Source organism: Gymnogyps californianus, chromosome 29, assembly GCF_018139145.2.
Source record: "Gymnogyps californianus isolate 813 chromosome 29, ASM1813914v2, whole genome shotgun sequence".
NCBI classification, from domain to species: Eukaryota; Metazoa; Chordata; class Aves; order Accipitriformes; family Cathartidae; genus Gymnogyps; species Gymnogyps californianus.
In genome coordinates, this window is record NC_059499.1 from 2179365 (window position 1) to 2312618 (window position 133254).

At 51.0% G+C, this 133254-nt stretch overlaps 4 protein-coding genes and 2 long non-coding RNA genes across 9 annotated transcripts; 4 read left to right on the plus strand and 2 right to left on the minus strand.

Annotated features, from left to right (window-relative positions):
* Window positions 1-11306: 11306 nt before the first annotated feature.
* On the minus strand, window positions 11307-30438 carry PLEKHO1 (pleckstrin homology domain containing O1). 3 transcript variants are annotated; one of them, XM_050912354.1, is made up of 6 exons: window positions 30220-30438; window positions 29226-29363; window positions 16527-16667; window positions 14947-15051; window positions 12624-12725; window positions 11307-12085 (listed from the first exon to the last, which is right to left on the minus strand). In XM_050912354.1, exons 1-6 carry the CDS (start codon window positions 30247-30249, stop codon window positions 11321-11323), a joined length of 1281 nt encoding a protein of 426 aa, XP_050768311.1. In that variant the 5' UTR covers window positions 30250-30438; the 3' UTR covers window positions 11307-11320. The 3 variants fall into 3 exon arrangements, with proteins under 3 accessions (XP_050768311.1, XP_050768309.1, XP_050768312.1); XM_050912352.1 differs by having other exon boundaries at window positions 29226-29372; XM_050912355.1 differs by lacking the exon at window positions 14947-15051 and having other exon boundaries at window positions 29226-29372.
* A 10576-nt stretch (window positions 30439-41014) lies between these two features.
* On the minus strand, window positions 41015-68640 carry VPS45 (vacuolar protein sorting 45 homolog). Its single transcript, XM_050912391.1, has 15 exons — window positions 68548-68640; window positions 68304-68438; window positions 67787-67847; window positions 66476-66555; window positions 65877-65945; window positions 65422-65559; window positions 64904-65014; window positions 63424-63558; window positions 62906-63019; window positions 62033-62200; window positions 58301-58459; window positions 57410-57517; window positions 56967-57088; window positions 51141-51272; window positions 41015-41816 (listed from the first exon to the last, which is right to left on the minus strand). The coding sequence occupies exons 1-15, from the start codon at window positions 68638-68640 to the stop codon at window positions 41729-41731; spliced, it is 1713 nt and encodes a 570-aa protein (XP_050768348.1). The 3' UTR covers window positions 41015-41728.
* A 462-nt stretch (window positions 68641-69102) lies between these two features.
* On the plus strand, window positions 69103-72206 carry LOC127027041 (uncharacterized). Its single transcript, XR_007767772.1, has 5 exons — window positions 69103-69162; window positions 70053-70119; window positions 71213-71263; window positions 71449-71476; window positions 72051-72206. It is a non-coding gene; the product is annotated as an uncharacterized LOC127027041 (long non-coding RNA).
* Window positions 72207-72273: 67 nt separating this feature from the next.
* On the plus strand, window positions 72274-75796 carry LOC127027040 (uncharacterized). Its single transcript, XR_007767771.1, has 3 exons — window positions 72274-72816; window positions 73128-73221; window positions 73468-75796. It is a non-coding gene; the product is annotated as an uncharacterized LOC127027040 (long non-coding RNA).
* Window positions 75797-85224: 9428 nt separating this feature from the next.
* On the plus strand, window positions 85225-120130 carry OTUD7B (OTU deubiquitinase 7B). 2 transcript variants are annotated; one of them, XM_050912323.1, is made up of 12 exons: window positions 85225-85280; window positions 100337-100485; window positions 104758-104928; window positions 105119-105334; window positions 110389-110490; window positions 111371-111498; window positions 113708-113820; window positions 114473-114600; window positions 115247-115396; window positions 116220-116334; window positions 117410-117494; window positions 118520-120130. In XM_050912323.1, exons 2-12 carry the CDS (start codon window positions 100413-100415, stop codon window positions 119825-119827), a joined length of 2589 nt encoding a protein of 862 aa, XP_050768280.1. In that variant the 5' UTR covers window positions 85225-85280; window positions 100337-100412; the 3' UTR covers window positions 119828-120130. The 2 variants fall into 2 exon arrangements, with proteins under 2 accessions (XP_050768280.1, XP_050768279.1); XM_050912322.1 differs by lacking the exon at window positions 85225-85280 and adding an exon at window positions 95368-95420.
* A 5789-nt stretch (window positions 120131-125919) lies between these two features.
* MTMR11 (myotubularin related protein 11) lies at window positions 125920-131792 on the plus strand. The gene is given in 16 exon segments (XM_050912225.1): window positions 125920-125968; window positions 126089-126204; window positions 127105-127177; window positions 127279-127421; window positions 127555-127820; window positions 128083-128170; window positions 128265-128353; window positions 128456-128577; window positions 128686-128749; window positions 129003-129073; window positions 129161-129336; window positions 129434-129604; window positions 129800-130024; window positions 130284-130433; window positions 130436-130555; window positions 131632-131792. Coding segments are annotated over 16 exon segments (2055 nt in total). The 3' UTR covers window positions 131764-131792.
* The last annotated feature ends 1462 nt before the right edge of the window (window positions 131793-133254 follow it).

The window sequence follows — 133254 nt, forward strand, 5'->3', positions numbered from 1 at the left end:
TCAGGCTGGCCGGGTGTATCAAGTACATGAGGTCCTGGAGTGGGGAGAGGCCATGGTGTGACACTGAGAGTAGTGAATAGTTCTACGTACGCGTGTACGTATGTATCTGTCTGTCTATCTATCGAATATTTTTGCAATATCTGGACTTCTCTGGGGAGAAAAACTCCCTGTGGAGACCTCCTTCTTCATCAGACTCTGCATCATCACAACAGACAGCTCAGACTGAGAGTGTCTGAGATAAAAAAAATACAGGAACAAGTTTACACAGCTGGTTATTTATCGTGACATGGCCTTGTTGCCTAAGCAGAACGTGTGGGTTTATAAATCAGGACTTTTCCTGTAGGGTAGATTGGAGTGATTTGTAAATCTCTAATAGGATCTGTAAATCTGCAGCAGGGTTAATAAAACTAGGCTCAGATTTATAAATTGAGAGTAGGGTTTGCAAATTCATCAGTGGGGGTGGAAATCCTATAGGCCAACTCCTACAGCTGTTGAATGTTTTTATTCTCCATCTGATTTTTAAGAGAGTGATTTTTTGAAACCAGTCTGTAAGACTTGGCATATGGAGGTGAGGTTATTGAAATATGAACCAAGAAATAGGACATTTCTTAGGCTTTAAGAGCACGCCTAGAAATCGTGGAAACCATGGAAGAGTTTAATGCATTGTTGTGTATTTTAAATCTATTTTTCCAACCTGTTCTTCCTATCTCCATTTGGATCACTGTTACTGTAAAAACAGCCTGTACGCTTTCTTTCTGCAAACTACCAGTTACTGTTGAAGAGGTCACAGAGAACAAATCTTGTCCTTTGTTACCAACAGATAGAGTGATTTTATTGACAGCGGCAAAGAGAAATATCCTTCCACGGAATTATGCTAAGGCACAAAGTTCAGATGCAAGCCCAGGTTATTAAATCTGATACAGGAATTGGTGAGTGAAAATATCCGGCAAATACAGGCCGAGCACTGGGCTCAGAGCCGTGCAGCGCGGGACGCCCAGGTGTGAGCTGTGCTCTCGATGAGTTTGTGGTGCCTCCCGCCTCCCGTCCTGCCCCTCCTGCGTTGCTGCCCTCTCTGCTCCCGGCCAGCCTGGCCAGGCCGTGTCTGAGTGTTATTTAAACCCTCTGTGAGCCTGACAGGGGTCTTTTTGACAGCATTAGATACCTCTGTGACACCGATCTGGTGAGAGCAGACACTGAGGTAGGTCACAGTAGTAAAAGAAACAAAAAATTGCCTTGATTCTGATGCTGCTGGGTGCGGTATGTTATTGCATATTTTAAGGAAACATGTAGGAGGGAACTGTAATTCTAAGAGCTGTAAAATGTCCAGGGCTTGAGCTTGCGATGTAAAAGATGAAGCCAGTGGTACTGTAGATCTGATGACTCTCTGGCAGTGTGTGTGAAATAAACAGGCTGCAGAGAGTTAATGTGTGAGTGGACAGGCATGCCTAGTGCCCAGTCCCAGTGGGGCTGTGCTGCTGCAGTAGGTGCTGGACAAAACTGCAGCCACATCGTCTCTGCTAAGGAGACAGTGAGGGCCCGGGGGAAGGCAGCTGGTGTGCTGCAGACTGGACCTCGCCACGGCAGAGAACTGTGGTTCTGTGTCTGGCCTCCCCTCAACTACTCCCCTAAATTTACCCAAGTTAAGACCTCTCCCTCCTTACTCCTCATTAGAGGCGGCTTTGCAGTAACCTGGACCTGACAGGAAATCGCTCCCTTCTTCTAGCCTAAACCAGCTTTCAGTTAATGGCAAAGGTTTAGGGAGGAAATATTCAGAGCCCCAGCTGAGCTGTTAGCTGCTGTCTGCCCTCTGGTAACCTCCCTCGTCATCTGCCTCTCTTCTCCCCATCCCCAAAACACGGTCCTTCTTAGAAACTTCAGGGACTTACTGAATCCTGTCTGAAAGGCTGGGCAGGTTAGCTTGGGCGGACCAGGTACCACAGTGTTGCCAGCTGTTGTTGGTGACCTTTCAGCTGTTCTGCTGGTTTTCAGCATGAAACAGAGCTTGTGCTGGCTTTTTTAAAGGCTTCAACTCATAGCAGCACTGCAATAGGCTTTCTGAAATACGAGGAGAGTCACCGGGGAGACCAGCATCTTGTTGGCGCTACCTGGGTTGCGAGAGGTCACGTATGATTCTCAAGTGGTTCAGTACTTTTAAAATTGAAACTAAATGCCTTTCCCACCTTAACCACTGCTTTAATAAAACTATAAGGAGGTGACTTGCTTGAGTTTGCTAGCAATGCTGTTGCAGCGTTAACAGGGAATGTTGATCACTGCCCTTACCTTGTGTAGACAGTGACACACACTGGTTTGTACTACTGCCATCCATCTCATTGGGTCAGGAGCATAGCCCTTCCATTGCAAAAGACTTTTTGTGGAGCAATCCAGTTCATCAGCATGAAAAAGTGCTTGACATTAGTCCTGGAAATGTCACTTGATTCTAGTTATGCAAAACCCATTAAGAAAGACTTTTTTTTTTTTTTTTAATTTTTCTTTAATTTACAAAATTCTTTTCATCACAGCCTTAAAATCAATCAAAATAAACAGAGCTGCAGCAGACTGGAACAATGTCCCAGAGTCTGTACATATGGAAGGTTTAACTTACATAAAAATCAGTGCAGATCTTTTTCCAAAAGCAACAACCCATTCCATTCCCCCCCCCCCCAATCCCCTTTTTAAGAAGAGGAAAGGAGAACCTGAAATACAAGTCAAAGAGGAAAAGAATTGATAGATCAAGCAACAATAAAATCAGTATCATGTTTGTAAATATTCTTTTGAGCAGTTGCAGCAAAAAATAGCACCTTCAAAGCCCCTTTGTACAATATATGTGGAAAACAAGGCGTTCCAAGGAGTTTAAATGAGTTAGAGACATGACACGATGTTTTGCTTATGGACAAGAATCATCTCCTCCAACTTTAACTGTTTGGGCTTGTGTACAGTTAATGGAAAGAAATCAATACCTTTAGAAGGTGATTTATTCATCCCAAGATAAGCACCTAAAATAGTTTAGATCTGCTGGAGATACCATTCCTGTGGAAGGAAGCTAAATGACTAAAGGTAGGCAAAATTAATCCCTTCCTGACTAGCAGACCAGCTTCTTCTTACAGGCTGGAGCTTTTGGTGTTTTGATGAGGACTGGGTTGGCAGATCAGCACGTCCCTAATCTGCGTGCACTGCTGCACTTAAAGACCAAACAAACCTTCCAGCAAATAACTAAAACTCTTGAGTCCCTGAGATCCTTTGCTTTTGCCAGAAGGCCAGGAATTGGCCTGGGTTATTGGATGGGCTGGGCTGTGACACAAAGCCCCGATACTTCAGCATCACACCCACCCTGTTGCAGCATGGAGAACAAATCTGCAGGCTCCACTAGAGGAGCCAGATTCAGTCAAATGTTTAAGCACATGCTCAGAGCTATCCTATCAGTGAAGGAGGTAAGAGCCTGGGAGCTTCATGGAGCAGGAGCAACCCTGAACTTAACCGATCCATGCACAGGTCCCGGGATGCTTGGAGTGGCCTCTCAGCCCACAGCTGGCTTTTCTGCTCCTCCTGCACTCCACTTGGTTTCTTTAACAGAAAAGAGATGTAATGATGGCAGGAACAGCATTCTTCCCTTCCCTCTCCCATCCTTTCTTCAACCAGTACATGCACTCCTTGAACAAGCTCAGCACAGTCTCCTAGAGCACACTTCTCCGGGGTGTTGCCTGCTTGTTTTTTAAAGACTCATACAATTGTCCCTAAACCCTCTCTTTTCCCACCCCATCACCCCCAGCTTTGCTTCATTTACATCATAGTCACTGTTTGGTTCTTCCCAGGGCCTTTTGTTCGCTATGGGTTCTTGCAGCTCAGATACAAATAGCGCCCGGTCCTCTGGAAACCATTCATTATTTCTTCTGAGGGGAGGACAGGGGGCCCTAGGCTTCTTCCCAGCTTTGCCAATTGGAATTCAGTGCCAGTTTGGTGGCTACGGAGGGGCAGGTGGGTTGGATGGATGATGTCTTCTGCTCTCAGGGCCCAGATGTGGAGGGGAGGTAAAATTGCCAGAAATCTGTAAGCCTTCAAGTTTTCTCGGAGTATGTGGCTGAAACAATCAGACAGGGCTCTGAGGGAGAGGGGGAGAAAGGCTGATGCCTTGTTTACTGCCTGCCCGGTATTGGCACGCTCCTCCCCACAGGGCTGGATGGTGTGTAAGCAGGCAGGGGGGAGCTTGTGATGCAAATCCCTGTGAGCAGAGCTCTGCTGAGAGTCTCTAATTCTGAGCTCTGCTGAGATTCTCTGCTGTGGTCCCCTGTCCTTCAGTGAATCTCTGCCACATAAATGGGAGGAAGTTTTCTTTAAGGGGGCTTCCTGTCATTTTTTTGGAGGGTCAGGGGAGCTGTGAACTGTTTCTCTACAATGGAATCAAGGAAAGTTGTTTCCTACTGAAAAAGCAGTTAAGCAGGTACAAGCTTTTAAATTTTAAATTTAAAAATATTCCACAGCTGGATCAAGGGCAGGTTCCTTAGTACATTACAGCTATGCAGAAAGAAGGATTTGGGGAGAGGGATTTAGCAAAAGCCTTAAATAATGCTCAAAGTTTTAACACCTGAGAAACAAGTATGTGGCAGGGGTGCTTCAGGGAACAGCCTGCCCTCTGTGCCGGGCTCTGTGCTAAGTGAAACCCTCAGGCACAAAGCCCAAATGAAGTTGTTACTCAACTAAAGAATCCCCCACTCTTTCTCCAGTCCCTGAACACCTGAACACTGGATACAATGACAGCATTGATGCAAGGGATGTCCAGCTTTTGTCATCTAGGTACACTCCGAACTGGCAGGTAGTGAAGGTCCTGTGGCTCTGTCCCAACTGGCATGTCTGGTGTTCCAGTTGTTTCTCTAAACTAGCCCTGCGTGTCTCTAAACTGCCCTGGGCCTGGGAGCCGCCTAACCCAGCAGCGTGTTGGGCTGTGGAGCAGTGGGAGTGACCACCCTGCCTTCGGGACCTGGCGATCTCTCCGCACAGCATAACCTTGCTCTGTCTGCTTGCCTGATGCCAGACAGATATCTCAGTGATGAGACCAGGGTAAGGTCGTGCGTGTATGTGTGTGTGTAGGGGTCGTAAGGGGTGTTCAACAAAACCTGACCTTGACGAGCATCTTGCAGTTAGGCGAAGTGAGAGCCCCTGGTTAATCACGCAGTTCCTGGTCTCCCATCACCCTTCTGAGCAGAGAACGAGACTGGAGGAGCTTTGGAAACCAGGAGCTGCTGAACTGCAAATGCAAACTGAGATAGAAAGGATGGAGAGTGTGAAGAGAGGAGCAAATAGGCAGTCGTCCTCCTTTTCACTGAAGCCCCTGGGAGGTGGTTCAGGGGACCAGTTCCACGAGAATCCAGGGTTCCTCTGAGACCCAGATGTGCTGCTCAGCTGGTGGATTTCACAGGGGAAGACTGAGGAGGAGGACAGGAGCAGTTCTGAGAGCGCTGAAGTGCTCAGGGCTCCGAGTGGATTTGCCATTTCATTGTTAATGTTTTTCATTGTAAACGTTTGCATAATAGTGTAGATGACAGCTGAAAGGGAAGAAAGTCAGAAATCAAAATGAAAGGCTTTTGGAAATGTCCCTGAAGGAGAAGTTGGGAATGATTTTCTGGAATAAAAGCAGTCTGGAAATTTCCTTTGTGAAAGGGAGTTTCACTTCTCTACACAGCTCAACACCTTAATCCCTGACTTCTGTTTTAGGCAGACAGCGCAGCCCCCGCCTCCCCCAGGCACACAGAGAAGTCAAACCACAGTCAGCACTTCTATGATACCAATTCCTATTTTACATTTATAGCTGTTCTTGCACCAACTACTTCAGCTCACTCTGATTTATGTGTCAGCTCTTCAACATACAGGGAATTGAGGCTTTTCATGCTCGTCCTTGCAATGATACCAAACATGGGTGCTGCAAATAGACTCGGTTGGTGAGCCCTGACCCCCCCCCCATCACAGATGCTTGTTCCCTGGAGAGCCAGCCTGACAGCTCCTGTGGCTGCTGCAGTGCTGCGCTCAGCACGGCCAGGGCCATCTGCCTGCCCTTCGCGGGGTCGTGTCAAGTGCAGTCCTTGGAGGACAGGCTTTCTTCAGCTTTGAGATTCCCTCCAGGCTCAGGCATGCGGTGCACGAAGCAGAAAGGGATCTTGCTCTTCAAATTCTTCAACTGCTTTTGTAAAAATGATTTGCTCGCGTTTGACACTGCTTGTTCCCCTTGCAAATTTTCCCTTGCTATGCTGTGAAGCATCCCAAGCGCACGCTCGCATGGGGTGTGCCTGCTGAGCCACCATGCCTGCTGATCTCTTCTCGGCATAGCCACCTGCCGAGTGCCGTGGTACAGCCAGGTGAAGGGTGCCCGTGGGTGCAGGCAGACGCGGCCATCCAGGGGGACGCTTCCTCTGTGGAGAGGCTGGGGCACGTGCACCAAGAGGAAAGGAGACAGGAGGGAAAGGTTTCAGCACCAGACAGGCATGAAAGCAAAATACAAAACTTCTCAGCTTCCACGTGGACTCTGCCCTTCATCCTGTTGTGTAGAGACCAAGTATAAAGAAACTCTTCATTTTCAACTTTGTTTTATTCACATGTTAACATCTGATCTTCCTGAAAAATTGCTGCCCAGTGCCCAGAGCAATTCTCAGGGGCTTTTTGACAAGAACAGTAATGCTCCCAGAGAGTTTGAAAGCTGAGATTACCACTACAGCACTTGAGCTTAACGTCTTGGAGATGACTGGGAGGTTGTCTCAGGTTGCAAAGCGCAGTCTTCCTGTAGGCCTGCTGGACTGAAGCTCGAATTTTCTGTGCTTGATTTTCTGGGCTGTGGTGGAAGTGGGGGTGAATTGCTGCCTTGGGACCTTCTGAATTATGTCCGAGGCACTGGGGAGGAGGCAGCCGCAGGCTGGGCCTTAGAGAACAGCAAACCCTCCTTCTCAGCTGTTGTGAAGCACTTCAGTGTTCAGGCATGTTTTCCATTTGAGTGGCTTGCATGATAAAACTCAAGCAGGCTCCTGAACCCTCACAGCTCTCCAAAAAATCTGCTGGAATCCTTTTCAAAGGTTCCAGTGGCAATTCAAGGACAATTCCCTTCCTTCGATGACTTAGTGGTGTTACAGTACACGGACTGCAAATCCATTCACAAGGAAGATCCCTTTTTATCGCAGCATCATAAATTCCTCCCCATCCCCTGGTGCAAGGACCCCCCAGGGCAGTAGCGAGCTGGGCTGGAAGGAGGTTCCCGCTGCAGCCCACCCTCCCTGGTGTGAATGGCTTCCTCGGCATAGGCGTGCTGAGAAGAGACTACAGAGAATCACTGCAATTGCGGCTGAATCATTTTTATTATTGCAGTTTGTAGGGGTTTTTTGAAAAAAGCGAAATTTCTACTCAGTCCTTTCGAATGTGGTTCAGTTAGAGAAAATAAGGGTGGGAATCTCTGTGTGTTCAGTGCCTGCCTTAGCCGTTTATATGGCTAAATAAACTGTCGCTAACTGTGATCTGTCAATGAACTGCACCCGCTGGGTGGGAGGAACCAGGCTCAACCCACTTCTCCCTGCCCTCGGGAAGGTTCCCCTCCAGCAGTCCCAGCCACAGCTTCCCTGTCGGTTCTCCACTCGGGAAGCTGTGCTCAAGAAGGGAAGAAACAGCAGCGCTAACGTGACTGGCATGTTTTCCATACACATGCCATTCTTGCTCATAATTGGCTTTTTGTCTCTAATCCCGGAAGTGGGATTGCCAGAGAGGAGAACTTTGCAAAATTGAAAATAAATTCAAAAAGAATAGAAGAGGGCAGAATTGTAGCCCATGTGGGAGAAGGGGAGAGAGATATTTCGATCCTTTCAATTTGTGCAATGTCTAGAGTCAGGTCCTAATGTAGGAATGAGTTTATAGATATTCTTGTGAAGCATCTAATAATACACAGAACCTCTACTCTGGCTCTGGTGTGTGACTGGGTCTCTTAGCCATGACCCAGTCATACACAGCGCTTGGCAGCCTGGAGGCTGAGCCCAGGCTTGAAGTTTTCACAGCTTGGTAATCAGACCTGGTTGGAGCCTGGCATTTCTGCCTTGTGAAGAATTCCACAATTCGAGTTTAATTTTGTTTTGAATGAAAACAATGTAAAAATTGCCTGTGGAAAAAAGTGTCAGGCTTCTTGAAGGGGGGCAGTTGGTAAAACAAAATGTTTTATTTTGACTTGGAGAGATTTATAAGGAAGAATTCACATTTTGTATAATACAAAAATATTCCCAAGTGAAAAATATAGGTCTTCTACTCTGAAAACTCATGGTTTTTTTCTTCCTAAGTTATTCCTTTTCCCTGGGCCCCATCAGAAATGATACTTTCTAACAGGGAACATATTCTGAAAGAAAGTTTTCAATCAATTTTGGAAATAGTAAATCTTCATAAGATCCTACTCAGCAGTGATGAGCTGAGGTGGAGAGAAGGGAGGGAGAAGCCAAAGTATGGATCAGATCTGGGATCTTGTGTTGTACAGTCTGAAAAATTGTCGTAAATCACATCGTACTTGCACTAGCCTGATGCACTCTGTTCCCCGCAGAGTGGAGGAGAAGAGCCTGGGATAAGACACAAACAGTGGGAGAGCTGGACATCTTCTAGGGCAAGAACATAGCACTGGGAGCAGAAAAGCTGCCACTCCGACTGTTGTGCCATGGCTCCGTACCCAGGCAGCGCTCTGCTTTCCAAATGGAAATGCTGCACCTAGAGCTGCATCGAACTTGGCCCTTTAGGTTTTCAGACTAGAACTAGGAAATTGCCTCCTGGGTTTTGGCAGGATGAGAACTGCCATTCTTCCCAGGCTGGAGGTAGTTTCTTCCTAAATCAGCTCCATCATTTCCTCCAAATCTTGTTCTAGTTACAAAATAAAAAGGCTTGCACAGGTTGGTGTGAAGAGCAGAAATGGTCCCCTATTTCTGCCCAGCTCTGACAAGTGTGTAATGCATCCCTTTTCTCCGAACAGCAGAGACCTAAAGATGGTAATGCTGTGCCCAGAAATCCAGGTCTTATCAGATGTGATCCAGTTCCATCATCTTGTGGAGGCAACAGTGAAATAAAGATGCCCTTGTCTAACAAAAAATGTCACCTGTTTTGGGTGACCGCTCAATGTTTCATCCCTGCCTCTGGCACTGTTTTGACCCTGTTAATCAGCCAATTTTTATATTACCTTGTTGCTTAAGAAAGACTTGAGAGCCTTTAATGACCCCTGTACAGTCAGGATCAGGTGTATTTTCATGCTTACATTTTGACATCAGTCCAGTAGGCCAGTCACAACACACATCCATCCCAATCGAGTGCAATTCAAACCTCCAGGTTTTTAGATGAGCTTTCTTATTTTGAAAACAAGGCTAATTTTAATGCTGAATGTCACATCTGGAAAATATTTGCATATTTTTCTTGTTCTCTCGATCAAAGAGCTGAACGGGAAGGGTTTTATCAGAGTGGCTGACATGCATTCTTTTTTAATCTCTTTTAGGGATTATGTTTTTTCCTCTGATGCATCCAAACAGATCCTTCAAGTGATAGAAAAGGTAAGAAAAGAAATTGAAAAGAACAAAAATGCTGGAAGGGTGACGTGTACCCCTGGAGAGTTGTAGCATGCAGCTCTGTGACAAGAGCTTAGGTGAATGAGGGATGCCTTTTCAAAACTGTCCTTTAAGAGTGGGCAAAGAGCTGTGCTAGAGCCAGGAACACGTAAAAGATTGTTGCAAGGGCCAGATCTGAAGTTTGTAAATAATAAGATCTTCAGGAACTTGGTGCCAACAGTAACAATTCTGCCAGTAATTCTAACAGGAAAGTGGGAGAAGGACTAATTAAAAAAAACAGAAATGCTTTCTTTGCAGCGCTGGCAACTATACATCAGCAACATGAGCCTGAATAGTAAAGCTGACCAGACACAAGTGAAAGTAACCAACCTCCTTTCCAAGGGAGGTCAACCATTAAAAGAAAATAGACAACACCAACTGCGACCAGGAAATAACTCCGTTGGTTTTAATATTTTCATGGATTATTTGCAATGTAGGTAAGGGAATTAGGTTTCCTTTTTAAAAAAAGTAACAGTTGGATGTTACCACACTGGTGTACTTTAAGCCCTGTGAGACATCTTAACATCCTCCTTTCTTGTCTTTCTGCTTAAAGGCGTGAAAACTGAGCCACCTATTTAGCAAAGTGCTTGGCATCACCGAGATGAGGGTATTTGAGCTCTCTCACAGGCTCAGCTTTCATTTCAGTAGGCCTGATTCTGATCTTAGGGGAGCAGCAAGGACTATCTGTTGCAGTCCGACTGGCAGAAACCGAGCCTGTGCATGCATGAGAGAACAGAATCAAACCTACCAAAACAACTTTTGGCTCTTGGTTTCCAGCTGCCGCCTGTACACAACCCTGATTTTTCCATTTCCCCTCAGCTCAAAGAGAAGGCAAAAAAAAAAGAAATGAAAATGGAAAAGCCAGAAAACAACCCCCCTAAACAACCCATACGGGCTGTCTGTTAGATTCAAGGCTTTGATCCTCTATTTGCACAGAAAGGAAGACATATAGCTGCTAACTCCCGTAGCACAGGGCCAAGGGGGTTCTGTAAAGCATCAACGGACAGACAGGATTAGTTTGAACACAGATTGCATACCTGTTGCCCTCCTTCTGGAGAGCTGTATATGTACCACAAGAATAACAGCTGCCGACCCCAGGAGTTCACAAAAGGGACCTGTGCCAGGACAGAACCCCGCTAGCCGCAGTCCAGCGAGTGCCTCTGATGACTCGCGTAAAACTTGAGGTCAGCCTGAACTTCCAAGCATCTTCAAGACAGTTCCTGGATAATGGGGACTTCAAGCATTGGCTGGCACGGACACCTTTTTTTGTCATTTATTTCCAAGAGGACAGTGAGGGAACGAGACGAGACTCTTGGTCAAGGAGCTGTAATGCAGGATACAGCTCAGACGTTAGAGCAGCAAAGCCAGGGCTTATACAGCGCAAGAGCATCTGTCCCCATTGTTACGCACGTGCTGCTCCAGGCATGCAGGGGCATTTTCTAGGAACTGGTGCTTTCTTCCGTCCTCCAAGCATGACAGAAGTTGGGGGCCTGCGGTGCAAAGGGTGCTCTTTAAAAAAGGAGGTATAAACTGTAACTGAATTTATTGGAACACAGGGTTGTTTCGTCAGGGGATGTGATGGAGGAAAGGAAGGGTTCAAGCTTTGAGAAGCAAATTTGGGTGAGAACAGGCACCTTTTCACTCTTTTGAACACTGTAAATAATAATAATTAAAAAAAAGACCAAATGGCCGCCCTCCCCGTCCCTCCCTCCCAATCCCAAGGCTTGCCTTCACATCATGCTCTTCCTGTACTGAGACTGTGAGCTCTGTTTGGGTTTTGAGTCCGACTGCTGCAGTTCAAACTGTTTGTACAGGTCCCTCAACTCTTTGATCTCCTGCAACACCCTCTTGGCTTGGCTCCAGGTGGAGGAAGCCTCCCCCAGCAACCTCTCCGATTCCTGCAGGATCCTTTCAGAGTCCGACTTGGAAGATGATGAGGAAGAAGAGGTGGTGGTGGTGGTGCTGGTGTTGGAATCCTTCGTCTTTCTCTTGCCTTCCCCGTAGCCCTTCACCTCTGTCAGCAGTTCCTGAGTTTTTTCCAGTTTCAGTGCAACCAGTTCTTGTATCCGGGACAGCTGCTCTGGTTCTGCTGAGGCAAACTGAGCCTCCAGCCCCCTCCTCAGCACCGCCCGGTGCGTGGAAGAGTCCCGTCGAGACAGAATTTCTTCCATGGAGGCACATTTATTCTTTTCTGAGTGCGAGAGCTTTTTGGGGACCTGTGGTGTGTACATGGTCCCTTTGTCAAAGGAGTCATTGCGCTGCCCAGATCTGTCCCATGAGGTCACCTCCCGTCTCGGGAGGCTCCCTGTCCGGCCTTTCTCTGACGACTTGACGTTCTCTGAATCCGACCGGCGCCGTCCAGCAGTAAGATGTGCCACTGACTTATCCAGATCCACCCGGAAACTCTCTTCGCAGGTGCTGTGATCCTCTGGAGAGGCGTCTTCCTCCTGGATCAGGTCGAGTGTCAGCATGCCATCAGAGGTTGAGGTAGATGCCTGAAGAAGCAGACAAAGAAGAGCTGTATTGTCACAGGAACAGGCATGGCTGCACACTACTTCTGAGTGTCTTCTACACCTGAGATATGCATCACCTGCACCGGGATGCAAAGATGGACCAGGAATACTACCAAGTATGACCTAGTGACAGAACCCCAGATATGCTGGGTTCGTGGCTCTAGCTGAGATGCAGATCAGCAGAACAGCCTTGGACAAGCCATCTGTGCTCACCCATGACTGCCTTCCCCAGCTGTATGGCTATTCTCCATGAGGAACTTGAAGGAGCATTTCATTTTCAGCATCAGGGAAATGGGTGTCAGTGATGGCAAGCTACCACTTGGCAAAAGGGTTTGTACAATGCCGTGGTCTACAAGAACGGAGGACTAGATCTGATGACCCAGGACAGTCCTGGGTCTTATGACAATTTTCAGTTCAGGCCAGAGCTTAAACACTGGGTCGTCTTGTATCTACTTATAAATGAAATAATAGTTACAAGGGAATTTTACCTAAGCAGGTGTCTGGAATTTGTTATACGTACCACAGCCATCAAATGTCCCCGTGTTGGAGGGCGTCGGGAGTGCTGTATTTTTGCTCTGTCACGTGTTGGGTGGGCGAGGTAGCTGTCCTCTTCGACAGTAACCTAAAGGGGTGACAAAGGCTAGTGAACGTCTGGGAGCATAGGAAATATGAGCCATTCCTTGTTTCTGTAGCTGTAATCAGCCAGATGCACTGTGGCGGATTATTTATTCCTCCAGGATTCCCTTTCTCTTGTGACCTGGCCATATGCCGAGGGTGAATTTCTCCCACATACCTCTGGGCCAGATCCTTTGCTAAAGGCTGTCAGGCAGGAGTGCTCAGCAGGCAGAAGCTTGGGTTGCAAACAGTGAATCCTGAACTCAAACACAGAGTTTGCAATTCTGCAGTGCAAATGTTTGCTGAACAGGAGGAAAGCTGTGATCGCCACCTGAACCAAACCTCGTGCCGAGCTGGAATGAGGAAGGCAATGCATTCCTGACCTGCTAACTTGCTGGACTCCTCCGGCTGCCGAGCTGTGCCAGGATTGCGTCTGGGAGCACAGCCTGACTGCCTGGTGTTACTGGATGGCTACAGCCTGTAACACCCTCCCTAGGGTGTGTGCCCAGGCACACACAGACTGATAGGTTTGTAAAACCTGCCTGCACAGTGTCAACAACATACTGGTCCCAAGGGCCATCACTGGTCTGAGACTTGTAGGTGGGCCTCCCTGATCTATGTGCTTACAAGGATGCACAGAAGGAGATTTGCAGGTAAAGCCAGCCCGGAATGGGGTGTGGGAATCCAGCCTTAGAAGAGTCTTAGAGTGTTTCCCTAGTCTCTCCCCTCTGCGCCTTGATGGGATCCGATCTACTTAAGTCATTCCTGACAATTATCTGTTGAATCTGTTTGTAAAGATTTCAGTGACAGACTCTCCTTGAAGCAATCTATACCATTATTTGCTATGCTGCTTTCTGCTCTACAGCTTTTCCTATGGTCTGACCTTCGTTTTCCTTCACTACAGGGTTTTGTGTTGCCATCCAAGAGAACAAACAGCATCACAGCGGTGGGTCGCCTGTATTGCAGTAAGTTGAATGTGGATGAGATAGATCTGAGACAGATCTAAACTGAAGAATAGTTGTCATGAAGCATTAATGTGAGACAGCGTTGAAATGCTCTTTCAAACTGCAGCCCTGGTAGCGAGGGGCACAGCCTTCTCAAGGTAGTTATCATTCACACTGGACTAAACTATGTGGGAACGCTCATACTGATCTAAACCTGGCCTCTGTCCGCTCAGCTGCGGTTGTAAGTGTACACTTTGTCTCCAGGAGGAGGCTGAACTGATGTTGCTTTGTTCTTTTTTCTAGTAGAAGCTGCTTTGCATAATTGTGGTAGTTACTTTGGGAGTTTAATGCAGCAATAATGCTGCCACTTTGGAAGCGGTAGGAGCTATGCTAGTTACGCTTTGTGTGGACGTGTTCTCAAGTAGGCAGGGCTATACTGTTCCAAGGTCCTCCTGTTGCTGTCCCACAGTGCACTGATGCCTCATCTCTCTGGTTGTCCCTTCTTTTCTCACTAAATGGAGAGCCTGACTCATCTTGACAGAAATATATATGCCACACAGTGCTGAGAAGGCAGGATTAAACATTCCTGGTTTGACCCTTGAACAGCAGGAAAGGATCTGCAAAGTTTAAATGCCCAGTAAGTCCCTGTCCTTCAGCCAAAGCAGTGGAAATGGGCCTGTCTCTTGGAGATGGTGATTGAGAGGGGAGGAGTAGGTGGGATGAAGATGGCCAGAGGGGGGTTGACAGATGGTGCCATGCTATTAGGGTGCTCTGAAGATAGCATGGGACTATATTGGTTTTCAGTTAATTCCTTAATTCAGTTCCACTACTTAAAGCTCCTTGGCAAACACGAGCACACTGCATGTTCACCCAGGAGCAGCGGATGGGAGGAAAGGCTCTCCAAAGCCCTGGGAAACCATTCCACCATAGTCCCACCAGCCCTGTGCGAGGCAAGGCTGGGCGCCAAAGTGAAGGCATCTCACTGGGGCCGGGTGTGACAGAGCCTTGGCAGCTGCCCCTTGCCATTGCTTTGCAATCAGTGCTGCATATTAATCCCGAGGCTGGGAGGATCAAACCATCCCAAATCTTCAGAAGAGCTCACTCTCTAGGTGTTGGTGGCTGTGTTTGAGTGCAGTCCTTAAAACGCAATGGCTTTGCACTCCTTTTAAATAGGAAATGGAGAGGATAGGAGGGGCTGCTGTTGTCTCCAGCAGTCTAAAATCTTCACCCAAGATTAAAGTTGAGACAATGGAGCCTGGGTCCAGCCCTCAGAGTCCTGCTCACCTCATCTAAGATGCGGTTTTTAGCACGTGTGATTGCAGAGTTGAGGGCATTAATCCAGGACTCTTTCTCTTCTGGACTCACAGCCAGGAAGATCAGATTTGGTGCCTACAAAAGAGGGAATTCAGGTCAGTGCCAGTGACTACACTCATACAGAGATGCTTTCACACTGTCCCTGCCCACAGAAAAGCTACACGGCCTTTACAGCTGGCTTGCCTTAGTGGGAAAATGCAAAGCAGACCTGATCCTCCAGTCCTGCAGAACGGCACTGCTCTGCCACACACTGCACCTGGCCTCTCTGCTTCTTGGCAGCCCTTTGCAAAGCAGACCATGATTCCTCACAGCACCCAGCTTTTCAGACCAAAAGCTGTGTACCATATTTACTTCCCTCGTGGCTGCAGTTCCTCCTTCCCCCTCTTTGCCTTCCCACACACCATCCTAGATTTTGCCCTCATCAAACAATGATGCAGCCTTTCTGTGCATCTGCTGCTCACATGCGATTTATCTGTTGCCACCTCAGATTTTGACAGAGTCTGTTAGACAAGCAGCTACAGTAGGTACCCACAGAAGGAGCCGGATTTTCCATACTTTGATATGTGAGATGCACACTGAGGGCAGAGCAGTTCTGAAAATATGGCACGTACAGGGGATCCAGGATCCTTAGGGGTTGTTTAAGTTAGATACTCAGTAGAAATGAGTTTTAGCCTCCACAGCATTTTGTTCAATTCTCTCCATTGCTCAGGGCGCCTGGGGACAGTGCACCCACTTTCCATTTTCCCCTTCTCTTCCCTTCTTGCATTTCATGGTGTTATACAATCCTTATCAAAGTGTGGAGTGGGCAAGCTTGGTCTGCTGAAACAAGTCAGACTGAATAGTGTAAATCCAGCTCACGTGTGCGGCTGTGGGTGGGTGCGTGCCAGAGACAGCCTGTAGTTGGAGACTGGCTCTCTTTTTGCAGTAGCAACTGACACCTCGTGGAAAGTCCTGCTCCTAGGTAGCAGTGCCCCCATTCTGGCATTTTTTAGCTTTCCTCTGTGCAGAAAGTACTCCTGGGATGAATTCCCGTGCAGCTCTTTTGATGCTGCCCAAATCTGGGCAGCAAACCCAAGGACCATCAGCATCCCTCCCTTCCCTGCCTCCCCCTGTGAATAAACAAGTGCAGTCAGCTAAACCGCAGCTGCCACGAGTGGCAGCAGTAAAATGGCTTTGTCCTTCCTCCTGGCAAATGTTCTGATACCTTCCTTTCCCAAAGTCAGAATATCCTCAGGTAAACGGATCCAGAGCTAAGTGCTTGGTCATATTTACTTAGTACACCAGAGGCCCAGGTCCTCTCCCAGCAGAAACCCTGCTTCTCTCTCCATCTCTCACTGTTGCTATCGGTCCTGACGTGGTAAATGGACATTCATATATTTTAAACCACAAGACATGTTCTGGACTCCTACACAACTCAGGCTATCCAATTTCACCCCCCAATTACTGCATCAAGCCCTCAGGCCTGGAGCAGGCAACTGAGAGGCAGCCTGGCCTGCACCAAGCGTTAATGGCTTTCTCGGGCTGACCACATGCTTGAGAGCAAAGTGTACCGTGTTTCCAGGCTGTCTGGAGTGGGCGAGGGTAAATTTGCTGTGGTTCTTTTTGCTTCTGCTTTTGGACTTCCTGAGCTCTTCACATTTCTCATAATCACTCAGGTCAAACATTTCCTGTATGTTTTTTTCATCTTTTACCTGCAAAACAAAAAGAAAATTGCAGATGTCAGACAGAGAGGCAGTAACAGGGCTGCTGCTCCAAGCCAGCGGGGCGCCTGGCTGGAGCTGCTGTCTGCACAGGGGGTTTGAATGTACAGAATGTGTGCTGGAGCCTCTGGTGTGTTATCTGGTCGCTGAAACACTGTGCAAGTGTCTTCCACCTTAAGACACAAATGCAGTAATAGCACTATTATTAGCTGGGGAGTGCTACACTTGGTTTGGTGGGGAGAAGCAGCAATTTTCAACATGGTAGTTTTGACTCAAGTCTCTTCTGGAATGAGTGGGACATATTTAGAAGGATAACTTGAAAATCACAGTCTCCTAGGTTAATTCCTGCTTTGCTATGGATTCCTTCGGGACTTAACTGCCTCTCCCACCCCCAGAGTTACTGGGGCTAGGCTGGACTGACATGCAGGTGTGATCAGACACAATGTTTATGCTTGTGGACCCTCAAAATGAACAGGATTTACTCCAGCAGCAAGGAGAGGACCCTGTCTGGTAGGAGGAGGTTCATGCGGAGGCAGGAGATGCTGGGAGGAGGTGGACTTTCATCTGCTGATTAAAAGGGTCAATCATATTAGCGCTTGTTGCTTTTCTGGAGACAGCATAACAAAAGTTTGAGGGATAAAGATTAGCACTTCCTATTTTTAACCTGGTGGTATTACTGAAGCCTGTGCTGACAGCTGATTTGGGGGGTGGATGAAGCACATCCAGTCCCAGATTACTGACACGATGCGTGTGCTGCTTTTCCCCCGCTGCTGAGCCTCATCCCTTGGGAAGGGGCTATGGGCAGAATTCATCCAGGCACCAGTGACTGCCCAGCTCATGGGTTTTGTTTTGGCAGCTGCTTGCCAGGCTTTCAGTGCTGGGTGGCTAGCCAGGCCCCCCGAGACCTTCGGCAGCCAGGGGATTCAGGGAAGGTTTCAAGAAGGGAGTGAGTGCTAGGGCTTGGCCTTCACTGACAGCAGCACTTCTTGGTTGTCCTTTAGAGAGTCAAAGTGGCCACTTTGCAGCTTTTACAAGATCTCACTTTTTCCAGGTCTATTCCCAGCACTTTCTGTATTAGCCAGCGGTGTGACCAGCACACAGCTATAGATAAATATCACAGAGGCTTAAATTAAAGATGTGACTTGCACATGGTTGCGAAGGCTGTGGCTGAGCTGGGGAGGAAGCCAGGGTTCTTGATACTGTCCCCTGACAGACAGACCGCTGACCTGAAGGTGTCATCACTTGGGGGACACTTGGAGCAAAGAAGAGAATGCACAGCCTGTCTTCTGCCTGGCCCCCTTTAGTTTTGTATGCATGCCCTTCCTTTTCATTGCTATCTTTAATGCACTATCCTCACATCCCACTCCTACAGCAGGGCAGCTCTACTCTTTCCATGGTAAACATGAGAAATGTAGGTAACTGGGATGGGAGAGAACTTGGTTTTGCATGTCCGCTAAGGACAGAACTGTAGCAGGCTCAAATCCATGTCAATCTGCCTAATCCAGCTCCAGCCGGGGTCATTACAGGCTGGGATCTGCAGTGGAGTTTGAGTAACTCGGGTGCCGGAAAGGCAGACGGTGATGAGGTCTTAGCTCTTGGATTTCTTGAAAGGACTCCACCCCATTTAATATGTTTCCTCCCTAGTTTTGGGAAGCACTGAAGGAATTCCCCATGGTTTTTTCAATAGAATTTAAACAAAGAGGCTGACTAAAATGCTGTAACCAGCTTTCTAACCAGAGACACAGATAAACTGACCATCTGGCCTTGCATAATGACCGCAGTTCCCCCTCTGTCCTTTTTCTTTCTATCCCCGAGTTTGTCTTCAAGAACTAGGAGGCAGACACTGTACACAGCTATTCTTGAAGCCCCAGAAGCCATTGCTTATTTCTGCTCATAACAACAGCCACTGTGTATGGACTATTACAAACAGATAAAGAAATGTGTCTCGCAGATAATGTCTATCTACATACCCTCCCTGTGCATTTCTAATCGGCTTTTATCTCTTCCCAGTACCATTCTACAATCCTTTGTAGATCCACCTCTTTCCATGAATCTTGGCTGAATTCAGCCCTACTCATTTGCAGCAGGAAAAGCCGATCCTCTCTGAGCCCCCAGCTGCGACGCAGCGGCTGAGGCAGGAGTCCTTACTCCAGATGTTTGCTCATGTAGGTCACTGGGACTTCCCCAGCCCTTCCCTCCTTTCTCAGACACGCAGAGCCTGCGCTGTGAACTCATGGGAGCCGGGACTCAAATATCTTGCCTCTAGGAATATCTACAGGAGCCTGCAGAAAGGATGGGTGTCATCGGTTCAGATAAACACCCTTCGGGTGTAGCTAGTCCTTTAAAAGACTTGGACTGACAAGTGCCAGGGCTCTAACACCGCGCTTGTCTACACGTGACGCTCAGAAGAGAGCCTGCTGCACAGACTGTATATCACTTTCACCAAAGTGCTGTATGTGTGTGTAGACCAGTTACAAAATGCTTAAGAACTGAGAATAAGCAACATCTATTTGCATTAAAAGGATGATGTTGGGGTCCCATTTCTAAGTTTCAGACAGGGTGGGCAGGTTCAGCCCCCCATAGGTATTTTGTGGGGATGGGTGCGTGCGTCGCTGCCGTTAAGGATGTGGGCCAGAGTGAGTCAGGTGCCTAAGGGTATGTCTGTCCTTCAGCCAGAGCTGCGGCACAGGGAGGAAAGCCAGGTTCGTGCTCACTTTGAATTGATTCCCTCTTGTACACGGCCTTGGTAGTATAATGAGGCCATAAAGTGAATGGGGCTGTAATTTAGTCATTTGAACGTGGCTTTGTTCTGCCTTCGTGGTGGGAAGAAGTCTCAGCATCAGCCTGAAATGGGCTCCATTGCGGTGACGCAGTGATTTCACGAGGCATGGGAAGGACAGCAGTCTTGTCTCACAAGGGGCATTGCCAACTGATTTCCCCCCTCTCTCCCGCACTGAGACATGCAGGCAGAGAAGTAAGCAGCTGAGCAAAATAACAGAGCATTCAGTGTGTAAACAGTGAAACTAGAGAGAAGGAAGGTGAAAGGCAAACTTCAAAAGTACCAGCCAGCTCTTTTGTCCTTTGTGGGAGGCTACTGAGGCCAAAAAGAGGGAGGTGGTGGGCATGAATTACAGAACAGAGCGACCTCAGAGGCAGGAGAGGATGAGTGCTCAGAGGCTGAGGATAGTCATGCAGTCCATCCTCTGTAAAAAAAAGAAAAAAGCAACCCCTAAAGACCCACAAAACTGCTGGAACCACATGGTCAGCGAAGCCGAAATCCCAGTCACCTATGTCAACAGGAGGTGGGTGACAAACCTGCAGGGTGTCTACCCTTCTCCACAGTTTCAGTGAGATTGGAGCCATGCAAATAAAACCCTTCAGGTTTCACCAGCAGAGAATTTGGCTTGATGTGTTCCCAGCACCCAGGCAACGTACAGGTCTTTGGATAATGTTTTGGAGACCTTTGGGAGGAAGTAGCCTCAGGCGTCAGTTCTTAGTAGGAGGGAATGAAGCACGATTTCTCTGTCACCCGGTGTGGTTTGTAAGGGGAATGGCAGGGGCAGCATAGCAGCATTGATCTTCATTTATGTCAGGGTGACCTGCCACAGCTCGTCACGCACCCAGGGTGCTCTGTGTCTGAGGAGTTAATCCTAGTGATGGAGATTTACGACAACCATTACATTTGCTTGTTTGTTTTTTTCTTCTTTGCTGAATATAGATTGAACACAAATTTTTGAAAGTGGGGGTGATTTTTAGTCTCAGATGCCAAACTTGAAACTCTTTAAGAAAAGGTCTGAGTTCTGGGAAAGGCTGAGCAGCTCCTCTGGATACAGAGTCTTCAGTCTGGTTCCCCATCCCCAGACAGTTTGTCTCTTGCTCTCTAACTTGCAGGGAAGATGGTTTAAACAGGCTCTCCAGGGCCTGACAGTTCCTCTTTTCTACAGCTCCTTTTAGGGAGTCAAGAAAAAGCTTCCCTGTCTGGGGCGGTGTATCCTCTCCTGTCCACTGCACGGGTTGGCACACCTGCCTGTGACACAGCCGGGGCTCTGCAGATGTGGGTATTTTTTGGATCCTGCTGCTTTCACTAGCCTTTCTTAAGGTCTCCCACGCTGTAGTTTGAGGCTGAGAGGAATCAGGGACCGCTTGGCATAATGTGCTAGGAAGGGAGAGGCCTGGATGGTTGATTTTGGCAAAATCATTCCTAGCTGGGAGGTGGCCAGCAGGTCTTTCCTTCCTCGCAGCTGCTGAGTGCCTGGCATGCAGCGAGCTGATGGATCTCAGAGCCTCATGGGCAGGTAGGTCCTGCACTCCTCGCCCTGCAGGGAAGCTCTGGATCGAAAGCATTAAGGCAAATAAACCCCAGCAATTGCTGCCGTGGCTGTCTGCTGGCTTTGCTATCCGTATTGTACCTGCCCTAGGCGGACAAAACAATTTCTTGTCCTGGGGTTCAGCCAGGCTCCTCCCCATGCTCCCAGAAATGCTTTCACACTCCAAGTGGGCCAGGCAAGGGAAGGGAAACTGAGGCACAGAGAAGGAACCCGAGGTATCCCCCATCACCCAAGGCAAAGCCAAGTCCCTAAAGCAGGGTACATTAGACCCTGGAGCCATCAGACCACACGGTCCCCGCACCCCCAATGGCAGCTGCCACTGCTTGGGGTGTAGCTACTCTGCAGGCAGCCATGCGGCTACCGGCTAATCTGGGCCTGCAGTCAGCGGAGAGATGTGCTGAGGCTGACATTGCTGGCGCGTTGCTAAAGTTCAAGGAGGGGAGCTACATTCCTCACACGCCTCGCCCCCGCAGCTGCTGCCCCAGCAGGGTCAGCCCGAAGGGACGCCGGCCACGACCGCAGTCCCTGTGCCTGTGGGATGTGGCGATCCTGTGGACACGTAGTGGGTCAGATCATCAGCCATGGTACCTGAAGTGCCTTCTCTCAAAGGCTTGTAGGGCTTATTTCTAGCCTTGCAGGGCTTATTTCTAGCCTTGCAGCTAGTCATGCTTCCAAAGGGCTGTTTTCTCCTGTGCGAATGCCCCTTCGCAGCATTCTGGCAATGGGAGGATCCCTAATGTGGTTTAAATTAACTGCCCTTGGGTGTCTTGCTGACGGAGAGTTAAAATTCCCTCCCTCATCAAGTTGTCACCTCCAACAACTCCGAACCTCCTTGATTCAGATCAGGGCTGGGTTTTGGGGCCAAACCAGGACGGAAGCGGAAGGGCAGTCACTCAGTCACCAGGCAAAGTTCTGCGGTTTTCCTTAGCTTTGTTTGGTGGAGATTTGCCTGAGCAGTTCCCTGTTGAGATGTGACATGCTCAAAGCAAATGCGGAAGGTACAGAAAATCACAAGACACCAAGTGTAACGTATCCACGAGACATTCAAGAGGTCATAATGTGGCTCAGGGTGTAACAAGAAACCTACAGATTCTCACTAAAGCTGAATATCCAAACATAGGCAGTCTCGGGGACAGAGTCAGCCAGCATGTTCCCCTCTCAAGCTGAGATGAAAGTTTCACTTCCTCAAGCTGAGCAGTTCTACCATCTAGCAAGGGACAGAAATTTCTGGAGAGCTTAGCTAAAGTCAGGCTGTCACTAAGACAGGAATCCACGCATGTGTGCAACACCGGCTCTGGCAGTGCCGGGAAGCAGCAGTGGTGAGGGGACTGGCAGGTGACGGGGGAGACCTGCGTTTAATGGCCTGTCCTGTCACTGGCTCCTCGTTCTTCTCGGTTCCTTGGCTGCACAAGGGAGGTAACTGTGCGGTTCTGGTCTGCAAGGGAACTAGAAGAAGAAATACAGGGAGCATTGGGAGAGTTTCAGGTATTACAGTAATGGAGACCTGCAAAATGCTGTGGACACGGGGTAAAATGGCCCATGTACAGTGGAACACTGCAGATGGTCCACTTTTTCCTTCTTTAGTACCAGTTAAGGCGCACATGTGGAGAGAAGACAGGGATATAGATAGTGTGTTTGTGCAGTCACCGGCGCAGCAGGACCCTGGTTTCAGCCAGAGCCTCCGGACCTCAGCAGAATAGAAATGGCAGTGCTCCAAGAGACGGCCTCCCATCTGCGCACCTGCATCCTGAGCGGGAGGTTGCACCATGAACTCGGTAGCTCAAGGGCATGAGCATGACCTTCCAGGCCTTTTCATGTCCAGATTGCTGCCCTGAGCTAACGAGGGGATGGCAGCAGAAAGTTGCTATATCTACTCCAGTCCCTTGCCCCAAAGAGTCATTAGCCAAGGCTACCAGAAACACAGGTCTCTCAGAATCAGCTGGTCCCTGAAGAACACCCTGTGCTGGAACCAGCTCTTTTGCATCCCAGTGCTGCACTCTAATCCCAAGGCCGTGCTGCCTCATCTCACAAGCTACCTCCGTTGCAGGGAAAGGGAGTCAGGCTGTGTGTCGTTTCTGCTTAAGTGTTCTTTCACCCTCTCTCCGGTTGTGGAGGACAGTGCCATTGAGACAGAAAAGACAGTTCGCTGAAACTTTTCACCTTGCTCTGCAAAGTGTAGAACAGAGCTTGGCCAAGCAGGAGAAGGAAGGTGGAAGGGAAAAGGGCAGCTTAGAAGAGCAAGAGCAGGAGAGGTATGGAAGGGGCAGCAGGTCCCAGCCATGCAGCCAGAGACTGTTGTTGTGTAGCGGAAAGCCACGAGTTTAAACACCAGTCTGACACTTAGCACTACCACTGTCCATAAACACGTATGTAATTGCACAGCTCTGATTAACACCTTGTGCATGTTGAACACAGTGGACACCAACATACTTTCCGCACCTACCAACCGCAGACGTGACACAGAGCCAGCAAACCTGGCCACCCCGTACACAGAGGCGTTCAAGTGCAAATGCACACCATGAAGTGTTGTCACAGTACCAAGTGTGTGAACAGCACATGCACAGGAACACGAGTACTTTGCAGGCTCCATCACACGCATGAACCATGTCTGTGAACTCTAGACGCTACTTCAAATGTGCACACACACACACGCACCCGCCCCTTGCAGGCCGAGAGCGAGCTGCGCAGTGTTTGATGGTGCTGTAACAAATGAGGAGCGAGAACAGACTACTTTTCAAGTGCTCTTGTGCTAATTGAGTCGATGCTTTTGGTAGCAAACAAGAAAAGGCTTAAGGAAGCCCCGAGAAGCATTTCCTCATTAACATCTCGTCATCACAGAGTCCGCTCATGCTGTCTGGACAGCCCTGGGCTTCCTGACAGGAAGTGGTAGGAGCCCAGCTGTGTCTGTGTTAGTCTGACTGCTATTCCCAAGTGCAAAGCAGTAACAAAGCTGTGCTAGAAACAGGAGAACAATTACCAGAAATTTGCAGGGGGGAAGGGAACCGGTGTGGAGGAGAGCAAGGGGAAAGAACGCAAAAATGATACTGAGAAGGTGTTCTTTTGCTTAGCAGAGCTGAGCTCACTTCAGCACATCTTGTCTTGCATGTTTCTGCCCTGAATGCTTTTTTTGGCTGATGACCAAATGCTAAATAATGAAGGGTTTTTTTGCCTAAGTTCACAGAGTTCGGCTTGCAGCAGGGGTGCAGACCTCTGTGCAGGCTCAGAGCCCCTGGCTGAACAAGGTCTGTAAGCCTCAGCTACCATTTTGGTGCATGGTTGGAAGAGCAAAAGGTTCTAGGTGTTAGACCAAGTTTCACAGCTTCCAAAGGTTGATGCCCTAACAAAAGAACATAACTCAAAAGCTCTGTTTGCATTTTCCAGGTATATCAGCTGGTCTGATAAAATGTATTTCCTTTCCTACAGACTTGGTTTCTGCCAGGGAGAAAGCCCAGGCTTCCATCAGGCATTCACATCTTCTCCTAAGAAAAATAAATAAATCAGGGCTAGTCTCTAACCTGCAAGCCCAGGTCCTAGGTAGGCAACTGAAAAAGCACACAGATTCCCAGCAGGATTCAATGTGGATACTGATGGGATTTTGGTAGTCTGACTCTGCCTGTGGGAGTTAGCCTTTTGGAAACCTATCCGTTCAGCCCTTCCAGATAGCAGACCGGTGCTCAGCTCCGAGCAGTTTTACTGCTCCGCGTTGTCTTTGTGCAGTATCATTACCTGCCCCGAGCTGACATCTTTCCCAAGGGATCCCACAGTGTGTGACATACAATTCCCCCTTCCTAGGCACCTTGTGCCTTAGGGAGATGAGTATTATTAGCCCTGCTTTCCAGATGGAGAAATTCAGGCAAAAGTAAATAAATGTCTGGTTTGAATTCATTTAGTGAGTGCGTGGCAGAACTGAGGATAGCATCCAGGAGTCCTGGTATTTAACCCCTTCTTCTGTGGTGCTCTGAGCTGACAGGGAGAGGCTGGGGGTCCTGCTTTACCTGCTAAACAACCTGCCTTCTGTTCTAGAGCAGCCACTGAGCTTAAGAGGAGCTGACAAGAAGCACCAAGGTTAATATGAGAGTTAACTCATAAGCTCCATTCACCAAATCCACGTTGCTCTGATGGCTTTGATGGAGCAAAAATAATTTATAGCAGAGGAGGACTTTGATCTTTTGCGGAAGCAGACAATTGAGTCTCCTCTCCCATCACTGCAGAAATCGGGCTGAGATTCAACCTGTCTAGTGGCCATTTCCACTATTTTTTTCTACTCATGTCTCCTCAGGGTCTCCACTATTTAATTCTCCCTCTGGCTGCATCCAGTGCCTGCCCCATCAGCCACACTGGCAGCGGCAAGCATTCACAAGTGGAGAGGCCTTTCTCCGGAGCAGTGAAGAGCCTCTCACACAACTCATCAGCGCAACCCCGCAGTGGCTCCATTTTCTCCACTGGGCATAATCTGGTGTGTGAAAAAACAAAAGAGGCTCCGTCCTGTTCTGCTTGATAAATCCCAATTTATTAAGCTATTTGCAGGAGCTGCAGGCACCTGCTGCCAGGAAAGCGAGTGTGCAGAGGGAGACTCATGCTCCGGGAGCAGAGCTCTGAAAGACGCGTTAAGACCTGTGGACAGGAAGGAGTGCTGACTACGGGCCTCCCCAGGGCAGATCGCAGACCTTGTTGGTATGCGAAGGCCTGGCTTTGCTAAGGAATAAAGGTCCGGTCAGTACCAAAAACCCGCGCCATGTGTTAAAAGACCCGTCTGTCTTTGAACAGAAAGTCTTGGAAATGCACAGCGACAGGCAGTCACACCAAGCGTGTGCCCTCCGTCCACACACCCGCACACGCGCGTGCTCGCCCAGACAGGCAGTGCAGTGTACCGCCTGCCAGGTGGCTGGAGCCACCTCGTATATTGAGATTCCCGGAGATGCCGGACCCAGTGACACAGGCGTATTCTTCAATCCCGCAGGCACACAGAGTCACTTCAGTGCACATGCAGGCAGCCAGATGTTACCTCTGTAACCACATTTCTACACAACCACAGATTCTTCCATATAAAGACATAGGCAGTCACTGCTGCATGTTATTTATGGTCTTTCACACACATACTCATACACGTAGAGCCACAGTGCTGCTCCAGTTGCACATGCATTAGTTTTTTCCCTGTAAAGAAATACACGCATGCTCCCTGAAACAAACACAAGTGCTCCTTGTTCAGAACTAGCACCCGCATGGCCCTTCAGGCAGCCTCGTCCCTCCTCTCGGCTCAGAGCACACAGATATTTGAGTGGTAGCTACCTGGATGTATTTGGGAGCGAGGGATGGACAGACAGACATCTTTTTCCTGCATATCTTCACTGGTGTTGATTTCTGTATGAATACATTCTCGCTTGCGCAGGCTTTCCTGCTCCTTAGCCAAGTAGAGCCTTTGCTGTCAGTTTATTCTCCGGGGTTCAAACAGTTGAGGTACCGGAGAGAGACATAACCACCCACCCGGCAGCGCTGGGTGTCCGGGACATCCCAGTGGTACTGCAGCCAGTGGCAGTCCAGCTGGTGACTTCAGGGTGGCCAGGATTTTGGAAAACACTCTTGTTTTCCCAGGCAAGATCCAGAGCATTTCTCATCAAAGGGAGGGTTCGCACACTGCTTAAGGGAGTGTATTGTGCCACACAGCACGGCTTTGCTGTCCCGGACAGCCGCAGTGCAGGTCTGGGTTGCAGACGGAGGGTCTAGGAGGATTCTCCAAATGGGACAGCCCTGGAGGAGTCAGCTAGCATGGAGCCCAGGCGCTCGGCTGGCCTCCCCTGCGAGCATTCCCCTGTTAGGAGTGCAGGCACCACAGTGTATCCGTAGCAGGTACTTCCAGAGGCTGCTCAGGGCTTATGTGTGCTGAATAGCTCTCTGGAAGTGCCCTCTCCCTCTCCCTAGCGAAGGTAGTCAGAGGAGGTCCTAAGCTCGGGCAGAATGCAGCCCATGGGCGCAGGCGGTCGGTGCAGCCTGGGTGGCAGTCAGGCCTCCCGTCCCGCCGGCAGAGACGCTGCGGTGACAGTCCCAGCCGCCTTGTTCTGCCTTTGCTTCAGCAGGGCCAAGTTTCTCCCTCTACCCACCCATACGACTCCTTCCCCCACTGAATGGTGGCTTGGTGAGAGGGACCCTGAGCAGTTCCTGTGTCTGCCTCTAAGTCCCCCCAAAACCACATACACAACCTCCCTGCTAACTCAGCTGTGAATTACAGTATTGTTCACTCCCATCACTGGTCCTGCGCCTTCACACCTGCTTGAAGGACCGTAAAGCATCCTGCTAACACTGTTAAGCATCTGCCCAGCCTGCAGTGAATTTACCACTACAGAGACGCCTAGTCCAGCCCATTCCCAATCCCATCCCAGCAGTTCCAATTGTGTTGGCACAGCCGATGCAGTCTGATCCGAGCAGGCAGCTCCCCTATCATTTGGACTCGGTCATGATTACTTCTCTTCCAGGTCCTGGCTCAAAAAGTACAAGCTGCAGTTTGATCCCCGTTAACTGGCCTTAAGCATATGTTTCTGCTCAAGCACGTGCTTCAGTGCTGCCTTGAATGGGGGCCCCAGTACAGAAGAGCCATTGACCCAGACTGGTAGAACACGAGGCAGCAGGTAAAATCCTTCCAGCCATGTAATCTGTCTGTCTAGCAGTTTCTAAACTCTGATCTGTGGCCCCAGAGGTATGTGAGCTGCTTGTAAGAGTCATGCAAGACAAGCAGGCCTGCTGTTGAGAAATACACGCTATACAGTCTACGTTACTACTGGAAAATTTGGAAGGACGACAAATCAAAGGAGATTTCTGCCACTCGCTCTGTACCTCTTGCATCCATCTTTCCATCTAACTTTTCCCATCCATAGATGTATCTATAGATTCATTATAGGTTTAGTGTCTCATTACCACTAGTGTTGTCTACAGTCTCTAATCTTTCTCTTCTTATGTCTCTTTACCCGAGCATTTCTAAGGCACCAAGCCCCCAGCCTGCAGACAACATTTATTCCCCATGCCCGTGTCTCTCTCCGGTTCTGGAGCAGCCAAGAGATCAATGGGAGCGAGCTGTGAGATGCCAACACATAGCTAAGCGTGACCTGGGCTTTCAGTCCACTTCTAGGCTATTTCTGTGTTCTAATAACCCCTGATCCATCTGCACTTTGCCATGCCTCAAGATTCAACTAGCCTCTAAATCAAATTATGTGCTTGGCACTCCGGACCCTATTATCTCTCCAGTTCCTAAACTGATAAAGCTGGGCCAGGCAGCCATGCATCTGAACAACAGACCGCCCCGCAATGCCCGTCAGAGAGTAACCTCCCCTTACGGGAGGAAACCCGCCGAGACCCAGATCCCTATTTTTACCCCAAATGCCCTGTCCTAGCACCAGCCTGACTCCAAACAGCCCCTGTGCCTCTTCTTGTGGGCACAACTCTCACCAGTGCTAGCGAGGAGTTTTTAAAGGGTAATCGGAGGGAGGAGTGCTGTTGCCTGGGGATTTCTTCCTGATGAATTTATCAAGACAAAAACTAAGGGGGGGAGGCTGTGCAAGGACAGCCGGATCCCAGCCTGCCAGAGCCTGCAACGCTCAGCCTGATAGTCACAGCCAATTAAGTCTAATGTAAACACGACATTAAACCCCAAACCCCAGCCGATGTTGAGCGGAGACGAGGGGGAGGAGAGGGGACACGTTTTTCAACAAGGTGTTGAATCCGTGGTTAAATTTCCCCGTTCTCCTCTTGCGGGGTGGTTCAGGGGGAAAAAAATACAAGAGATAAGGGCTCGATTCCAGTTGGGAGACCACAGTTATTTCCAAATAGAGCAGTGCAGCAGCTGGGAACAAGACCACTGTCGAACTTAATGACAGAGGACAGGCACAGAAGGAAGCTGGCATTGCCGTTTCACCGCGGCAGAAAGAAGGATGAGGGTTTTAACTCTCGCTAAGTGAATCCTTTCATGTGTCCAGTGCTGGGAAAATGTCTCCCAGCCAGAGCTGTCTGGGAGAGTCGCTGTTGGAGCTGACACACCGACCCAGGCCAGGTTTCTCCGGTGCCAGCTCGGGGGGAAGAGAAGCCCCCGAGAAACCTCCTCAACCCAGGCTGGCGATGGAGGGGCGATGGCTGGGCAGGGGCACTGGGGAAAGGCTGGGGCTGCTCGGCGTGTGCTTTTCATATGCAAAGGGGAGGAAGGGGGGATGGGAAAGGAAAATGAAACCGATCCTACCTCCTTCTCCGAGATGTAAAGCTGATCTCCCTTCAAAACCACATAACGGTTTTTCCAGATTTCCCTAAAAATGCCTTTCCCGCAAAATTTCCGCACCCAGCCGACCTTCTCTGGCTGCACAGATTGCTGGTTTCCATCCTGTTGCCCCTAACACAAAGAGAGAGGGAAGAAAATGGGGGAAAATGGTATTATTCTTGGTTTTACACTCCTCTTCTCCCCCCCTCCCTCTTTGCCCAACTTTCGCCTCCCCCTCCCTCTGGCCCCTCTCTCCACCGAAGCTGGGACCAAGGTACTTTGCTTCGTTCACTCTACATAGATTTTTCTGCTGCAGACGTGAAGCAACAACAATAATACCGAGGGGACGATGCAAAAATCGCAGGCAGGGTTTCACTCTGTGTATTATATAAGAAAGGCTGTTATGTTATATTCGCCTCATACAACGTGCATTTGCCCGTGGAAAGAGGAACAGGAGGGTGTTGGGGAGAATTTAAACTAGCTGATTTTTTTACTGCAGTGAAAATTGCATTTTTGTGCCTTTTATAAACAGTTAATCCTAGAGGCGAAATCTATGTATGGGTTTATATTTTAAGATTTCTTCATAGACAGCGATAAGATCTCTGAGCACAGCAGACACACACACACAGAGCACAGAGCAGACAGAGCGACAGATAGATGGTGTCTCCGTGTTTTATCGTTTCCTTGTGATCAAAAATGAAAACTGCCTGCCTACATCGCTCCGCACTAAACGGCAAATAGTATCTGCTGGCGAATTCAAGAGGAAGGAGAGGCGCTGGGCAGTAGGAGAGAAGGAGAGACGGGTGCTGGGTTTGGTTTTGTTTTGATCTGGTTGGGGTTTGGTTTTCTTGCAAGGCAAGGGCGGGGGGAGCAGAGGCAAAGCGAACAACTGGAAATCAATAGACAAGCCCCCCTCCCCAAAACATCCGGGAGCCTCCCCCACCCCACCGTGCCCCACAGAAGAACCGATTCGACTCACCCTTTTTGCAGAATTATTTTTTTTCATCATTCCTTGGTGTGCTGCGCTGGAGGGAGATTGGGGGGGGGATCAGAGAGGGGCTCCCGGCGGCCTCCTCTTGGGGAGAGCGTGGCTGGGAAATACACAGGGTACCTCCTCTTACTCCCTCTCTGTCTTCACCCTTTGTAGATTACAGAAGCTCTCTAGTTACATTAAGACCAGCCCGCCTCTGTAATACATCCTTAGCCATACAGACACAGCATCCCCCCCCACCAACCGGCACCACCACCACCATCACTGAGCTCTCGTGGGCTTGCACTGGGCTGGCCTGGGCTCCCGAGCTCCATCTATAGCCGTGCGCGTATGACGTCTGGAGTTCACAATAAAGGGCGAATCGCAGCCCACGAGGGTTTTTCTTCTTTGTTTCTGACTCACTGCTGATGTGAGTGTCTGGATGCGTGTGTGTGTGGCTGGATGTGAGTGTGTCGAGGCTGGGGTCAGCGGGGGGGACGGGAGCAGACAGCACATTGTCAGATGTCCCCCCGTGTCCAAGCCACATTCTTGGCTGTGTCACAGGTCACTGCAAAACTTCCTGGGAGACGGAAGAGCGGCCAGGTGGCACTGGGAGGGTTTTCTGCCAAGAAAGTGGCTGAGTGTTTAGAAGTATAAACAAAAGCACTCTGCAGAGAGGAGCGGGGAGGAGATTCCCTGGGGAGGGGGCCAGGGGAGAAGGGATCGCTTCCCAGCAGTGAGGGTCTGGTAGCAGGGACTTACACTGCAAAAGGACAGTGAGATTCAGAGTACAGCTTCCCAAAAGTGAGGAGATGCTTGGCTTCTTAAAAAAATACCCTTTTTCTGCTTATTTGGTCTCCCCCCTGTATGTGCTGCAAGTCCAGAACTATCTGAGCATATAGACTGCGTTTAATAAGAGAGATGCATAAAAAAGAGAGAAAAACAGTGAAAGGAGGAAGTAGTTCTGTTCAGAACTATATAGATAAAGAGATTGATAAATCATTGATCAATTGATCAGTTGCTTGCTTTACAGTGAAAACCTTCCATCCGATCCTTAGTCTGGCGCACACCCACACTACCGATTGTAGACTGTATTTTAACCCAAGTACTTTGGAATTAATGCGTCAAGAATACTGATGATGTACTTGTGCTGCTAACATCTTTTAAAACATTATATGCTGGAAGCAAAAGCAGTGGTTGAGCGCTTGGATTAGAGAGTATTTTCAGAGCTTTTGTGAGTGAGGGGCTGGCGGGTTTGTACCTTTTTCAAGTGCTGGCATTTCTGTAGTGCTCTCCCGTTTGTGTTGTGAGCTGTGGGATGCGCTGAATGCCTGGGACAGTGCAACAAGTTACCGTCTAAAACCAATCCACCCTCTAAGATGCTCAGAGCAGGGATTGCATGTTCCTTCTGTGCCTGCGCAGCCCCATACTCTGTGGGGCCCAGAACTGGGAGTTGCTGTCTTTGTGCCTCAGTTTCCCGTTTTGTACCATGAGGATAATCGGGTTTTTTTGACAATTACAGTGTGGAGTTAAGAACTGGCTAAATGCTTTAGTATTGCTTCCCTTATTCTCTTTGGTAAATTCAGCGGTGTCAGGTGCTGGTCTGTTCTGCTTGAGAGGCACTGGGTTGGGTGGGTACGGCATAGCTGCTTCCTGGGGAGCGGGGAAGAACCCCAGTGATGGCACGTGTCCAGCGAGGGCTGCGGAGGCCCGGCAGTGACACCTACCCTGGACAGCTGGATTACGGCACAGGGCAAAGCTGGAGACGCAGGTGAGGTGTGACGGCAGAGGGACGGAGATGAGTCACGCTCACTGTAGCAAAAGTTGACTGTCTAAAGCCCCCGGTGCAGTTTGCAGGGTCTCCTACTGCACGATGGAGTGTGCCAATTTATTTAATAACATTTTGCCTCCCAACTGGACTTGTTATTCTTCATGTCCTGTTTTCAGCGGCCAGGTCCTACGGAGCACCCCAGAGGTGGCTGCAGGCCAATGCCAGATGGCACGATTGCTGGTAGCAGCAGGAGAGCTTTGTCATGCCCTTTGAATCAAGACTCATGCTGGTCAGGGCCCACTCTCTTCCCAAATGGCCTCCTTGCGGGACTGTCAGGACAGCCCGGCACTCACAGTTCTGTGCTATTTTCACCAGTCTAACTCAGATCTCTGATACTCTGCGTACTATTTGTCTCAGGATTGTGTTTGGGGTTTTATCAAGGGATTTATGTGCCAGAAGAGTTACCATTAGGTGCCTCATGGGTATTTTAAAAGTGGATGCAGAAGATGCCTCACACCCACTGAAATCCCATTGAAGAGTCTCTATCGTGCCCTAGCTATACACTTCCCGCAGCCTTATGCCAAGTCACTTCCAAGATTCCCCGTTGTCACATACGAATTTTTAAACCAATACACAGCATCCAGAAGTTTGCCACAGACAGGATTTCGGCTGTCACCTAAGCTGCCTTTACTAAAGCAGCCGCCTGCCATCGTCGTGACACGGTGTGTACCCACAGCGTGGTCTGATGACATAAAACTTGTTTTCATCCAGTTGCATGTTGCCAGCGGGGAGCCCTGGGTGGCGGAGCGTGGTCTGGGTGCTGGCAGCACGCAGAGGAGACGCTGCCGTCGGAGGAATGGCTGCCTGAGCGGCAGTCGGGCTGATGCTGCCGGCCTGCTTTGCCTTATTGTTCCGGCTCTGGCGTGCCTTCTCCAGGCACATCTTGCAGAGATCAAAGGAAAGGGCAGTGGGTCACTCCTACTGGTTTCTTCTCATCCTAACAAACTCTTGTTCGGTGGTTCCCAATAAACAGCCCTTCCCACTCCCCCAGCAGCAGGTAATCAATTTATCCAGGCAGTGTAAAAGGGGCTTTGAAAAAAATATAAAAAGCATTCGACATCATAAATCTCTGTGGCACTTCTAAGTCTGTTCTCGTCCTGGGGGAGTGTGCAGGGCTCCTTGCTGGAAGGGGCCATCCCTTTCTCACACAGACCACAAAGACGAGGAAATGCAATGGCCAAGCAGCCCTGGGGGTGGCCAGGGAGGGTCTTTGGCCACTTGGGAGCCCTCCAGGCAATGGCCTGGATTGCCACTTTGCACCGCTCACCCAGCAGAGCTGGGCTCTCAAGTCATGCAAATGAAACGTTCCTGGCCGTTGTGCTTCGTGCCAGGGAAGTCGCCTTGTAACCTCACCAGATAAAGTACCTGCGCACACGTCCCAAGGAGGAGGAATTTAGCTCAAGCTGAAATCCTGGCGCTGTTTTGGAAAACACGAGGGGCGTAGCTGGTTGAACAAGCCTGCAGGCAGTAGTACCACAGTGACTCACGTTTGTAAAGGATGTGACCAGTGATTCAGATCTGGGAACATCAACAATTTATATGGAAGGAAGGGAGATAGGAGGGAGTCCAGCTCCAATTTCCGTACTTGAAACAGGCAGTCACACTCCCAGCGGTGGAACTGACCCCCAGACATTGCTCACACTGGATTTACTGGGCTGGGGAAGGTAGCTGGGAGGGTGGGGGTGGTTGTGGCCTCCTTGAGCCACGTTTGCACCAGTGTGGCACGCGAAGTTGTCTGTACGGCTGTGCAGCTCCCCCCCGTCCCCATCCCCGTCCCCATCCCCGTCCCCTTCCCCGTCCCAGCTGTGGCGAGCCCTGATTGTCGTGTGATTTGCATTCATGGTTACCACAGTAAATATGGCCTTGTGCCCACAGACGCAAACGGCCCCCAATGAAATCAGTGGATCTCACATACCGGAATACCTAATGGAAGAATTTAGTCTTTTATTAGCTGCTAATTAACTCAGTCCATAGTTTAACAACCTTTGTGTAGACTGTGTTCTGGGATGATTTGTTTTCCTAGTTTGTATTTTCAGTAGCGGTGTATTTTTTATTGTGGTTGCAGGATATATCAAAAGTACCTAATAAATAACACCGCAGGAAAAAGCAACTTGTGGCCCAGAGCCGGGAGCAACCACCTGGCTGTGAGCAGGAAAGACGGAACCAGAAATGTTTAGATTATAATGTTACAAAAGTACGGCGATCGCTTCTTTAGTACCTTCTTGAGGTAGCTCTGAAGAGTCCGTGTCAGGATGTGATTTTCCTGCTGTGAGCATCGCCAAGCGGCTTCGGTCCTGGTGCTTGGCGCTGTACATTGGGAGGTGCAGCACAGTGTTTCCAACAGCCCCTGCCCTGCTCCAGGCCTCCTTCGTGCTACGCAGACTGGCCGAAAGGCTCCACCTTTTGCTTTGTAAGGCTGTAGTCTGAAAAACTGGTTCCACAAAGGCTCTCTGTGCTACTCTGCCGGCGCAAAGGGCTTTGAATCTCGGCACAAGGAGACTCTTGCAGCGGCAGGGGAATGTGGGAGGGTCTCCATAGAAGTGTGGGTCGCGGTTGCGGGTGCGGGAACGCTCCTCCGTGCACCTGCTGGCATAAAGGACTGTAAGCAGGGGAGGCAGTGGAGAAGCGGGAGCCCTGGGTTGGTGCACCATCCTTTGCAGGGGGGATGCGAGCCGGGGCTGAGTTCCCATGCCACGTTTCACTATCTTTTCTCTAAGGGAGCAGGGAACAATGGACTTGCAGGGAATTGCTAATATCACGGCTTTGAATTTTGTTACACGGAGCACAAAAATATCATTGTTTTTAAAAGAGGGGGAGGGTGTAAGAGGGAGGGAAAGGACCTTGAAAATGTGGGCAAAATGAAAAGAGAACCTCTTTCTAAAGTTATGTTTATGTCCTCCTGCTTACTGTGCTCAAACATCCTATTTGCTCTCTTCAGCCCTGATGTTGCAGTTTTGCTCCCCTATGATGTGTTGATTCATAATAAACAGTTACCAAAATATCTTCTTGCTGCAAAAGCAGAACAACAAACACTCTCAGTTTATTTATGTATTTAACACCCCCCCGCATAATTTTGCCTCTGGATATCAAGTGTGAAACTGCTGCTTAGAGGATGAATTGAGTTTAATTAGGACATGTGTTTTTCCTTGTCTCTGAAGATAATTACAGCACTATTATCTGGGAAAGGGGTCTGCTTGATGGGAGAATTTACCCCTCTGGAAAGGACCAGGCCAGGGGACTGCCTCAGTTTCCTTTAAGGGCCATGACTCAGCTCTCCTCTCTTCTCTACAAGACTCTTTCAGGGTCTGGTGGCTCAGGCTGGCAGCAAGATCTGAGAGTCGCCTGCTGTAGAGTGACTCACTCAAGGCTCTGCCCCATTCCCAACAACTTAAAATTTACTGTATGGGGCAGGGAGAGGGTGGGAAAGACAGGAGAGAGAGAGGCTCCTGTCCAGAGAAGCACCCAACAGGGATGTAATTCTGAGCAGGTCAGGCTGCGTCCGTGTCCTGATGAAGTACCGCAGATCCTACGGGGCTTCCAGCAGGGCAGAACCAGAATCGGAGCTGGAGCTGGAACCTATCTCTGGCCCATGACCTGCAGGAGGAGATCTTAGACCTTCACAGAGTTTGAGCCAAGCTCATCTGGAGATCAGGTTGGCTAAGGCTAGACATGAGCTAGGGTGTAGGCAAACAAATTTGGGCCACTGGGAACTTGGGGTCAAGGGCAAGTTTGAAGTTGAGCTAAGACAACAGCGATAAGAGTTAAGCCAGGCAGTTAGTGGAAGGGCCAGGAGTAAACTCAAGATCTCTGGAGACACAGTCCAGAGCTCCGTCCTCGCCTGGCATAGTATTTCCCATATGAATGTAAACTCTCCTGAGACGAGGCACCTTTATACCAGCCTAACTTCACGGTGCATTCAAAACTGTCCCAGTATGGGTCTAACCAGTATAAACCTACTGCTAAACCATTGCACCTCCTGCATGCCTACCTGATGGCCATTCGCAGTGACTCTCCTTTCGCTGGTGCTTCAAAGCAGTTGCAAATTTAGCATCTCCTCTCCCTTGACCCTGCAGCACTGCTGATCTGATGTAAAGCAGCCTCCACGTAACAGAAACAGGCCTGTATTTCCCCTGCAGTTTATTTTAGTTATAGACAGGTTTGGAAGTTTGGGGGTTGTTTTTTTTTCCTTAAATGAAATGCCTCATCTATGTGTTCCTACTGCAATGTGTTTTCCCTTGCTGCCATGACTTCCCTCCCAGAGGTCCAGTTTTATTTAACATCTCTAATTTAATGATGTGGAAGGGGGAGGAAACCAGCCTGCTAATGAAATTCGCAGAGAGCTAACAAACTGGCCAGCTCTGCAAACACAGCTGAAGACTGAAAAGGCAACACAGGAGGGGGAGGTCAGGAACCAGAGTGGGATATAAGGTGGGCCTTGGCCTGGGAAATTGCAGGCTAATGATCCCAGGGCAGAGGAGGTCTGTGGGGAGTGGTAAGATGGTAAACACGGCCTGGTAAGGTTGGAGTTCACCCAGAGCTTCACACCTTGTGCAGGGCTAGCTCTTCCTGCAGTGCGGGGACAAATGAGGTAGCAGCATTCCCTGGAGCTAGGACATTAGCAGGGAGGGGAGGAGAGAAACCAGCACAACATCTGCCTGGCTCTGTCAGCCAGCAGACAGCCTGAAAAACACGCATTTTGACAGGGGTTTTATGCCCTGGCTTACCCCTCTGGGATTGCTCTAGCAACCCTGTCTCTGTGGAGAGTTTCAGCAGAGTGAAGAAGCCCCCAGGCCACACTGACTTGGGACACGAGCCAGGTTCGCTCCTTGGTGCTGCGTCCTCAGCCCCACTCCCAGCGGGACACAGGTCCACAGCACGGGGATCCGCGTCGCTGCGGATGCTCACCACATCCCTCAGGTGCAGCCTGCGTGATCTGGCTGGAGGGATCTGCTCCTTGCCTGACGATGGCTGCGTGCTTTTTCCAACATGAAGAAGAGCTGTCAGGACACTTGTGGCAGAGTCCCCGAGGGAGACTGCTAGCCAGGCTTGGCTGGCCCCCTCGCCACTACAGGGCTTTGCTCTCTCCCACATTGCTCCGCATCAACAGGACTTATTTGTGATGCTAAGATAATTCCCAGGGATTTAGGAGCTCATTTCATTTGATCTGGCTTGTTAATTCCCAAGTCAATCGCTGATTAGAGGTCACGTGTCAGAGATCTGGAAACTCACTTGCAGGTTTCTCAGCGGGACCCTTCGTGTAACGGTGGGGATTGCAGGGTCCCGGCATCCACGGCTGCCGCCGCTCAGCACGGTTATGCCGAGGGTGGCAGGCTGCCGTCAGCCACATAGGAGAGAGCAGGCGAGGAGGTAAGTAGCAGGGACAATTGGGGGTCCTCAGGTCCTCCAGTACTCGCAAGCACTCTGCTGTCCCTCACAAGGCTCCCCCAGGGACAAATTTACTGGGTAGAGCTTAGGGGACTCTCGCCCCTCATTTAGTACCAGCATCACTTGTGATAGCCAGGGCCACTAACCAGCAGAGCCCCACTTTGGTCAGCACGTAGCAGATAAAACAAGAACAAAATCCTTTATTTCTGAGCTGTCTTAAACTCCTTCAGTTGCAAAGAAAGGAAAAGCTGGAAACAGAAAGGATTTTTTTATTTCACACCTCTCAAAATGTTTTGATATTTTCTAAACGAAAAGTTTCTCCAGAGTTTTCCTACTGAAAAAACACCTCCCCTCCCCAACAATTTAGCAAAACACATTTGCAAAGTGTTTCAATACTACCACACTTGCATTTTTCTCTGAAGAAGCAGCTTTGGTGCAAAAACTTCACTTAGCTCCAGCCTCATCCAGTTTCAGCATCATGCAGAGGTATCACCTCCCTTTCTCTGTAAACTATTATCATCACATCCTCCACATAACAGCAACTTGCACTTTGTATTCCAGCACTTGGGTATGGAAAACAGCAAGGGACATTATTCCATCTGTATGCTCTTGTTATTCCTGCTCCTTGAACAGATTGAAGCTGTGGCCAAAAGAAGAAATTACAAGGCTCTTCCCATTTTGCTAGGAGCCTAGCAATTGCCCAATAAATCTCCATCTGCAGAAGTATTAGTCACCCGTGCCAAGGAAAGAAGCAAGGGTTTGAATGACTGAGACTCTCCCATTTTGCCTCTGTGAGCGCAGGAACAATACAAGCCGAGCCACAAAAAGCCGTGGCTCAGCAGAGTGATAAAGGAACCAGCCTCGCAGAGAGTCTTCCCACCTCCTACCAAGGGCCCTGCTGTTTCCTTTTCAGCTCAGTGATTTTTCCATGAGAAAATGCCCTGGGAAACTGATTCTTCAGTGTGGGGGGACTTTTGTTCGTGATGCCCTAAACCAGAGTCATCATACGCCTTTCCTTCCAGACGGGAAAACAGAATCTTCCTAAGACGTCAGAGGAAGGCCCCTGGGAGCTGCTTCTCTCCCACCGCCCATCCAGTAAGTTACATGGCCTCCAGAAGGCAAGTCAATAACCCCACATACACTGTGGGCTAAAATTATCTTGAGTGTGATCTGTGCATCCACTGGCATGGCAGAAAGCTCTGAAAGAAAAGACAGAGCAAAATCCAGTGGCTGAAAATTGAAGCAAGTCCAATTTTAGCTACAGTGTGTACTTAAAAAGAAAAAAAGAAATCCAGGGAGGATAGGCAGTCTGGGGATGTCTGTTTTTAAACAAAGATTGGGTACATTTTTAATGTGCAGTTTAGCTTAAGCAGAGTTATAAATGAGATGTAGAAACTACTGAGTAAAGTTCTCTGGCTTGTCTCATGCAGCCCAGGGTGGGTTTAGAGCTTTGCATGAACCAAAAGCCCCAATTCACTGTTCATTGCTAAAGTGCGCTCATTTTATACCAGCGCAAAAGCTGGTGAGCAAAATCCTTACAGGTGCCTGGAAATAGGACGCAGATTGCTGCAGGCTCAGCAGAGGCGAGCCTGTGTTGTTACACCCAGGACCCAAAGCTCTGTGCAGCACAGAAAATACTCGGGGTGTCTGAGCCTGGGGTGTGGGGGATGCCAGTCTCCCCAGCAGGACTCGGCCTCTAAGATGCCGGCCCGGGGAATTGTTCTTGACAGTCTCTAGTTAACAGCAGGGAAGCCTCTCAGGAGGCAGCCCCCTCAACAGCGCCTGCTCTGCCCAGAAAGGATGCTCCAAGTCAAGTCCAGCATCTTTCTTTCACCCCGCTCTGTGCCTGCACAGGACCCACGGTAGCAACTGAGCTCGCTGGGGAGAGCAGAGGGCTCTCACGAGCGCTGGCAGAGCTGGGCTCTGAGCTGTGGTACTAATGCAACGGCTCCTGCTCCGCTGAGTAATTTCACTGCCTGCTGCACTGAGAGCAGGTGCCCTGGAGGCCTCTTTGCTGACGGCCCAACAGAAATCGCAAGCCAGGGATTTCGGCTGGAGGGCCCACTTTTGCCTCATTTCTGAGGAACGATTTGCTTTGCCTGCAGGAAAGCAGCAGGATTCCAAGCAGGAAGAGGAGGCTGAGATGAGACAGCGTGAGATACAAGGTCCAAATGCGATTGGGGGAAAAAAACCCAACAAAACCCAGCATTGTGCCCCTTCTCCCTAATTTTTTATCTGCTCTGGTTTAAAAATCTCTGGTTGTTTACCACAACGCTGATCAAAAGGGAGCCAGCCAACCTTACATGATGTCAGCTCTGTCTGAGCCTTTGCAAAGGGTGGCACTGTGAACCTCCAAGCCTTCATGATGTGAGGCAAGGGAAGTGCAAGGGAAGCAGGGGAAATACTGACTATGCAGGGGGCAGGGATGGTTCCTGAGGACTTTGCATCGGGCTTGGTCCAAACCTTCAGTGCTTGCATTTGCCAGTAAGCAAAAACGTGTACCGAGGAGGCTGCAAAAAGAAACACACAGGAGACAGGTTTCACTTTGGAAAGGTTGATGCAATTTACGTGTTGTAGGAGTCTCTTAATCCACCACTTAATCCAGTACCAGGAGCACAACCTTTTACAATACGCTGTTAGGAAACTGAGCTGCCTGCTAAGGTTAGAGCCTGCTGGCTAAATAAACCAAACACCTTGTTTTGTGAGGTACCTCTGTCTCCTGCCTCCAGCCACAGCGTCAACTCCACCTTGGAACTCCACTCCCTGACAAGGACTGCAGCATTGCAGGGCCTTAATCCAACAGGGAGGAGAGGAGCAAAATGTGTCGGCTTCCTAGATGCGAGGATGAAGGCGATGGACTGGAAACCATGCCAGTACCCATCCCTTCCAAAACAATGCCCGCCGCTCCCGAGTTAGAAAGGAAATGCTCCCTAATGATGTGGCGTGGGAACTCTGCCCCACGGCCTGACCCCATTGTTTTCACGCGACAGCCCTGGAGCAGCTCCACAGTGCACGTACCATCAATCCTTCAGCACTGCAGGGAGATTTTTGGATGGACAGGCGCCCGGGCTCGGAGTGACCTTGCTTCAGGGAATTAAGCCAGAGAAATGAGTGTGAATTCAAGTACTTTCCATCCACAGCAGCTCTGCAGAGCTCTCCGGGAGCTAGAGGTTCAGCCTTATTTAATTATGGGAAGAGATAAGGGAAAGACTTGCTCATTGGTAGCGGACAGTCACAGGAGCCAGGCATCCAGTCTGCTGATGTCTGTTTTGACTCTTAACCTGTGCTGCTTTTCACAGTTTCTGTACCTAAAAGGAAACTCGAAAAAAAATCCTCTTGAAGGTGCGGAGAGCCTGCGTTTCTCTCCTGGATGCCTGCACCCTCGCAGGAGGCAGGGGCTGGGATTACAGCTCTCGCCCTGCTCGTCTCCACTTTCCCCAGAGCCAGGGTACGGGAAGCAGAGCGAGCACTTTCTGGTCCAGCTCCCATGCCTAGGAGGATGCCAACCACCCTCCTCTGCTCCCAGGTCTGCTCCGCAATTACAAGTCTCTTGTTTCTTTTCAAATCCAACATGTTTTATTACTGCTAGGATTATTTTTATTGTTAAAAAGAAATCACAACACTTTTCCAGTTCACAACATGGGAGCAAAAACAGGGGCATGGAGTTGTGTTTGTTTCTTAAGGTAAACAGAAGTTAATAAAGAAGATTAAGAATGTAATTATACCTCAGTGGTGTTACAAAAGGGATATTGGGAATCAATTAGTAGACAAGAGGTTCAGTCAAAATGGGTTATTTAATAGGACTCAAAATATACAGACAACTGAGCAGAGCAGAGGGCTACTAGTGCCCATCAGCTTCACCTTCCAGAGATGCACAAAAAAGTCTGGGCCAGGATCATCAGATGTTCATTAGGGGACTCAAACTGTGTGTTTTGACAAATCAACTAAGAGCACAGCTTTCCCACAGACCGGCAGAGCTGCAGAGACTCAGTGCTTCTGTAGCAACATTTTTCCCAGGCTCTCCTGCAGGTTACAATTCCAATTACGCAGCCGTCTCCCGTTCAGAGCTGTGTTTGTGAGAAGACAATGAGGGTGCTGCAGTTTGGGGCATGTCCTGGTTCATCAGGGCAGACGCCAACTCCAGCATTCACTGCCGAGATGCTTCTCGTGCCCATTAAGGTTCCTGGCATGGATGGGAGAAGCTACAGCAGCAGCGCCGCGGGGGAACGTCCAGTTCTGCTCTAAAGCTGTACGGTCAGTTCGTGGAAGCTCCGGATGGGCGAGACAGGGTTTCTCCAAGATTCACCGTCTGCTGCTTGACCTTGGCGTAACTTGAGAGCTCTCGGTACTTCGGCCGCGGAACCCTGAAGCTGTAACTTCCTCGAGGAAGCTGCCAAGCAAAGTTAAGGTTAGCAGAGACAAGGGCCAACTTTTCACTCATGCAGACAGAAAGTAACCACATGGCCTGGCCTCAAGCCTTTGAACAAAACCAACAAGTGCTCTACAACCTCAGAGCTATGAAAACATCTGTTTTCTCCCTTGGTGTCACCGGGACTGGGGGACAGAGTCACTCCTTCGTATGTGGTGACGGTGGCAAAGAGGAGAGGACCTGCCTCACAGCATGTGATCCAACCAAAACACCCACCCAGAACAGGGATCCTGGTCCCAGCGGCGATGCTCCTTCCCCTCAGCAGGCTCGTGTCAAACCCAGCAGCTCCCTCCCCAGGGAGGCAGCAGTGAGGAAGTGTCGGGGACTGATGGTCCCTGAAGGGGCACATGACAGAGACACTCAGATCAGGACTCATCTCCTCCCATGTAAAAGCAGCATCCTGAGAGCTGGCATCGGGGCTAACCGTTTCCCTGTGCAGTCGAGGGACAGCGGCAGGGTGGACGGATCATCCTCTGACTGACCTGCTCCTCCAGCTGCTTGCAAGGGGAAATGGGGGGCACTACCTCAGACAGCTACAGTTAGGAGACACTAATCCAAGAGGAAGTAAGTGAATGGCAGCCTTGGAGAATGCTCCGATTTTCCAGTGACAGATCCTCCCACCAGCCAGGATGAATTCAGTGAGGGAGAGCAAAGTGCAAAGCTATGGGACTGCGATGACCTGCCCTGGGGGACCAAAATCTGGAGCACCAAAATCTGGAGCACCCAGCACGGATCACCAGGTCAACATCTTCACTTAACACAGCCATTCATCCTTAAATGCTCCACCCCGTCCGGGAGGTCTCTTGTCTCTCCCCGTGCCGTGAATGGTAAGGCTTCCAGAACGAGGGCAGCAGCTCCTCGTGGGCTCAGCTCAGCATCTGGGCCGCGCTGGCAGCCCCACTCGCCTTTCAGTAACAAAGCCAGGAAGGCCAGCATTCAGGCTTGTTTTTCTGCTCCCTCTCAGTCTTCCTGTGTGGATGATAAGGCAGGAAGAGGCAGGGTGGAAACCTCCTGCTGAGGCATCCTTGACATTTCACAGCCAGGGCTTTCTGGAAAGCAGCCCCTTGAGCAGCCTGGGTCACTGCTTGTGCCTCACTCCCCAGCTCCTCAGCCTCGTCCCAGGGCTCACATCCCCAGCAAGACCCTCCCTCCAATTTCCAGCCTCTTTAGACCACGTTCAGATCTAAATAATGAGCCACATGGAAACCTCTGGGCACTAACCATTCGTTGAGTTGGATCTCAAGAAAGTTTTAACCCAGTAAAATGCTTAAGCACACACTCAGCTTCATCCCAGTCTCTCCTCTGTATGATTTTCCAAGGAAACTTAAGGGAGTTTGGGGGCTAGACTCCAAGGAACTGGTCAATTTGAGACTTATGCACAAGTCTGCCCTATAAAGTCAAGTGAACGGCTCAACCGCACGCCAGAGCAATGGTCCCACACAAAAACCAAAAGGCAACGCATTCAGAGACACATTTGAATAGGTGAGGTGCTTCTCAAGAAAAAAATTGTCAGGTGGAGATCAGCTGCCGGGGCTGGCGTTGGCCAACTGCAGAGGGAAAAAAAGAAAAATAGGTCGAAGCAGGGAGCAAGCATGCAGCAGTTAACGAAAATGTCTGGGAGTCAGGAGGGCTGGGCTCTGTGTCTTGCTCCGGTTCAGATCCTGAGATCCTGAAATCGGAATTTGCAAGACCATTCAGTCCTAGCCCAAATCTGTTTCCACTTAAGCCCCGTTACGTCTTTAGGAGCGGAGTTAGGCTAAGCATTTGATAGTTTGGAAAGTCCCGTTCTGGAATGCTTGCGGTGCGTCTTAAAAGCCTTGTATGGACACGGCTGAAGTCGCGATCACTGTAGCAGCAACTCTGTTTGTCAGCAAAGAATTTCTGCTCCATGCAGGACTGGGGTTGCATGGTGCTGGGTTAAGTGGCAAGAGAGATGATTTCTACCTTGATGAGTCTGCAAAATGAATTCCACCCATTCTGTCACCAGGCAGGCCTCAAAGGCCAATTTTATCCCCGAAACATGCCATGGCGTTTCAGTTGCCAGGCTTACACCTGTCATGAGCACAGATTCATTTCTCATCTGGGTGGACGGGTATGCGCAGCAAGCTGAGAAGTACGTATACACACAGACGGGTATTTGTTGGAGCTGCACCAAGGTCAGCTGCATCACGCCTGCACTCCGGCAGCCTCAGCCCTGCTTCACAAAGCACAGCGGAGCTTAATCCAGCAAAGCATGCCAGAGCAAGGAAGGCTAAACCTTGGAAACACAGTTGTTTAAATAGGTCTAAAAGTGGGTTAAGGTTTGAGACTAATTCAATCCTTTCCAGAGGAAAAAAAGAAACAACTTTGAAAGAATAATGCTTTAAAGCTTTTTGCATTGTTTTTGTTTGATTATAAGCTTTTATATGCTTTTGTAGGGTACTCCTGCCTGCAAAAGCCAAACGGGAGCACAGCCTACAGAGGTGAGCGCTAGACTAGGACCGAAGCTTGGAGCTAGTCCCAGTTTCACCAGCAAGCCAACAGCTCACTCCTGCCCTTCGCTGCTGCTCCCCACTTCCATCTTTCACGTGACTGGCCTTGTCTGGAGTACACACCGACCAGACCGTCTTCTCCTGTGTGCTGCTACAGCTCCTGCGCAGCCGGCTCTCCGAGCGCCGCTATCATACAAACACCAGGGCCAGACACGTGTGAGTGAACCTTCGCGTGACATCCCTATACATCTGTATGAGAAGTCTCTGAAGCCAAAGGAGCTGTGACGACTGCCCACAAAATGAAGCTCTGGCCCGCTGGCATTACTTCATCGCAGTGACTTACACCTGCCGGTCTCTGCAGTTTGGGAGGCAGCTGAATACTTTGCAAAACCACAGCAACGCTCCCACATAAGATCTGATGAGGCTATGTTACCAGGAAGATAGTTACTCTGGCAATGTGATACAGTGCTACCAGTTTCTAGGTTGACTCATTCCTTCAATATGCTGATCGAGTTATCTGAACATTAATGCTTTAAAAAAAAAATAAGATAAAGAAGTAAAAATCAGGATATACCACAAGTCCTACAAAAATGTGATTCCCCTAAAACAGGTCTAAAAGAGGTCTACCTGCCCAGGTTGTGAATCTTGAGGGTTTTAAAGAAATAATAAAAAAATAAAATCTCATGCAAATGCCTGCACCAATTTCCAGATCTCAACACCGCACCATTTAGAAATATGCATTCTGGGAGGGCAGCAGCCTGATTTATAAGAGGTGTACAGGAACATTGCTTGTGCTGTGGTCATTCAGCTCTGTGATTACAGCTAGAGAGCTGTCCCTCCTCCAGTTTTATTTTTAGGCATTAGAGTCAGGCAGACTGAGTTCTTAACAGAGAATGACTTGCTTTTATTTTTAAAGGGGACTCCTGTTTATTTGCTGTCTGGAGAGAAAGTTTGTGTGTGGAGAGGGAGATGCAGTGAGACACTGTCACTTTGTACTTCAGGAAGGGCTTGAAAGTGGGCAGCACGACCACCTCTGAGCAACTCCTGCACAGAAGGGCTCCCCATCTGGAGCGCAGCTGATGTAAGAGCCACATTCCCACCTGCAGCGGAGGGGTGAGCCGGAGCACACTAAAAATGCACCGTGCTGCGGCTGTTGTTATTTCCCAGGACCTTGAGGATCCTGCGAGAAACAGAGGGAGCATCTAGCGCAGTGGTCAGAGCGGGGAAAGCCTCTGATCAGGGTGCGAGTATCAAACCACAAGAATCTGAACTGATCTTTCTGCTCTACTCCAAACCCTCCCTCCCTCCCTAGTAAGGAGGAACCGCAGCTGGTCCAAACACTCCTCCCAGAGGCACAGGTATCTGGTGACCGGGCTGTGCCGGCGAAGCACACCACAGCCGCGTTTGGCACAACCGGGCTATTACTGTAACTGGGTAAGTGGGTCAGGCTAGATATCCCCTTGGATTAGTCACAGCAGGTTTGTGCTTAACCTGTGCTCTGGATGAGTCAGCCCCACGCGCCAGATGTTCCTCCTGGTCTTGGTCTTCCATTTTTAGCCGATTATTGATCAGTTTTTTAACCCTTTCTCCTCCAAACCCAGCAGAATTTCTTTGAAATCCATTTGCCTGTGCAGGATAAGAATGGAGCTGGTTGCCCGTGGGACTGCTGGTAAAACTGTTTGCCAACAGCAAGGAATCAGCTCCCTCACTTTGAATTTTCTTTAGGAAGCGGGGGAGGCCAGAGCCACTTCTTTCCAGCTTTCAGCCCAGAGAAGGGGAGCAGTTAGCAGGCGCTGCCAGCCCCATTAGGCTCTCTTGACTGCTTCAGTTCAAAGTCCAGTAATTATGTTCTTGGCTTTTCTCTCCCTGCCCTAATGCCTAAGATCCCTTTGCACTCTGCGTTTTGGTGTGAGCCCATGACCCCCCGCAAATGTTAACTTAAAGAGTGGAGAGCCCACAGATTTAACTCCAGCACAGTTTTGCCCAAATGGATCTGGTTCCTGCAGGTAATTATAGAAGTTGCTATGGTCAGTGTTAAGGAATGGCACCAAGTCAAGAAAGAACTCTCACTTTCACCATAAATATAATTTAAATACATATTACCTATGTATTTTTTAAACAACCTATGATTAATAATCCCCAGCCTTCCAGTCCTTCCATTACAGCTTATTATGTTGCAGGGAAAAAAAACCAGACAGGAGCTCTACGCTCAGGTCTTCATTTATCAAGCGGCTCGACCCATGGCCAGATGCGATGGCGTAGCTGCAGACGGAGTCCTCAGCATGAGCCCGCTGTAGAAGAACTGCATTAAGGGGGCAGATGTGGCATTTCAATTCTCATACGCTGGGCACAGCTCTGCAGCGAGCTGTTGCCTAGGCTCGTCATGCAGGAAAACACGTCCGGGAAGGCTTTTTTACCTTTTTGACAATCAAGTCATAATAGAAGTATTTTTAGTAGGGCTGCCAAAATTTCAAAAGCAACAGAGGCAGCCAATCTGGTTTGATTAGAAAAACACTGAAAATTCCTTGACAACAACAGATTTTTTTCCACCCTGCTGGCGTTTCTCAAAGGATCTCAAAGCCTTACCAAATGCATATCTGTACACCCTCCTAGACTTAACAGCGCGAGGGTTGCCTGTTAACGGGAACGGAGGGAAAAAAAAAATTAAGTAAACTGAGATGGGACAGATTTAAGGCCTCATCTGCAGCAAAACTGAGCGTGCACACCCAAAGAGATTTTCTGATCTTTGGATTTCTGCATTTCTCTGGCTTTCATCACTTGACTTTTCAGTGCCCCCGCTGCTTTAATGCATTTTTTTCTCACAACTCTTGGCTGCAGCCGGGAACAGAAGACCCAAGCCACACTCCCAACCCTATCACTGACTGACCTGCCCACGGGTAATGTCAGGGAAGAGGCCAAGGAATCGGTGTGCTACATGGATTTATCTGTTAGAGGCGGAGGAAGGAAGACAAGAAACAAAAATTTTCTCATACCTTGTAAAGCCACTGGGATTTTTTCAAACAGGGGAATAAACTCCAACAGCAGAGCCTGTTAGCTTCTGTAGCCCGATTTATTTATAAAGAACCCCTTAGACTACATGCCTCACTTCAGAACATGAGCATTGTTATTAGATGCCTGCCCCTATTTTGCGTCTATATGGATATAAATCCATAAAGGTCAACAGGGACAGATTCTCCTGACATGACTGTGCAGCGTAAGGAAACTTGAAACAGGCACGTACTATGCCCACTTTGGGACCCTCTTTGCAAACACAGAATGTTGCATTTTTCATCCCTACACAGAGTATTTTTCACTCCCACACTTCAAAGCATCTACTTACAGTATATTCACTGGACAATACAGATGGTCTCTCAAACAGATAAGCTTCCCACAAATATACAGCTCTAACAACTTAACCAGCTCCAAAGGCTTGTTTGTCTCCTGCTTTGTAAAAAAGCAGAATGGATATCCTTTAAGCCATCCCCCACCCTATAAACACAGATGTTGATCACAATTTAAGTTGGACTGGTAAGAACAATGAAAGCACAGGATTAGTGTGCTTACATGGGCTGCTCAGCGCATTAATATAAAAATCTCCTTGTTTATTGTGACATATCAACCCTAATCCAGCAGAAATAAGCAACAGTTCATTAAAGGAAGGCCAGTGGATTACTGGAGGAGTTAGGACACAATAAAATATAGGTTTCCTCACATTAGACACCTCGGTGTATTTGCTGAAATATCCGTGATCCTCATGCGCTTTGCTAGAATTGCAGTTAACACGCAGTGGACAGGAAAATTCTTCATTTCTCAGGTGTCCCGAGCGAGTCGGTTCGCTCCACGGCACAGGCTGCTCCTCCTCTGTGCGCAGGAGCTAAGCAGGCCAGTCCTTGCTCAAAGAGGGCTCGAGACTACTGACTCAAAAGTTCTAAGTTTTTATTATTATTAACGTGGCCTCTCATCATTAAGGAAATCTTATTCAAGCCACTAGGGAAAAGCAAATTGTTTGGGGCAGGGCTATTTTTAGAATGGGACCCTTGGCAGTCCTCATCCCAGAGTTCCCAGACAGGACCTTGTAGTAGTCAGCCCTTAAAAAGCAACAGCCTTTTTTTTCTTTTTTTTTTTTTTCACTTCATTCTTTGAAATGCAAATTTTGATACAGTATCCTAGTTTTTCTGTAAATAATTCAGAGACTGCGCCAAAACGTAGTCGCGGTAGAAGCCCTAACTAGCTAATGTTACTCATTACAGCACAAATCTAAGAAGTGGAGCCCAACAATGTAGCTGCAAACCTTGAACTTCATGAAGCAGAAGTGAGAGACAGTCCCCGCTCAGAGACCTTCTGGTGCATATAGACAAAGGACAAAGTTGCCCAACGTCACCTAATAGGTCAACAGCAGAGCTGGGACGGCAACCTAAAGCTCAAACCATCTTCTCACACCCCTCCTGCTCGCCACGCTACTGCTTCCCTTCTCCTACTCAACACGCTGCTGGTGAGTTTTCTCTGTTCCCCCCCCAAGTGACAGTTTTTGCTGAATCTGCTACACCGATACACTTTCGGGGCAGGTCTCAACCTCCAATATGGTGTGAAAAACTATACCATCCCAGAGATCTCCATATCGCTTACTCTGTTTTTTGTGTTTAGTGTGGAGCGATGACAGTACCATTCAGGTTCGCAGCACAGATGCTGGTAAAAGTTTGATGCAGGCATGGTGGTAGATGTCAAAGTCAGCCTCAAAATGCACTGGTAGACTAAGAGGTTACAGTGGATGCCAGGCTGAATACGAACCAGTTTTATTTGCGTCCTTGCAAGATGACAATTTACTTACTTAACTTCTTTCTTTTTATCAGTCAAAGAGCAGCTAGCATGTCCGCTGATCTCTTTTTCTTACTATTTCTAGGCCTGGCTAAAACAGGATTTAGTTCAAAGGCTACTTTGTAAAGCAGAAGGTTGAGCAAGCTGGGTAATTTGGGCAGGAATTGGTCGATATGTGGGCTAATACAGACTTGCCTTTGTAACCCAGTTCGTAAAAGCAATTTACTTCTGGGCTAGCATCGGTTCAGGAGCTTTCCAATCATCTGACATTAAGCTAAAGTAAGGGCCAAATTTCAGAGTGGGCACTGTGAATTTGGAGGGTTTGGGCATTTTTTCTGAGCAAGTGAGGACAGGAGCCACTGGATTTCCTTGCGAGAGAATTGTTACTGCTTCTGTGCAGGCAGCTTTGGAGCCTGAAGATCCCTTACAGGCATGAAAAGGAAGGGCAAAAGTGCAGGGATTTTATAAATACCACACTGGACTCTGATGCAGCAGCAGCACACGTATATGGTCTGAAAACCAAGCCATTTTGTAGCCTGCTCGCTACACTTGAGTCCACCTGTCAGTAACTGAGATCAATGAAGTGCTTGACAGCTGTATTTCTGACACACAACGCCTGTGGTGTTAATAGCGTGTGTTTCCTGAACTCCAGGAGACTGCTGAGGCACCCAAAGCTGTTAGTCAGCTCCGAAAATTTCATCCCAAATGTTGAGAAGCATAACTTTTGCTTCCAGTTGCAGGACTGCATTTTGTTTGTGTTTCTACATGGTAACGTTGAAGCTCTCCTTCCACCCCAGCTCAGAGCAGGCTGCTCCCTTTAAGCTCAGAGCAGCTGCTGGACAACACCAGGTTCTCTCCCAGGACTTAGATTTCACCACGCTTCCGGCTGCAACACATGGGAGAGATGTGGGTCACCTGTCACATTCCTGCCGTTACCCTCCTTCCGATAACCGATCGGAGCGTCATTACGAACGGGGACAGAACGGCGTGGTGGAAAGGAGCAAGGCACGTAAGGAAAGAATTCATGCTCCTTTGCTTGGCTAGCAACAAGCCGTGCTGATAGGAAACAATCCCCAATGTGGTCTAAATTTTCACCTGCGCTGAAATACTCAGATGAATAATTTGGGTTCAGGAACCATTATTTGTATTTATAAACCAGACATTTCACAGGAAATAAACCAGGCATTCCATATCGACAGGAATTTTTGGCCAGCTACAGCAAAGCAGTTGCAGGTTTCTGTACAAGCCGCCTGACTCTCTGTAAATCCCGACTGAGACCCTTAGGAATGGCTCACTCAGCTCAGCGCAGGGGACATGAAATACCATCAGCATTGCCCGACACGAGCCCTTCCAGCTCCGACAGTCAGCTGCTGGAACACCCCAGAGACAGTGACCTAGGAAATCAATGAAGCTCAGCGTGGTCAGTGCTCCCCGGCATTGCTCAGTTCCTGGAGGGATTAAGCCCTTACCAATGTCTGGCCTCCCAGGAAAGGCAACTCGGAGCGTACAGCAAACCAATAAGGAAAGCTCCGTTCTCCAGGGAGAGAAGCAAAAGACACAGCCAATACTCTGCAGGCTTGTGGGCGGCAGAGAGCCTGCTAGCAGTGTAATCATGGCACTCAGTTCTAATCATAGGTACATTAACTTCACTGCTATCAAATGCAGTTGCTCCAGATTTCAACAGGAGCAATGAGACCACAGTCAGTTTTGAATTCCTGTGTGCCGCACTGGCTTCTCATTCATATTAGAGTGTGTGGTGAATTATAAGCAGGAAAAACTATACAGATCTACTTCCCTGTCCTTGAATTCAGTAAAATGCACATTAAACCTTCAGCTTGGTAATAAGTCCCTCAGCCATAATGAGCAGAGCTGGGCTTGGACCATTTACACACATTTCTGTGTTTTACTGCGTGATGAAGATCCCTCAGGCGTCACAAATTCATGCTCATGTCAGCAGTTTCACATACACAGAATCCACAGCAAAGAATACGGTTATTACCTTTTTGTGTTGTGGATTGTGGTCCCACCTAGGACGATGCGGACCCCCGGGTTGGTGCGGTTAAGGTTATAGACAGTCAGCGCCTCTTCATAAGTTGCCCCTCCAATGATGAACACAATAATGTCTTGGGGCCTGCAATAAAGATGCAAATGTTGAGACGGGATCAGACAAAACACAAGGATAAATCCTGTACCACTCACGTTGCTGAGGCAACGATCCCGATGATTTCTCTCCCCAGACCATGTCTCATTTCTGTGATGCGCTGGGCTCAAGACTGACAACAATGTGTAGCCCATTAAATCGCTTTTAAAATACTGTCTCTCCTAAACATTTACACAACGTGCTAACGGTCCTTAAAAGCCTCCTCAGCAACACCCACACGCTGCATCCCTGTGGAGCTCCACCATGACACATACGCCAATGTTTAATGCATGATCGAGGCACTGCTGCGGCTGTTAAATTAAGATCAATTCAGGAGTCAAACGAGGACAACAGTGGTGCTTCAGACCTCTCGGGCTTGGTTTGAAGGGCACGGATCAGCTGCAGTTTTGCTGGCTGATCACAGAACTACTGGGATTTGTGTGTGAGTTTACCTCTGAGGTTACATTCCCTAGCCAGCCTAGAAATACAGGCTGTTACAGAGAAGTAGCGTGAGGGGAAAGGGGGGAAGGAGGGAAGTGCCTTCATCCGACAAAGTACAGAACCAGCCATATGCCCTGCACATTCTGCTTTCAAAGGAAGGCTGCACCTTCCTTGCACCACCCTCCCCAATCGCTTACGTTTTCCACTCTCAGGGATAGCAGAATGTGCTTGCAACCCATAAATCAGCTCTGCTACCATCTACAAGCCGAGAGAATGATTTCTGCAGAATCTACTGCGAAAAGGTGTGGATCACATCCTGTCAGTCATCCGCTTGAGTCAGAGCAGTCAAGTCTCGACACAATTAACTTTCTGTTGCAGTCTCAAAACTCATCTCTGCTTTCCAAGCAGGTACTTCTGCTAGAATACAGCTGCTTGCTGCAGTGGTGGAAGCAGCAGGCATTCATCTGCTCTGTCTGTGCAAGCTCTGGATCAGTGACAAAGCAAATGGAGCATGAGACAGGGATGACCCCGGAATGCACGGAGACGCTGTGTCTCTGGTTACTCCCTGCTGAGAAGCCAACCTGCAAAGCCCTCGACACCTGTTAGTGTCCAGGGGAGCAACACGCGCATCGGAAGGACGAACATCTGGGACTTCTTTCTTGGCATCACTGAACAGACAGTACTACCAAGAGCAAAACTGCTTCTGCCATCAGAATGGGACACTGGCTCGGAACAAGTGTGTTAGCCATCAGATCCGCACAACTGCCTCCCTGCCCCTGGAGAGGATGCAGAAAGGTAAGAAAAATTAATGGAAAAGATTAGCGCACACCCCTTCCCAAAGTGATCTTTGTTACCAATAACCTTCCAAATCATAAGTCTTTTCAGAAAGTTTGGGTTAGGTCTGCATAAGATGATTTGGACAGACAAAAGGAGATTTCAGAGATGCTTTAGAAGGTGCCGGTAGTCTCCCTTTGCGAGGTGGAGAGGGAATACTGCAGCCTCGATGCCTGGAACGTGGGAACCCCATCATTTCAGGCACACCTCTGGTGACACACAGCGTTGCTAATTCAACAACAAAAAAGTTGTTGCATTCAGTACAGTTCCTCCACAGGTACTATACAATTTGTTATCCTTGCGACTACAATAATTCTAATAATGGCCAAGACTTCCAGTTGCAGTTTACTGCACAGCTTCCTTGGAAAGAAAAAAGCTCAAAGCGGAATCCTTTGTAAGAAGTCAGCAATAGTGGAACATGCTACGTTAGATGCCTTACGCCTGCGCTCTCTGGACAGAGCGGCGAGTTTTACCCTGCGCATAATTCACCCCTTCCAGCCAGGAGCAGTGGTGCCGGCAGTGCTGCCCTCAGGATTTCAGCCACGCAGTCTGTGCTGTCTTCACCTCCCTCCCAGAGCCCCAGGATTCGGTGTGCTCATCCCTCCCCGCAGAGCTACGCTGTGTCCCCTGCACGGGAACAGCCTGTGGAATCTTCTGCACTGCAGCCTTAAGATAAGCAGGTTATATATAGCAACCGCGCATTCAGGCTGTGCAGGTTCAAACATCTCACCGAGGCAGACGGAGGTTTCTGCACCCTAGTGACAACACAAGTCACTGAGCCAGCCCCAGAGGACAGAAGAGTGCTGTACCTTGTCTTTTTAGCTACGGTCAGGCATACGGCTTTGGAAACTAGATGCAAATGTGCCCAAGTCTTTTGGGGAGAGAAATCAAAGGGAGGGGAGGCACAGCAATGAAATAATCTGATAAGCCAGTGCCAGTTGCAGAAAAAGTATACCTAAAATCTCCACAAGGCCACTTTTATCGTGATGCATGTAAAAGATGCGCCAAGTAGGCCAAGCCACACTTCGCTTCTTAGGGCGAATGTCTTTTAGGTTGAGAAAGCTGCACCTCCCCACAGTCCAGTAAGCCAGCTAGGACCTTTAGGGTTAAGGTACCGTTACTAACTGGAGCACGGGAGCACCAGAGCACCAAAGAAACAAACCAGGCAATTTCTCACCAAGAGGTCTTGTGCAGACTGAAATCCACGGATCAGTCTCCTGGTACCATCGTTTCTACATTTTTGGTTGGAACTATCAAAGGCCCAAGGGATTTAGATGCCGAAGTCGTGTGGCTAGCTCTCATATGCTCCTCTGGAATATCGTAACATGTACCAGCCTTTAAATTTGCCATCACCTTTCACTGTCACCATGACACCAGCCTAACCCTAACCCTAGGGCTAAGGATTAAGCCTGGCACGGGGCAGTGGGGGCAGAACGATAGCCCCTCTCCCACTCGGGTGCCTTGCTCAAAGCTTCCGGCATTTACCCTGCAGGCTTCTCTGAGACCAGAAGTGAGCTGTCACACAGAGGCAGACTGCCACGGAAAGGACAAAGGGATCCTGGTGTTCTCATGAAGTGCCCAGGGAATTACTGCTTATATCAAGGGCAAATAATAAGCAATTTCGGAATAGGAAGAAGCTCCAAGACTGTTATAGGATTAGTGGGAAAGCAGTCTACAGCAACACTCGCTCCAGCTGTTGCGCTCCTCAGCCCCAGTTTGTGGATGTGGCTATGTATCTCCTCGGGTTAACTATCAATTTAACAGCTAAATGCTCAAACACTTCAGACAGGAGGAAAAAGCAACTTCCTTGAACAATCAAGGACACAGTCAGAGTTTTGCCTTAAAAAAAATCCACAAAAGGCAAACCATACTAAACACAAGATAATATATATGATTTAGGAATAGCACTACTTTCCCTAATCTTTAGGGCAGTATGTGTGAGCTCAGATGAAAAAGCATACAGCCAAATGGTTCCACATCACATGCTGCAAGCTGATGCTTCCAAAAAAGGAGATTTTATATTCACTGCCTAAGGAGATACCTCACCCATCCCTTTAGATGTGTGTCGGCTATAGACATTTCTAAATGGTTCCAAATTCTTCCTCTCCTCAAGCAGTCAAGAGGAACTTTCCCCTCAACAAATCAGTGGGAGAAAGATCATGCCGTCATAGAATACTCTAAACTAGATGATATCGGTGAGTTCTCATGTTCCACATTTAAGTCTGAACTTTGATGGGCTTTCAGAGAAGGTAACTTTCCAAGATTTTTCAATAAGCAGGTAAGTAATTGTGGTAATTTGAGAGAGACATGGAATGGGCCGAGTCCCATCTGGATCCCCAGGGAGCAGCCTGCCTTCTCCTACTGCTGTTTCACAGGCTGCTGCCTGGCTCACGCACAGCGTAGAGGACCCATGTTTGGTTTTAAGAAGTGCAGCAGTGACAGAGCTGTCTTGTGGTCTGATTACAAATTGTTGTAAGAAGTGGACTCTAGCCATCTCTAGGTAAGCACCGTCAGGCCCAGTTGGTCTGGTCGGGAAAAATGCCCTATAAGAGAAAATCCCAGGTCAAAGCATAAACAAAGCAAAAGCTCCACCCGAAGGGGAGGCTTTGGCAGAGCCTGGCGAGCAGAGCACGCCGATGGGGTCACAAACCTCCGCAGGCATTTCGTACGGCGTGTAACACAGCTGGGGCTCCCGCAGACTGCTGTGACCGAGAGAGGCTTTAGGAACTTTTCTAGCTAGCACTTTCCAGCAGCAAGGTGGAAGGGACTGCAGGTTGATGGCATACGAGAAAGGGGCGATACTTAACACAGCAGGAAATAGAGGAGAAGCAAAAGAAAGCAGAATTGCTTATTGCTCTCTCCTAGGAACCCTGCTCAGTGCTTTGCAAAGATTCCCTTTCCTTCACTGCTGCCAATTTCCACAGCTGAATTTGGACCAGGAGCTTTTCCTCCCTTGCAACAGCGTAATGTTTAATACAGAAAGAAATAGTTAAAAAGAATCCTTTCAAATTCTTCGCTGTTCAAGCAACTGCATCCCTTTGATCAAAAAATATAAAGCCTTTCGCCCTGACCTTCTGCTGAACTCCTGCCAATCACTGTAACACCATCCTCTGAAAGCAGAAAGCAAGAAGACAGTGTAGCCCAGTTTGCCTTGGGCTGTGATTTATTATACCAAGTTTTGCGAAATTATTAAATTTAAATTCCTCGCTCGGTTGGTTTGGCACTAAGGCAACACCATCAAGTGGGCCTTTTTCTTCCAAACCTGATAACTAAAACCCGTTTTTAGATGAGCCCCCGTTTTCATGCTATCGAATATTCATACTTTAGAGGTAACACAGTGCTGTGGCCCCCATTTTATGCAGCAAATAAAGATCAGACACAAAAGTATGTAGGTGCCTATTTTGTGTCAGTTACAAACCCTCATTCCTACAGCTCTTATGTCTTAAACTCAACAAGATCTACCATTCCCATCGGGAAACAACCCTAACAACCACGTGCCTTACGCTTTTGATCATTTTGCAGACATCTGATGCAGCAGCAGCACTGTTGGACCCGGCCACAGTCCGGGAATGACGGTTGTTCTAATGCTGCAAGTAAAACACCTTCCACAGAACCCTGGGGCATTTAACAGACATTGGAGAAGATTCAGGGAATCGCTGTGATGACCTCATCATGGATCACCCAAAGGAAGCAAAGCAACAGCAGGCTCTTCTCCTCAAAGGAGACTACCACTAGAAGGAATAAGAAATACCCGACCAGCACGCTGCAGAAGCTTAACTTAATTTACAGAAAGGAAACTGCGGTACCAAAGAAAGGAGTGATTTGTACAGAATGCCGTTAGAGGAGGACTTGTCTTCTCTCTAGAGATTCAGTGCCCTCACTCTGAGGCCCATATTTACCTTTAATGACTTCACTGACAACAGATTAGCTTAGCTCCAGCAAAGTCAGCTAGAACCAGTCAGCCAGAGTTCTTTTCAATTAATTACAGTTATTAGCCATATCCAGCAAGATCCCATTCTCATCGGGAATAGTAACTGGCTCAGAAGGGAGAGCTTGCAGTCGGACTATTTTTGGTACTCTACAAATAAACGCCAGATGGCATGGCGTGAAGTTAGGGGGCATGTTGAAATCCATCATGTGAACATCCTGGCAGCTTGGTGCAATGGCTTCACCTTTACCTGAGCCCTTACAATGGGAATGTCACATCTTGGCCAGCAAGAAAAGACAACCGTATTTCAGTCTTAATAGCCCTCTCCTACTTGAGAATACAAGAAAGACCTACCCAATCAAGAGATTTCTCTGCCAAGCCTAAGTTTTGTTCATCTCCAGGCAAACAACAATGCAAGCGGCAGCACTGGGAGGAGCAGAGGTATTTGAGCTCCGAGCTCTGCCCTAAAAGGCCCCACATACCTGTCACGGAGAGTGTTGGGACCCAGGTAGGGGTACTGGCTGTCCTTGAGTTTTCCTTTGATGAGCTGATCTAGTGTTTCGTGAAGGAGAGGCTGGTGTTGCGTATACACATTCTCAACACCCTACAGTGCAAGAGAAGCTCTTGTTACGAATTAATACAGCAAGGCAGCAAGCGAAGAGAGAAGATCAGCAAAGGCACATAAAAGGAGCATCACCACCTGATGGATACATCAAGTGTTAACCGCTGAAGTTCAGATTTAGAGAGGCTTTTCAGCAACTAACTCCCATTGTCTTCAATGAGAATTATGCCCTAAAAGCCCAGTGCACTTACTATTAAATCTCTGAAATCCATGACACGTGGCATTGCACTGCATGCGAGTCCTGCTCTGTGAACTGTAATTTTGACTGAAACTGTCATTATTTCATCTGTGGCAGATCCGTACCTTCAGTCCTTTGAGGAACTGTTTGGTGATGGCTACAGCATCCTTGGGACTGAACAGGTCACTGCCCCGGACCCGTTTCCCTCCATACTCCACAACGGCAGACACTAGCTGTACAGAAAGAGGCAAAACCAGAATCCTATTAACCTGGGAAACCAGCTTCCCGGCAGTTTTTGTCCAGTTAGGCTCAATGGAGGTACTGGAACGAATACCAAGGAGTCAGGGAGATTGATCCCAAGCAGATAATGCAGCACAGAGAGAGGCAAGGGGGAAGAGAAGAAGTATTCCCCATATCCACCAAGCAAGTCCGTCTGCCGTGACTCTGCCTGCATAAGGAGAGAGGCTTTCATTTCCATAGTCTGCTGCAGTGATAGCAGATCTTCCATACAACGTGACATCATCCTGCTTCTCCACCTCCTCTCCAGCTGCTCACTACACTTGCCAAGCACTGCCACCCTCTCCCTCCCAGCCAAGCTCCTTTTGCAGACTCCAGAAGTCCTTTGCTGCAACTACCGCCTATTCAGCAGGAGCTGGGGGAAAGAGGTGGGGAGGAAGAGGGGAAGGAGAAAGGAAGCATGTTCCAGGCCCCGTTTACATGCCACACACCCGTCCTAGCAGGCTCCTGGCACGCCTGCCATCTCTGCTTTATTCAATCCTTCATAATATCACTGATTTTGGAAATGGAAATTAAGTGATTAGTTATGCCTTTTAAAGTAACACCTGCAGGCCCCAGCCAAGCTCAGGGTTCTTTTCGCAAGGTGTGGCGCAATTCAACAAAGAAGGACTGTGCTAAACGAAAGCAGGCAAGCTTTACGCCGATTAACAATGATTTTCCACCTCTGCGCCCTCCTGTCCCACTCGTTCATCCAGCTGAAGGAGAAATGGTGCAATTACCTTTCGGTATTTCTCCGACACACCCCTGTTCTTGAGATCTGTCATCAGCCCTGGCAGGCTATTGCTGCTGTGCCGCTCGTAGTGCAGGGCATAAAGCATCACCAGCCGGGCAGCGTCAAACTCCGTCACCTTGGGGTTCTGCAGGAGGCGCCGCACGTTCTGCAGCAAGATAGAGAGCAGTATTAGTGGCGAGGCCTTCAAAGGACACTAAATCAGTCTAATATCAAGCCCACTGCCTAGCAACAAAATTGCATGCAGGAGGAATGCAAGAGAATTAAATTGTGTCATAAGCAACAGAGCCCAGCTTCTTATGTGCTCTGCGGTTAGATTTACTGGAGTACAATGGAGTGCAAGTTGCTTTTGGGTCTTTTCATGAAGCTGGGAATTCACAACCCAATTCTGTTGTCCATTCCTAACTCTGCATAACATGCTGCGGGGTGAGCTCAGCTTATCGTATGCCTCCCCTGAAGGGGGGCGGCAGCAGGCACCCACAGAAACCTTTAACCCTTGCCCTTCCCTTTCCAACTTGAGTAGAGCCAAAACTGGCCCACGGGTTCCATCGTAATATTGACTGTCGAGAAAAAAAGAGCTAGGACAATTACACAGGTTCTGTTTTCTTTTGGAAGGTGCGGGGCAGAAGCATCAGATAACCTTTGGATGTGAGCAGTGGAGGAGCAAGTATCAAGCATTTGGAAGCAAAGGAGGAAAGGAATTAAAGCATGAAAAGGAAAAGGAAGATTACAGCACTGGAGGTAAATACAGAAATCTACAGTTATTACTTCTAATATGCAGATCATTACTTTTTCTGCTGAAGAGAACATGATACCATGGTAAATACAAAGGGTGCATGCCCCAAAGAGGCTGCCTGTTAAAGTACAGACCCTTTCCAGAAAAGTTCCAGAACCCCCGGTGCATGCCATTTACCCTCCCGGGACTGCAGGCAGGATATAATTGCTTCTGTAAGTTGACAATTGGCCATATAAGTGCTACTCCTTCTCATTACAACTAAAAGCACTTATTTCCTCTCTGCAACCTCTCAGTCATTGTGTCGAGTCACAGAGCTGCGATAATGGAGTTAACAGAACAAACACCAGAGCCAAGCTGGTAGCTTAGGTGAGCAGTGGGAGTAATAAGCTTCTTAACTCCGAGCTTTGAGATGGATCTCAAAGAACAGGCATCAACTACCAGATGTGTTTGCAGACATCTGGTTAGGGCTGGACAGATGCTTTAGGACACAGCGAAGTCTGAAATTCTCCCCGTGCTGAACATTAAAGCAAAACAATCAGCCTGTATTAGCTCAAATGCATGGGAGCAGAGGAGCTGCCAGTTTTACAGTTGCAGAAATGGCAGTTCCAAGAGAGGGAGAGAACCAGTTAGGATTTTTTCCGCTCTGTAAGCTTACATGACCTTCAAACACTCCAAAAATCCCAGCATATCTTTGCAAGATTCTCTCACCCACCCAATACAGGTAGGCAACATGGAAACATTCAGTGAATAGCTGTGAAACAACGTTGTGAAACTTGTTATTTACCACGCTGATTCAGCTATATTTGCTGTAATTTGTTTGACTGATGCTGACTAGTTACAAAAATAGAGGATAAAATCCTGGCTTTGAGGAGGATCAACAGGAGTTTACCATTAACCTTGGTAAGGTCAGGAATTCACCTGCGAGGGTAGGGACAGAGTCCCACGGAGATGTTTGCTTGCAAGATTTTTGGTCCTGCGCTGGCAGCGCAGTGGCAATGCCTATATAAGCGGGAAGCGTGTAAAACAGAAAACCTATTGTCCATCTAAGGAGATGGGATTCAAAACGTCCCATTCATCTCTCAAGGCTCATGTCCTATGTCAGGATTAATAAGAGACCAGGGGAAGAATAACCAAAATGTACTGTACGCAGGGGCCCTAGGCCACTGAGAAATTAACAATTGCTGAAGTTACATCAGTGGGAGAACAATTCTGCCTTTATTTCGTGCACTGGCTTATTCTTCATTGTTTCTGTGGCCTTGGCCCTTCACTGCCATTAGGAGACTGCAACAGGGAGCAGCCTGGGGCAGTGCAGCTAAAGAGACACTGATCTCTCATGTAGAAAGATACCAGTTCCATAGTTTTGCATTTATTTCCTAGCTGCTACATGGTTTCCAGTCAGTCTCAGTTGTTAGAAATACAATAGAGCCCTTCAGGCATGTGGCTGTAAGCAAACTGCAGGCAGCTTTTCTGCTTTAAAAACTGCAGAAATACCTAGTTAGTGCAGCCTAAGACCTGAATGAGCACCAAGGTGAACTCCCGGAACCACCCTGCCATGACACTGTGGCATTCGGTGGGGGCTGACCGGCCTGCGTCTCTGTCCACTTCCCAGCACTGCCACATACTCTTTTAACCGTAGAGCCGGTAACGCAACGGCATCATCACCAGAAGTTCACATCATCCCTTTCTTCAACGAATCTGAGATAACTTAATAAAAAGTAGACCAACATTTGCCAAAATGGTCTCCAATGGCAAGCACCCGCGTTTCAACACTAATGCTCTGTGCTGTGTTAGTATCAGAAATAACAGATCACAGCACAGACACGGTGGGCTGACGGATTAGAATGCAAATATTTGACTTTTAAACTGCAAAGCTTGATCTCGAAACAATGATACAGCAAGAGAACCTCAAGTCTGTTTTCAGCAAATGCATTTTATGGCTACGTTCCCACTTCAATACTTAGTCATCTAAATTCTACCAAATATAAGCTATCGAATCATATCTATATGCTCGCCAATCTATATAGCTGCGATGACTTCAACAGGCCTATACTGATTCACATCAGCTCAGGATCTGGTAATAGATTACAGTACTTGAAGAGTCTAATATTATCCCCTAGCCACCCACTTGGAGCACAGAATAACAGAGGCAAAGAAGACATGTATTTCAAATCTGTTGAAGATGCTTATCTATTTTCTAGTCAAATTGCTTCTCCAGTATTGTGTAAAGGAGTCCATTAGATGATGTAAGTTCTACCTTAGCTATAGAAAATTAAGGAATCATTTTTTAATACTGAGTCGCTGGTTGAACTCTGCTATAATACAGTCACGCTCAACAATACTGCTATTTTCTCGAAATAGTCAGCAGCCACAATTCATCACTATTGACATACTGTCAGATACTAGGTCAGGTCATGGAATCCAACAAGCCAGCATGGGGTCAAAACTTCAGTCTATACTCAGCTATAACAGAAGTCTCTGTTAGGCTTTTTCAGTCCTCTTTGCCAAAGAAATCTTTTATCTAAGAGGCTTTCCACTGTTTTTTATTAAAAAAAAAAAAAGGTAAAAGCCAGCACCTCAATGAATAGCCTGATTTAGACAGTTTCATGGATTCCATTTCTTCTCCTCCCCCACAAATACAACAAGCTTCTGCACGGGAGTCCAAGCTTTTTTTTACTGGTGCCTGCACAGGCAGCCTGCCAGAAGCCAACTGACTGCATATAATGAAGGAATGTTGTATTGTGAAATGTAAAGACAGAATTTGCAAAGATGCTTCTCAAGCCGGTTATTAACTATGATTCATCCCCATCTGAACCGAACGGGGAGGAGAAGAGTAATTCTAACATCTAATGTCCCAACCCTGCAGGATATCTGCATGCAGAACTCCCACTGACTTTCAGTACCAAACTCCCATCAACAGGGGAGTTACAGGATCAAACCATCTAGATTCAGACAAAGGATCAAGGTCGGGTTTTGAGCCCAAGGTACCTGGAGAGCACTGGAATGGTCATTCTGGCAGGCCAGCTCCTGCTCCACTTCAGACACCTCCAGCAGGTTCCGCTCACCAACCAGTCGAGAGAGCTCTCCCACCACCGTCACATGCTTTGATACCGTCCCTGACATCTTCTTGAACTGCGGGTAATTCTCCACAAACGCCTGCAACGGGGAAACCAAAGCAACCGGTTCTTCAAAAGAAAAGCAAGAGACAGCGGATGTGCGCAACCCAGCAATAAATTGTACAAACTAATTTGCATCAATATAAGCAAGACCAGTGCGGGTGTATGGATGATCGGGCACCTCAATCCCAGGAGCCCACAGGCTTTCTCCAATTACCAGGAGATTTCTGGAAGGGATGTACTTTCTATTTACTCTTAAAATAAAAGGATACAGAAAGTATCTCCAAAGGCATCACCAGGATTCTTTAAATCTTGAGCAGTGACTGAATTAATAGCCTGTGCTCTGAGCTGTTGCCAAGTGACCCAGCTCCGATATAAAGTCCACACAGCCATACTGGAGGAAGCTCAGTACTGAAACCAGAGTTTACCGATTCAATTGTAGGGCTTGGGGATCCCAGCAAGCTTTAAGCAGCAGCTTAGGGAGCAGTCAGAACAAGCAGGCCTGTAGACCACACTGCAGTGGTGCAGAATGGCCTATCGAAGCGTCTGGCCTTCAGTGAAGAACCACTGTAATGAACACAGTGCAAAAAGGAGGTTCCCGCTCCACAAAACTAGCACGCCACAGAGATGTGAACTGTTGGTACTGGTAGCGTGGACTGTCAGCGTACAGACAGGAGCGATCTGCACTATCCTGCAATGGATGGGATTTAAAAAGTCCAGTCAGTTACGTGTAGATTGTCTGTACCTTCATATCTGCTATGGATTCCAGCTTCTGCTGCTCCTTAGGTTTCCTCCTCTGGAAATCCTCCATAAGATTCTTGATGTTACTGCCAATCTCTGCAAAGTTCAGGTACATGTTCTGCACGGAACAAGACAGGGATCTGAGAGAAAGCCGTTCCAACACGAGTCTTGATGCAACTGGAACAAGGTGGCACTCCGTGCCCAGAACACTGAAGTGCCATTGCACGTCGTCTCCCTGAGACCCAAGCTTGAGCAAGCAGCTCTGCAATTGGTCCGGGTTTTATTTAAAACTATAAACGGGACACGTTATTTCATGTCAGATGCTACTTGCACTACACATTGATTTTCATGTCAGATGCTACTTGCACTACACATTGATTTTCACCACTTGCATAAGCTATACAGTACATCACCACCCTGATGCTCAAAGTCATTGGAAAGTTCCTTTCACATGGCAAAACAAAGAATGGAACCTGATCCCTAAATTCAGCTACTGATGAAGATCCCCACTGAGATACCTACGTTGGCGTAGAACTCGTCGTTCTCAGCAGACAGGACCACCTCTCGGAGATCCTTGCTTATTCCCGGTACCCGAGAGAGGTCGATGCGGTTGTTGTTAATCCCCAGCAATTCGTGAACCATAGCCTGGTACGTCCACTAACAAGGATGGTGAAAGAGAAAGGCAAATGATGACCTCAGTAAGATAACAACAGCATTGGAAAATTAATGGATTTCAGGCTGAACTCAAAGCAAGCCAGTTTATATTCCTCTAGTAACACACAGCGGATTCAACCTGTGCGTTTCTCAAACTTTTGCCAGAATGTTACAGTAAGAAATAAATGCTACTTCTGTTATAATCAGACGGGCATCCCATGGAGCAAACACAAAGGAAAACCACCCCGTTCCAGGGTGCTTACTGTAGGTACGTTCAAAAGACACGACTCTCTAAAAGAAGAGCAGTGGGGATTAACATTCCTGTTCAAACAGTTCTGTTTGCCACCATTATCTGCCCCTCCTCTGCCTGGGCAGGGAGATGTATTTTTGGCTGCAGAGGTTCCACAGTTACAAACTGTACAATTTCCTACGTGCTCCTTTGCTTCTTACGCAGCAGTAGGAGTGTGTGTTTCTGCACATCAGTGAGTTACTACATTTATCCTGGGAAGACTAATATTAATCTAGAGCGAAAACTGAAAGCTGATCAGGGCACCGACATGCCCGGCACTCCATTTACATTCACTTGAATCTCCCTTCTGAATAGAAAATCTCCGCATAGCAGATAATGCTTTTGGTGCCCTGTGCTGAGTGCAGTCCTTAACTCTACAAACCACGTGTGAGCTGGGTTTCTGACCGTCAGATCACTCCAATAATACAAGTATCACCACTAGCTCCTACGCCGCCAGCGTTACAGAAGCGCTGGCTGCTGCTGAGGTAGCCCGGCCGCAGCTCCAGCCGTTGCCTGATCACCAGACTGACCTGTGTCTAAGCGTACCCCACAGAAATGAAAAGAGACACACCGACTGTTTGATGCCAGAATCTGCAGCACAGCAAAGGAAAAAAAAAAAATCACAATAGCTACATAGTAAATACTACCACCCATCAATAACACAGGGAGAAATACAGCAGTGCAAGGTCGCTCAATAACTGTGTATGTCTGCTGCCAAACAGCCCACACAAATAAACCCTTGGAAAGGGCACTGCCGAGACATGAGGACTCCAGATGTAAAGTGTGTCTTACAGAAGTGGCCTGGTTTTCCAGGGTGCTGGCTACATCTGCCGCTGAGGCCAACACGCACAATCCGTGCTCAACAGTCTGAAAAATCAGGCCACGAGATAAAAGAGGGATTTCAAAAATAGGGGCGGGAGGCAATACTTTTTACCTTTCAAAATAAACCATGCCCTGCCAGGGCGCGAACTCCGACTCGCTGCTACCGCCACAGGGCTCTGCGCACTTCCAGAACTCGCGTTCCTATCTCAGCCCTTGCACAACCGCGAGATGATTCACCTGGTTCAGAAGTGGGGTGATGGCATCGTCAGACCGGTCCAGAATGAGAAGTAAAGGAGGAACCTCAGTGCGCCGAAAGTCAAACAGCTCGTACTCTTTAGTGATTACTTGCTGTCGAGAAAAGGAAAAAAAAGCCACTTGATCTTACGTATACCCAGAAAATGCTTCCTCTTAGTCTGGATACAGGTGAACAAAAAGCAAAGAGCTGGTGAAAAATAAGTTGTGCTGCTATCTTAGTCTACACTGCTAATGAAGAAATAATACCTGCTCTCAAAAGGCACCAGGTAACCTACTGCAGTTTATGACACTCGCAGGAAATGGGGGTCTTCACCTGCTCCTTGGCTGGAAGCAGGCAGAGATGAGGGATGTGACCTGCCCAAAGCCGTGCAACGAAGTAAATGACAGAATTTACACTGAAAAAGGGTATTGCTCTCAAATGGATCAATATGTAAAAAAATCAAACAAAATTTAAGTACATTGCCAAACTTATTTAACAGCGCTGTAGGTTCTCACCATACCTTCACACATTCAGCAAGCCTCTTTGCTGACTCAGAAGAGAGCTGGTACCGAATCATGGGGCATTTCTTCAGAGACAAAAGCAGAGCAGTCAGCCCTTGAGTTGTCCTGGACAGCTGAGCCGGATCCCAGTTGCGACCCTGGAAGGAAAGGCTGCATCTAGTATGGATGCACCGTCCCCAAACTCTTTCTCACATAAAGTCTTATTTCTAAGTCTTAAAGTCTCACAGTAAACTACAGTTTGACTGAAGGAGCAGGTACACCAGAGGCCACAATCCAGATTCCCCAGTGTTCCTCCCCTTGCCAGTTCCTTGTAAGGACCAGCTCCCCCCTTACGGACCCCCAACAGCACTCTGCCTGCTGGGCAGCCCACCACCGCACCCAGCTTGTTGTGGCTACTGGTCTCTCTATTAACCATCAAACAAGGCCCTGGAGGAGCATTAGCTTTTTTCCATACCTGGCAGCAGCCCAAGAGGTTGAGAGAAAAAACGTGTGGATTCACTGCAATGTAATCGCCATAGAACTCCTGCCAACAAGTGAAAGCAAATACAGTTAACGTGTCTTGCCAACCCTTATTCAGCCTACAAGAGTACATGTTCCAGCATCAGCCACATTAACACTAACACCCTAAGCAATGCACAGACTCATTGACTCTGATCATTTCTCCTTCCTCCATGCCGAACCTCTCAAATCCCTATGCTTCTGCTGACAACTCCACTGCCAATTTGTCGTGTGTATTTTTCGAGTACGTAGCTCTTTGTCAACACCACAAACATGTAGCAGCCTTGTGAAGCACAGATGACAGCAGAACCAGCAGCGGCTCTGACAACTGGAGGGCAGGCAGAAACAGGGGACACAGGAGTTTTCCTTTCTTTTACTTTTTAATCCCACGTGCACGTTCATCTTTTCTTCCATCCTAGACTGTTGCACAGTGCTCTGCATACCGTTCAAGAACTACAGAGTCCGCCCATTGCCACAGCTGAGTTTGTTAGCTTGTACATTCGCTTTGCTGGTGCTTTTGGATTAGGAGATCTATTTAAAATATTCAAAATTCACCTGAACTTCAGCCACAACTTCCTGTTCATCAGCCTCCGCTAATGACTTGACATCACTCTTACTGATCACGTTACTGAAATCTGAAAGAAGACAACAGCGAAAGAACTGTCAGGCTCTGCGAGGGACACATAACACACAAGAACACCACAGAGCAGTACGACCAGATTTTCCCCTGGAGCAGGAGCAGATTACAACAGCGATCCTTTGACCTTACACCTGCAATTATTATGCAGACATTATAATCCAGAAGTTACCTCGCACGGATACTCTGAGCTAATTCCCTATCGAACTTTCTGTCCCTGGTGCTAATATCCAGCACGTGACTGCAGCACTGGATCAGCACGTAACGGTCAACGATGGCTTAAACGTGGGACGCGGCAGTGCTGGAAAGGCAGCAGTGGCTCTCTCTCCTCCTCTCCCTGGCCTAACCTCTGCCTGATTAAACACCACCATGTACAGCCCGCTTGTAGTCAGCAGATTTATGTGCGTAAAAGACAAGTAATATTAAATGGCTGAACATTAACCGGCCACGTCTCTGCTGAGCTCCTCGGCATTGCTGTGCTAGCAGGTCACCGCCACCCTTTCCAAACCGGTGTCCCCTCTCGCAGCCCGGAGCCTGGCTCCTCGGCGCTGCCTTCCTGCAGAGCGGCAATGACATCTAGAGGCCACTTCAGCTCAGTTCCCAGCATCTCACCAAGGGATACCTGTGCTGGAGGACGAGACTTCAACACAAAACCAGCTGTAGTTGTTCTGCTTAGTTTCCGAAACCACAGAATATTCTGTGGCATGAGCAGGACATGTGAGAAACACCTCCCTGATATGCCAGGCCTTAGAAGATGCCGTGTAGCAGGTTTAGTCCAACGCTGGGACGTGAAGTCTATCCTAAATTATTTACCTTCAAGATCTGGGCCAGTCTCCATCCAGTGCATCTCAGTTTTCCTTATAATAAAGGCACTTCACCCCCAGCATTAGCCTTCTTTCATGTTTACGAAGCAACATGAAGCTTTAAAATCCCAGAAATTTTCAGGGATAAGCCACATCGGAGGAATGCAGATTTATGGTGTTGCTTTGTAAAGATCTCTTACGAGTTGCTTCGGTTTAATTATTTTATTTTATAGGTATGTACCCTTCGCTAAAAGAATTTGGTGACCTAAACAGCATAAAAACTAGAATTCACACATTGTTAGCATTTTAGCAAAGGCCTGTCAGTGCGAGCGGTCACAAGTGTCTCACATCTGTATTTTCTCCTGAACATCAGATCGGTCTCTGACTGACAAGTCTGACTCACCGGGCAGAACGGGACATACTTACAAATAAAATAGATGCTGTACTTTGGCCTCCGCAGCTCCTGAATGAGGAACTCCACGTTCTCCTGGACGAAAACAGCACCGGGGAGAGCAGATTTAAGAAATGTCCCATAAAAAGGGACTGGAGTGGCCTGTGCCCCCTCGCTGTCCCCATCGGACGCACAACTGTCCCACCACCTCAGGCGAGGGAAGGGAAGGGAAGGGAAGGGAAGGGAAGGGAAGGGAAGGGAAGGGAAGGGAAGGGAAGGGAAGGAAGGGAAGGGAAGGGAAGGGAAGGGAAGGGAAGGGAAGGGAAGGGAAGGGAAGGAAGGGAAGGGAAGGGAAGGGAAGGGAAGGGAAGGGAAGGGAAGGGAAGGGAAGGGAAGGGAAGGGAAGGGAAGGAAGGGAAGGGAAGGGAAGGGAAGGGAAGGGAAGGGAAGGGAAGGGAAGGGAAGGGAAGGGAAGGGAAGGGAAGGGAAGGGAAGGGAAATGCCCGAGGCCGGGGCGCCGAGGCGAGGGGCAGCGCTGGCGGGGTGCTCTACCTTGGTGGGCCGCAGGAAGCAGATGGCCTTCAGGTGCTTCATCGCCTCCCTGTTGGCGGAGTCCAGGCGCTCGAAGAGGTACACCTCCTTCTGCAGGATCTCGGACTGCGTGTACACCATGCTCACGATGCCGGTCTGCGGGGCGGGAGGCGGCAGCGCCCGTCACCCCGGGCCTCGGGCCTCGGCCCCGCCGGGCCGCCCGGCCCAGCAGCGGCCCCCACCCCGACCCGGTCCCGCCGCTCACCGTCTCCCGGTCCATGAGGAGCACCTTCATGCCCGGTCCGCTGTCCTCGATCATCTTGGACACGTACTGCTTGACGGCCAGCACCGCGTTCATCTCGGCTCCGCTCCGCTCCTTTCCCCTCGGCTCGCCTCGGCCCGGCCCGGCTCCGCTCCGCCGCCCGCCTGGGAGTTGTAGTCCGCCAGCGGCAGGGCCGGCCGGGTGGACCGCGGCGCCGGACTACAACTCCCAGCCTGCCCCGCGCCGCGCCGCGCCCCGCCCCGCCGGCCCGCTCCCCGCCCAACTCCCGGCAGCGGCCGGCCCTGCGCCGCCGCCCGCTGGGGTCCGGGCCCGCAGGCTCTGGGGCACGGGGAGCGGAGGGCAGCGTCCTCTCAGCCGGGCACGGCTGCCCCGCCAGCCCCGGTGCCCCGGGGGAAGTCCCTTCGCCCTCCCCACGCCCCACCACCCCTCCCCGGGGGCCTGAGGGGGACCCGAGGTGGGGAGGGGGGGTGGAAACGTCCTGGGAGGGCGAAAGCGGTTTGAGGCTAAACCCACCTCTCTCCCCCCCCCAGGCACTGAACCCACCTCTCTCCCCACTACCAGGGCGCCTTCCCGCAATGTCAGTACCTGAAGAAGAAGGTAGGTCCCTCCCTTCAGCACCCTTGCTGTCAGTCTTGTTTTCCAGCAAACAGAAGGTAAAAAAGATGCATTAAAATTCCATTTCGATATTGTGCATAATAAAGTAATGAGGGCAATTCTTTCTGACCGGTAATTTATCACCAATATAACCCACCAAGCAAGCTGGGACCCAGTTCTGGGGAGGTCCTGGGTGAGGTGAAGCTGGGGAGGGTGCCCGGCACGCCGAGCTGCGGGCACGTCCTGCGGACAAACCCCGGCCCATTTGGCCTGGCCCGGCTGCATGCGGGACACGCAGCCACAGCATCCCTGCCTGACTCTCTATTTCTTCATCTAGGCAGGTTTTTGAAGTCCATGCCCTCTGCCAGCCAGCCAGCTTGGCTTCCGAAAGCAAATAAAATTTGTTATAATTTATGTCTTAAAAAGACCCGCAGCGGTACCAGGGGTCTGGGGGGCAGACGGAGGGAGGGGAGGCCGTTCCCGTGTCACTGCTCCCCCTCTGCAGCTCTCATCTTCGGGATGGGGAGCGCAGCAGTTGACCTTCATGGGATAACTTGCATGACTGGAGCTGATACCTATTTTGCTAACCTTTAAAAGCGCGGGTCTCTGTGCTATTTATTCTGCTGCTGTTATTGTTCCTGAGTGTGACAATTTTGGGAAAGGGCTATTATGCTCATAAAAATGTAATCGTCTAACGTGCATGTTTTATACAGAAAATGGTGAGCAGGTGTTGATGAAAAATGAAAGCTATTTGCAAATCTTGTAAGTACCTTTTCATAAAAGCTGACACAAAGGAACTCTTCCATGCTTATAGCTCATCTTTTGTTCTGCTTGATTTACATTTAATATACATCAAAATAAAGGATATAGCTTAAAATTTTTGTATTTTATAGGAAAAATAAAGATCAGAGAAAGAGGCTTGTCCGTGAAATCTTTTCCTTTTCAGACAGCAGCCAGTCCGTAAGTAATATTTATGAAAACATTCTCGGAGACATTCACAATGCATTAGCGATATGCAGGCTGTTGCAGTTTGTGTGCGGAGATGAGATGTGAAGTTTGTCCATACCATAGCGTAACGGAGCTGTGCAGAAGTGTCATACTTTCCCTGGCTACATTAAGCTGAATATAACTAATATTTTCTCTCCTTACAAGCCGCAGCCTTTTACCTTTCTAGTGAGTAAATGGGATGAGACTTAGAAATCCCAGCTACTGTATGCAAAAAGCAGTTGTAGTCAAGTGCTGAGAAATATCCCGATGAAGTGAGTTGAGAAAGTCTGGCTTTTAAATACATACAATTGCTACAAAGATGGATGTTAAAGCAGTACCACGTTAAGGTTAAGACAAGGCTTTGTTTTCCCAAAGTTGTCTCATGTTTCTAAATAACACTAAAAAATTCAAGACGAAAGGGAAAGCAATCCTTTTGCTTGGTATCAGGAAAAGCAGGTGCCTGAGTGTCTTTTCACTATTCCTATAAACTTGGCCTGGTTGGAGGAAAAATGCAGCTGTGTCTCCAAAATAATACAGGAGGCGACAGTCTTAAAATCCTTCCCTTCAGTCTGAACGCCCAGACCAACTCAAGGCGTTTGGATTTGATTGTGGTTTGTTTGCCAGTGCGATTTAGTGAGTATAATACTGACCCTCCACAATATATACCTCATGTAGAAGCAAACGTCTCTTAGCTGCTCTCACTTCTGCCATCAGGTAGCTAGCACATTTCAGCATTTATTGTAATTTAAGAAAAAACCATCCTTAACCCTGAAATGATCAGATATTTTTATATCCTCACTTGCATCCGGAAAGCCATAAACATTGCAATAGCAGAAATACAGTCAATGCAAGCAGAATGTTTATTAGCTTCATGAGATTATATTGGTTTGGCATCGATTTCGTACTGTAATTCAGAACAGCAGGCAACGTGAAGACTAAAAGGCAAAGCTATAGGTATTTTAAAATCCAAGATGCTTAATCAGCCCTAGAGAAAGCTGACGCTAAGGATGTACGAAGTTGATACTGACCTTAATGTTCAAAACACAATGGTTTTTTCCTAACCCAGGCCCAGGAAATTGATGCTCTGAGGACAGCAAATAGGAAGCTAAAAAATGCGGTATGTTTTACCTGTTTATTTAAATGTGTAGGCAGTTTGTTGTATGACATCTTTTTGCAGTCGCTCAGGGGATAATCACGCACGGCAGTTTAACACCTTTGGTTTCTCTAGCATACAGAGGCTTCGCTGTTAGTGTTTCTATATTTGTGCTCATTGCTATTTTCATTCTGCTTTCTCTTCCTCAGAACTCAAGACTGCGATAGAAAACAAAAGGTATATTATCTACAGTGCACCTAAGCACTTCCCAACAGGAAATTCTTTATCATTAACATTTCATAAATTAGAAACGGGATTGAGGGGCAAACATTTGCTATTAAAAATCTTTTAATACAAAAACATGTAAGGAAAAAAGGCGAAAAAATTAATTGCGTATGCTTATAAAACTGACTACTAATAAAACAAGCTAGGTGGGATCAAAATGGAGTTTAGATTACTTAAATTCTCACCTAGTAAACGTTCTCGTTTGGAGAAGTATCGAAGCCTCCCTCTACTCCAGCTGGAATTTGCGCAGAAATCTGCGTGGAAAGGCTGGCTGCCTTAGGCCCTTGTTTCGCAATAACTACCACGGTATATGACATTTTGCAGAGTCAGGCACATAAATCATTCATTGCCAAAGACGCTGAAATGAAAGAAAAGGCTACTAAGACATCAGTGGAATAATTTGTACCCATCTTTCTAACCCATCTGGTTGGAAAATAATAGTGAGTTTTACCGTGAGTTTGGTAAACTGAGCTTCATCTTTTAGTTTGGGTAGCAAAAATAATGTATCGTTCCTTTTTGTTCCTAGATTGGGCATTAAGGAAAGAAGAGTCTGAAAAGTAAGGATGAGAATTATTCTCTCACGTTGAGTTACAATGATACACAGCTGCGCTAAACTAAGGTGGCTTTGTGGCTGAGAAGGGCAGAGCGAATTTCACCCTTGATTAATAAATCTTTCCCATTTCTGGCGGCTAAAGTTCTGTGACAAATTGACGTCTTTATCAGCTTTGTACTTGAGAATCATTCTGACAAGTACCACATCTATTTGCATTTTGCTTTGTTTTCAAAGTGAGATCGAGAGACTTTCTGGCGAGATATCCGACTACTTAAACGGCACCAATTTCTGGGTAAATATGTCAGTACTTAAAAAAAAAATCTGTGAGCGTTTTAATGGGACTAAATGTCCTCTAAAACATACAGTTCTGCTGCATGCTGCTGTGACACGACAGATAGTCAGAGGAAGGGAAGGAAGCCCTAGAGACATTAATTGTAATCATGCTTGGAGCTTGTGCCATTTGTTTGTAGGGACTAGGCAAGCGTCAGAAACGGTTAAAAACCACCCTGTATCCCAAAATGGAGCACAGGGAAAGCAGTTACAACCCGGCGCCCGATCTCCTCCACCTGCACGAGAGAAACCCTTGCTAGGGATGCACGTGAGAAGGGCAAGACTTCTGCGTAGACTCCGAAGTGGACTTCTTCAGCCTTGTAAAAAATACCTCGCTTTTTACAATTGCTCATAAAATGAACTGTCTCTCTTGTTTAGTATGAAGAGCTGAAGCATCTCGGCGGCCCAGGTATGTTATTTTTAACTGCTGAAAGAACAGCTGAAAATAGGCGTAAAGAATGTTCCTCTTTGTATGTAAAACTGTGCTATATTTGCTCACTTACATACTATAGCAATATAGTTCCTATCTGCTTTGTAGCCACTGTAAGTGATTTAGAATGAAAACCTTTGTGTAGTATTAGGAGCCTGACTAGTGTTATTGAGTTTGAAAGAAATTCTAACAAAAATATTTTGCATTCAGAGTTATAACTAGGATGTGAAGCACACGGTCTGCAGGTAACTCTAAACGTTAAAATGGTCGTGCTTCCATTTTTAAATTAGCAGATAAGAGAGCACCAAGGAAGCAGACCAAACGCAGGAGGTGAGCAATGGGGAGTGTTTGCTTTGCCAACGCCTCTTGGAATAACAACATGAGGTAATGTATTACATCATCACTTTCGAAACTTCGGTTTTTAGCTGAATGGCTTGGAGAAATTACTAAGAGGGAAACCAAGATTTTCAGAGATGCTAAGGCGATTCATTTGCCTGCTAGTTAACAGAAATTTTGGGTGCATTCCAAGGTGTTTTCACAAAACTAGTGGCTACATATGCACCTTTTTTTTTTATTTAAAGTACTTAGGTTTGAGTTGTAAAATGTTTGTTTTCATTTGTTCTGTTTTAGGAAAAAAATGTTGGAAAGCATTGACACCCCATGTCAGTATCGTTTAATTACCGGCTTTAATTAAAGCACTGGAACTGAAGAAGCTTGTAGCAGCTTAGATTAAATAACCAATTAAACATAAATAGCCCCAACATGCAATTTCTGGGGAAAACCACAGAAGATCAGCGGCATTCTAAAACCGATAATTGTGTTGGAATTCCTGCCGCACTCAGGCAGAGGGCGCCTGCGGAGCGGAGGAAAGGTAACTGTGCATCCTCCTGGGGCTAAACGCTTCCACGGCCCTGGGAGAACGCTGACCACACCGAATCAAACAGACTTTATGGGTCATAGCTGTTGCGTTTGGAGGGACGCTGCTGAGATGCAGCAGTGCCCCCAAATATGTGAAGCTGGCTGGGTACACGATGTGTTCGGTGACTCAGGGCTCATCCTCAGCATCCCAGAAGCTGCAGGGGAATTTCAAACCAGCAGCACGAGCGAGCGACGTCTACGTCTCACTGCTTCGTCTTCTGCGCCACGCAAGGCGTATCATTCAAGCTGCTTTGCACCAGTTGTAGTGAAAAATCAGCGAAAAAAGGGAAGGAGGAATGGGGTCAGCTGCAAGATGTAGCTGTAATGAAGAGATCGACTTTGCAGCCTGATGGAAAACGTTTGTACAGTATTGATACGTCTGGGACGACTCCGTGCGTAGCTGCGATACGTGGGTCACCGAATTCATGGAAGTCCCACAGCTAAATCTCGATATGTCTTGCCAGAAAAGAAAAAAAGAACCTGGTCTTGAAGGTCAGGGGACCTTGTTGCTCTTCCTGTGGGAAAATGATCCTACCACAGGGGCTCAGGCCGTAAGATCTGCGCCCGGGCTGTTGGAAGCGGCGGGAGGCTGCTGGGGAAGCCTGGCATGCAGCGCAGCTTCCAGCGGGCAGGCTCAGGAGAAGCGCTGTAGCTTTGGCCCCGGCTGTGCTGGCGTGGGAGGGCTAAAACCAGCCTGGAAAAGAGACAAGGGAGTATTGTACACCTTTTTTTCCCCACATCATTAATATTGGCACACAGGAACTTCTCCTTTTTCTTGGAAAACCCGCTGTTTCTCACCCATTTCAACCACAGGGGAAGAACTGACACAGATTATGTTCCTATTTAGGAAACTTAACGATGGCATTAGAGCTTTTTTTTGTGTCTGTATCACCCATTTGTACACTTTTGCCAATCCCCTCTTTTAAGAGCTCTTCCCCCCCCTCTCCTTTCTTCGCACAGTTCCCATCTCTCCCTCTTCCATCCCTGGTCCTTCTGCTCCTCACGCCCCAAACCACACAGGTTTTTAAATTTCTGCCTGTACCGAGGAGCGCTTGGTAAATCAGACGAGTGTCCTTCCAGATCCAAAGTACGAGAATGTTACTTAGTTTTACTGAAAATGAGGTAATGCTCCTCTTCAGGAACACCGGCTCTGGTTGAGTAACGCTCAAGCGCTCAGAAGAGCCTTTGGTCCTGCTAATCGCAGTAAGAACAGCCGTCGGGATTAGATGCTATTCCCAGAGGGACAGAGCTAAAAAGGGGCTGCACGAAACCGAGCCAGCGCACCCTCGCTGTCAGGTTGCTATTTATAGAAGAATGGCTAAATGAATAAATCCTGCCTTTCACTTCCAATTAAGCAACTCCCCTTTTCTCCATCGAGTAACCTACACGGTGGTTCTCTTTTAAGCACTTAGATTACCAGCTGAGCTCACATTTTAAATTTCATTTCGCTGTTCAAAATGCTTTGGGTCTTCTTCCTACGGAGCGGTTAGAGGCCAGGAGGTTTTGCGTACGCACGGATCTTTATACAAAAAAAGATTTGTGTGGTTTAGACGGTTCAGGATTTCTCTAGGAAAGATACTATTCCAGGCACCTGATTTTACTTCTCATATTCAAACTGACTGACACCTTACTCAAGGAGTTAGTGGGGGTGCTCACGGCAAAAGGTACTGCTTTATATGCAGAATAATTGCAAACTAAACAAAAAATTGGTATTTAATTGCATCCTATTGTTTTCTGGCCTTGTTTAGATTTTAAATGATTTAGTGTCTGGAAAGTACTTATCATTTAATTATTTGTCCGGTTTCCTTGGAAATGCTTTTGTAATGATGTCAGCGATGATTTTTTTCAACTAAATAAGCCCAGAGCGTTGTCTCCTTCTTAAATACATCTTTGTAATTGTCCTTAAAGGAATACAAATGCCTTTTTCTGCCTTTGCCATCTTTCAGGAGCGACAGATTTGACTAAATGAATTACAAATCAAAAGTATAATGCAAGAATTATTTGGTTATTTTAACATTAATATTCTACTATCAAAAAAGATTCAAAATTCATGTAATTACCGGGGGGGGGGATATATTCTTTCATTACAGGACTGCTGCAACTCAGACAGGTGAAGAAAGCTCGAGGTAATGTATAATCGAAGGAATGCATACTGAAAGCACTAGCACAGCAGTAGGTTTATAAAAAAACCAAAACAACTTGCTGTGTGGACTGGAAATTATGTTCACATCAAACGTGTAAAATAGATACAAAAATATCCTAAGTTCTGTATTTTTGCTGCTGAAACCTATTATTACATCAAAAGCCATAACACTGCATCTCCTTCGTAATTTTGAACGTCCACGTTGAGACATCGGGGCCTGATTTTCAGTCAAATTTAGGTAGCAGTAGGCACGTCTGAAAATAAAGTCTCATGCTTGCAAGACGTTCAACCATAGAAAAATACACAATCAGTTGTAAATTGTCCTCTGCTGCTGGAGCCTGGTTTTAAATTGCCGGAGAAGGGATTGCATTTTTAATGTCTTTTCAAAATACCTTTGAGTCAGGGACTTTTTGTTCTGCCTTAGTGCAGAGCCCAGCAGCTGGGCTGGCACCACGATCCCGCAAGCTCCCGTAGTGCAAATGCATAAAATAATAATGGTAATGGACGGATCCGAGCTCCTTCTCGAAAAGTGCAGACAGCAGTACTGAGCACAGATTAGAGGTACGCTGGCCTAGCAACATAAAGCTTTGGAAGAATTCTCTAGTTCATTTATTTCAAACGATAAAGCGGATCTCCCGATGCAGATTTTATCTTCAGTATAGTTTATTTATTTGCCTTCTAAACTTAACTGGGTATTCGGAGAGTCACTGGCCCGAGTAATTCAGATACCTTGGCTTCGTGTGAATCCAGAAAATTGTGGTCAGATGCTACTTGTTTTTCGTTCTCCCCTTCCCCCATCTAAGCTTTGCCAACGTGCTGGCCTCCACATCAGCCCTAAAACTCTTGCTGACCAATTTCATTTGTACCAAAGGGTGCAGCACTCTGGGAACTGTGGGCAAAAGGGAACCGCGATAAAATCTGCAGTTTCCAGAAGTGGAAGGCTCTCAGGTTAGGGGACAGTCCCCAACTCTGACTTGCTCTCCTGGCGAGCCCACCAGACAGGGTGGCCCTCGAGGTTTCTTAGTTCAGACTCCTCGGTTCCCATAATTATTCTTCCACCGTGGCTTTTATCTGCCTGCAAAAGGTCGGTGTGGGATGCCGGTGACTCGGTCATTCTGGGGATGATGTGGCAAAACATTCGGTGGCTGGCATGCTGGGGTTTGCTCATATTTACATTTCATCTACACAGGAGTCGGTGGATCTGGACCGATCTGCCGCTTTTACAAATTATCAAATAATGGGCGTGATAAAAACTTTCTGCCGCTAACAGAGGAGAAATATTCCAGCGTAAAAATAGTTCCAACGATCATTTTAGTAATTACTGAGAGTGAAAATGTCCATCTTATTTGTAGGATATTTATCAGTTATTTGCAGATAAGACATTTAAAGGAACTGTATTTTTATTTTGAGGAAATCTTTACAATTTTCCTTTCCCACAGGATGACTTCAGACGGTGGAAGAGCAGTTTTGTGTCAGCAGGACTTGTTGCTGGACAATGTAACATTTGACATTGTTTCCAATTTAAATCTTCCTTAAGAACTCATTCAAATATAGATGTGTATAAATAAAAATCTATTTAATCTGACTAATAATTACTCTAGTCCAATTACTATTTAAACAGTGTGATAACAGCTTCGGGGGCAGATTTTGGTACCTCAGTTTAGCCAATAGGATTGGCCCAGGGTTACAGTGCTGTCTACTTTAAGAGATCAAATTTTATCTTGATAACTTAAAAAGGAGTCGATTTTCCTCTTCTCGTTTCAAAGAGAAAGCTGGCCAAGGCAGTCTGCGTTTCCTGGGACCTCACACGCTACCACGTAACAGAAAATTCCTCCTCTCTGCAACCTTTGAGTCGCATCCCATCCTGCCTCACATCTTTACAATGGTTCTACTTCACTCGCAACGTAGGAAAAGCATTTTTCACCAGCTCTGCCCTAGCAGACAATATTGGTTCTTTTACCAACTGAGGACTGATGTGAGAAGAGCTCCTCCTCTTCAGAGAAACTCCACAGGCTTGCGCTTCACAGGGAATAGATTCCAAGTGGCTATTTTATATTTGACCTGTGTATCACACCAGTAACGTTACTGGATCAGACTGTGCTTCCTTTATTTCTTCCTGCTCTAAAAGAGAGGCACGGTTTCAGCCATGACTTTGGTTGTGACACTCGTGCACAACTGCTCAGCTCGAACTGTCTGACTGAACACAAGCTCATCAATGAAATCCCAGAGATTCACGTTGGAATTGTAGGCTGGAAACCATCTTCATGCAAACAACGCTGTGGAATAACTCCCTGCTTTATGTGTTCCTGGTACCAGTTGCAAACCAGACACGCCGAGTTAGAAAAATTTAGATGTGCCCCTTCGAGCCAGATGTCTCGGCCGTTCTGACGTCAGCGTCTGCTTCCCACTAATGTCATTTGTGCCTGACGAAGCCGTTAGCCGACGTACGACATTCCAGTTGGAAAGCTTTCTGCCTGCTGGTGGGAGAGCGCCGAGCTGCAGAAAGCCACATCATCAGGTAGCAAGTCGGGAGAGGAGATAATCCTTCTGCGCGTCCTGTTACTGGTTCCTGTGCAAAGCTGCGGTGGAAGCCAGCGGCGATGCCGCAGGGGGACCGGACCGGCTACAGGCATCCAGCCACCGACAGCTCACACCCGTTTGTCAGCTCCCTCGTATTGAGGAAATGGAAATGTTTGCGTGCGCCGTGAAAACGGCACATCGGTTCAACGGTCGTCTCCCTGCACACTTCTTAAAAGCACCAGTCTTTTAAGCAAAGAAACACCGTGAGCGTTTCCCTCGAGTCCCGCTACGCCCCATCCGTGGGTGCGTTGTGGCATCCGGGGGCGTGAATCAGGCCGTGGCGTGAGCGAGTCCGGCTCCGGAAATGGGCCGAGAACTAAGCACTTGCTCCTATAAATTAACGTCTTTGGTTCAGCAACAAAATCATCTTCCTATCGTGTCAGTAAAAGGGCAATAACATTCGTTACAGGAGAGAGGAAAAACAGATGACTGCCAGCAGAAGGGAGCTGAAATTCATGCAAACTTTGAAAAATAGAGTAGTTGCTTAGAAACAATTGTGCCTGTGTGCCTCGTGATGTTTCTCCTCCTCTGGTTTTCATTAATACGAAATAGTTTTCTTTACCTATCTCTCTCCTGTGTGCAAGAAAGTTCACAGCGTACCAGTCCCGGTCCTGGCTCTGCATCTGGTTTCTGGTGACGTGGGAAAATCCCGACCCTTTCCCTGTGCCTCAGTTCTTACACTCTAAAACGATGCTCGTGTCCGAGACATCTCCTGCCACAGCGCTCAGGTCTCCCGAGGAAAAGGCTACATAAAAAAGAGGCTCTTGGCAAGTAAAACAAGGTTTGGATGAGTTTCCATCTTTGAAGAGTTTCAGGCCGGTGGAGCCAAAAATTAGTTTGTTTTCCTATTAGCTTTGCTTGTCAGCTGCCATTTAACCTTCTGCTGTTCTAACACAGTAAAAAAAAAAAGTCATCACACCATGAGTAGGCATGTCTTTCTTCCTACTCAATTATCTCTCATTAGTAAATACAAGTAACTCCATTTAACTGCCCTGGGAACAATTTCTGCGTCTATTGAGCTGGCCTACAGTAAGTCTTGTGGTTTCCTCTTGGCCTTGGAAAATGAGCACACTTCATTATGTGGAATGGTTTACTTCACCTCTTTATTTTTTCATAATCTTATTGTGCTTCCCCTTTTAACAGCGACAAGGGGGGAAAAAAGCAAATAAACAAGCAAAGGCCCTTTTGGGTCCAGAACCTTATCCACCTTCTTTTGGAAACTGCCTGTATATGTCAATTACGTTGAGTTAATTGGCCACTCCATGAGGTTTTTGGGGAAAAATCGAGTGAGTTTTAAGGCAAGAGAAGCTCTTTCATAACCCTGCTAGCTGAGGCCTTTAAAAGTCTTCTTCGCAAATCAGTCCAGAGCTAACCGGTTGAGCCCAAGTTAAGCTGAAAAGCCTTCGTGTCTCCGATCCCTGTGCTTCCTCGTCATGTGTTTCTCCTCACTAGTGAAATGATTTCTATACAAAGCCCTGACAACGGCGGTCCTGGCCTCACGAGTGCCTTGCCTCGCTTCTTCGGTGTCTTGGCGATGCTCGCCATCTGCTCCTCTGTCTTTATCCCCCTCTACTCCAATCCCTGATCCTCTTTATGGCACTCTTCTTATTTATCCTAACGTCCCCTAACAAATCCAGGCGAGTCATTGCACTCGGTCGAGACCGCGCTTTAATCTTCCTTTGTATCCGTGATGTAAAGCGCCGTAACGGTGCTGGTGTGTCATGCTGCGGATGCTGTAAGGACAACGGGCATTCAACTGCCGCTTTAGCAGTCTGGATATCAGCCCCGTGCTACGCTGGGCATTAATTCTGCTGATGGCCGGCGCCCGAAGCTTCAGAAGGAAGGGAAAACCTCCACGTTTTGCTTGTTGCGTGAAGTTCTGGGTTCGTTCCTCGTCGCCGGAGGAGAGGAGGGTTGCTGTTGTGGAGCAGGCGCGGTTGGGTAACTCAAGCTCAGCAGCCAGCCTGAAAATCAGCTCCTCGGTTGGACGCAGCAGGGCTGCACGGGGGCTTCACTGCGCTGGGACGCTGGCCCGTGTCCCCGAGGGGACAAACCCAGTCCGAACCTCAGGTGACGCGTCCTGGGGCACCCAGGGCTTTCCAGCAAGCTGAACGCGCGCTGGCTTCTGTGCCACCAAGTCAGTAACCTCACAGAAACACACATTTTATCTCACTCTCCGCAGAAGGGACAGTAATATCCAATACAGTGAGAGAAGTGTGACTTGGGGCTTTAGTTCACCTCTGGTTTTATGAGTTTTTAATTTGTTTTACAATGTTGTTTTAATTTCCGAGGCATTAAAAGCCAGACAGTCCAGCCCAGCTGTCACAAAATTAAGCTTAACAGTTCACGGGTGAGCCCAACCTGTCCCAACAGACCCACAGTCGTCTCAGATTTGCTTCTCCTTTGGGGTTTTCCAAAGAAGAGGTCATACCCCAGGGTGTGCCTGTTCCGGCAGAGCCAGATGTGGATTCCCCCCCTCGGCAGAACCACAGCCGGCAGCTCCGACTCTGCCTCTCGCCAGCCCTGCCTCACCCTCGCGTTTTTCCCGTGTCTCGTCCTCCCTCTCACACCGTTTCTGACAACGATCCGCGGAACTAACCAGATGAAGGCTCCGCTCGCATCACAAAGAAACGGAGCGAGAACAGGGTTTTTCAGCCGAGCTGGCTGATGCCTTCCCTCTTGATTCCCCACGCGTGTCGTTGCCTGACTCCAAGCGCAGCAGCCCGAGGCCGCTCTGACCGCGCTCGCTCACAGGGGTCACCCTGCAGTTCCCAACTCCCTCTGCTCCCGCCTGCGGTGCCCATTCCTGCTCGCGTCCCCAGCAGGATAAACACATGGCGATGCTCGGACTCTGTGGATCAACAGGAGCAGTTGGCAGCAGACCACACAGACTCGGAAAAATCAGGATTTTCACCTTCCGCTATTGGCAATTAGGGCTGGATATCGGGAATCCCGCTCTCCTTTACCAGCCTGACCCACTGGGAAGGCAAAGGAGCCCATCAACCTCCCAGAAGCGAGGGCTGCCTCCCGCGTTTTGTAAAGTGACTGGAATAAAACTGGGGACTGCTGGAAGGGTTAATGCATTTCCATATGTGAAGTCCTCTGAAATCCTCAGATGAAAGGTTCTTCAGAAGTGCAAAGCGCTATTATTTATCCGGCATCTGAGGAGCGACTTGCGCAGGAGCTGCTGCAAGATTTCCAACTAGGAAGTTCTGAGAAAGCTTTCATCCGCATGGGAAAAAAACCAAAATCAAATCAAATCCATGAACAGACTCTGGAGCTGATGTAGGTGGGTGAAACTCCGCGGAGCTCAGTGGAGCCGGCCCTGCTTGCGTCGCGCCGAATGACTGACGGCACCACAGCGAGCAGCAAGAATCGAACTATTCAGTCGTTTAAAGAACTGTGGTGTCTGCCGTCAAAGGTGGCATTGTGCTTTCCATAACCGTTCGTGTCGGCTCCCCGCCTAGGTGTTGGGCAGGGGAGGTACGCGGGGAGTTTAGCCTGCTGCTCTTTTCCCGTCGCCTTGGTTTCGAGTCCAGCGCAGAGGCTGGGACCGAGGGGCGGCTCCTCTGCCGCGCCGTCTCCTTGCCGAGGATGGAGAACGGTGCTGAAGGAGTTTCTAAGACACAACCCCCGGTCAGTGCCCCTGCGAAGGGCACGGCTGTAAGGATCACGCTACAGTAATGGCAACTTAAGTCAGCTCCCGAACGGTTGGAAAAGCGTTTGTAGCTCAGCTGGTCGCCCCTCGGCTGCATCCCGACTCGTCTCGTTAGACCCATGCCGGCTGCTCGTCCTCTCCTCCAAAAAGCCCTTCCCCGTGCTCCTGCGTTTTGCAGACGGGCCCCGTTTCCCACCAAGGTGCCAAGATATATTTTAAGAACCATCCTGCACTTCCAAGTTTAGCCTGTCAGAGCATCCGCTGACGGGAACGACTGGGATTGCTGGATGTCTCGCAGGACCCTGGGACAAGGCTGCTTCACCGCAGGCTCCGAATCGCAGTGACAGGATCACAAAAGTTGCCAAGCTCTGGATGAAATCGGGGTTGACGCTCAGGAGCGTACGTCGCTTGCCTGGAAGAGCAACACCGGGAGAAGCACCCGGGCGGGTGGGTTGCGTGTAGGCAAGCGGAATTGTGCGCAGTCGCTTGAGGACATGGCACGCGGCGTAGCCGATGCAGACCAGCCCCTGATGGCTGCAGGAGAGAGGAGCTGAGCTGCAACACCGGCTCACGTTTGCCCGAGTGCTTTTGTGTTTAACACTCCTCACGCGGTTTGGGGGTGCACGGAGAAGTCCCAGGCAGCGGCAGGGTGTCTGGCAGCAGAGAACACGGGAGCGAGAAGAGAGCCCTTGCCCATCCCTGTGAGATAGAAAGATACGAAGGGAGGAATGGGGAGGCTGTGCGCAGATTCGGCAGCCCTGCGATCAGCAGTTTGAATCTCCACCATCCATTTGCAGCTTCTCCTTCAGGCCCAGCTTCTGCTCGGGGCCCCCGGGGAGAGGCGAGCCTGGCCCGGGGCTTTGTGCAGCCCCTTGCGCTAGCGAAGAGGAGCTGCCGCTGCGGCTGCAGCGATCCTCCCCGGGAGAGCGGTGCCCCAGCTGCAGCAGAGCCGACACGACACAAACGCTCACGGAAGCTGCCCGAGCTGGCCTTGTGAAAGGGGGAGCGGGCGTGCCGAGCCGGTGAGCTCAAAATCTTGTGAACGCTCAGCTGAGGGGACGCAGAGGACATAAAAAAAAATCGTGCTGAACTCATAAAACAGCTAATGCCGACGAGAACCAGGCTCAGGAGAGCGCTGGGGGCTGCGGAGTGGCCGTGGGTCAGCCCAGGAGCGGCCACGTCGCGGGGGGCTGGCTGTCACCGTCACTGTCACAGTCGCCGTCGCCGTGCCCACCGCGTGGTTTCGGAGGGAAGGGCAGTACCAGCAATACCGATGATGGGTGCGGAGGCCTCGTACGTCTCCTCAGAGGGAAATTTGTTGACAAAACTGTTTCTCTCAGCTCTGGAAATGGTTTAAACTAGAACTGGCAGGAAAGAGGTGAGATCTTCCTTCCATTTAACGCCATGCCTGCCTTGCTGACCCCTTACCATCGCTCCCGGCAGCTGGAAAGAAACCGGTAATGCAAGCAGCACGGGAGGAGGATGACACGAAGCCTGCCCGCGCAGGCAGCGAGGACTGCTTGCCATGCCATCCCTATTGATCGCTTTGGACATCAGGGGCGCTCAGAAAGATCTCTCCTTTGAACAAACACTGCAGCGAGGGGGGGGAAAGACGCTGGGGAGGCCGGGACTCCACGGCACAGACCGTTCTTTCTTTACTGGACTTTTCTCTGCCCCTGACATGATAAACAATCCTTTTGTGTGAGATATAAACAACGCTAGGTTGCTGGCGGAGAACAAAGGCTGCGATTCAGTGCCGGGATCAGCTGAACGTTGCGCATGACGGGCCCCGCGCCGCTCCTCCCGCCTGGGGGTTTGCCACCGGCCGCCACCGGCCCGAGCAGCCCCCGCACCCCGGCTGCCGCCGCCGCCGCCGCCGCCGCACCGGCCCGGGGCCCTTTCCCCGCTTTTCTCGAAGGAAATGCGTTTGTGCGGCAGAAAGGCTGAGTGGGAGATGGACCAAAGAGGCAAATACGCCTGACCGGCGGTTTCCCGTGGGAGCTCTGCCGGGATTTCCCGGCATGTCCTGACACCCCCGGCAGAGCTGGCGGCATCACGAGTCTCCCCGCACCGGCCACCGAAACCTCCGGTTTGGCTGTGCGAGGATGCGTCCTCCGGGCTCTGAGAAATAACCCGAGCGGCAGCACCGGGGCACATTTTCAGCGTGCTTCGCCCGCAGCCGCGGGCACCCACGGCACGGGGAATGCCCGGCACTTGGCCGGCCGGACACGCTGTCCCGCCAGGCCCCGGTGCCAGCCGGCCCACTCGGCATTGTCCCCCTGCGCCGTGGGGTGGAGGGGGAGAGAGAGAGGTGGCATTTCCTTGCACCGGGGGGGGGGCACGGGGGGGCCGCTCTGCCCTGCGGCTTTCCCTGGCGGTGAAAGCAATTCCCAGCGGGAATCGGCCTCTGGGGACCAGGCACCTTCCCCTCGGCCGCCTGGATTCTGGGGGCACAGGCCCCACGCTGGGGTTACTGACCCCACGCAGGCCCCACGAAGGGGTACGAGCCCCACGCTGGGGGTACAGGCCCCACAGGGGGGTTACAGGCCCCACGCAGGGGTGCAGGCCCCACGCCAGCCCCACACAGGGGTGCAGGCCCCACACTGGCCCCACACAGGGGTGCAGGCCCCACACAGGGGTCAGACCCCATGCCGGCCCCACGCAGGGGTGCAGGCCCCACGCTGGCCCATGCGGCCCCACGCAGGGGTGCAGGCCCCACAGGGGGGTTGCAGGGCCCACGCCGGCCCCACGCAGGGTGCAGGCCCCACGCAGGGTACAGGCCCACGCAGGCCCCACGCACGTGCGGGTACGTGCCCGCTGCGCCGTCACGGCCCAGCCGCAGGGGGCGCTCTCCCCTTCCTGCCCCCTGCGCAGGCGCGGTTGCGCCGCCCCGGGAGGGGGCGGGGCCGCCTCAGCGCCGCCATTGGCTCAGCCCAGCCCGGTGGGGCGGGGCGGCCGCGTGCGCCCGCCAAAGCGTTCCGGGCGGGAACGGGGGCGGCGCGGCGTTCCGGGCGGCGGCGGCGGCGGCGGCGGACCGCGCTCCCTCCCCCCCCGCCTCCCCCCCCCCCCCCCCCGCCCCTCCGGGAGCGCGGCCTCGGCGGCGGCGGCCGGGTCCGGTCCGGAGCGCCATGGAGCCGCGCACAGGTAACGCCCGCCCGGCGTCCCGGTGAGCTCGGTCTCGGGAAAGTTTTCGGCGGGGCCGGGCCTGGGGCGGCGGTGGCCTCGGGGCTCCCGGGGCGGCGGCGGCAGCGGCGGGTCCCGCTGGGGTCACCGTGCTGCCTCAGGGAGCGGCGGGGTCCCCGGGCGGCCACAGGTCCCGCCTGGGCCCGCGGCTGGCGGGGTCCCGGGGCTGTGCCCGGGTATCGCCCGGTCCCGGTTGGGCTCCCGGTTGCCGTTGGGCCCCAGGGGTGAGGGGTCCCGGGGCCGCGCCCAGGCACGGCGGGCTCCCGCTGCAGCCCCGGTCCCGCCCGCAGGCCGAGGAGGGAGGCGGCGGTGCCGGGGGCGGTCGGGCTCCCACCCGCGGCCGTGGCCGGTCCGTGGACTCCCCCCCCCCCCGTCCCGTCCCGCCTCCCTCCTCGTTCCCGTCCGGTGAAGAGCCCTCGGGCAGCGGCTCCGCCGCTCCGGTCCCCGCTGCCCCAGCCGGTGAGCGTTCCTTCCGTCGAAGCAGTCACCGGAGCGGAGGTTGCGGGGGCTTCTGGCGCCGCGGGGCCGCTCTCAAGGATTTAGGCTCGACTAAACCCCCGGGGAGGGAAGGATGAGCCCGGCTTTGCAACGGGAGCGACCGCGGTTGAGCTGGGACGGCGTCTGCGGGTCGCTCCGTCCAGCGCCAGAGCCGGGTGTAAACTACAACGGGGTGTAGGAACGGGCAAGGACGGGGCGGTGGGCGCCGGGTTATTAACGTGTTCTCATTTGCCGTGGTTTTGCGCCAAATAATCGCGATCCGGTTACTTTTCCTCCGGCGCGGGCCCAACAGGATTGCCGTTCGCAACCTGGAAACCCGTACGGCTTTTCAGTCCCGTGTTTTGTGTTCGAACCGGAGCGAACTTTGCTGCCGGCCTCCGGCCTCGTGCCCGAGGGTTTCACCTCGGTGAAAAGCCGTTGTCTTTATTCCGTGTGCCCGTTGAACAGCGCCGGGCGTTAGCGGGAAGATCTGTGCGTAACCGTCGGGGCCGAGGCCGTGCTCCGACTCGGGTTGCTCGGCCGTACCGCGGCGAGACACGAGCTTAAAAACAACTCCAAGAGTTTACTCGTCTTAATCTCGGGAGGAAAGGGAGTTTCTCGTCCGGCTAATTACAGGTTGCCTCGCTGCCGAGCCGTGGACTCCGTATGCTTTCCTTGTGGGCGAGGAGGCTGGCGGTGACTCACCGGCTCGAGCATCTCTGACAGTCCCATGCTTAAGGGAAATGTCTTTGCATCGACGCTGTGTCGTGGGAGTCGCTTACGCAAGGAGCGCGGTAACGGGACGGATCCTCCCAGGCGGCGGCGACGGCTCCCTGTTACACCGGGGAGACCGTGGCTCGTCCCTGCCGCGACGCCTCTCCGCTTACCCGTCTGTGAAATGGGCTAACACCGGCACGGTGCCGTATACGTGATGATTAGTTACACGACGCGTTTGCCGGCGGCGATGCGCTTGCAGCGTGCCGGGAGGGGGGGGATGATTTTTGAGTTTGAATTGCAGGGCTAATAAAGACGTTACCGTCAGCTTAAGTCACGTAGCCGAAAAAGCCAAGCTTGACGGCTGGAGTTCTCCGCGTCAGACCGCTGACGACGTCAGATTTCTTCTTCCAGGCCCCGCTGCGTGTTTCCAGTCCTCGGCGAAGACTGATGGCAGTCGCTCCCGTTCGTACGCCGCAGTCGGACTCGCTGGTTTGGGTTTGGGTTCGCTTTCTGCTGCGCCTTGCGGGGAGCTCGGCTGTTCCTGACCCTGGAGGAGCAGTGCTCTTCTGTGTGCTGTGAGGTAAAGAGCGCGCAGACTCCTGTCGCAGGAGGAGAGCGGGCTGGTCAGCTGGACTTTAAAGCATCGTGGCAATTTTTAATTTGGCACTTCTTTTCTTCGTAGTCTTTTAAAAAAAAAAAAAAAGCCTCGCGGTGCTAATTGTAAGACTTGGATTAACAGTTTGAGTAGAACAAAAGCTGCCGTTTAAAGTAGGTGTAAAAGGAAAATAAACAGTTGGCGCAATGACTTGTGGCATCGCGGCTTTAACCAGCGCGGAGCGGGGACTGCAGGCACCGAGCTCCTTTCTGCCGATTGTGAGTCGTTATCCCGGCGTAGCGAGAAAAACATTCTTTTCCCAGGAAATACGAGGGATGTTCTCGACGGAAAATGTATTGGCGAGGCCGCTGTGCCGCGGCTTGAGTGGCGTGTGCGTGCGCTGTGTCGGCTTTTGGGGAAACGTGATGTTTAAACTACTGGAATGTGCGTTTTCCCTTCCTAAAGAAATAAGCTTATAGAGCGGAGACGGCGCGGCAGCTCACGGCTTTTGTGTCTGATGCATCCGGAAGGAAAATCTGTCGAGATACTCGTTACGAGCGCGCGACTCGGAAGAGCCTGCTTACAGAGCCGGGCTTTCTCCAAGCACGGCTGTAGGCGTGAAACACTTGTCGGCTCTGGGCGTGTGAGCGGTGGGTATGGAGCGTGCAAATCCCTGCCAGAAGAGAGGGAGGCGGGGGGGGGCAAAGAGAAGTTGCGCGCCCAAATCCTTACGAAGATCAGGACCGTGGTCTTCCGAGTGCCTTAATTTTTGTTGTTTTAGTTTTCTGCTGAGAGTTTGCCGAGTCTCTGCCGCTCGGTGCCGCGCAGTTGCAGCAGGCTGTGACTTGGCTCTCCGTGGCGGTGCCGGGGAAGCGCTGGAAGGGATGCTCCCTCGCCCCGTATCTCAACAAGTGCCTTGGCTCCGACAGTGCTTTCGTTAAACTGTAAACTCATCTCGTCAAATGACAGAAAAATACGTTTACCCGGCAGGGTAAAGGGCTGGATCAAAATCCTATGGGGAGAAAAACGATGCAAAATCGGTGGCAAAAACCTGCCGTGGCCTGATTTGCGGAGGTGCTGATGACGAACCTCGCCCCGGGAGGCCGGCGGGGACAGCGAGCGCGGGGCTCTCTTGCAAAACCAGGGTTTGCGCTGGAAATAGTCGCGGCCTGATTTAAGCAGGTGAATTTGTCTCAAACCGAATTGCGTTGCGTGCGGCCGCTGAGAAAACTGTGTTTATTTTAGGTACGTGCCTCGTAGTTGGCTAAAACGGGAAGAGAGCCTAAGACGGGTCGTTATATAATTACTATAATTCTTGGGAGTATAACCCTGCTCCTGCGAACGTCACGAGAGCGGGTGCTGCTGCGCTCGTCAAACGATTTAATGGCTTTATCAAGCCGCAGCGTAAGGAAGGACGGTTTTAGGAAACTCTGCTTTGTGCGATCGTTTCTTCGCCTTCTGTTCCTGCCGCTGCCACCCCTCATCCGGACGAGGCGGTGAACGCAGCCCCGTGACGTGTGGCCAGGCTTTACAGCCCTTAATTCTATGCTGCCGTGGGATCCTCGCCGTCGGCTCTTGTTCATCCCAAACGTGGCCGCGCTTTTGCCCCCGGCTGGCCTGGCGTCTTCCCCCCGGGCCAGGCGTGTGGCGGCCCCGTGTCCTCTCCCGTGGGCGGCCTTCGGAGGTGAAAACTTGCTGCTTAAGTGGAAGCGAGGATGCTGTGAACGTTAGATCGTGCGTGCTGATCCTTATTAATTATTGCACTGGAACAACAGTGCTTTTCTTAACGTGCTACATGATCCACATCGGGGTTTGAGCCGTTGTTTTGCCGTCGGGACCTAACAGAAAGTTAGGGTTTGTAATTTATCCTGAAAAGCGCAAACCCTCTCGAAAGAGGAATTGATAAATAAGAGTGATGATGAGGTGGGTAGAGCCTCGGACGTAATGACGCTGCTGTGTTTGTGTTGGAGACTTCTCCGGCTTTTATACGGCTTGGAGGCTTCATTCCTGTGCGGCTGCCGACGTGTTCTTCAGCCCAAGTTTTGGAATAATCTGGGTGTTGACACTAGCACGGTTGTGTTTAGAGCAAAGGGAAGCAGGTGCTTGTAGCCCTGGAAAATAGGGGAAAGTTTTTATTTAAAAACAGTTAGGCATATGAAACCATCACGTTTTTCTAAACTTTCACTGCGGCTCTTGCTTAACTGCTGCTTTTCTCGTGCTCCCACTCTTGAGCAACAGCGTATTTTTAAGAACTCCTTTTCCCTGCTGGAAAGCCTCCGTTTGCAGGGACGGCGTGCTGTCCTGAAGCAGCCCGGGTCGTGCCAAAAATCTGCAGGAGGCTTCCGAGGCGAGGGTTTCACAAGACGGTAAATCTCATTGAAAAGCTGCTCGTACCAAGCACGAGACGCTGCAGCCCTGCGACCTCCGTGCTACGTCCAGCCTGGCCGCGGGCTGCCCGTCGCATCTATGCACAAATATTCCTCTTTTTGTCTTGTGGACTGGCTTCCTTTTTGCATCCACAGCGCCCTCTCTTTGGGCTGGAGGAGCTGGCGAGCTCGCAGGTTTTCTTGCACCTTCCTTTTCACCAGGAATAACTATTTTGCTGGGCTTCGGTAACGGAGGTCCGGTGATGAGCTGCCAGTTTGATTTTTGCCCTCGATGAAGCGAGAGCTGCACGGTCCCTATCCCGTCTTGTACAGCACCTAGTCGGAGCTTAGCGACTATAATAAAGGTATGAGGTCAGGTCAGGTTCAGCACGGCATCGCTAATCCCGGCTCTGTGTTTTGGCTGTTCTCGCGTGCGTTAGGTAACCTGCCGGTGTCAGGTCAGGGATGCAGGCTGGGACGGAGGCAGCGCCCCGCGATCGTGGGAAGGAGGAGAAAGCGAGGAACCTCCCTCGAGAACCTTCAGATCTTGCTCGTTTGGAGCTGAGCCGCGTGAGTAGCTTATTTTGCTCGTAGCTATTCTGATAAGGCTGGCTAAGTAAAGAGCAGGGCTTGGTCAGCTCAGGTGTGGGGCTGCTTACGGCACCGAAGTCTTGCCCGTCTCGCCTCTGGGTTGCACGTGAACCTCTCGTTGGGGCAAGGTTTGCGTGCAGGACTACGGGGAGAGCGGGAAGCGCTGCTAATGGCAGGTTTTTTGGGTGGATTTTTGGTTTGGGAGTTCGATACGTTTCTACTTGCTGCCTTGCTCGTGGGAGCTGCCTTCTGGTGGAGCTCTGCAAAGCGAAGCGGGTGACTGACGGCGGGGAGCAAAAAGCTTCTGGCCGGGACCGGCAGAACGAGATCTCTCGTGGCTTTTGGCACCTCCTGCCTTGGTTCTCATCTGGAGGTACCCGAGGGCTTTGGAGGGTCCGGCGTGGAGGTCCTCTTGCCCTTTCTTCTGCCCATGAGGCTGGGATGCGGTGGAGGTGCCTGGCCAAGGTCGTGCGCTGACTTTGTACTTTGGGGACCGGAGCCCCGGCATCCTGGCTCGGGTTCCTGCCGGTGTCAAAAAACAAACAAACAAACAAACAAAAAATCACATGGTGGATCTGGGGAAGAGACGTCATCGTTTTATGCTCCTCAAATATTTCTGGAAATACCTTCTTAAACGTAGCAAAGGCCACCTACAATACAGGAGTTCCAGATCATGTTTAATGCTTAGTTGTGACATTAGCCCGTAAAAATATATTTTTTTTTTTTTCTCTTTCTGAAGTGCGTGTTCTCAACGTGATTGAAATCTTAACAAAATAAGAAAATTAAAGTCACTCAAAATTATGGTCCTGGAACTAATAGTCTGTCTTTCCTGTTCTGCAGATTGTATTCGTTTCTGGTGAGATGCTTATTTAGTTAAGTGTGCTCGAGGATTGATTTCTCCCCCCCCCGCCATTATGCCCTGGAAGACACAAGTGATGAAGCTGAGGTACACTTAATTGTTTTACCTTGCTTCCTTTTTATTTCTTCCCTTGGTCTCTTTTAATTTGCCTGATCGAGTTAGGGCAGGGAGCGCGGTCCTGCAGTTTCTGCTCGCTGCCGCGGAGGACCGGGATGCTCTACGCCTCTCCGGCTTCGCTTCTGGTGCGTTCGTACCGAAACCTGGCAGATGAATTTTGGTGTTGTGTTATCCTGCGGAGAGGTTGCGGGAAGCGAGGAAGCTGCGAGTCGCTTTGCTTCTGTGTATTTTTTCTGACTTTACTCTTGTTTTAGGTGGGCGTTCGGTATCAAGTGTTTTAATTTCTGTTAGGAAGGTTTTGCAGGCTTGCGTAGGGATTAACTAAACCCGGCTTTTTTCCTCGCTGCCCCTTTCCGAAGGGCAGAGGCAAAAACGGACGGGTTCTCGTCTCCTGTCGCTTTGCCGCCTGGAAGGATGAAGGTCTGAATTAGCGATAGGTGGAGGCATCCTTACGGCGCTTTGGGATGCACGGCTTTCACTCTCTGTTTTGATGGGTGTGGTGACCAAGCAAGAAATACTGTTTGTGTAAGGATCAAGCTTATTATAGTTCAGAGCTAGGTGTGACTCAGGGCTCGGTGTAATCTCCCCACTGTGTTGCTCCATTAGAAACATCGCTGTGCTCAGGCCCTGGTGCAAGCTGGGGGGGGAGAGCACGTTGATATTGCTAAAAATCCCGGGCAGAAGTGGCAGAGAAGCCCACAGGTAACGTAATAAAATCCCGTGTGTCATCCGTGGGTGGGGAGCTAGCAAAATCTGGAGGGTTGTGGTGTAAGACTCTGCTACTGGTGTTTTCTCGTGCATTAAAACCACCGATGGCGTGAACTTATCATATGGATTGGTTGGCTGCTGCCTCTCGAAGAGCCCTGGGACGGTTTAGTCCGGTCCCGCCTGGTCCGCCCTTTCTTCGTCGTGCTTCTCGTTAGCAAACGTACCCCGGCTCAAAGGCTGCCTGCCGCCCCCGCGCTGTGACGTTGGCACGCCCCAATCTTAAGAAAAGAGATTTTTTAGTAACTAGGCTGGGAAACACACCTACCCAGCCCAAACTCTGTTTAAAATCAGCATGTATGCGGTGCGAAGGGAGTATTTAAATGCACTTGAAGACGAAAGTCCTCTTCGGCTGCTGCTGTCTTTTATGATGTTGACTTAAAAGCCAGAGTTTAAAAACGGGAGAGGTTGCACATGGGCTTTTGACGCAAAAGGAAACGTTTTCCTTGGGCTGAAACTGTAAAGTTTCCTAATATAGTTTTGGTCGCTGCGTCCCGCTGCCTTGAGCGAGCAGGAAGCGGAGGGCCGAGGGCTGCAGGAGGACACCTGCTTCTGACTTTCGTTTTAGTCTCAGATCAAGACAGGCTTAAGGCACCTCCAGGAGCCTGGGCTTGACTTCTGGTTCTTGATGCGAGCTGGGGCTTGGGGGTTTGTTAGTGCAGCACCAGCGTGTCTCTTGCTAGGCAGCTTTTTTGAGACCTGCTAAAAAAAATAAACACACACACAAAGTTTTGTTGCTTTTTCTATTCAGCCTGCTTTTGTGCCAGCACTGAAGATTTCACGCTACCTTGCTGGTTTTGGTAAGATTGGCTTTCAGAAACCAAGGCAGTCTTCTTGTAAAAGCAAGCAGAATGACGAAGGCTCCTGCGTATTTGTAAGCCAGAAGGCTCTTATCAGGGGTGTTGAGCGTACGGTTGTAAATTTGCGTTTTCTGTGCTCTCCTCTCGTATTTGCACCCGGCTGATAAAGCAGCTGGGGTGGCGTGGTGCCAAGCAGAAACATGGGAAGGGTTGTTGGAAGCAGAGCTCGGTACGTCCCCGTAAGGTGACCGGGAGGGTTAGTCCGATGGTGAGTCCGCTCTGAAACCTCGTATTGTTTGCAAAAAAGGTTTTCTCGTAGGGGAGTCATCTCCTTCGTTAGCCGATGCTGATGGCTCGCTCCTTCCGCAGCCCGTAGAGGACCACGCTCTGCAAGTATGACGGCGTGTTCAGGCACGACAGCAAAACGGGGTGAAGTATTTCCATCAGCAATGAACTCAGTCATCCTTTCTGGACAGGACAATAAAAAAAACCAAACCACCAAACCCAGTGAATCAGCCTGAAACCATTTGCTGGCATTTCTGCGAAACACCTCCGGGTCCGGCGGGGCACCGTGCTGCTCCCTCCCGAAATCCCCACGCATGGCAGGAGAGGGGCTGGGAGCTCAGGAGCCGCTCTCTTCTCCTCTCCTTGCTTGTGTTGATTTAAGCAACACCCTGAGGCTTTTACATTTTTAGAAACGTGTCGAGGAGGGCAGTAATTTGTTAATCACCTTTTAGCTTTGTTTTGAGCCTGCGTTATTTGAGCCCGATGCAGTCAGAAAGGTGTTACACCTTGAGTTCGTGTGAATCTTTATAAATCAAGGGGAGAAAGGCAGTTAAAACTGAATTAATACGCTTCTGATTGTGGCCTTTGGAGATGCGATCGACTAATTCTGTCGGATTTAAATTCAGGCTTATTTAGGAGCTCGTCCGCACGGAGGAGCGGGACGCCCGTGCCGCTCGCCTCGTGCAGGCTGGGGTGGAAGTTCAGCCTGCGACCGACTGCGCGGGTGTAAAGGCTTTGCCCCGGCGCCGGAGGTTGTTATTCCCGCAGATCTCCCCGGAGAGCGGTTGGTGTGAGCCCTCCCTTCTGGCAACGGCGGCCGTGGGTGTTTAAATCGCGTTAATTAGCCGCCCGAGTCGCTCTCCCTGGAGGTGAGCGGGGGCTGCTCGTGCCGCCGGCCCCGGTGACCGATGCAGGGGACGGTGACTTCTTGCAGCGGCTGATCGGCGCTGGGAGCAGCGACAGCCACCGCCGGCCAGCCGATTTTGGGGCAGAAGGAGCTCCCGTCGCCTCGGGCCACCCCGGCACCCTTACCGATGCACCCCGCGTGTCTCCGTGGGGTGTTAGTGCCGAGCGGTTCTTGCCTCGTGAACTCCTGCCTTATCGTGGAGAAATGACTGCAGGCAGCAGTAAATCCACACCTTTCCACCCGACCCGATCAGGTCGTAAATCGCTTTTATACGCTTTGATAGCAGAAGCGGAGGAGGCTCTTTGTGGAGGGGGTTTGGTCCTGTAGCTGGCGGTCGGTCCTGCAAGAATCCGGTCCTGTGCGTAACGAGGTGGTTATTTATTAGATTTCAGTCTCGTGCTCTTTTGCAGGTGAACGTTAAAAATACTGGCCTGGGTCTTGGCCTCTGACTACGAGGCGAATGTGCTTGCTGCTTTTCTGGGGTTTTCCCCAAGATTATTTATGAAACGTCCAGTGATGCCCCGGCTGGGACGTGGAAACTCTTCCCGGGCTCGTGTTTTTGCTGCCTAGCACTCGTCTGTCTCCTGCCTCCAAAACAAGCCTGTGAATCCTTCCAGTGTCTCATAAGGGCGAGGCTTAATTGAGCTTTTTATAGCATTTTACAAGCATTAGCTAACTAAATATTGTGACATCCCTATGGGGTAGGTGTTTTTTCGCTTATCCTAATAAAGCCGTCCCTATCTGCGCAGGCACTCGGAGAATTGTGTTGGGAGGGAGATGCTTTGGAAATGAGGTTCCCGATGATGCCCCATCGCTGAGGGCAACCCGTGCCCGACGTTACGCCAAGCTGCTCTAAAAATACGGGGATTCCCAGAGGTTTGAGAGTGCTAACGTTATCCCGTGCCTGCGCGATGCATCCGATGGAAACGTAAGACGCTGTCGTAAAGAGGCTCCTGGAGATACGAGCATCCTTAAAAATGAGCGGCTTTTAGGACAGCTGAGGTTGCAGATGTGCTGAGGATGCTGCTGCTGGCCTGCTGATAGCGATGTCTGGAGCTCGTATTTAAAAAGTGTTTCTAAAGGAAAAGGAGAATGGAAAATAGGGTGAACGTGGGTTCTATGTGAGCTGTGCTGAGCTTTTACCTGATTTCTTATCTTTATGGCACTTGGTGAGAGATTGGGGGCATATGAAAGGGGCACGGGTGCCGGCGCTTGGGGCGAGGGAGGAGAAACCTCAGCCCTCTGAAACACCAATTTTGTCTGGACAGCGATACGGCAAATTCTGGGGAAAAGCGTAATGCCGAGAGCTGGAAGGTGCCAGTGTTTGCCTCGAACGTAGCAGGTTTTTTTTTTTTAATCAGGAGGCACCAGAAGCGAGCGGCACGACTCCCGCTCCGGTCCCTCGTGTTTCGCCCGCATAGTTGAGCGCTTGCATCACGGCAGAAGAGGCGTTGGGCTCGCAGGATTCCTGACAGTCTAGGACATTGTGGTTTCTAAAACGAGGAGTCACGCATGGTTCAAAGACAGTATTGACACCATTGTCGGCGCTGGGGCTCGGTGGGTACGTCCTCGGTGGAAGTCTCCGTCTGAGCCGCTGGTGCTGCCGCCGACACCAGGAGAAGGTTTGTTTTCTCTTGAGCTTTTCCTCTTTGGACTCTTCTACCTCCTTTGGCTTGTTCTGTTTGTATTTAGCTTCCTTGCACTGCCTTTTGCTTTGGTTTTGAGTTTGTTCCCCCTGGGCTTTGCCATTTTTTCGCCAAAGCACACTGAAACGTCTGGGAAGCTGCGTGCTCTAGCAAAATCTATCAGCGAAAGAGGGGCTAATAAACTCTTACGGTTTCAAAAAGCTTGACCAAAAGTAGTTGGGATGAAAGTCTTCGGTGAATTTAATGCCGTACAGTTTCTGGTGGAGGGCAGCTTCTTGTAGGAGGCTGCGATGAGATGGATCGCCCTCATCTGTGGGGTTTCGTCAAAGCGTTCAACCTCCCACCGGCTCGGAGGCTTGACGGTGAGATCTGAGCGGACGCGAACCACGGGAGAGAAAACGTAAAGGATAGAAGGAGATAACGAAGTTGCAGAACAACTCTGAAGGGGAGTGAGCTGGAAGGAAGTACCTGAGCTACTATGCCAAGAAAATTAGGATTACAACTCAGGACCTGAAGCCCGAAACCCCACGTTCTGCAGCGACCAAACCAGCGCTTCAATCCAAAGGTTTATTCCCTTGGAAGTGATTTTTTTTCCCCCCCCTCCCCTGTTTTTTAAGGTAGAGCTGAACAGGACGGAGAGGGAAGAAATGCTCTGCCTCCCTCCGTCTCGCTTCCCCTGTTTGTTTGCAGGGAGATGGCCGAAGTTTCTGTCCATCGGAAATCTGGAGATGTGGCTGGCTATATAGTTTGCAGCATCCCCCGTCCCCCCCAATATGCTGGGTGCCGCGTAAACACCCACTACTGCGCTGCTGCTCGACGCCGTCCGTGCCAAATAGTTTTACTGACGGGGTGCAAATAACAATGTGCAATTGTACGCTTCCCAGCAGTGCGGTTATTCAAATAGAAATCTTTTCCCAGATTTCGCTGTGAAGGAGGCACTCGTCTTCCCCGGTTGTCTATTCTGGTCCTCTATGCAAATTTTCGGGAAACCTCGTTCACGCGAGGCCAAACCGAGATGTAAATCCTCCGGATTTACAGAGCAGAGCGGCCTTTGCATCCCCAGCTCTCGAGGCGTGATATCGATATTGCATTTTGCAAATAAAGGTGTTTTGATATTTTTTTTTTTTTTGAGGTGGTTTTTTTTTTTTTCCTCTGAGTTTTGAAAACCTCAACGAGGGAAGCGTGACAGCTCCGCGGTGAATTAGTTGCCATTTTTTCTTAGATAAAATATTGCATACGTACTGCCAAGACACTGCAGGTATATTGCCTTTGGGGTTGCTCATCGTAGGCGATGGCTTCGGTCCTGGAAAGCTGTTTACAAAGCATTTACCCTACGGTGCCTGTGTGAGCGGCAGTTGTGATTTGGGCTGCGGTGCGATCTTGGTGCCAAAAGCGGCAAGAAAGTCTTGATTCTAGCCAAAAAAATGATGGGAAGGAGATGATGGGACCTTATCACAAGAGGAGGATTGCTGCCAAGCGTTCCTGCCCGCTGTTTTAAACTGTTTCGAAGCTCTGAGGAGTGTGTTTTAATTCGGAGTCGATAACGAAACCTCGCCGATCCCGGTCTGCGCGAGCCAGCCGTCGCCTCTCCGTAAGTTCAGAGCTCGTTATGCTCCACGCTGTCATTTTCCCCCTCTCAAATCAAGATTTTCATTATCTCAAGAGCTCAGAGATACGTATTCTCGACTCCTTTTTGTACCTGAAAATGCAATTAAGGAAAACACGCTGGTTTTCCAAATCCTTACGTTAGTGGCTACCGCTCTGCCAGCCCGGTGGGGGAATTAAATGAGAAAAGCTTTGGAGGGATGTGCGAGATTTGAAAATATCTCAGAGGAGCTTGGGGAGCACCTGCTAGGAGGAAAATTAAAGGAATTTAGGGATAGTGGCATCTTCTGAAGCACGCTTTGTTGATATTTCTGGGTGCTTCCCTCCCGTAGCCAGGCAGGGCATGGGGAATCGTTCTAATGAAAGTCTTTGCAAATTAAGGCAATTTGGTTTTGCCTCTTCGCTAGTGGAAAGAGGGAAGTTTTGACGCCGTCCTTTCTGCGCGAGGGCAGGGGCTCAGAGCGGGAGGCAGGACTCAAAATTTGGCTGTTGCTTTGGGCACAACCTTAAACAGCAAAAGCTTCGGGTGTGCAGAGCACTACGTTCGTGGTTTTTTGTTGGTTTTTTTTTTTTCCCCTCCTGGAATAGCTTAAAATCTAAATATTTAGAAAGTAGCGTTTCCTTGTTAAGTACTGATTATGAAGTATTTCTCGGATAGCTTAAAGAAATGGGCTGTATGGTAATGGAAAAACCCTGTAACGTGGGACACGATGGCTTTCTTTGGTATTTCAGATTTGTAACAAAGGTGTATAATAAAAATCTGATAAACCGCTTTGCTAAAATGCAAATTCACCCCAAAAATCTGTAAAATGTGGAAGGCGGGGCGTTCTGCTTCAGGGGCTTTGCATCCCCGTCGGATGCACTGGGGACGTTCCTCTGGTATTATCAGGCAACTTGTCTTCTTCATCCTGTTGCCCTTTTTATCTCATTCTGACTAAATACTGGAGGCAAACTGGCACCCTGGGGTTTTTTTGGGTGAAGTTTGCGCGATGGCGATGCTGGCCATCGCACCACGCGCACTTTGGCTGGAGAGGAGAGGCTGGAGTGTTCGGGAAGATGAAATCGTGGCTATTAACCATTTAATTTGCTTAATTCCTGATGGTGTGTCCTGCAAATAACCGTCGGTATTGCGGGGATCGTAGAAATGACTGGTTTTTAGTCCTAGATGTGTTTTCTTCAGCAGATTTCTATTTGCACTGTAACGGGAAAGCTCACTTATGGATGATATCCAGCATTGGAAGCGGTCGTGATAGCATCGTACCTGCCTGCATATATACATACGCTTACGGGGGATGTTTGGGTGTGCTTGACACGTGTAGCCTTTGCTGGGTGATGTATTTGTGGCTGCAGATCAATTTGGGCTTGGATTTCCTACCTGTTACGGAGGGAGGGAAGGGGAGAGCGCGTTTCCCTTGCACGGGAAAGAAAATAATAAATAACAACTCAACCCAGAGGGAGAGGATGTTTCTTCGTGCGAGCCCCGGCGATAAATCTCTCCAACAGTTCATCGCCGTGTCGTCGGACCCGGAGTTTTCCATCTGTGTTTTGCCTGACATTTTTGAGCGCGAGGGAGTTTGCTGGGTAACTGCAAATGCCATCAGTTAGCGAGTGTGGGCTGTGCTGCTGCTCTTTTCCTCCCCAAAAGCCACGCTTTGCTGCGTACGCTTGTTGGTTTTTTTTTTTTTTTTTTTTTTAAAAAAAGCCGAACGCGCCAGAAGGAAGTTATCTTTTATTGCAGTGAGTTTTCATTTAGAAACTGTTCGCTGTTTCTACAGCTCTTGCCAGTGGTTAGAGGATACAAACGCGTGGCTTCTCATTAGGGATGTTCCCTACATCGTCGATGGGGCAAGAGCGAGAATCGCCTGCCAGATTTTGCTGTCTGAATACGCTTGGTTTTAGGATTGCCTTCAGCCGACAATAGCCCCGAGATTGCTCCGGCGATAAAAGAATATTAAGTAGTTTTTCTGTGTGCATGAAGTTAATAAGTATGTGATTAGCGAGCGTGGAAGATAATAAGAATGGTATTTAACCAACAAAGCCAGGAAATTCCAGATTAAAGCGTGGATGTTTAACTTGCTGCTCTTGGGGTTTGGGAGCTGCGTGCCGTTAGAGAGTTTTGCCCATCTTTAGGAATAATCCTGAAAAGAGACGTTTTTAAGGCACCAGGGAGTTTTGCCCATCTTTAGGAATAATCCTGAAAAGAGACTTTTTTCAAGGCACCAGGAAAACAAACAGGTTTGTTCATCTTCCCTGTAATACTGAAATTTCCTCTCAATGCAGCAACACCTCCCGCAAGCAGCCTTACAGATTTTTTCCCCCTCTTCTTCACGTGCCAAATTTTCAGCTCGGGATGAATTTTTTTCCTTGACAGCAGAATTTTTATCGTAACCCTTTAACCGCAAAGAAAAAAAAAAAAAAAAAAAAATTAAAAAATCCGGCGGCGCTTTTTGCCCAGTCCAAGCTCCCGCGGCTGTGCGCCGCTCTCCGTTTCTGCCTCGAGGAATGCAGAAAATCAGGATTTGAATGCACAGCAAGAGCACACACCTTTCTGAATCTTGGGACCTGCTAAAACTGAAGATTTACGTAATACGCCTTTGGACGGGCTGGTTTTGCTCCCTTCTGAGAAGGAGATCCGGACTGGTGCATTTATTTGTTTTTCTGCAAGAAGAGGAATTGGTGCGCTTGCTTTTTTTTTTTTTTTTTTTTTTTTTTTTTTTTTTTTGCCTGAAAGGGGTTTTTTGTTTTGTTTTGCATAGGCAACACCTACTAATTACAGCGTTTTGGTCTTGCTTTTATTTCCTTTGCGCGCAACCGAGGTGCTTGGAGCAGGACTGTCTGCCCCGGGGAGGGCAAGGATGCTGAGCTCTCTGCAAATATGTAAGAGAAACTTTCTGCTTTCTTGCTGCTACCAGATAAACTCATTTATTCTCCTAGCTACTCGTCCGTGATTTTGGAAAGAAAAGCTCTACCGCCTGTGAAATGAGAATTGTTGGGTTGTTTTTTTTTTCCTGAATTTGCTGAGCCCTTGGTATGCCCGTCATTAGCAGAGCCATTACGGCCCGTTCGCGTGCGGGGAGAAAGCAGCAAAAATTGTATATTTTCTCCTAATTATCAATTAGTTAAACAGCAGTCCCAAAGCACAGTTAATTTTAGGGGAGGAGGTTTATTTCCCCCCCCCGAGGCACCTGCCGTCGGATCGTTCCTGGCCAGCTTGGAGGCTGCCTGGCCAGGCTAATTGTTTTATACTTTGTAATGCGAGCCGCGCGCGTTGTTGGTCTCGTTCCTAGATTGATGCCGAGGTGCTGATCCGGGCGCCGCTGACCCCAGCTGCCGGGAGGAATCCATGAGCGCACGACCTCGGCTATGGACATCGTCCTGTCGGATTTTGTTCGCTCAACGGGGGCAGAGCCGGGACTGGCCAGAGATCTCCTCGAAGGTAAATAAAACTGGGAATAAAAGAAGGGAAGAGCCAGGCGGTGGCTGACGGGGAGCTGGTAGGAAAAAAAAGGGGTTGCAAGAGGGGCAGGGAGCTGCTGGCCAGACCCCCGGGGCTGGTGGTTGGCGAGTGCGATGCCGGAGACATTAAAATCGTGCCCTCGGCGGCGCGGCTGGTGAAATTCTGCCTTGGTTTCTTGTTACGCATCCATCAGGTAATGAATTTCAAATGTTGGGAAGGAGAACGCATCAACCGGGAGTGCGGTTCCCTTCCTTCGTCCTCTCCGCTCACGTGTGCTATTCGCCACAAGCAGCAAAACTTCAGGATTTTTTTTCCTTTATGGCAGCGATGCCTTCAAAAGGGTTGAAGGAATAGCAGTAGGTGAAGGCTGCCTGGGTTTTGAAAGCAATATAGGGGTAATTACATAGGCAAAACCGTGCTGTTACTGGTATATCTTGTTCTGCTTGCAAAGGTGGTTTGATTATGCCGATATAAATTGCTGTTTTGTCGGTGCCAGTGACCTCTCCTGGCAGAGCATCCCCTTAGAGCCCCCTTTACGCCCGGCGCGGGAGGCTCCTACTGAACAGCATCAGTTGGTGTGAGGTGATGGAGGTGCTGAGGATGCTCAGGAGTTGAAGGCAAGCATCATCTGCGTTCAGCCCGTTTGCTTTTCAACAGGCAAGCCAGCCCTCGAGAGCCTTGGCACGCCGCGCTGGCAGCTTTCCGGGGCTCTACCTATTTTTTTTTTAAGTGCGTATGTTTGCCCTGAAATATAGCATAATATTGGCTTTCTCAAAAACTCCGTAAGATGGAGAAGTTGCTCATTAGTGATCGCGTTTAGGTGAAGGCTGCAGGTACCTTTTTTTCACCCTGTACTTACAGCAATGGGAAGGGTAGAGGAGAAAGGATACCAGGTCTTAATTTTGGGGCTGTAAACTTGCTCGCGAGTATTGCCGTTGGGTTAATGTTGACAAAAGGATGGTGAGTAAATACTGGCATGCGTTGTAATGCTGGAGGACAAAAACATTGCACGAGAAGCAGGTCTGTTTGTACATAACTAACCAATCTGTAATTATAATGCAAGACCATACTTGCTGTGTTTCTTCCTATCATCCCTTTTCCTGTATAATACACGTCATTTTTGTTGTTGCTTGAACCCGGGACCAGCTGATGCTCCTCCAGCATCCGCACCGGCTCCCTGGCTGCTGCCGCTCCGGATGCTCTAGCAGTAATGAATTCAAAGGCCTGAAATTGTTGCTAGAATCTGTGTCTTTAGGCAATTTGCTCCACCTACTTGGCTCTAGCTCTCCTCCTCGGCTCGGCGCTCGCAGCATCGATTCGTAGCTTTTTCCTCTTCAAAACTCCTATTAGCTTTGCTGGGTTCAGGGCTTCACCCTTTAATTTTTACAGCCGAGCGTCGTCTCGGCGGAAGTCTGGCAAGTTGTGGGTTTTGTGGTGTGTTTATGTTCTGGTTTCTGCGTTTAGGTTGCTTTGTTTCATGTCAGGATTTCTAATATTATCTTTCGGAAGAAATATTTGGGCTTGCAGTAGAAAAGGTTAAAGCAGATATTCCTTCAAACTCTCAGTCTCCTACTCGGCACATGGGTTGGTTTATTTTAACAACGGTAGTTTTAGCTCACTTTCATGACGTGCCGCTGAGTAGCTGCTATTTCGCCTGCAGCCTCGGTGGAGTTGACAACTCCAGGGGTGGAAATGAGGGAAAACACAGAGATTTTTCTTGTTTGGGGCGGGTATTAGTGAAAGCAGTCAGATAAAATAGATGTACAAAGTGAATTATTCAGGTGTGACGTTTGAGGGCGATATGAGCGATTTGAGTCATGTTTTCTGTCTGTGCTTTGAGTTCCATGCACGTGTCAAGCGAAGCCGCTCTCTGGTGGCAACGACGGGTCTTCTGCATGATGGTCGTCTCCATCGTTCTGCTCTCCAGCAGCGTCGGAAGCCCATCACCTCGACAGCAAAGGATTGCAGCGTACAAATGCACGCAAAGCTAAAGAACTGGGGGAGAAGGGGACGTAGTAATTGGCGAAATAATTATTTTAGGTTCTTTGGAAATCGTCCCGTGTTCTGGCAGCGAGAGCTGTAGCGTCACGTGGAAGACGGGCTCCGGCTCTCTCTGTGGTTGAACTTCTGGCTCGTGGTGTCCCCAGCGGACACTGGTTTTCCTGCCGGAGGAGGGAACCTCCCTTTTATCATCCAAGCACCAGCGAAACCTCCTCTGTGCAAAAGTTTCCCTGATCACCTCTAACCGCCTCTCTCGTGCTTGCAGAAAAGCACTGTAGCGCCGAGTCCATCAAACGCACCCGTTCCAGGTGCTTGCCGATAACTGGGTTGTCTCGTAATACTGGGATTTGAGTCCTTTTGGCTGCCGTCGTTTTGCACAGTTTCCAAAGTTTTTACTTTTTTCCATTGCTGGCGAAGATGGTTGGGAGACGCAGCCGTAATGGGTCAGTGTCACTGGCATATCCTCCTGTTGCTGACATGTTAAAGCAAATAGCGTTGCAACAGCAAACTTAATTTTAATCTGATGGGTCATTCTCATTCCTTGATACCGATTCATTATTTCGTTAAAAAAAAAAAAAAAACTGAAAAAAAAGGCAAAAAAAAAAAAAAAAATCCCCTTGACTCAAAAGGTGAAGCTTAAAATAACTTTCCGTTTGGAGTCAGTCATTAAATGCTGCAAATTACATCTCTCAAAAGAATTTAAATACTTGAGAAGCATATTTCCTTTAGGGAATTAGACATAATGACTTCTTTTATTGTCCATAAGCTATCATATAAACCAATTGGCGGTTTATGTATCTTTCCTGTAGTGGAGTTACTATATATAAAGTTGGCTTTCTTTCTGCAGTGTCTGCTAACTTGCTAATTTAAGAGCCTAGATTAACAGTGTTCATAAAAAAAAAAAAAAAAAATCACAATTTTCCTACCATATGGTAGACTTTTTTTTGCTATGTATTCTTGCCTTTGGAAAACAGTGGCTTCTAAAAGGTCAATTTATTGCATACTGAAAGACTTCAGCACATTAATATATATTATGTTCTTGCAGCTTGCTGGGTAGTGTTAAAAGGAAATGGAACTGCTTTAAGTCCACGAAGTTCAAGCTGTTTTGCTGAATAATTTATCCGGCCAGCAATGACACAAGCCTGCTGAAAAGTCTTCTGGATACCGCCTAGCCCGGCTGGCACCTTGCTTGCATCTGTATTTTGGGTGTCAGCTCAAAAAGAGTTGGGTGGCTGCCTCTTAAACCGTGCGGAGAGATTTAAAGAGTCGTATTGCAAATCATCAGCTTTTAAAGTCGCGTGGTTTGGCTCGAGCGTCATCCTGCGATGATGTGGGGGTAAAGAGAGCTGGAGGCCGTTCACTTTGTCAGCAAAGAAGTGGTGCCTGCATCACGATGGATTATCTTTGTGGCAGTTGGAGAGTTATAAAACAAAATGCTCGATGTGACCTGAAGCAATGGGCCATTGGGTTTATGTAGATGCTGGTGGCCGTGGCGCAGCCTGACCTTCCATTTCCCCTTCCTAAGGGCAAAATTATGTTTATTTTACTCCAGTCCCGTGCTCTGTGCTCAGTGTATGCTGTTATGGTGACCCTGCCCTTCTTCATTTTACAGCCAGGAATCATCTTCTGGCAAAATTAGATCTCAGACTGGATATAAGGCAGAAATGTTTGAGGCTGAGGGTGGTGAGGCACCGGCACGGGTTGCCCAGCGAGGTGGGAGATGCCCCGTCCCTGGAGACGTTCCAGGCCAGGTTGGAGGGGGCTCTGAGCAACCTGATCTAGTGGCAGACGTCCCTGCTCGTGGCAGGGGCTGGGACTGGATGGCCTTCGAAGGTCCCTTCCGACCCAAACCGTTCCATAATTCTGTGACTCTATGAAAATGTGAGGTCTTTGGACCTTTGTTTAGGTTTTGCAGATGTCCAGCAACCCAGAGCCGTAGCTCCCTCTAAGCTCTGGATGCGTCTCTGCAAACACGAGATGTAAACCATCCATACAACCTGGGGCGGGAGAGCCAGCGCTTTCTGGGCGCTCCAGGTTCATGGTTATATCTCTTCCAGAAATGCAAATCCTGGACAGACACGTAGCGCCCAGCTGAACGAGTCGTGCTGCACCCTGCTTTCCTCCTTGTTTCTGCTAGACAGCCTTCGTGCTTCATGATAAACTGCCCTGTTATTGGTTTCTAGTGTTTTAGGAACTGACTTGATTTCTTTCTCGTGCGATGGTGACCCTTATTGATACCTTCCCATCCAGGCAAGAACTGGGATCTGAGCGCAGCCCTGAGTGACTTTGAACAGCTAAGGCAAGTGCATGCCGGCAACCTACCCCATTCCTTCAATGAAGGACGCAACTATAAACCCCCTGAAAAAGAGGCAGCCCGTCCCGGGCGACCGCCGCTCCAGCGGCAGGATGATATTGTGCAAGGTCAGTGTCACAGAAACGATACGGATCCATTAAATCTTCCTTCTGCTGCCTGAAATACTTCTGTGCTGGAGCAATCCAGCCACTTGCAACCAAAAAATACTAGCTGAAGGCAGCGATTTGATAATTGCTTCTGCGAGGTTTGCTGCTTCTGCGCCATTCAGGTGTGTTCTCATCTTCCTTTTCCTCGCAGAAAAACGCCTGTCTCGAGGCATTTCCCACGCCAGCTCGACCATCGTCTCCCTGGCCCGGTCCCACGTCTCCAGCAACGGCAGCAGCGAACATCTGCTGGAGATGCCCATCTGCACCTTCCAGCTGCCCGACCTCACCGTGTACACCGAGGACTTCCGCAGCTTCATCGAGCGAGACCTCATCGAGCAGTCCATGCTGGTGGCACTGGAGCAGGCTGGTGAGTGCTTTCTTAATGCGAATACAGCGCGGCGGTGGCAGTTTTGCGGCAGTACCGACGGGACGAGCCTGAGGCCACAGAGAAGCGAGCCCGTTGCGAGGATGCGTATCTGATAGGTATTATTTCATCCCTTTTTATAGCGTGGTGCAAGAGTTGAGTAAGAGTCTGCTTCACTTTGCCTGCAGACACCGAATGTAAATAAATCGTGGATGTCGCCATCGCTCATGCAGCTGAATGGTAACACTCAAAAAAAAAAGTTGCATTATCTCACCCCCTGAGCTTCCCTGTGCCCTGCACCGTCCCGTCAGCCTCACTGAGGGGAGGGGGAAAAACAAATTCCTGCATAACACAAACAGTAGCTCATCACCGCTGACAAATATTAGAAGCGATTACACACACTTTAGATGGATGATGCATTTTAAATGCTGCTTCAACGCAGGAAAACTCGTCTGCTGGCTTTCTGTTTGCCTGGAGAGGAACCACCTTACGAGTGCAGATGGATTTGTTTTCCAGCAGGCTGTTTTCCTCCTGAATAGTTGCTAGGTGATCTGTAAATAAGATTTAGCTGGTGAATGAATGGGACCTCCATGCTGGCAGAGAAAACCTAATACGTGTTACCAGGACAGCTTACATGGGGTGGAGGGCAGAAGGACGCCAGGCACAACTTTACACCTCTGCGTTGTTTCTGTCACCGATGCACGTACCTAGAAGACTATTCCTTCAGAGAGAACCTGTATTCTTCATGTCAAATTTTAGCCCTCTCCTGCTCAAGTGTTCCTGTAACAAATATTCTCATGTTTTGGAAACGAACACTTGATCCAAGCGATCTCGTTACAGCAGCGTTGCTGCTTGTCGATGGCGAAGCTGTCGTGTCTAATGCAAATAAAACGTACGGATCTACATCCGAGCGGAGTCGGGGGGTATTGGATTGCTGCGTTCAGCACAGACTCCGGGTGAGGGAACGAGGGGTGGCTGTGCTTTTTCATCCGTGTGCTGGGATTGCTTCCTGGCGTGCTGAGACGACGTTACCATTAAGTAATTGATTTTCAGAAAATGCCTTTTGAAGACTGAAGTGTATCTGCATTATGTATGTGGGTTTGTTATAAATGGGTGTTTATCTTTATTAAAGGGCCGTACTGCATATATAAAATATTCCAGGCTTAATTCGAAGTAGGGTTTTGAGCGTGGTGCTGTGAGCTACGGTGACTCCCGTTATTAATTTAGTATGTGCTGTCCTTAGGGGATTAAGCAAATATTTTATAGACCAATAAATGTTCAGATGCTCTTCCCCTTCTATCCAGAGATCCCTTTACACCACTGACAGAGTAAGTGCACTTTAAAGTGGCTGTAAATTGTAATGACGTCCTCTTGGGAAGCTTTTAACGTGCTCAGAGTTGTATGAAAAGGTCTTGGTGGAGCTGAAAATTTGGCCCTTGCCGCAACCTTAGCGTTCTTTTTCACAAACCTGAGTGGATTAAGCCTTGCCCTATATTTTGAAGATGCAGAGTGGTTTTTCTCGTTGCACACATGGAGGAGCAGTGGCGGTGCCTTGCCCGGGGCTATTGGAAAAAAAAAAAATCAAGAAGAACTGAAAGAAATCCCTGGGTTTGATAGCTTTGCCTTGGCTCCGAGGTCAGGCTTTCTCCCCAGGGTCAGGGACACGGTGCCAAGCACGCCTTCAGAAGTCCCCCAGCGTATTGGCAAGAAACCTCCTGCTTTGCACTTCAGACTAATATTTAATAAGCATCTGTAGGTGGACTATTAAAAACTGCTGAGTTAAGAGATCAGCGCGCTTGCTTCGCTGCGGAAACGGCATCGAAGGAACGGCAAACGGGTTCCTCGTTCTTGGGGCGTAAATGTCGCGCGTCTCGGAGTGGGCAATCAAAGAAATGGGTGCCTTGGTAATGCATCACCTGGGTTTGGAGAAGCTTTTCAGCCTGGGTTTAGCCCGTGCATGAGGAGAGGCACGTGAGTACACGTACCCCCCTCTGTCTTACCTACCTGGCATCTGACTTGCAAATATTTTCGCCCATAAGTCATTGGCCGGACTGGTTCCCTTAGCCGGAGAGACGAGCTCACGTCTGGGTACCACCTTGCTTCAAAAGGCAGGCGAAACCTTCTCGGAAGTTGGGTGCTGGGCTCTGCCGGACCGCTGCCCGCGGCGCAGGACCACTGCTGCGATGCCTTCGACCCCTCCGCTGTCATCCTCAGCAGCGAGACCGGGAGGCTGAGCCTGTGCTGCGGAGGGAGGCGTCCCCGACTGCCGGGAGGAGGACGGCCAAGCTCTCGGCGAGACGCGCGCTGCCGTGGCTTGCATCGTTTTCGGCAGGCAGAGCGATAGCAGGGTTGGTTGGAAGCCTTCGATTCCCAGCCTTCCCGAAGCATGGGCGAAAGAAGCTACCGATGTGTAAATGCACTCGAACAAGCTCTTGTTGCTGCCGGATCCCGAAACAAAAATGTATTCTGCAGGTATTGTTTTTGTCAAAGAGATGGGCTCCAGATTAGATAAGGAGACTACAGAGGAATGATCTCGTTTTAGATACATGGAATGAGCTTGCTTCAGCATAGATGCCACTTTTTCTAGCTGCTCTCCTTTTTTGGTCTCTTTAGCCCAGTTCTGGGTGGTGATCCTGCTCCTTCACCTCCACCGGTGATTCAGTAGCGGGGGAAAAAAAAACCCCACTGGTGTGTAGCCACTGCACAGAGGTCGTGGTGGGTGTTCGTGTTGGATCTGTCACGTCAGCCCGAGGAGCACGAGGCCCAGTCATCCCCGGGAACGCTACCTTCGTCACGCAGAGAGGACGGCCTTGTAATTACGGCGCTGGATTCCCTGGTAGCCTTAGGGAAGCCATTTGGTTTTTCTATGAGTCAGTCCTCGTCTTCGGGCTGGGAGGAGCACCGTCTCTGTTCCTTTCTATTGCCGTGACCTGTTTAGATGGTTCCTGTTAGAAGAAACGACGGTGTTTTACCAGACGTACACCTTTGTGCGCAGGTTCCTGATCTCTGCTGGGACAAACGGATGTTCTGTAGCAAAATGGGCTGCGGGGCAAAACTGGACCCCGTACGAGCCGTGGCGCTGGATGCAGAGGAAGCCTCTTGGTGCCGGTGGACTTCTGCAGACGTGTGGAAGAGCTGTCGCTGACCTCGCCGCTCGAGCGACGATTGCAGGAAGATCCCTCGTGCTCTTGAATCCGGTTACCTTTCTCGTAGAGTTTTCAGGGCTTGCTCCTAATAACCGCATGCAGAGAAATACGTTGTTTTAAAAACTTCTAGGGGGGCCTCTTGGCCTTTCCACCGCCTTGATAGGAGCAAAACATTCGGAGAAGGGTTTGGGGAATGCGGTTTCTTTCGAGATGACTTCTCTTGCGTAACTGGAAATCTGTACAAATTACTCCGCCTGCCTCGCCGGGGATGTGCGCGGCACGGCGTGACCGCACGCTGCAAATAGAAATGCCTCCCCAAGGTGTGTCCGCTCCGAATCGGACCCGACTCGGCTCGACGAGAGGTTGCACAACCTCCAAAGCGCTGACCAGAGATGCAAACACCCCTGACCCCCCCCGGGCCATCGAAAGGAGCAGCAAATTTTCCAGGAACAATGTGAAATGGATAAAAAAAAAAAAAAAAGGCAGCTCAGCGCTGCCTACAGTAGCGTTACATTTTGGTTAGCTTTTGTGAGACGCTGTTTTGCTGCTCGGTTTGCTCTTCTGGCCCCGTGCCACTTGGCGCAGGCTCGCGACTTCGCCGTGCCAGGAGCTATATTGAGTGAAAATAGCCGGCTTTTCCGAGCGGAGCTATTGTCCCGAGGCTGTGTACTAAACACTTTTCAACTCCAACGATTCCTTTCCTGATGCCGAGAAAAGAAATTACCCGCCTGGCGTTGCAGTTAACTCTGCATTTTTGTTTTCCTGTGTTTATCGGTGTTTAAAAACAGGTTTTCTGTATTTAGCTCTTCTACAGCTGCTGTGGCTGAGGTTGTGCAAACAATTTCAAGAAATCCTGTGTTTGAGAGCCGGGGTCCCTGGCAGGGACCGCGCTCGGGAGCAGGGAGAGGTTCGGTAGAAGTGCTGGGAAAGGGCTGGTTTTCTGCAAGAGCAATTTCAATGGAACTTGTTGGAAGCCTGAACGGCATCTCCCAGCCAAAAAAACTGCCTGTTGCACAGGATCCGCTGCAGAAAAGCTACCGGAAAAAGTCGCAGCCAAGGGAGGCAGCGCCTGTTTTTTTTTTTTTGAGGGCCTAGCAGAGTGAGACGCAGGCTGGGTTGTAAGTTCAAAGTCCTGATTCAGCCCAGCTTCGTTTCCTTGATAAATGTTTAACCTCCAGTCGCACTGTACTTGACTGCAGCGCGTATGTTAATTTTTTTTTTTTCCCCCAGCTTCTATTTTTAGATGCTCTTGACTCGAATTACTACAAGTGCCTTATATTACCAAAAAGCTGCTATTTTTAAATGGCATAAAGCACTGTCAGTTCGCGTTTTCATTGGTAAAGCTGCTGGGATCAGCAAAAGTCCCCGAGTATTGTACCTAAACCAGTGAGCAGGGAAAAAATGACCGCCGTGAGATGGTTTAAATAGGAGTGATTTGGTTAAAAGAAGAAACGAAGAGCGGTTATTAACTGGAAAAGTTCTTGGGCACCATTTGTGACAGGCGCTTACGGAGGTGTTTTCAGCCTGATGGTTTTTTGGGGTTTTGAAATAAGGAGGGTGAGGGGAGAAATGGATAGGAGGAGAACGCCGGTCTGGGTTAAAGTCCTGGCTGGGCTGACTCCTATTTCCAGCTTTAATTCTAATTTGTGTCACCTAAAGTTCAGCCTGGCCGTTCCCCTGCATCCCTATGACGTTTTGCGACTCCAATCTCCCCTTTTTGTTGCTTTATTACCGTCTTGACTCCTTCCTTCTTCCAGCCTCGGGATGGGTCTATAACCGCTCATCTCTCTGGGTGTTCCCCCTGCAAATTAAGCAGGTTTCCGTCCCCATCGGCCTTTTTTGAGGGGATGAACACACCAGTTCCGTGTTGTGTCACGGGTCCCGTTTTCACGCTCTCAAATATTCCCACAGGTCGTCTGAACTGGTGGGCGAACGTGGATCCCAGCTGCCAAAGGCTGCTTCCCCTGGCCACCACCGGTGATGGGAACTGCCTGCTCCATGCCGCCTCCCTGGGTAAGAGCTCGACTTAATTCACGGCGGGCGAAATAACAAACCGGTTCACTTCAGACCCGGTAACGTGCACCGTGCCGGTGCCACCTCCCTTCTCTGGCTGAGACTGGGGAAGCGGCTGCGCTGGGAGGAGAGCCCAGGACCATCCTTTGGGAGCAGGACCGAGCGTCTCCCATCCGTTCCCGCGGGAAAGCGGGATGCTGCCGCTCATCCCGGCTGCCGCAGCAGTAGGTCACGATGCTCAGGCTGCGCAGGAGAGGAATGGGTTGAAGGAAACAGGCTGCTAATAGCTTGTGTACTTGTGAAATACCTCTCCCCTTCCGTTTGGCAAATTTCCCTGTATTTCTGAAGGAAATGTGAAATAACGGAGCCACCCCTTCCCTCCGCTTGCACGTTGAACTTTCAAGAGCCCGGGTTTGTCTCCAGTGACTCCATTTTGTCAAGTGTGACTGTAGTAAATTTTCTGAGGTTTCCAGACTTTTAAATGAGCAAGATTGTCGTATTTCCTTCGTATTTGTATTTCAGACACAGCAAAACCACAGTCTCATTTAACCTGGTCTCATTTTCCCATCAGATGTTGACGTAAAGGAGCGTGTGATTTTGTGAACAAATATTTTGCTGCATCTGTGAGACGCTTTAGAGTTGAAAGCAGAGGTGGCAACATCTCCATTTAGCTGCGTGAAAACTCGCTGCAGGTGGAAAATGCGGGCTTTGAACCAGGAGTTTTGTTATTTAGATTGAGAACCTCGCATTTCTCTGCCTCTGTTTCCCAATTTACCCGCTTCCCCTGGTTCATGGCAGGTTGCGGGACCTCAGCAGATCGATGGAGCGATGCGGCTGCTGCTAATCCTCTGCTGCTCTTTCTTTGCCCCCCCCCGTGCAGGTATGTGGGGTTTCCACGATCGAGATCTCATGCTTCGCAAATCCCTTTATACTTTGATGGATAAAGGCGTGGAAAGGGAAGCCCTGAAGCGGAGGTGGCGTTGGCAGCAGACGCAGCAGAACAAGGAGGTAGGAACCAGCCAGAACACGGCCCTCTGAGCCGAGGGGAAGGTCTTGATAAAATATCCCCTGGGTCTGGGAGATGCTTCCGATCGGGATAAAGTCGGTCTTGAATTTCGGGCAACTCCCTGGCGTGTGGTACTTGGCTGTACCATGATGAGACGTATCATTCAGTCTAAACTCTGGTGAAATTCTCTTTATTACAAGGTAGGAAAACTCTTTATTAGAAACGTGTTAAGCCCAATATTGACGGAGAACAAATGTCACCTTCAGGCATTTAGGATCCAGCAGGATGTGATGACCGTGCTGGGCTTTTAAGAGAAAAGCAACGCCGTGGTGTAGCTCTCTCCAGCGATAAAGATCAGTGAGATGCGCCTTGGTCAAAGCGTGGAGCGAACTCCTCCACCAAAAAAGGAAATTCATGAGCTTGCCACATTAAAGGCTTTGCAAAGCTGTGACGTGGGGCCTCCCTGAAAGCAGGGAGCTGACTTCATCAAGGTGGAAAGTTACCAGCCGTCCTCACGTGGTGAGAGACGGCCCCTCGGCGTCGAGGTGGTTTTGTGAACAGGGTAAACTTTTGTTTCCACCTGACACTGAAGGATGTTGTTTACTTTCCAGCTTCCTTTTCATTTTTGGAAGGGCACAAAGATTCGTATCGTGACGGTTTGAAAAAAATACACATTTCCCTGTTTGAAGCAGAGTAGTTAGCAGTAAAAACTCCGATTATTTATTATTAAAAGCATGCTTTTATGCATCTCTTTAAACTGCGTGCTCCAGAATTAGAGTCAGCAAAGTACTGTGACTTGCAGGTCATAAAAGGACTTGAAAATACGCAGGGTAGAGGATGTGGTGGTGTCATGCCCTGGTCGTAGTCCTCAGCACAAGCTGAAGGATCTTGGCAGCAGATGTGGGATGTAGGTGGTGCAACAGTCCAGGAATTGCAGGTACCGCTTCAGCTGTTGGCTGGAAGTCGAGGATTATGAGCTCCTCCTTTCCAAAGAAGCTCTGAAAGAAGCAGCCCAGGGTGATGGATGCTGCTCTGAATTTCACAACCCGCTCTGGGTGCAATATTCTCCTCCCGTGCTTTGCTTCGCAAGCTTTAGATCAGCGATGAAAGAATTTGTGTTGACGACATAACCAGGAGCAGAGAAACTTAATTAATACCTTACAGAACGAAGCGGAGAGCTGAACGTGCCATCAGTTACTTCTGGTGCACGGCTTGAAGGTTTTCTTGGCAGCTTTGAGGACTTAGGATGTTGTGTTTGGATGCTGGAGCTCCAACTGTGGAGCCAGGGAAAGCAGGAGGAGGGTAAGGCTGCTGCCCTTCCCGTCGTGTTGCTCAGCTTATGACCTTAAATACAGCAGGCTTGAGCTTAGCTTTTTGCGCGGTCTTGTGTTTTTAAGGGATTTCTCCCCTTCCTTGGGATGAATATGGCTTCTGATACCTCTGAACTCTGGGATTGTGTTGGAAGCTGTCTGAAAAGCTTCTGCCTTAAGGAGAAAAGGTGTAATCCCTGAATCTAATACTTGATGCAGGCTTTATAAAGTAGGGTGGTTGTACCGAAGGCAGCGTATTCTGTAGAGGGACTGCGATGGGACGGCGGACGGCTTCGGAGCGTCGCAGCTTTTCGAGGAGAGGGCTGTGCCCTGCGTGGGTTTCCCTTGCGGTGCCTCCTCGGTGGAGCGCAGCCGCGGACGGCGATGTCTCACGTTGCGCGTGGTGCGATTGCAGAACGGACGTTTTGCAACCGTCGTGTAAGGAAATGCGAGTAAAAGGCAGGCTCACCCTGTGTTGAAATACCAAAGCAACCCTTGAATTGAGTATTTATGGATGCTATGGTGTCTTTCGTTAGTTTTTTTTGAAGGAAAATAAGTTCTGTATTTTAGCTAGTCCAATTATCTCTCCCACCATCTCTTGTCAATAGATTATGTCATCTTATACTGGAAGGATTTAGTGTAAGAGTAAAGGTTTCCTCTCATTCTGTGGGTTGAAGTGTTTACTTCCACCCCACAAAAAGGCAAACTTTCGGTTCAGGTAGATTATCTCCCCGGCTGGCTTGAGAACAGGGATTTGGAAATGTGTACCTTTTTCCATAACGCATTGATTATTTTTGCATAAATCCATAGAGAAAAGTTGTGCCTGCTTGTGTAAAGCTACGCTGCAGAGATTGCAAAATATTTCCTTGGAAGATTTGGGGGTTTCTTTGCCATTTTGCAGTCTGGTCTCGTTTACACCGAAGAGGAGTGGCAGAAGGAGTGGAACGAGCTGATCAAGCTGGCATCCAGCGAGCCTCGCGTGCACTATGGCACCAACGGGGGCGGCTGCGGCGGGTACGTGGCGGGGACCGGATTAAAAAATGATACGTCTAGGTGTAAAACACAGCGAACGGCTTCCTTCGAGGTACAGCTGGGGATAATTCTCAAGGGCAGGTCCAGGGCCGAGGCTGGGGCTTGCTGCTTTGGTCCGGCTTGTAGGGTTTTCGGGGGAAGGAGGAAGGATCGCGAGGAACAACGAGAGGCCCGTAAAGCATCACGGGAAGCGATTTAAATGCTGCACGAGCCCTTTTTGTGGGGTAACGCAGACGCTGAACAGAAAACTAATCTTTTCTCATGTTTCGTCATGTTGATGGCTCCGAAATGAGAGTAATAAACAAAAGCGGAGAATTTCTGCAGTGCTCGCTCTGTATTTCCAGGGCACTTTCATCGCCGCAGCCATCCCAAACAAACGCCGCTTTTGAGGCTCTTTAGGTAAGAGACCCCAGAAGCGCCAAGCAGCGATGTGGTATTTCCTGGATACAGCCCTTGTCTTAGAATAGGACGTTTTTGGGGATCTACATCTAAAATCTCAAATTAGAGCTGAGATCAAACTTAATGCTGTTAATACGGACCGCCTCTACGTGGCTGCCGATAAAGACCTCATCCTGTTTTTAAAAGCAATGGTTAAATACTCAAGGGGTGAAAATTAACTTCTCATTTCCCAAAGTGTTGAAAGCTCTGAGGAGCCGGTGTACGAGAGCCTGGAGGAGTTCCACGTTTTTGTCCTTGCCCACGTACTGAAGAGACCCATAGTGGTGGTGGCAGACACGATGCTGCGGGACTCGGGCGGAGAGGGTAAGAACTGCGCTCTCTTTTAAAAGTCTCTATGAATTATGCATGCTCAAACTGTGTGTTTCCTCTCTACTGCCTGTTTTCACGGGGTCTTTTTGCTCGACGAAGCTGGATCTTGAATCGGAGAGCAGAGCACGGGGTGCGTTAAGCTGCTGCAGGGTGCCGTGGGTGATTCCCACGGAGGGTATGAGACACACAGCTCAGCATCGCAGTCTGATCTTTTGCTATTTCGAAGAGCGTCCGCGTGATGGGGGGGGTTTTTTGTACCTCTTTTGCCCCCACACGTGTGTGTAGAGATGGGAAATTCCGTTCCCTGCATGTCGTATTTTCCACTAGCAGACTTAATTTCCCGTCAGAAAAGATTAATCAATTACCATCATTCTCTGTGCAAATTTTAAGTTATCTTGTGGAGGAGTGAAGAAGGGTTTTTTATAGAAAATACAGGTTCATTTTGCAACTGTGTTCCTCCTGAGGTAAAATAGATGTCTATTTTGGGTTGTGGGTTTTTTTTGAGTGTCCCTCGAGCTGACAGATAATTGCAGGTGAAACCTTGAATGAAGCAAACAGCTTGTTCTGGAGCAGTTTCAGTATAAACAACTCTTAACTCTTTAACCTATTATGAAAACTAACCGCCCCGATTTCTTTCCAGCTTTTGCCCCTATTCCCTTTGGAGGGATCTATCTTCCCCTGGAAGTCCCAGCCAACAAATGCCATCGTTCTCCGTTGGTACTGGCTTACGACCAAGCCCATTTTTCTGCCCTGGTATCCATGGAGCAGAAGGAACCCACAAAAGATCAAGGTAGGTGATAAACAAGATTTATATCAATATAGCATTGAGAGCAGCCCTGCGGAGAAGGACTCGGGGGTACTGGTGGGGGGGAAAAGCCGGACGTGAGCCGGCACGGTGCGCTGGCAGCCCAGAAAGCCAACCGTCTCCTGGGCTGCCTCAGCAGCAGCGGGGCCAGCAGGTCAGGGAGGGGATTCTGCCCCTCTGCTCCGCTCCGGTGAGACCCCCCTGGAGCACTGCGTCCGGCTCGGGGGTCCTCGGGACAGGAGAGGCACGGAGCTGTTGGAGCGGGGCCAGGAACACGATCCAGAGTTGGAAGGCTTCTGCTACGGAGAGAGGCTGAGAGAGCTGGGGGTGTCGGGAGACGAGAAGGCTCCGGGGAGACCTTGCTGCGGGGACAGACTTTTAGTAGGGCCTGGAGCGATAGGACAAGGGGGAATGGTTTTAAACTAAAGGAGGGGAGATTCAGACTGGATATAAGGCAGAAATGTTTGAGGCTGAGGGTGCTGAGGCACCGGCACGGGTTGCCCAGCGAGGTGGGAGATGCCCCGTCCCTGGAGACGTTCCAGGCCAGGTTGGAGGGGGCTCTGAGCAACCTGATCTAGTGGCAGACGTCCCTGCTTGTGGCAGGGGCTGGGACTGGATGGCCTTCGAAGGTCCCTTCCAACCCAAACCACCCTGTGAGTCTGCGATGATTCTGTGATCCCAAGCATTGGCAGTCGCTGTGTGATTTGGCGTGACACCGGTTGCCATCAGAGGTGCTCAGAGCTTGGCTGCCAACGTGAAAGGTTTGTCCTTGCGGGCATTAAAAGCGAGCTTTCTGTCCCTCGTGCAGCTGTGATTCCCCTGACGGACTCCGAGCACAAGCTGCTCCCCGTGCATTTTGCCGTGGATCCCGGGAAGGAATGGCAGTGGGGAAAAGACGACAGTGACAACGTCAAGCTGGCCAGGTTGGTTATCGGCAAAGCTGGGGCTTTCTTGTGTCTGGATGAAAGCTGTACTCAGGGTATGAACCTGTTCGGTGGGGATGGACCAGCTTTTTCTTTTACTTCGTTCTCTTCTGATGCCCTGCTTTCGGTACATTTTGGGTAGAGTCGTGCCATCTCATCAGCTTCATTCCCACAAGGTAAAGAGATGATCGCTTCAAATCCTGGAGCGTCAGACCTAGGCGTAGCTCAGAAACAAGAAGCAACGGAGGATCGGCTGTCGCATTCACGCAAAAAAAGGTGGATTTTCCCATTCCTCTGTCCCCGCTCAAAGGCAGCAGATATCCGAGCGTGGGCCCTGGCGCTGGGAGGATGGCTTGCAGTCAGGCACCCTTCCTATTTTTGGCTCAGACTACGGGCAAGCCGTGTCACGGTTTGGTAGCAGCAAGTTTCCTGTTACTGAGCCCGAAGTCAGCACCGGTGGGTGTAGTGGTCAGAGCGCTGGAAGCATGACTTGTCCGTCATCTGACTTCGGGTTAGGAAACCTAGAAACCTCCAAGATCAAAGCATGAAAATTCAGCGCAGTTTTTACCGATACAGTATCTCATTTTGAGGGGTTTGGAGCCAGTGGAAAAGACTCTGTCCCTGTGTTTTCAGTGGAAAAAATTACTTTTTTTTTTTTTTGACAAGTAGAAATTTTTGAGAAAACATCTTTACTCTTTTCTGAAGTTGTTTTTGTGGAGAGGAGAATCATTTTGAAACTAGCTCTATTTAGATCGGTGACATCTGCTTTTCTGTTACTTGTCTCACGTACAAGTAAGATTATTTGTCGAGTTCATTCTAATTCGTAGCAAGCTCGATTTTTGACATTCAGGAATCTTATTTATTCATTTAGGTTTTAGTTGAAAGGTTTGGAAGGCTACAAAAACGTCACTGTTTGTATTGCTGCTGTCTCGATGCAGTTGTACCTGCTGTGTTAAAACACGCTTGTTAACGTAAAGGCAACAGGCGAATAACTGTAAATGTGGAGGAGAGAACCTCAGTTATTAAAGCGAAACGTGACTCTAACTTTTGTTTTTATCCTTGTTTTAAATTGTAGTGTGACGTTATCACTGGAAGCAAAGCTGCACTTGCTGCACAGCTACATGAATGTTAAATGGATCACGTTGCCTTGTGACATGCAGGTAGAGAGACAAGGAGTATTTTCTTTACTCTTTAATTATTTAAACCCCCTTTCTGCAGGGCGGCAGACGTGAAGTCGGCAGCTGGCTTGCTCTCCTTCACGTGAGGTGGTCTGTGCCCGCAGAAACTGCAGCTAACGCTGCTCTGGGCAGACAAACGACTCGGTTTTTGTGCGTGCGCTCTTTTCCTAGAGCTTTTCACGCCTGTTTTTTTTTTTTTACTCTTCATGCAAACCCGAAGCACGGCCCTCGTACATCCCGCAGGGCAGCCTCCTGTGTAGGTGGCTGGCAGCGAAGACGACGCTGCTTGCTCCAAGACAAACACGAACTGTTGGTTTACGGCCACCAAAAGCTGCCTTGAGACCCACGGTTTGACTGTAGTTTTCTTGGGACCTTGCCTTGGCAGGAAAACTCCTGTCCGCTTCCCAAATCTCCGTGGTGGTGCGTTGGCAGATGGTGGTAGCTGCCTTGACAGCACGAAGGGGTTTTTTCCCCTCCTACCCTTTTAAAGAGAAAACTCTCCAGCTCAAATATGAGCTGGTTTGGTCTGTCTGAAATTGTCGAGGTGTCGCCTCTGTAGCGGAGCTTGAGGGGTGACCTTTTGGTTGTGATCTCCTTAACTGGCCACGTGCTTTCCGATGCTTTGCTTAGAAATACCGTAACCCGTCCCCGCCTTATCGATGTACGAGCCGTTGACACGAAGGAACGGAGGATGCCGTCACCCCAGGGAAACGGGTGCCAGCCGTGCCCGCCATGCTTGTGGGTGGCCAGAGGGGGAATTTGTTGGCCCCCTCCTCGCCGGTAGCACCACCACCTTCTCCTCTAGCTTTTCCCCTGAAAGCTCCAGCGAGTTAAGACATTTATGGATGTGCAGGACGGCTGCTGGGGACATGTCGCACTGAGCGTGTTTGTACGTTGTCCCCTCCGTTCTCCAAGCAAGCGCCTACTTCTCTGGTTCACCTTCAGCCTGAAAATTCTTATCTGAGGAACTTACTGGACTTTGATCTATACGTTTTCTTTCTCCTTAGGCGCCTTTGGCCCAGCCGGAATCCCCTACGGCCTCCGCAGGTGACGATGCTCGTTCAGCTGCGGAGTCGGGAGAGTCGGACAAGGAGTCGGTCTGCAGCAGTTCAGCAAGCAACGGTGGCAGCAAGGGTTGCAAGGACAAAGAGAAACCAAAGAAAGACCGAGAAAAGGATAAGGAAAAAGATAAAAAACGGGCAGACTCGGTGGCCAATAAGCTGGGCAGCTTCGGCAAGACTTTGGGAAGCAAGCTAAAAAAGAACATGGGTGGCTTGATGCACGGCAAAACTATCAAGGGAGGTGTGAGCAACGGGCAGGGGGATACCTTGGAGAAGAAGAAGAAAGGATCCTTGAAGTCAAGGAAAGGCAGCAAAGAGGAATCTTCCCAAGGAGACTTGTCAGCTCCCGTGGAGAAAACCTGCCCGGGTAAAGCAGCCCCCGAGAAGCCGGCGGACCCCTACAAATACAGCAACGACGTCAGGCTGAGCCTGAGCATCCTCCGGGCTGCCATGCAGGGAGAGCGCAAGTTCATCTTCGCCGGCCACCTCAAGACCAGCAACCGGCACCAGTACCAGGAGGAGATGATCCAGCGGTACCTTCTGGATGCCGAGGAACGCTTTATGGCTGAGCAGAAACAAAAGGAGGCGGAGAAGAAGGCGCTGGGGAGCGCTGCCCCTGCCAAGAAGCTGGAGCCGGAGGCGAACGCCCACAAGGGCGAGGAAGCGATGCTCAACCCCGCTTACCCCCAGCCTCCCCCTGCGTACACCATCCAGACCCCGGATCTGGCCGTAGGCGCTAAAATAGCAGCTTTTCCCTCCGGCTATTCAGGCGTTTTCACCTTTCCCAGACCCTCCGTGGTCAGCAGCATGGAGGGGTCGCATCCCCCCAGCTACCAAGACAGCAGGCGGCAGGTAGCCGGGGGTTCCTGCAGCAGCCTTCCTCCCTACGCTACCTTACCCAGACACTGCGGCCAGGCGCGGCCGAATCCCTACCAAACCAGCCCTTCCCACCTGGGGAGATTCTCCCCCACGGACATGGACGTCCATCCCACCTACCCGTCGGAGTGCGACGGCTCGGCCTGCCTCCCCCCGCACAGCAACGGCTACAGGGAATACCTCGAGCAGGACAGCTCGCAGAAAGGAACTCCGGCGGACAAAAATAAAAGCCGAGTTCTTTATAACGTTCAGCAGACCAAATGCAAGCAGCCGAACTGCAGTTTTTACGGACATCCAGAAACCGGGAATTTCTGCTCCTGCTGTTACAAAGAGGAGCTGAAACGCAAGGAGCGGGAGGCTCTAGTGCACAGGTTCTGAGCGCTCTGCCCCGGCGCTGATCGTGGGACCCATGAAAGATGGGGAATGCAATAATATATATATTATTTTTCTTTTAAACCCCCCCCCCGCCACGCTCCTCTCCCTGTCTGTGGAAGGAGGGAGCGGGTATTTGGCCGGATGGGCTGAGAAATGGGATTTGGCTGGTGGGATGGAGGTGATGCAGGAGGGTGGCGAGAGGGAGAGAGGGGGGCGAGGAAAAACCAGCCCCCCCTCCCGGAGAGCCTGCGAGAGGGAGGAGGATGCTTTTGAAGAGGCTGCTTCTGGCGAGGGGCGACTGGATCAGCGGAGGGCGCGCTCCGCTTGGAGCACGGGGTGGAAGGGAGGGGGGGGATTCTTCAAAACGATTCAACAAACCAGACCAAAGCTTTCGGAGAAGGCAAACGGGGAGCAGCACCCCGCCGGGTCCTTCCAGCTGGACTCCGACGTCACTAACTGCCCGGAATTGAGCGAAAACGCCCCAGCAATTTCAGTTTGAACGTCACAAACCTTTCAATCGAGAGTTTTTTTTTTTTTTTTAAAAAACACTGTTTTTATTTTATATTTCTTTTTGCTGGTACTGAGCGAAACTTAGTTGGAATTGGACATTATTGGGGGTTTTTTTCTGGTTGAACTCATCCAAGCCTGGCCCCATCGGATGTCTCCGAGCATCTCTTAGCAGCGGGCTCGGAGCTCTGCCCTTCCGACGGGCTCAACTCTGTTTTTAAAATGTTATTTTTAAACTCTTTCTCGGGGTGGGAGGGAGACGGAGGGGGGTGGTCACAGTGCTTGAGTGGTTTTGAGTTGTTTTCCTGCAGAAGTACTGTGCAAAACCGTTCTGTTCGCGGTACGGGGTCGACCTGACTTAGTCAGAATTGAGACAAGAAGCAAGGTCAGTGTCTCCACCCAGCAATAACCATCGGCGTGGGGAAGTAGAGAGGACAAAGAGCATCCCGCGGCACCGGGAGGTAAATCCGCAGCGGGCTGCCGGGCGCTTGCAGCCGTACGTGGACACACACGCACCCGCGATAACTCTTTCTACTTGAGCAAGCTACTTCCGTACTACCTCTGTTCTGCTGAATCGAATTAACTCGGCTCCATTTTGCTGAGCCACGTAACTGACCTTAGGCTGAGGAACATTAAAAAGATATTTTTGATAATAGGGCTAAAGAGCGAAACGTTAAGAAAAAATGAACCCGTAACTAACTTACACACTCGATGTGGTCCACTACGTTCCCTTCTCCCCCCGCCCCAGCCCCTGCGGCGTAGGATGAACCGTACGCTCCCGTTCATGTCTTGCAGGGTGGGTTTAACTTTAGCACTGCAATGTTTGCACAGATCTTGGGGGTTTTTTCCTTTCTTTTTTTTTTTTTTTTTGTAACTACAGCTCCCAAACCAGACTCGATCCTGTATAGAGCAAGGTTCAGCGTTTTACCACATGAAAATAAAACATGAATTATACCAATAATTCAAAGCTTTACAACATTCCCTCTTTTTTTTTTTTTTTTTGTTTTTTTTTTTCTCATTTGTTTGTTTTTTCAGAAGGCATCAAACTATGCAATCCCTTCCCGTGCTGATCCTGCCCGCTGCCCTTCCCAGGGAGAAGGGACGAGAGAACCGGGCAGAGGAGGTGAAAGTGTACTTAACACTGGAGAATCACCTGAAGCCTTATTCTCGCAAATACCCTGAGGCTTGGTTCTAATGTACGAGTTTTACCAGTTTAATATATACCTAAAAACCCACAAATTAAGGCCTTTTCTAGAGGCGGCGGCTGCACGGGATCGTTAAGCGTGGTCCTAACGGTTTGGGTCAAGCTATTGAAGCCGCTTGTCAACGGACTGTAAATATCCCAGTGACGGTTTAACTCTGATTTAAGTTCTTCTCTTGGGTTTTATTAAATCACCGAGCGTAGCTAAGCCTTGCCCAGCTGCGAAAGGGCTTTAATGTAGGGTCGATGCCCCCCGGGGGTCGGCACCCGCTCCCGTAGGGTGGCTCCCGCGCACGTCCTCTTCTCTCAGATCAAATGCCGGATAGCAAATCTTTCCCTCAACTCGCAGTAAATCCGAGGTACTTTAACCCAGGGGCGCGAATATACAGCACTGGTTAAGCGCCGCAGGCTCTCGCCCCGGTTACCCTGCAGCGATCTCTTGGTTCACCCCAAATATTAAGCTGAAATGTTGAAAGAACAAACAAAAACCTCACTACACGGGGGTCACTTGGTTTATATACCAGTTTTGGCTGTTTATTTTTCCTGTAATCAGAGCGGCAGCTTTATTTCGGATGGGGGAGTATCCTGCAGCTCCTGCCGACGGCGATGGGAGCAGGGGATGCTCTGTGCTCCCGCCGCAACCAGAGAGGTGGGTGCAGGAGGAGGGAAGGCGAAAGGCGATGCTTCACCAGCCGTTCCTGGTTTTTTGGGGGGATTTTGGTTAACTCCGTCCTGCCGCGGTGCCAAGGCGATGGGTGCTGGAGGTTGTGTTGTGGTGGGGAGCGCCCGGCGCTGATTTTCGGACCTGCTGGCTGGAAGGGAGCTCCTTCCCGGCGCTTGATGGTAACGAAGTGCCGCCGGGAAATCTCGGCTGTTAAAACAGCGGAGGTTTAGGGGAGCTTTGTTTTAATCTTGTAAACGTGGCAGAGTTGTGCATAATATTGTCTTAAGGGAAAAAAACCCAGGGAATGCCGGCAGCAGGTACCCCATCTGTGCATCCTCCTAGAAGAAAACCATCTCAAATCCTGAATTCCCAGAGATGCTGTCACTCTTCCTCCTCCTGAGGGGTTTTTTTTTGGGGGGAAGCAAGTTTGGCCGGGTGCTTTGTGTTCTTATTAACGAAGTTTGACTGTGTTGTGGTCCCTCTCCGAGGAGCGGGTGAGCCCGGACGGCTGCGCCGGGGAGGGGATGCGAACGTGTCCCCATCCCACGGGTACCTGGAAGGGAGAGGAGGAGGGGGCTCCCGTGCCACCGCCCCGGCGCTGCGGTGAAGGAGGAGAAGGGCAAAGCTCCCCAAAAAGCTGTTCTCCAGCTCTGGGGGGGTTTGGACGCCCAGGCGCAGCGTGGTGGGATTTTGCAGGATCTTCAGTGCCTGGTGTTGCCGGTTTTTATGGCGGTTGGTAGAATTTGTAGCTTTTTTAAAATCCAAATGGGGAAAAAAAAAAAATCCAATTGAACTTCAGGCAAGAATGAAAAATCTTTGAAGAGTATTTTTTCTATGAAGGGCAGAGTTTTGGCTGTTCCCTGTGAGCCCCAGCCTCAGCTGGGTCGCACTGAACCGGCTGCATTTCTTCAGAACCACGAAGGATTTTTTCAGGTCATTTTTGTTTCCTTTATGGTGAAACTGATGGTTTTTTTTCTTTTCTAAGGGACTATTAAATACAAATTATATTTATTGAAAGATGATATCTACCATCGGCCGGGTCCTAGTCACAAACACACTAAAGCCACTGCCCACGCAGTGTTTTCGGGGCGTGGGACTGGATCTTTTTCTGGCACCTATTTTTTTTTAAAGCGGGGTGGGTTGGGTGGGGGAGCGAGAGCGCCTCGTGCTCCAGAGCACCTTTCCTGGAGGAAGAGCACCGAACCTGCTCCCGGGAGGGTTTTTCCTCCCATCGGCCAGGGATGGGGAGGGGGAGGCTGCGACGTGATCCCGAGGTCTTAAAATAAGTGCACTTAATGGTGTCGTCGGAAGAAACGTTGCTGCCGTCGGGCCCTGGGTGCAGCAAGGATTTTCTGTGAGGGTGCGCAAACCCCGTTAACGAGCGTTTCGTTCTGTCGAACGAGCGTTTACCTGCACTGGTGTTACCCGGCCCTGCCGGGGGGAAGGCTGATGGGATGCTTTGGTTATCACTAATCCTCCGAGAAGTGACCTGAATTAATTCTGCAATTGTTTATTGACAAAAGACTTTTTTTTTTTTTTTAAATTAAATATTAGGTTGGTGATTTTTTTTTTTGTTGTTGTTTTTTAACTCCTCGTGAGCACCGCTGTAGCCAGCACTAGATGGCGCGTCGCAATCGGGCTGTACACCGCATCCTTCCTTTATGCTACCATAGATTCACTGACAATAAACAACATTCAACTAATTAACCCCCGGGCAGCGGCCGTGCCTCTTTCCTCCGCTTCACCCCGGGCATCTCCCTGGGGATTCGGCCCCAAGGGGCTCTGCGTGCCCCGGCCCTTCGTGCCCCAAATTCCCTGCCTTCATCCTCCTCCCTTCCAGCACCCAGGGAAGCTTGAGACAATTTAATACCCAAGCAAGGCTTTGCACAGCATAAAGATAAAATCCAGCTGCTCGCTGGCACGGGGCGTGTTGGATGCTGAAGCTTTAAATGGGTTCAGGAAGAGGAAAATTCACTGTGCTGGTGTTCGTCAACAGCTACAGCCCCATCGGTCCAGCCCCGGGGCTGCAAGCGGGGAAGGGCTACTGCGTCCTCGCCCCACGCCGCTGCGTTTGGGGGGTTTTGGGGCTGGTTGGCAATGCATTTCGTGGGGAGGCGGGAACCCTTCTGGGGATAGGGGAGCCGGGAGCGGTTTCCCATGGGATTTCTTTGCATTGGGATTTTCTATTCCAGCTCCCGGTGTTTTTTCCTTCCTCCCAGCGTCGGCGAGTGGCTGCACCGTGCCCAGCGCCACGTCGGTGCCGGCTTGCCCCGACGGCCAATTTTCCTCCGGCTCTCAGGGCGGCCTGGGCTGACCCCAAGCTGGCACAGACGCTGCCTTCGCCTTGGAGAGCAGCCCTGGGTTAAAGCCCTGCAGGAAATTCCTCTTATCCACCAGGTGCCGGAGCCAAAGACCCGGCCAGCCTCCCCCGGGATGCTCTGCCGGGTGATTTTTCCTGCAGGAGAAAAATCGGGGTGCATGAGCTGCAGCCGCCAAAGCTGGGGCTGCCCCAAAAATCTGGGGGCAAATACGCCAAAAATAAGGTTTTGGAGCGCGTGCTCCGATGGGTGCTGGGTTTCCCATCAGCTTGGTTTATGCCACCAGGGTTTATCCTGCCTTGCGCCAGCACCGGTGCCTCGGCCGCCCTGGTCCTGCCCTGGCAGGAGCTGAGCAAAGGGGGTTTGGGTTTTGGGGTCCCCAGGGGTTTCATGGGGGGCGGGGGTGGCAAAGGTGGCCCCAGGGCCACCATCCACCTGCTGCCGGGAGCGGGGTCAGGGGCCCCGGGTGCCTCGGCCGCCTCGGCGAGGTTGGGGCCGGCGGAAGCCAGGCCGGCTTGGCACGGGTGCCGGTGGCGCGCTGGTTTTTCCGGGGTTGGGAGGAGAAGGCCGTGCTTCGGCGATGAGTCACGGAGCAGCTCGTTCCTCCTCGGCAGAGCCGTGTCCTGAGCAGAGGCCGCGGGGCTGAGCGGGGGCCCCCGTGCCAGCCGGCAGCAAGGTGTGGGGACGGGCTGGGGGTTCGGGTGTACCCCTTGCCGTGCACAGCGCTGTGCGACCCTCGGCTGGCGCAGCATCCCGGACGGGGTGCCTGAGGCTGTTGTACGCGCCCCGTACCGCACCGTGCACCCCTTATAGGGTGCTGGGAGCTGTATGTCCCCCATCCCGCACCGTCCGTCCCTTACGGGGTGCCTGAGGCTGTTGTATGCACCCCATCCCGCACTATCCATCCCTTACGGGGTCCCTGGAGCTATAGGTCCCCCTCCAACGCTGTTCATCCTTTATGGGGTGCTTGGAGCTGTTACATGTACCACATCCAGCACTGTGCACCCCTTTATGGGTGCTGTACGCCCCCCCCTCCGGCACTGCCCACCCCTTATGGGGTGCCTGATGCCGTACACACCACACCCCCCCCCCATCCGGCAACGGAGCTCCTGGCCGTGCCCCCGGGCTCTCCCCGCTTTCGCGGGGGGGGGGGGGGGGGGCGGGCAGGGTGCAGGCAGCGCGGCCCTCCTGCCTGCCGCCGCTCCGCCCCGCCGGGAGCCGGGACCGCGGGGGGGGGGGGGGGGGGATGCCGGGGCCGGGGGGGGCGGGATGCCGGGGCCGGGGGCCGGGCCGGGCGGCGCGGGGCGGGCGGTGGCGCTCGGGGCTGCCGGGCTGCTCCGCTCCGGCTCCCGCCGCCGCCGCCGCCGCCGCCGCTCCGGGCCCGCCCGGCCAAAGTCTCTCCGCCATGAGCGGGGCACCGGGCGGCCGCCGCCCGGCCTTCCCCGGCCTCCCAGGTAGGGCAGGTGCCGGGATGCTGGGGGGCCGGGTGGGGGGGGGGGGGGGGGGAGCGGGGTTTTGGGGGGGTCGGGGCGCTCGTGGGGGCCCCCGCCAGACCCAGCGCCCCGTCCCCGCAGGGGAGCTGGTGCTGGAGGAGGCGGCGGGCGCCCGGCAGCGCTGCGGCGAGGGCGACGGCTCCGTCCCCGGGACGCTGCTCTGCACCAACCGCCGCATCGCCTTCCTGCCCGCCCAGGTGCGACCGGCACCGGCACCGGCACCGGCACCGGGGCCCCGCGCTGCCCGCCCGCATCCCGACCCCGGCCCCCAGCACGACCCGGCCCCGGGGATCCCGGCCCCAGCCCACGGCATCCCTGACCCCATCCCAGCCCCATCCCACTGCATCCCCACCCCATCCCAGCCCCATCCCGGCTGCATCCTAATCCCATTGCGGCTGCATCCCAGGCTGGCTGCATCCCAGCCCCATCCTGACCCCCATCCCACTGCATCCCCACCCCATCCCAGCTCCATCCCAGCCACATCCTGACCCCATCCCAACCACATCCTGACCCCCATCCTGGCTGCATCTACACCCCATCCCAGCTGCATCCCGGCCCCATCCGGCCCCATCCTGACCCCATCCCCACCCCATCCCAGCCCCATCCCACTGCATCCCCACCCCATCCCAGCCCCATCCCGGCTGCATCCTAATCCCATTGTGGCTGCATCCCAAGCCGGCTGCATCCCGGCCCCATCCTAACCCCATCCCAGCTGCACCCTGACCCCCATCCCACTGCATCCCCACCCCATCCCAGCTCCATCCCAGCCACATCCTGACCCCATCCCAACCACATCCTGACCCCCATCCTGGCTGCATCTACACCCCATCCCAGCTGCATCCCGGCCCCATCCCAGGCCCATCCGGCCCCATCCTGACCCCATCCCCACCTTTGCCCATCAGCTCCGGACCCACCGTGTTCCCCCGGGAACTCCTCGCTGCAGGACGCGGTGGGGGGACAAGGAGCAGCCGCAGGGCCCAGCGCCAGCCGGGCAAAGGCACCGGGGGCCCGGATCCGGCCCCACGGCCCTTCCCGGGGCGGGGAGGGGGGGACACGCACCGGGGCGGCTTGCAGCTCTCCCCCCTGCTCTCCCGCAGGCTCCCGGCTCCCGTGCCTTCCTCCACAGCGAGTACGACGTGGCGCTGCCCTGCATCCGCAAGCTGGTGGCAGGTAAAGGTGACAGCCCCGAGCCCCCCCCCCCCCCCGGCCCCGTGTGATGAGTTGGGCAGGTCTCAGCCGGCGCTGATGGCCGCCCCCTTCGCCCGCCGCAGCCAGCAGCTTCACCAAGCCCAAGGTGCTGACGGCCGCCTCCACCCTCAAGTTCATCCCCGAGGAGCTGGCCGTTTTCTGCCGGGATTTCCGCCTGCTCCGGTTCCACTTCCACGAGAACGGCTTGGCTCCGCAGGCGTTTCGGGTGAGCCGGGGGGCTGGCGGTTATGGGGGACGCAGGGGGGCTTTGCACCCGACTGTGGGGCTCTCCATGGCTTTGGGGGGGGGAAAGAGGATTTTGGGGGGGCTCATGGCCCGGTCCTGGCTCCTCTCTGCAGGTCGCCAACGCCATCGCCCAGGCGCGGGAGGCGGCCACGTGGCTGGGGGACACCGGCGAGGGGCACGATGGCTGGTCCTGCCCTGCCGCAGCCCCTTTGGAGGATGAGGAGGAGGAGGAGGAGGAGGAAGAGGAGGGGAAGGAGGAAGGCTCGGCTGCCACGCTGCTCTTCGAGAGCCTGCGCGACTGGGAGAAGGAGCTGAAGCGCCTGGGTGCCGCGGGCTGGAGGGTGAGCGCCGTCAACGAGCGCTTCGACATGGCCCCCAGGTACGGCCCAGCCGGATGCCGGGGTCCACGGGCCCCCAGCACCCCACGCTGGGGTGGGGTGGGGTGGGGTGGGGGGGCACAGCGTGAACCACCCCCACCCCGAGGGGACCGGGGAGGGTGGTGAAGAGGTGGGGGGAAAATCCTCCCCTCTGCCCACGGTTTGGGGAAAACACCCCGTGAGCCACTTGAAACGGCACCCCGGGATTTGGGGGGTGCTGGGGGGGGGCACCAGCCCCATGCCCCCCCCCCCCTCTGCCCGCAGCCTCCCCCGGTACCTGTGGGTGCCCAGTGGGCTCCTGGACCACGACCTCAAGCAGACCTTTGCCCACTTCGAGGAGCGCCGGGTGCCCGTGAGTGCCCCGGGAGGGCGATGGGGTGCTGGGGGGGGTCAGGGGAAGGGGGGGGGGGGTGATCTGGGGGGGTATCACCCCATCTCGCCCGCAGCGCCTGTGCTGGCACCACCCGGGTGGCAGCGACCTGCTGAGAGCCGCCAGCTTCCACGCAGCCTCGGAGCCGGGCAGCGAGGACGTGAGGTGAGTCCTGCTGGGGGTCCCGGGGTGGGGTGGGGGGGGTCCGGGGGTGCTGTCCCAACCCGGCCCCACCCGGGGGTCCCTCTGCCCCCCCCCCCCCCCCAGGTGCCTGGAGGCTTTGCTGCTGGGGGGCCGCGGGCCCTGCGTGCTGGCCGACACCGCCGAGCTGCCCACCCTCGCCGACATCCAGCTCGCCCACCTCAAGCTGCGGGCGCTCTGCCTGCCCGGTGAGCGGGGACGGGGGGGGGGGATGCAGTGGGGACCCCCCTTCCCCTCCCCACCCCGGGGCTCCTTCTCCTCCGCTGACCCCCCCATCCTTTGCCGGTGGGAGCCAGGCGCGGCGGCGGAGGAGAAGTGGCTCTCAGCCCTGGAGGGGACGCGCTGGCTGGACCACGTCCGGTGAGCGGGTGGCGGGGGGGGGGGGAGCTTCTTTTGGGGTGCGGGGTGGTGGGGGAAATCCTCACCCTAAAAACACCCCCATTATGGGGATGGGTTCCCCCCCCATGGCCCGACTGGGTGATGGGGGTGTTGCAGCAAGTGCATGGTCGCTCCCCCCCAGCACCGTGAGCATCCCGGGGTGGGCTGCAGACCCCCGGGCAGGCGACCGTGGCATTTTGGGGTGCCCTGACCCCCCCCGCCTTTTGCCCCCCAGCACCTGCTTGAGAAAAGCCGTTGAGGTGGCATCGCTGCTGGCGGGGAGACGCTGCTCCGTCCTCCTGCAAGGTAGTGCCGGGGCAGGGGGGGGGGGAGCACCAGGATGGGTGGGGGTGACACCCTGGGGACACCCCCTCACCGTCGCGTCCCCCCCAGAGCCGTCGGACCGGGACCTGAACTGCCTGCTGGCCTCGCTGGTGCAGCTCCTGGGGGACCCCCACTCCCGCACCCTGCCCGGCTTCCAGAGCCTGGTGCAGCGGGAGTGGGTGGCAGCCGGGCACCCCTTTCCCCACCGACTCGGGCTCCTCCGTCGCGACAGCCCCCGGGAGGAGGTGAGAGCCGCCCTGCGCCCCCGCCACCCCGTCCCCGTCCTCGGTGGGTGACACGTACGTGTGTGTCTGTGTCCGTGTGTGTCCCCCCCAACTCCAGGCCCCCGTTTTCCTGCTCTTCCTGGACTGCACGTGGCAGCTGGTGCGGCAATTCCCGGCGGCTTTCGGCTTCACTGAGGCCTATCTCCTCGCCCTCCACGACAGCAGCTTCGCCCCTTACTTCAGCACCTTCCTCTTCAGCTGCCAGCGGCAGCGGGGCCACGGCAGCCCGGTGAGCTGGGGTCCCTTGCTAGCAAAATGCAGCGGGGTATAGGGACGGGTTTGGGGACGGAGATGAATCCTCTCCCATCCCGCTTGGCTGCATCCAGCTGCGCCGTGCCTCAGTTTCCCCGTCTGCATCCCCAGTTGGGGATTGACTCCCCCCCCAAAAAAAAGGTTCCCGTTTCATCTTTTCGCCTCCCCGCAGCACCGGTCCCGCAGCCAGACCTACACGCCGGTGAACGGCTGGCGGGACCCCCAGCCGGGCCCGCCGCGGGCAGGCAGGGTGGGCAGGGCTGCCTGCGGGCTGCCCGCCGTCTGGGACTGGGGGCTGCGCTACAGCCGGCAGCAACGGGCCCGGTTCAGGAACCCGGCGGGCGCTGCTGGCACCGTGGGACCCCCCGACACTGCAGACCCCCAGACCCCGGGCAGGGTGAGTCGGGGCTTGGCTCTGGGGGGGGGGGCTGCACCACCGGGAAGGGACCCAGGCACCCGGGCTGGGCTGCGTGAGCCCCCCCGCCCGCCCTCCCCTTCAGTTTGGGGTGCTCTGCCTGTTAAATCCCTTCCTGGTGCCGTGTGTCCCCCCCAAAAAGGTGCCCCATCCCTAACCACTGGTTTTCCCCTTTCCGCTGGTTTTTCTCCCCCTTTTTTTCCCCTAATCCCTATTTCCCCCCCCCCCCCCCATTTCCCAGCCGGCCGATGCCTGGCCGGGGCCGGGGGCCGGGAACGTGTTCGTGCTGACCAAGGGGACGTTGTCACCCCAACCCTTTCCCTGGAGGAGTGGCCGTCCCCCACCACGCCTGTCCCGCTGGGCCCCCTCCCTGGAGAGCCTCGGCGAGCGGGTGGGCAGCTCGGGGGGCAACCGACCCCCCGTACCCCCCCGGGGCTGCTGCTGCCCTGCGCCGCGGGACCCTCCGTCCGGCTCTGGCGACGCTGCTACCTGCGGGGTCTGCCCGAGGCACAGGTAATGCCGGCACCGCGGCTCAGAGCTGGGGGGGTCTCCCTGATGGGGTCTGTTTGGTGAAGCGAGGGGAAACTGAGGCACGGCGGGGCTGCACTGTGACAGGGGTCCTGGGTGGATGCAGAGCCAGGGGTTTCCTGGCTCGGAGGGGATTTCTTCTTCCCTGGCTGTGTCCTGCTGCTCAGGATGTGGGTTGGGGCTGGTGCGGGTGGTCTGTGCATGGCTGTCCTGACCTTGTGTGCGTCTGTCCTACCTGTGTCCATCCATCCCACCCTGTGTCCATCCATCCTGACCCTGTGCGTGTCCATCCCAACCCCACATCCATCCATCCCAACCCCACATCCATCCATCCGACCCCACGTCCATCCCTCCCAACCCCACATCCATCCATCCGACCCCACGTCCATCCATCCCAACCCCACTTCTATCCATCCGACCCCACGTCCATCCATCTCAACCCCACATCCATCCATCCCAACCCCACTTCCATCCATCCCAACCCCACGTCCATCCCTCCCAACCCCACATCCATCCATCTGACCCCACGTCCATCCCTCCCAACCCCACATCCATCCATCCGACCCCACGTCCATCCATCCCAACCCCACGTCCATCCATCCAACCCCACATCCATCCATCTGACCCCACATCCATCCATCCCAACCCCACGTCCATCCATCCCAACCCCACGTCCATCCATCCGACCCCACGTCCATCCATCCACCCCACTTCCATCCATCCCAACCCCACATCCATCCATCCCAACCCCACATCCATCCATCCCAACCCCACTTCCATCCATCCGACCCCACTTCCATCCATCCCAACCCCACATCCATCCATCCCAACCCCACGTCCATCCATCCCAACCCCACGTCCATCCATCCGACCCCACGTCCATCCATCCCAACCCCACATCCATCCATCCCAACCCTACGTCCATCCATCCTAACCCCACGTCCATCCATCCGACCCCACGTCCATCCCTCCCGACCCCACGTCCATCCATCCCGACCCCGTCCGTGTCCCCCCCGACGCCGTACGCCCCTCCCCTGCCCGGACGCCCCGTCTCCCCACAGCGCGGGCGCTTTGCCCCGTCTCCGGCCGGCCTGGCCGAGGAGCTGACGCTGCTGCAGGACCGGCTCAGCGCCTGGCAGGCGCAGGGACCCCGCGCCGAGGCCGCCGGCAGCCCCCTCGCACCCTCGCGCTGAGAGCCCCGGGGATGGGACCCCCCCCTGCCGTTGGGGACACACGGCTGCTGGGACAGCCCCGTCCCTCGGCAGGGCTCCGGGGCGTCCCACCCCCCGGGGCTCCCTCCAGCTGCACAGATTTTGGGGGATCCCCCCCCCCAAACCGCCCTGCGCCTTCTGCCGTTGCCTTTGAGCGGATTCCCGCTGCCGCCCTCCCGCTCCTCGTCCCGGCTTTTCGGGGCCGGATCCTGTGGTGCCGCTCAGCTGCCGGTGCCTGGGCTGGAGAAGGCAGAGCCGGGGTGGGGGGGGGTCCCCCCGAAAATGCCCCCGACTCTCACCAGCCATGGCGGTTTCTTGTTTTTTTATTAAATTCTTGCTACCTCCACAGAGGCTTTGAGGCGCTCAGGGCTGGGCTGGCCCCATCCAGCCCGGGCGAGCAGGATCCGGCCCCACCGCGGGGCGTTACTGGGGGGGTTCAATCCCGCAAGCCGGGCGGGAACCCCCGTGCTTTGCCGGGAGCCCCCGTGCTTTGCCGGGAGCCCGGCTCTCGGCTCCATCCGTGTTTAGGTGCCATGGCTGTGACGTGGGTCCCCGAGGAGGACGGGGACGGCCGGATCCGGGCTCCTGCAGCCCCCTGGGCCCGCCGCGGGGCTCGGCTGCGGCCACGGCGAGGCCGATATCCCGCTCCCGTCCCCTCCGCCATGGGATGGTGTGAGGGACCCGCTCCGGTGCCCCGAAATGCCTCAGGGCCGGGGGGGGGACAGGGATGGGGATGCTGCAGGAGCTGGGGGAGCCACGTGCAGCCTCCTCCTCCTCCTCCTCTCGGGGGGCCGGGAGGGCAGGGGGCCGCTGGCCCCGCCGCGGGGCTCGGCCGGGCGCCTGTCCGCGAGCTCGGTGTTTCGGAGCCCATTAAAGCGCAGTTTTGCAGGCGACAGCGCGTGGTGGCGAGGGGGGGGAAACTGGGTGGGGGGTGCAGGATGGGGGACACCCGGCACGTGAGGCTGAGGTGGGGGCCTGCGGACATGGGGGTCCCCCAGCACTGGGATCTCCTGGCACTGGGATTCCTCCGGCACTGGGATCCCTCAGCACTGGGATCCCCTGGGCACTGGGATCCCCCCAGCACTGGGATCCCCCCGGCACTGGGATTCCCCAGCACTGGGATCCCCCCCGGCACTGGGATCCCTCAGCACTGGGATCCCCTGGGCACTGGGATCTCCTGGCACTGGGATCCGATTCCCCCAGCACTGGAATCCCCCCCAGCACTGGGATCTCCTGGCACTGGGATCCCCTGGCACTGGGATCCCTCAGCACTGGGATCCCTCAGCACTGGGATCCCCCCAGCACTGGGATCTCCTGGCACTGGGATCTCCTGGCACTGGGATCCCATTCCCCCAGCACTGGGATCCCCCCCGGGACTGGGATCTCCTGGTGCTGGGATCCCCCCGGCACCGGGATCCCTCAGCACTGGGAACTCCTGGCACTGGGATCCCATTCCCCAGCACTGGGATCCCC

Excerpts from the sequence above, each read along its gene's own strand:
- VPS45 (XM_050912391.1), bottom strand. The coding sequence starts at position 68,640 with ATGAACGCGGTGCTGGCCGTCAAGCAGTACGTGTCCAAGATGATCGAG. Across the intron at positions 68,439-68,547 it reads TCCTCATGGACCGGGAGACG|ACCGGCATCGTGAGCATGGT; the intron begins GTGAGCGGCGGG and ends CCCGCCCCGCAG. Across the intron at positions 65,015-65,421 it reads GGCTTGCTGAATGTGTGAAG|CAAGTAATCACTAAAGAGTA; the intron begins GTATGGTGAGAA and ends TTTTCTCGACAG.
- PLEKHO1 (XM_050912352.1), bottom strand. The coding sequence starts at position 30,249 with ATGATGAAAAAAAATAATTCTGCAAAAAGG. Across the intron at positions 29,373-30,219 it reads AAAATAATTCTGCAAAAAGG|GGGCAACAGGATGGAAACCA; the intron begins GTGAGTCGAATC and ends TCTTTGTGTTAG. Across the intron at positions 15,052-16,526 it reads CCAGACAGCCTGGAAACACG|GCACCAAATCTGATCTTCCT; the intron begins GTACACTTTGCT and ends CCTCTTTTGTAG.
- OTUD7B (XM_050912323.1), top strand. The coding sequence starts at position 100,413 with ATGGACATCGTCCTGTCGGATTTTGTTCGCTCAACGGGGGCAGAGCCG. Across the intron at positions 100,486-104,757 it reads GGCCAGAGATCTCCTCGAAG|GCAAGAACTGGGATCTGAGC; the intron begins GTAAATAAAACT and ends CTTCCCATCCAG. Across the intron at positions 116,335-117,409 it reads GACAACGTCAAGCTGGCCAG|TGTGACGTTATCACTGGAAG; the intron begins GTTGGTTATCGG and ends TTTAAATTGTAG.